The 144,179-nt window shown below is 37.2% G+C and overlaps 2 protein-coding genes across 3 annotated transcripts; one reads left to right on the forward strand and one right to left on the reverse strand.

Moving 5' to 3' along the window:
* Positions 1 to 13,257: 13,257 nt before the first annotated feature.
* Positions 13,258 to 47,188, forward strand: HSF2 (heat shock transcription factor 2). Of its 2 annotated transcripts, XM_036993618.2 has the most exons (13): positions 13,259 to 13,470; positions 28,434 to 28,542; positions 28,703 to 28,830; positions 29,654 to 29,778; positions 31,719 to 31,794; positions 34,794 to 34,855; positions 35,760 to 35,847; positions 37,450 to 37,598; positions 37,938 to 38,177; positions 38,781 to 38,886; positions 42,963 to 43,016; positions 45,659 to 45,743; positions 46,198 to 47,188. In XM_036993618.2, the coding sequence occupies exons 1-13, from the start codon at positions 13,378 to 13,380 to the stop codon at positions 46,488 to 46,490; spliced, it is 1,608 nt and encodes a 535-aa protein (XP_036849513.1). In that variant the 5' UTR covers positions 13,259 to 13,377; the 3' UTR covers positions 46,491 to 47,188. The 2 variants fall into 2 exon arrangements, with proteins under 2 accessions (XP_036849519.1, XP_036849513.1); XM_036993624.2 differs by lacking the exon at positions 42,963 to 43,016 and having other exon boundaries at positions 13,258 to 13,470.
* A 4,546-nt stretch (positions 47,189 to 51,734) lies between these two features.
* Positions 51,735 to 84,888, reverse strand: SERINC1 (serine incorporator 1). Its single transcript, XM_017655575.3, has 10 exons — positions 84,728 to 84,888; positions 77,632 to 77,793; positions 68,513 to 68,682; positions 59,398 to 59,477; positions 59,048 to 59,185; positions 57,201 to 57,370; positions 57,007 to 57,097; positions 55,511 to 55,655; positions 55,172 to 55,402; positions 51,735 to 53,302 (listed from the first exon to the last, which is right to left on the reverse strand). The coding sequence occupies exons 1-10, from the start codon at positions 84,764 to 84,766 to the stop codon at positions 53,167 to 53,169; spliced, it is 1,362 nt and encodes a 453-aa protein (XP_017511064.1). The 5' UTR covers positions 84,767 to 84,888; the 3' UTR covers positions 51,735 to 53,166.
* Positions 84,889 to 144,179: the final 59,291 nt, after the last annotated feature.

The following is a 144,179-nucleotide window of genomic DNA, read 5'->3' on the forward strand; positions in this document are numbered from 1 at the left end:
TCTCTGAAGATATTCAGCAATACAGTTTTGCTAAAAATGAGCAATTTTGATGCTGGGAGAGGGGAACTTAGGAAACTAATGATATTAAACACAATTCTGAGGCTTTTTAAGGTGAGACTCGGGTTTCTTTAATACACATTTTTTTCTTATAAGTGGTATTTTTCTGCTGTATTATTTTTAATTCAACAGCCAAAAATAATACATGCCTTTACAGGTCGCAGCAGTAACACATCATGAACACCAGAGGGAGCTAGAGGCACAGGCCAGACGTTGAATATCAATGAGGCTAGGATTTCACTTCAGCTTCACCGAGATTGAACTGACAGGCATGCATATGCAAAACTACACACCATAAGGGCGTGCAAAGCATATTGATGGAAAAAAATTAGATTTCTTTACTCCCAAAAGTAATATGAAATTGCAAAAATATTCTCAATGGAGTCCATTCTTGTCAAATACTTCTTGAACAAATATAATTAGGATAATATTTTATTAGCAATTCATTTTAAAAATACTTTGGACATACCGTTTCAACTTTCAGTACTTCTGTGATTCCTGTCATGAGTAACATCAGTCAGTGCAGAGTCTGGGTTTCTTATATGAGACTCTCCCCCTTGGAGTGAAAGGTTAAAACAAAACAACTCTGGTTCATGTCTTCTGCTAAGAAGGACTTGCTAGGGCAGTGCAGGAAGAGATTTATTCCCACAAATGAAGCATTTTTTAATTCTTATTCACTACTCCCTTCTTTGTTGTCTCATATTTTCACCACTTTCTTTTTATATATTTCCTTTCCTTTTTTTTACCATTTTTCCTTTTTTTTTGATTTCCACAACTTCTCCAAATTTCTTATTCTTTCCTATTTTTATTTCCTATCTTTTATTTTATTTCCTATCTTTTATGTCCTATCTTTTTTCCAATCACATTTTACTTCAACTCCTGCTTTTCTGTTGCTTTTAATGTCTTTTAAATAATTTCTTCCTTTTTTCTCATGCATATTTTTTCTTTCTTCTACCCATGTTTCCCTTTTTCTAGAATCTTAACTCTGATCTCAAAAATTTTCCTTTGCTCTTTCTTTTTTCACATTTACTGAAAAAGCTACTACTTTCCCACTTCTGTGAAGTGAGAATAACATTATCTGCAGCTGTATTTGCTCATTAACTTATTTTATAAATGCTTAACGCATGCCTACTATATGTAAGGCATACACTAAGGCGCCACGTTGGGGGTAGCCATAATGAATGAGCAAGATAAAAATGAAAGACATGACTTCTTCCCTCTGTTGCTCATAATATAATAAGAAATAGTCACAAATATATATCAAGGTGTATAATATCAGTACCATCAGAAAAATATAACATTTTTCTCTGGTGATATGAGATTAACATGAAAATTCTTCATAAGGAGACCGCCTCTGAGGGATGGAAGAAAATCAGTGAGTGTAAACAGACAGACCAAATGAGTAATAACATGAAGTGATCAGGGAACAGTTTAACCATGTTAAAGCATAGAGTACATGAGAAAAGATAACTTGGAATCTTGTATATTAGTTAATTACTTGTCAGACAATAAGGATGATCTTTCTGTAATAGTCATAATAAGGTGCCCTTTGTTACACCTCTCCCACCTTCTTGCAGACTTGGTGGGAGAGACCAAATATCACAACTACTAATCCTCATCCTTTATTGCCTCTTTTCTTCTTTGTAAAATGGGATAAAAAAAGTACTTAATTCACAGGGATTTTGTGGGAATTAAATGAGTTAATAAATGTAAAGTACTTGTAACTGTTCCTGGAACATATGAAGTGCTGTAAAAGTGTTTCCTATGTTGGTGTTTTTATTATACTAAGGGTTAACTGAGGCCAACTCAAATACTCTATATGCCTTCCAGGAAGTTTTTCCTAGTCTCTCCAACCCACTCTGATCTTTCATTTCACTGTACTCCTAATTAGTGTTACCCAGTTAATAGTCAATTGTTCTCTAATTATTTTGTGTATTTTCATTTTGTATCTTCATTAGACCATAAGACCTTTGGCAGATACCACAAAATATTGTATACTTGCTTGATTTGCAGGCCTAATAAGATTGAGGACACCAGCTAGGCACTCAAAGAAATGCTAGCTAAACTAATCAATGCATTCCATATCTTAGAAGTGAGTAAGTGACTAGTATGGAATGTAAGCCTACACATTCATTAGTAGAAAGTAAAAATTATGAATAAGCTCAGATTACATCTGAGAAGAACTACTCAAATAAATGAACAGTATTTTACTGTTTCAGAGTTATTTGACCTATCAGGGAACATTTATTGGACATTTATTACTATGTATCTATATATCCACAATAAATTCATTATTTAATTAAATTTTCACAGCAATGTTGTGAGATTCTGAAAATGAGTGAGGCTCAGAGAGGTTCACACTCACACTGTCATTCATAATGACAGAGCTAGGGTTCAAATCCATCTACCGAACTCCAAGTATGTGCTCTTTCTTTTATAACATCTTTGATTAATAGAGGTAAGACAAATTGGAGAAATGATTTTCATTCTTGAACTAAGCAGGCATATTACATAGGCAAACAATTATGGAAATATAAATAAAGTAAAAATAAAAGTCAAAATTTGTATTTCTAGAGTTATACAAGGAAATCTAGAAAGAACTATCAAACATCAAAAATTAACTGATTTAAAAGGTTAGAATTTCCGAATGTAAAGTCTCAAAACATCAACATTGAAAAATTTCAATGGTGAAACAAATGGGTTTTTTTTACATGTGGTATGGAAAATCTTGGACACATGTTTATTGATGGAACAAGGTTCGTAATAACAACAAAAAACTTTGATTTTTATTTCATATTTTTGAATATCAGTCCAAATTCTTTCTTGACCCCCATAAGCAGGGGGGTCATTTCTTTGGCAATTTGGAGTAGAATTAATGCATCATTAAATAAATACTGCCCTTATGTCAAGTCCTTTAGCCAGCTCTGGTTATTAACTTAGTTGATAGACTGTTACCTAAAAATCTGCTCTTCTCATACATTCACGTAGCCAGGCAATACTCTAGAATCTTGGGATACATCAGTGGAAAACAAAGGTCCCTCCCTTGCAGAAAATATAAAAAAGGATGAAGGGTATATGGAGGGGTTGTGGTGAGAATAGTTGCAATTTTAAATAGGCTGGTCAGGATAAGCCTCAGAAAAGGTGGCATTTGAGCAAAGACTTAGAAGAGAAGAGAGAATTAGCTCGAAGGATATCTAGGGCAAACGCATCCCAGGCAGAGGAAGCTGTTAGTGCAGAGGCTCAAAGGCAAAGTGTTCCTGACATATTTAAAGAACAATAAGGAGTCTAGTACATCTGGAAAGAAATGAGATTACGAGAGATGAGTTCAGAGATGAGTGCTTGTGGGCTTTCACTCAGAAGGAGACAGGGAGCCTTTGCAGAAGTTTGAGCACAGGAATGACATGTTTGGACATATATTTACAGTTAAAATAAATAGCAGAGCCTATGTAATGACTTACTAAAATATATTAAGTAGTGTGCTAGCAAAGGGGAAAAAATGACTTGACTATCCAAAATATTGATGGTCAACTTTTTTTCTTGGCAAGTATCCAAGTATTACATAATCATTAAAACTTTTTCTAGTTAATGACAAATATCACAGAGTAAACCTTAATTTTAATATACAGAAGTAATTCTCTATTCACCTAGGCTTAGAATCATGCCCTAATATGTCATCATAAACGTCTGATTACTAAAATAAAATCAAAAATATAAATATAAATAACCATTAAAATATGCTTATCAGTTTATCCAGTCATTATAAATCAACTAAGTGAGTAAATATTTTTATTAAACTTACTTTAATATGCACAGTGGTTGGAGTTTTTGGTTGACCTGTGTGGTTCTGGTGTAATGGAAGGTCACAGACTTCCGGCAGAGTACCTTTACAGTCTCTGCTGCATGGCTTCCAGAAATGCCAGGGAGCCAGGCAGGAAGGGTGAATAAGTAGAACCAGGGCAGGAGAGGGTGCCTGGCTGCAGGCCAGATGGCAGTGAATGGCTTGCATATCTGATCACAGTTTTCAATGCATACAGTGCACTTCCTCCCTACCTGGGCCAGTGCTAATGCCCACGTAGTGGAAGCCAAGGAATAGCTGGACTGCTGCAATGCTCGCCGAGGGTATTCATTTGCTAAGGCTGCCATACCATAACAAAATACCACAGATGAGGTGTCTTAAACAAGAGAAATTTATTTTCTCACAGTCCTGGAGGCTGTTGCACACACACCACAGAATAGCATGGAGTCCAAGATCAATGTGTGGGAGGTGTGTTCCTTCTGAGGCCTCTCTCCTTTGGGTTGTAGACGACCACCTTCCTACTATGTCCCCAAATGCTCACCCTCCTTCTGTGTGTTGTCTGTGTCTTAATCTTCTCTTCTTATAAGGACACCAGTCATACTGGATTAGGGCCCATCCATAGGATCTCATTCAGTACCTGTTTAAGGACCCTTTCTCCAGTCACATTCTGAATTACTAGGAGTCAGGATTTCAACATGAGAATTTGGTGGGGACCTCGGGAGTGGCACACAATCCAACCCACAACACCCAGCATCAAAATCTGAACAATCTATTTGGCTGAAGCAAGAGCAGGGTCAGAGCACCCATTACCTAATTAAGCACTGGGTGAAGCAGGAGAACCAAGCATGTATAGCAATTATTTTTTCCATTTGTTTGGAGTTTTTGTTTATTGCAGATTTTTGTATTTTCCAGGAGCATCAAAGCAGTCATCATGGAAAATGCAGAACTTTGTAACAATTTCTTACACTTAAGATAGAGTCTTGTTAATCTGCTTCTAAAGGTCTTAGCCAGCCTGTGGTCACCCTGGCTGAGGGCTAAATGAGAAACCCAGCCATGTAGCTGGCCATTCAAGGCGGGCATCTGGACTTAGCATGGGAATTGGAGTGCAAATCAGAAAACTGCCTGAATCCCAGTTCTAGGGTTCAGAGAAGTAAAGACAGTCAGTTATGAATTGGGAAGGTCAAGCACTCATTCCAGGCACAAGGCTTGGGATGTCTTGGGTTTGATTTTGATTCTTCTAGGGTCCTCAGAAGGTAGATCCTAAATAAAGCGATGGAAAAACATAGGCTTTAAAATGGAAAAGTTCCAAATCAAAACACTAAACATGTATATCATACTGTGATCAAACCTCTCTGGGTCTCAACTTCAATAAATACTCCTGTAACACTAGTTCCTTTATTTTTATTATCTTTTCACACAACTGAGTAAGACTGGAGGAGATAATTATTGACAACTTTAAGTTGAATCCAGTGAAAAGTAAGCCAGAGTTAAGCAGGGCCAGAAGCAGCTTGGGCTGTATCTTCAGCCGTGAGTGTTAGCGTTATTCACAACAGCCAAAGGTGGTAGCATTTAAAATTTGAAATCTATTAATAATAATTTATATTTAATTATAAGTGTTATTCCATAAATTCATAATTTCATTCACATGTATTAATACCTAGTTTCCTGGCTTTGCATTAATGTGTTATGAAAATACCACAAAATAAAGGTATCACCTTAAATTTTTAGTAGTTAAAACTCCCCTGAGCACCTGCTATTGCCTTAGAAGTGTGATGTTGACATTTCTGGTTGCTAGGAACATCATAGTGTTGGATACCTACACAATAGCACTCTGTCGGGTCAAATGTGGGGCTCTTTAATCAACAGGACTTTCTTTTCATATACTGGTACAACAATGGAAAGTGTGGATTTACCATGCAAATTTCATGTGAAAATCTGAATTCACTAATCTGTAGAAATAAAAGCAGTAGTATTTAAGGACTTTAATGTTTAAGGATATTTTTTGCAGCATCTTTCAGAGAGAAAGAAAAAAAGAGAGAGAAAGAAAGAAAGAGAGAGAGAGAGAGAGAAGAGAGAGAGAGGAAGGGAGGGAGGGAAGGAAGAAGAAAGAGAAGGAAGGAAGGAAGGAAGGAAGGAAGGAAGGAAGGAAGGAAGGAAGGAAGGAAGGAAGGAAGGAAGAAAGAAAGAAAGAAAGAAAGAAAGAAAGAAAGAAAGAAAGAAAGAAAGAAAGAAAGAAAGAAAGAAAGAAAGAAAGAAAGAAAGAAAGAAAGAAAGAAAGAGAAAGAAAGAAAGAAAAAGAAAGAGAGAAAGAAATATGCCTTGAAATAAAGCAGATGCCCACCAGTAAGTAGCAGAATGGCTGAATATATTGTGTTGCACCCACACCACAGAATAGCACGGAGCCTTAAAAGAAGTAAATTATAGCTATGCCAGTTGACTTGAAACAATTTCCACCATGTGTTCTCAAGCAAGAAGAGCCAAGTCCATAAAATTACCTCTATACAACAATGTGCATAACAGCATTATTCACAACAGCCAAAAGGTGGAAGCATTTAAATTTGTAATGTATTAATTATGATTAATATTTAATTTTAAAATTTATTCCACAATTCTTAATGTTTTGTAACTTAAAAAGATAATGTAACTTTAGTTTTTCAATGTTTACTTTTATTTTAAACAAGATTTCACAAAATATATTCAAATTTGGGCTTTAAATACAATTGTGCTTTGACTGCAATTACATATTTAATACTTTGATCATTACCATCAATAGAACACAAGCTCTGGAAAATCTTGATGATGATTTAACTAATTACTGAAATACAGACAAAAAACAATTGTATAGAATACACATAAAATGACTTATGAATTACATGTGTTTATTTTTTAAGTCATCTAAAACACCACTTCCCAATCAACAGAGAACCAGACAATAATAATTAAACTTGGTCTTCTGGATATTTTGCTGACTTAATGTCTTATAAAATTATAGCTTTACACATACCTTTCATATTTGGTACGATGAAGATATGCTTGCGAAGGCAGAAGTAGAACATATTTTATTTGGCAGTTTGTTAATTTGATTTATGGTCTTTCAATATTCTTAAATATGTATGTGGGCCTCCATTTTTAATTTGATCAAGACTAGATGTCTCCTGGACTGGCATGGAAAGAGCTCTCTGAATACAGGACTGTTGAGAACCCTAAGGTTAGGGCACTGCAGAAAGGCATAGGCTTCTGGCTCCAGGTATCTCTAAACCCGGTTTAGTCATGAGTGAAGAGAGCCAATACACTGCTTCTAGTCAATACACATATCCTGAACTTCATTCATTTCACCCAAGAAAAATCTTTTCCACATTCATTATCCTAGTTAATAGAACTTTTGGTGTTGATTTAAAAAATAATAAAGTTAAAATAAAGTTTTCGGAAAGCAGGCTTTTGATTAGCCTTTCAAGTGCTAACTAACCACCCCTGGAGTATGCATTCTTAATTAGGGTATTTCAGATGTTAACTAACCGCCACCACTAGGGTGTAAATTAGAATGAACTATCACACTATAGAGCACTGTTTAAATAACAGTACTTTAAAGTAAATTATAGCAAATGTAATCATCACCATATATAAGGGCTTTATAAATCAAGAGTTCTGCCATTAATTAGCATTTCTTTAAATGTGTTCTCGCAAGTCCTTGATTACAAACTTTTCTCTGAAAATCTGTAAGTCAGTCATTCAATTCTATTCTAACAGCACTGTGAGTGCACCGGCTTCAGGCCATCTTTTCCAGCTTGCTCCTTTGTTGCTGACAGTACCAGGCTAAACTTCAAAGACATTAGAAGTGTTTCATTCATTGCCACCTCTCTCCCTACTCACCTCTCAACAATAGCACACGTCTACAACAGTGGCTACTTCCTCACAAAGCTGGTTTCTCGCATTTAGTCTTGTGTTCAAGGCATGGGTAGATTTTTGTACTAAAGCCATATAACCCAGGTGATTTAATCTCTGAGGGAGTTCAGATCTTCGTCATCAAATAATTTGAATGAAATGATCATTTAAACCCCACTACCTAGAAAGACAAAGTCCAAACACCTTCTGTCTTGGCCACCACCTCCACTTGGAGCAAGACCACTCAGGGGGGAATGGAAACTGGAGCCCTAGCATGACGCTAGTCTAGTGAAAATGATGGGAGGCTCATATCACAGTCTATGTTGCTAATCTACTACATTTTTCTAATGCTTCCAGTCCTTTTAAATTTTGTGGCCCTGAGGTTTTGTTTTTTGGGGTTTTTTTTTCTTGTCTACATCTCTGCGTGGGTTTGGGCCTCCAACAGGATATTGATTTGTGGGGCACACAGATTTCTTCTGTTTATCAGCTAGTGGTTGGGATGCCTGTGAAAAAGTACCTCTAACCTGCTTCCAGAAAAACTAAGAACTACATCAAAATTTTAGATTCCTCAGCTGCATTTGTTGCTGTAAGAGTTACTTGGCTTAGCTTGATGAGTCCCTGCTTCCTGTTCAACATCAATAAGTGGAAGAGGCTTGAGTCAGGATAACATATCATTCTGATTTGCCTGGGTCTGGGACATAAGACTTTCAGTACTAAAAAGGGAAAGTACTGTGCAAATCTGGGCTTGTTTGTCACCCTTGTTGGGTAACTAGTTAGATTGTAGCAAATGCTACATTAAATGAAAATTCCATGTAGAGCAGGCCCAGCTCTGGGATAAGTGGTAGTAACACATTTCCTACTTAAAAAGCTCCTTTAGCATGTGCTTTTGGCACCCAGGTCACAGCCTTAGTGAAAAGAAAATTCTTTGACCATTTAAGAAATCATTTTTAAGAAATCAACTTTTTTCAGTTATAAGAAATTTTTAAGAAATTTTTAAGAAATCAACTTCCACAATCTTCTAGCTCTCTACTTATTCAAAAGACAGCTAGAGGATCTTTAAGCATTTTGCCACTATCACCAGAGTTGTTTCAAAGACAAATGACCTCAAACCTGGGACTCTATGGCATTCCATTAACATCTGGTATTTCCAGGACTTTGATATTTCCCCTACTAATAGCTCCTCAATCATATGCATCTCAGTTGAGTTATGACTAAACTCTCATTTTCTTCTTTTATAAACTAAAAAGTTTATACAGATTGAGGCTTAATAAGTTACAAGGAGTTTCCTTCTTAATAGGCAGAGTATATTTTATCCAAAGGGTTTCAAAAACTAAAATTATTCATTCAACAAGTATTTATTGAGCAGTTCCTAAATTATTAGCAGTGTGTTTACTGTTTAGGATACAAGAGTAAGCAAAGCAAGCTCAGTCTGCCAGGCCAGTGAGGGTTGATGTGAAGTACATGAGCAATAATAATGTGGTAAATACCAAGAAAGTCAAGTTCCACACACTATGGGGGCTATCTGGGAAGAACAACTAATCTAAGTTTGGTGATCATAGAAGAGTAAATGGTTAGCATTCATCTGTTTCTGTATTCATCAATTAATTCAACAAAGATTTATTGAGTAATTTGTACCAAGCACTGTGATAGATACTGGAGATGAGAATGAATATAAATAGGACAGAGTCCTTACTGAAAGAGTTTCATAGTCTAGTATGAAAAAAGTAAATAATTACTATAAAATGATGCAATAAGTGCTATAATAAAGGTCTCCAGGGAGAGTTTCATAAAAGTGGTGCCTTTTCAATGGACTTGTGCTTGACCTTGAAGGTTAAGGAGGAACTTGAGGGATGATGGGGAAGAGGAAGGGCTCTCTACTCAGAGGCAGCATCTTGTGGAAATACATCGAGGTGTGAGAGAACATGGCCAGGGAAGGCAACCTCAAGCAATTGGATGTGGCTAAGGGTAAGGTGCTGTGAAGAGTGGCAGACAATAATTGGAATAATTGGAATTGGGGCATCAGGTCACAGAAGGTCTCATGCCATCTTAAAGGGTTTGGATTTATTCTGAAAATTATGGGAAGCCATTGAGTGGCTGTTAAATCAGGAAGTGACCTTTCCAGATTTGTGTCTTAGAAAGGTATCTGTCAAGATTGTGAGGGTGGACTGAAGGAAGAATCAATTTATCTGATCCTCAAAACCACTTGGTGAAGTAAGTATAACAGGTGTTTTCACTCACATTTTGTATATAAGGGTCTGGGACTTGGAGGTGTCAAGTAATTCACCTAAGGCCTCCAGGTCGTTCTAAAACTGAAGAAAATCAACACTTTTTCCAGATAGGAATGTAGATGGAAACCTCTGTGTAGTTGACCTTAGGCTTTGGTCATGCTATCCTTGAAAATAATCTTTAAAAGTTAGTTCTGGTTGAACTGCTGATTCCATCTGGTTTTGTGTAGTTGATTAGATATAATTTGTATAATCTGAATCAGATTCTTTGAAACATCAAAGTGCTCCACAATATGCTTTTCTATGTCTTAGGCAAAGGCCTGGGTCACTCAGTTTCTAAGTGTTATTTTAAATCTTGTAATTTGACACTCTAGGCTGCAAATGAACTATGAAAAAATGCCAACTTTTTAAATTTGTAGTCAACAAGAGACAGTTAACTTTAAGCAAGTGACATTTTTTTCTCATATTGTAAACATTTCTAAGTTGTTGACATTGACTCAGATCTTTGTGGGATATTGTAGGTGGCAAATAATTGTGAATTAGCTTGATTTGTTTTTTTCCCTTCCTCAGTTCTATAAATAAGTACAAAAAAGTCAATAATGCTTTTCTCTTCCCCAAAGTGTCTCCAGTCAGTACTTAAAGTTTTCAAAAGTTTATTAATTACAATAAATATTAAAGCTTAAGTTAATAGAAAAAGAAAGCACCGTGGTTTAAACTATTCCTGCCATGTCTGGATTTTAAGAGGTGAAGGGTGAGTAACAAGTCTGTACATGTTAACAAGGGAAGGTCAGTTTATTAAATTTTCTGTTTAACAGAGGTTCTCAAAATGTAGCCCCAGGGCTAGCAAGCATCTGTATCACCTGGGAACTTGTTAGAAATACAAATTCTTGGCCTGAACCCCAGACCTACTGAGGGGAGGATGGTGGGAGAAGCAGCAAGCAGTGTTTTTTCAGGAGCTCTTCAGGCGATTCTGAAGTAGGCTAAAGTTTGAGGCACAATGGTATAAAGGAAAAAAAGCATGTCAGGCTACAAAAAACACCGTTGCAATTCCACCCACAGCTATGTGACTTCAGACATTTCATTTATTTCCTTACCAGGTTACCTAGTTCATAACTTAGTCCCTTAGCTGGTTTCATGAGTATTATAAATATTGTCTGGTAAGGGTTACTTGTTCACTTGTTGTATATGACTGTCTGGTAAGGGTTACTTGTTCACTTGTTAGATGTGATAGCAGTTGCCCTCCTCCAAGTGATTTGGATGCATGGTTAAATTTAAGAAACACTGGTCTATAAAATGTGATATATTGGAAGTGGATCAGCTACATAATTTGGGGAGCCCAATGAAAAATGAAAATGCAGGGTCCCTTGCACTTTGAAAATGCAAAAGTAAAGAATTACAAGATGGCGACAGCACAGTATAAACCAACTACAGCTCTCTACTAGGCACAGGCCTACGACTACACAGGTGAATTCCTGAAGAGGTGTTTCTGCTGGTCTCTAACCACACCTTTTCTTTTTCTCAGAAGGAAATAATACAACTAATCTTACCTTTTGAGTTGTCAGTCTCCAAAGACCATACTCCTTAACCTCCTGACTTTGCTTACTGTTCTCTTCCTCTTAGTACCTATCCAAATGCATTTTTACTTCAAGACCCAATTTAAGATCCCCATCCTCCATCAAGTGTTCCCTTACTACTTTCACTCAGCTCTGGCCTTCTAACCTTTTCTAGAACTTGTTCTATGCTGTAAACTTAGCTCTTATTAATGTGAAAGATTGCATATCATTATGTTCATCTTGTTTCTTAAATTAGAGTATAAGCATCTTACCAATGGAGATTATGCCATCATCATAACATGGACACAGGCTTTTGAGCTCAATAAAGCCTATGTCCAAATATCTTTTCTCATTTACTAGCTGTGATATGTTAAGTTACTTCACTTTTTAAGCCTCAGAATCTTCATTGGAAAAATGGGATAGTAAGACCTAGTTTATTGGGTTGTTGTGAGGATTAAATGAGGTAGTATTTTTAGAGCCCTGGACAAACGTAAGTAATCATCACATTAGTTCCTTTATCAGGTGTATTCTACCATACATCTTATTTTGCTTCAGCAAAAAGGTGAGTGCTTAACACAGTCAGTATTCAATACATATTTGCTTGTTGGAGAGTTTTTTATTTTAATGTATCATTTTGGATGTATATAGGAAGTAAACCAATCATATGTTGAAGTTTGTATGAAGTGTTATTACCTGACTTGCTTGTAAATTCTTATATCCACATTCTGACTTGCAAAAGAAGTTTGATTTTGTACACTTTCTTTCAAACCATGTTTACATTTATGATGTTATTAATGTTTTCTACTGGGTGAAGAGAAACATCCTTAATGGGAGATAGGGAAGACTGGCATTGACAGGGTAATTGATTACTCTAATTTATACAGAACCCATGTAATTTAATATCCACTAAACTGTCATTGAAACTAGGGAGGGCTAAACTCAGAAAAGGTGACTCCTTATCCAGTATTTTTTCCTACTGTAGCAAACTATCTCTGGCAAACAGAAATATATGCGTAAAGTAATGCAGGAGCAATTTTATTTTAACTGACTAAAATGGTGTTAAATGAGACTATTTTTATGCTGGCCTTATAGTAGGCATTCAATGTTTGAATTGAAAACAGCATGTAAGGTGCCTATTACAGTTACCGGTTCACAGTAGTACATGCTTACTAAAGAGTGAGTTATTACTTAAATTCCTCTTTTTGATGAACCTATTTTAAAGGCACCGTTTTCTCCTAATGAAAATTTAAGGACAAGGTTCATTATTTTTAAGACAGTTTCAATTTGGGGCCTAGCATGTCACGTTTGAAAGCTTTTTTTCCATGTGAATTATTATTCACCTTCCTTCTTACTGGCGCAAACCACACACATTTTGCCTACCAAATCTATGACTCAAAAGCTCCTGAGGACTCCTTGCAAGTCTCCCAGCCACAGCCCACGAACCCAAATCCGTCTCCACGTGAAACAATCAAACACGGCTCCCTAAGTCGGGGATCCACTACAGCAAAGGCTCCCGTATAAAAGCCGAAGAAGAAGGCGGTGCCCCCTTCTGCTCCCACCCACTCCAGGTCTGCAGCACCCAATCACTTTTCTGTGTCGTGCGGTCGGTGCCTGGGATTGGCCGGAAACAGGACCGGTGCGGCCCCCACCCTGCGTACGGGCCGAGTGCGGAGACTTGTCCGTCACGTGCGGCCGCCGGCCTCCCAGTTCGCTGCTCGCTTGGCGGGGCCGGGGGGCGGGGCCGGGGGGCTGCTGCGCCTGCGTTGTGGGCGTTCTCGGGGAGCAGCTACCACCGCCGCTGCCGCAGCCGCCGTTAACGCCGCGTTCGGGTGTAGAATTTGGGAGTCCCTGCGCTTCGTTAACAATGAAGCAGAGTTCGAATGTGCCGGCTTTCCTTAGCAAGCTGTGGACGCTGGTGGAGGAAACCCACACCAACGAATTCATCACCTGGAGCCAGGTACGGGTGAGGGCAGGGCGGCCTCCAAACCCCTTGCCCAACCGCTGCCTCTCTCTCCCTCCCGCGGGGTTGCCTCTCGCGGCCTGCGGCTCGACGCCCTCTGCGAGGCAGGCGACGCGGGGTGGCTTGAGCCACGGGCGCGGGCCTCGGCGTTTAGCCTCGCGACGGACCTCTTGTATTGTTCGCGCGGGTAGCCGCGGGGGTCCCGGCCGGCGCCGCGGACTCTGGCCGCGGTGGGGGAGGGGCGGCCCGCACTGACCGCCGCGGCCCCGGAGGCCCCGTAACGGTCCGGCCGGGTCGGCGCTCGGACCCGGCCCGGCAGCGCCAGGGCGGCGCGCGAGCCGCGAGCGCGGGAGCACGTTAGTGCACACTCATTCCGCGTCCGCCGCGCGTCGCGGGCTCCGGATGGCTGAGGGCGCGCGCAGCCCGCGCCGGGATCGTCAACGCGGGGGTTTATACGAAGAAATCTTCACCTCAGCGACCTGATTCTCCTCCCTAAAAAAAAAAAAAAAAACGCCGCAACGCCGCTTAGCATCTGGGATCTTTATGAGGAGAGCAGTCAGGGAAGTAGGCAAATGTTCAAACGCAGGTTACTAAATAGCGGTAGGTTTTAAAATATAGAAAATGGTACGTTATTTTTTGGAGATTCTGAGCCATGCTTATAAACGCATTTTTGTGATTATTTAAATAAAAATGCTTAGAGGTGTTCGGTAACTTAGGAGCCAATGTGAATTACTAAATTTCTTAGAACAGTTGCTGGCAGAATGGTATGTGGATGTCTTGAAGATCGGTTTGATCTCTATTCTGCCACTGAACAGGGGTGACCTTAGCTAATCTCCTTGTCTGGCCTGAGTTTCATGTCTCTAAGATGAATGGGTTGCCTTGGTGATCCAAAGATTCCCCTTCTAGGTCCAAATACTAAGATTCTAAGCAGAGTGATTATTACATAAACACTGCTCTTGCGTTAGAATCCATTCTTAGTCTTTTGGAATCATTTAGGGACAGGAGTGGATTTCTCTTGTAGATTATCATTTGTTGGGGATATTTTCTTGTTAGAGGTTTGAAGAAGTCCAAGTGAAACTACCTGCACAGTGCCTGACACCTGCTAAGTGCTAGGTAAATGTTATCCCCTTTCTTTCTCCATTTCTTTGCTGTTCCTTTCCTATTATAGGAACTCTTGAGTTTTACTTTTATCTTAAGAGGGAGCACTATGTGGAGTACATGAAATTTTGACGACTGTTACACCATATTCTGTCTTATATTACTATGATTGTTCATTTTTATATCTCCCTTCTAGAACTTAATTTTCTTGAATGTCAATTTCAACTGGGTTGTATGTATTAAGCATTTGATGAGTTGTGTTCAATTGTATAGGGAAAGGGGAAAATAAGGAAGCCAGCCGCCAGCGTACACTTAAAAATAAATATGTCTCATGCTTTTCATCAGTCAGAAGGATTAAAAGTTGACAGGGATGGATCAGCACAGACTGCTGTTAACTCAGCCTTAGGTTCATGTTAGAGATTGGCCTGAGTTTTCCCCTACACCCAAACTGACTTTTATCTACCTTTTGGCTTGGATGGCCACTTAAAAATAATTTTTATTTATCCTTTTATTAAGTCTAAGCTTATGTCTTATTACTCATTTTCTAATACATAATGGGACAACTGAAGTATAAATTAAGTGAGGCCAGGCACAACTTCTGTGCTAGGGACACACAAGGTAATTAGTGTCTGATGAATCAGTGAAGTCCTTGGAATAAGTAATGAAAGTGGTAGGAACGGTGAAGATAGAATTATGCCTGAAAAGAATCTCGGAAAATCCTTATCATTATATAGATAAGGATTTGAGGCTTAGGTTAGATTATCCATAATTACAAAGCTAGCCTTTATTGGAGGTGGGATACTAACATAGGTTTCTGACCTCCCAGATCCATCTTCAATCAGCAACACTATTTAATACAGGTTGCACAGTATTTATTTTCACACCAAAATGCTGCCCTCCACAAGCTGGTGTGGACAATTCTGCATTAATACTGTCTGGAGCTAAGTTCAGTTGCAAAAGTGTCTCTCTTACTCCCACAGATTTTTCCAAGTGCAGTGTTACAATAAAAAGTACAACTTAAATATGTTAGATGGAAAAGCCAAAGTAAGTTGCGCTCAGATTTTTAAAGTTGCTGTTTATAGTTGTCTCTGGTTTCTTTCAAACTTGTTTTGTTAAACTTCTGTTCAGGTAATTTAGCATTTATACTATCTGAGTGAAAATCATATTAAGACCTTTTAGAAGCAGCAGGTGTTTTGAAAACCAGGGAATCTTTTGTGCTTTTTTTTTCACTTGTGGGAAATAATTTACTATTCTAGCTTGAGTGTAAAAAGCAAAGGAAAAAAACCTCTTACCAGTGGCAGTTTGAAAAGCTTGGCTTAATATTCCTAAAGATACATACTTTTATTTTTCTTTGAAACTTATGACAAAAATGAAAAATGAATAATACCTCCATTCTCATCACTAATTATAAAAATACAATATTCTGAGCAATCAAAATTATACTAAATGTGCTATTGAGTCACATAATAGAAGTCTTTAAATCCAGAGTGCCTTTAAAATATATTGTATATTTTCCCATATTCCTTCCTTAGAAATTTCTTCTTCCTTTCTTTTTTTTTTCACAGTTCTTTTAACTTCAGAATTTTATATAGCTGTTTTAGCTTTGATAGTCAGTCTATTGCCAGAATCAAGGTCAGAGATAGTACTATTGGACAATCTAAAGCTGTTCTAAGTGCAAGAGTCCTAAACAGAGATTGCAGGTTTAACTTGGAAGCAACTGGGGAAACTTGATATGCAGGGACAAGTGGCAGTTGGATGTAAGTTCTTCCCATTGGTAGCAGGGAACAGCCTTTACTGTTACTGTTCCCTGTACAGTAACAGTTTGATGTATTTTAAAGTGAAGCAGTATAAAAGAATGAAAGAACTGGAAAGTCATTGTTTTGCCAGTATTACTCCCTTTGTCTCTGATCTTCAGACTACTTGAGGAGACCAAGAAGTGATTTCCACTAAAGATATCATACGCATCTGTTCCACCTTTGGCATTTTCTACTTCCCTATCCCTCTCAAATCAGACGAATCAGGAAATAGAAGGGAAAAGTAGTATAACAGAGTTTGTCCAGTGTTTTCTGTTGTGGATGAATTTGAGCAGCAAGTCCTTTGACTACCCAATGTTCTGGTATCTTTTTAACTTCCCAGTAACCATTGCATTGTTACAGTGTTTCCAAGTGAAAACAGGAAAGATCACAGTGCGGCAGAATAAGAGTAAAATCCACCTTAGATGGGCCTACAGAAAAGTTGAAAGATTCATTGGCAAGTGTTTTTTATTTGTGTAAGTTAAGAGAGAATGAACTAGAGACTCAGAAGGAATTGGGGAACATTAAGAAGTTACAGATTGTTAAAAAGGAAAAAGTGTTACAAATTTCTGTTCTGAAAAGTACTTTAAAGTAATAGGGCTGAAGTAAATTGGTAAGAATATTTTAGATGTTTTTAACCATAAGTACCAATTGAGCAGTAACAACTGTTAACTACTCTTTGGATGCTTGCCAACATTTATGGGTAAGGCCTAAAAAAAACTACCCAACTCTCCCAGTCCACTCAGTAGCAGCTTTTTTGCCCCTTGTAAAATGTGTAGGGAGAGTTCTGTGTTATATTGCTTGAATCTAACAAGTTTAAATGGCAGTAAGTTAGAATTTTGCACTCAGGTTATTAATGAATTTTAGAGTGGAGACTAAAGAAATATTATAAGCAGAGACGCAGCCTGTGAGTTAATGAGGGTTATATGACAGAGAAGAACAGATCTAAGCAGGAGGCATTCATCTCTTCATTTGGTATAATTTGAGAGTTGAAATTTTAAAAATATAATTTATAATTTGGTCCACTGTGGCCAATGATTCATTTATTCAGTCACTCACAAATATTTGTTGTGAATCTGTTAGGACCCAGCTGTATGCTAGGTACTGAGAATTTATTCAGTAATGAACAAAATAGCTATTTTCATAGAGCTTACTTGCAGTGCAGAATACTAATAATTACTCATAATTGAAAAGCAAAGACAAATAATGTATCAGCTAATAAGTACCATAAAGAAAATAAAGCAGGGTAAAGAGAGAATCAGTTACTGTCAATTAGGAGACAGAAGTCAGTATTCTGAACAGAGAAAGTTTAATTGAATTACTATTTCAGGGAAATTGGAGTAAAGAAAATTCTAAAGAATATAGCAATAGCTGTTGAAAAGAAGCACCTCATTGCTAAAGATAAGATAGAGTGCTGAGGTAAGAACCCTTTCTCGCAAGTCTAAGATACTGACCTTGTTGAAGAGCTCAGGACCATGTCTCACTCAATGGCAAAGAAATCACTGGTGCCACACGGGTGGAACTTAGTGGAAATCCATCCTTCACTACTTGCTGGAAAGTATGCCCTCTGGGACAGGGGTCGGCAGACTGACCCATGGGCCAGCCACCTGTTTTGTAAAAAAGGTTTTATCAGAACATAGCCATGCTCAATCTGTTTACATATTGTCTATAGCTGCATCCTTGCTACAAAGGCAGTGTTAATGAACATACTATCTGCAAGTCTAAAATATTTAATGTCTAGCCTTTAAAAAAAATCTTTATCAGTTCTTGCTCTAGAATATCTTAGAAAGCTGTTCATGGGGAAGATGTCTTGCCGGATTTACTCTAGTTTACTCCAAAGAGAAAGGGAAGTTGCTCACCTTGGTGTGCTGCTGACCTCCATGCACTGTAAGTGCTAGTTGCTGGAGAACCTTCCTGGACTGCAGGAACCTGCCATTGCTGAACTGGGAACCAGGAAAGAGAACCTCTTCCTTTTGTAAAACCTTTCTAGTATCTATTGACAAAAGTTAACAGCATACCAGGTAGAAAGGAAAGAAAAATATTTAAGGGACCCAGGTTCATGTTTTCAGAGCAGATAATGAAGAATGAAGTTGGAGCAATGAATTGGTAACTAGCATGGAAAATGACTGGGATTTGTGGGTATTTTGGGTAGAGTGATGAGGAAAGACTCTCTGAATAGGTGACCTGAGCTATTAGAAAGGATGGGCCAGACAAAGGGAATGTCAAATGTAAAGGCTTTGAAATGGCATGTTCATGGATTGGAGAAGGCCCGTGTAGTATATTTTTAAGAGAGGGAATATGAGTGTGAGGTCAGGAAAGTAGGCAGCAACAAATAGCATAGGGCCCTACAACTGTAAGGAGATTGGAAATGAAGTAACTAGTTATAAGACTATCACAGTTTTCCACTATGGTATTGAAAATAGTGTGACTGAAAGTAGGGTGGTAGCAATGGAGGTGATGAGAAGATGTTGAATTTGATACCTACTTTGAAGACAAAGCCACAGGCAGAACTTACTGATAAATTGGCTGCAGTGGGAGGAGGGACAGAGAAGAATTAAGAATGACTCATAGATTTGGCCTGAGTAACAGGATGAATAATAATGGTACCATTTACTGAGATGGGTGAAAACCCAGAGATATGCAAATGGGGATGCTGGTTGGCCATATTAACTTTGAGACTACAAATGGATCATCACTAGTATTGAAAATTGTTTCATTTGGCTTGCATTTCATAGAACACACTTAGTCATGTGGTCATACTTAATTTTAAAGGAGGTGTGGGAGAAGTTTAGTGCAAGGAAGGAGAACCAGAATATTTTTGAACAGCCTGGATAACTTCTACACTCCAAGACTTGCAAGTGGAAATATTGAATGGGATGTTTGGACATAAGACTGGCGTTCAGGGTGCAGTTTGCAGCTTGTGAGTGGTAAAGCGTGGGACTTATTGAGATCCTCCAGGGAGACAACTGACGATAGAAGAACTGAAAGATAGGGTATCCCCACTTTCAGAGAGTATGAAGAGTATGAAGACATGAAAAAGCCAGCAAAGGAGATTGAGAAGAAAGAGTATGGAAAGAGGAAAAACAAGGGAATGAGGTCATAGAAATTAATGGAAGAAAATGTTTCTAGAAAGAAAAGATCAACTGTGTCAAATGCTGTTGTGAATATTCTTATATATCTTTCCTGGTGTATATAAGAAAAAATGTAAGGCATATATATATATGTATACACACACACACACACACACACACACACACACACACACACATACTTACATTGAAGAGTAGAATTGCTGGAAAGTAAGAAAAGAAATATTCAACCTTAAAATAGTTCAGACTGTTTTTCAGAGAGATCAGTCCAGCCTGTGCTCCTGTTAGGCATTCATGAGCTTTTCCATTAATCTGTATCATCTATACAACTTGGTATTATCATTCTTAATTTTTACCAATCTAGTGAATGTGAAGTGTTACCTTAATGAGATCTTATATTTTATGTTATATATATTATATATATGTTATAAATATGTATATTTTCCTGATTCCTAATGAGTTAAAACACCTTTTCATATTTATTGGCCACTTGTGTTTACTCTTCTACAAACCTAGTAAAATTTGTGTTTACTATTCTATACTCTTCTATAAACCAACTATTGGGTAATTTATCTTTTATTATTTATAGGAATTCCTTGTTTTGTGTATTTTTTTGGATATATGTGTTGCCTCTACCTTCTCCCAGTTTGTGGCTTATTTTTTTATTTTCTTTTGATGAGTAGAAATTCTTAATTTTAGTATAATTTATCAGTCTTTTTTACAGTTTATGCTTTTTGTTTCTTCAGAATGTTTCCCCTTGCCCAGAGAGAGAAAACACTTTTCCATCTCTTCTTTTCTTCTGAAAGTTTTAAAGGTTCTCCTTTTATATCTGAGTCTTCAATTCACCTGGAATTAATTTTTGTGTGTGGGTCTGAGGGATCCAGTTTCATTGTTTTCCATGTAAATATTTAGTTGTCTTAGGTCCTTTATTGAATAGTTCCTTCTTTCCCCAGTGATAGGAATTACTACCTCTGTCTTACAGCGTAATTATGTTGTTTTGTTTCTATGTTCTCTATTCTTGCTCCACTGGACAGTTTATCCTTGTGCCCATATCACATGCCTTAATTAATGCAGCTTTATAAAAAGTCCTGCTTTTGGGAGGGCAACTTATTTTTCTGGAGTGCCTTGGCTATTTTTGGTTTTTGCTCTTCCACATATATTTTAAAACCAAGTGTCATTTTAAAAAAAACAACCTATTGGAATTTTTGTTAGAATTGCATTGAAACTGTAAATCAGATTTGAGAAAATGGACATTGTAAATTGAGTATTCCCATAAACTAGGCATGTTTGTAAATCATTTTGTTGTTTCAATAAAGTTTTGTTTTGGAATTAGGTCTTGCAGATTTGTTAGATTTCTTCCTAGGTATCTTACAGATGTTGTAAGGGGTATCATTTAGTTAAAAATACACTTCTAGCTGTTGCTGCTAATTAGAAATAAAAGGAACATTTGTATATTGATAAAAAACCAAGGTGCTAATCATTTTACTAATTAGGGTTCTCAAGTGTACATTCATACATCTGTGAATGACAGTTTTGTTCTTCCTTTCAGAACCTTATACCTTCAGTTGTTTTCTTTTTTGCAATGGCTAAGACCTCGGGGTATCAAGTAGAAGCAGTTGGAATCCATTTTTCTTATTTTTAAGGGGAATGTTTTTAATATTTCTTTAATTACTAGCTGTTAAATGGGGAGTTCTTATTTTTGTTTTTGTTGTCAAACTGAATTGGAGAACTTAGATAGGAGTGGGGTGTCCAGGATGGAGGACAGGAAAAAGTTAACTTTGGGGGAGTAGGAAGATCTATTTGAAATAGATAATAGCTTGAGATTATAGTAAAATCGAAAATTCAAGTGTGATATCTGGGATGATTAGGAGCAGAGGTATAGATATGATAATTATTGTATATAATAAAGTCAGTAATTAGATAAACAGGTATGGATGAGATTGCCTAAGGAAAGAGTGTAAAAGGTGTCAGTGATCAAGGCTGGAATCCTTAAAAGCACACTACCTCTTCATAGGTAGAAGACAGCTGAAAGGAAATATGAGAGATAAGAGACCCAATAGTGTATGATTTCAAAGCCAAAAGAGTAGAGCATTTAAGGAGGGGATTGGCAGTAGTGCCAAATGAAGTGCCACAGAGAGGTATGTATAGGAAGGTAGGGAATGAAAAGAGGGCACTGAATTTGGCATTTGACATTTTAGGAAGGCAGTTTCAGTAGAGGGAAACTGAGACCAATTTTTAGCAAGAATAAGTAGATGGTCCTGAATTAGAGAAAGTGGCTCTGAAATACTTGTTAAATTTGCAGTGAAGGAAAAGACAAATGGGGTAGGTAGATTAAGAGGGAAGTAGGTTAGAGGGAAGACCCTTTTATGATAGAAAAAGATCTATGCATTTTTAACTTTAATAGTTATCGAATAACCAATACTGATTAATGCCCAACTCATTATGCCCAACTCATTAATGCCAAATCATTATTTGTTTTGCTCTACATTTAATTATGATTGAGATCAGGCCTCTTCTAAATTTCACATTGGTTTTTCATCTTAATTGATATGTTATAAATTTATGCAGTTAACACTTTGCCATAAATGGTTAACATATTTTCAGTATAAATCTTTCAACTTTATTAAATTTTTTTATAATTCTGTTACCTGGTTTACGTTCAGACAGAAGTAATAGAAATCCAGACAACAATGGCTTAAACAAAACGGAAAACTTTCTTTTATGTCTGAAGATAGCCAGTCACCTTTTGATCTTTTTAGCCATACTTAGTTCTTCTACCTCAGTGGTTGCTGGAGCTCTAGCCATTAGCTCCAAGTTCCAAGCAGGAATAGGGGATGTAGTGGATATGACACTTTGAATCTGTCTCTTTTTAGAAACTTATGGAAGCCCCCTCAATACATTCTGCTTATTTCTTATTTGACATGTGTGTTATTTGGCCACCTCTGTTTGTAAGGGTGACTGAGAAATGTAGTTGCAGCATCAAACAAAACTGTGATTCTGTTAATAAAATAGAGGGTCGTCCATATTGTTGGAAATGGAGTATCTATGTTTTAAGGCTGAATAATATTGCACTGTATATACATACACATACATGTGTGTGTGTATATATGTATATTACAGTTTCTTTATTCTGTCATAGAAAATTAGATTGTTTCCATAGCTTGGCTGTTGTGAATCATGCTGCAATGAACACAGGAGTGCAGACATCTTTTTGACATACAGATTTCATTTCCCTTGGTTATATACCCAGATGAGGGTAGCTGGATCATATTGTAGTTCTATTTATAAGTTTTCGAGGAACCTTCATTCAGTTTCCAATAATGGCTTCACCCGTTTACATTTCCACAAACACTATACAAGGGTTCCCTTTTTCCACATCCTTACCAATACTTACCTTTTGTGTTTTTGATAATGGTCATCCAAACATATATGAGGTGATTTGTATTTCTTTAATGATTAGTGATATGGATCACTTCTCATGTACTTGTTGGCCATTTAGCTTCTTTGGAAAAGTATCTATTCAGGTCCTTTGCTCACTTTTTAAATTGGTTTGTGTTCTTTTTGCTGTTGAATGTAGGAGTTGCTTACATACTTCAGATATTAACCCCTTATCAGTTGTATTGTTTACAAATATTTTCTCTCGTTTCATTAGGTTGTCTTTTCATTTTGCTGTGCATAAGCTTTTTAGTTTGATGTAGATGATATGTTAATTAGTTTGACTGTGGTAGCCATTTCACTGTATGTGTGTATAACAAATCATCATGTTGTATGCCTTAAATATATACAATTATAGTTTTAAAAATTAAGAAAGGAATTTGGGAGATAGTGTAGGCAGATAGCATTCTCCATGAATAAATTTATTATTTTTACCTGTATGGCTTTTGGGTTTATATCATGCTTCTAAAAGTTGGGTTATAAAGAGTGAGATAACACTGAATTAGTATCGAATTTTTGTTTCTTCCTTCAAAATTAGAAGTTTATTAAATAATCCTTTTCCGTCCTTTTCCCCACCATTTAAATATACCCTTACTTATTAACTGTTAAATGCTCAAATAGATTGCTGCTTTTTTTGTAGATTCCTTTATTGTCTGTCCATTCATACATTTGACTACCCCATTTTTGGTCCCAAACTCTTATAAACACTATAATTGTATCACCTGTTAGAATTAGGATAGGTTTATACCACCCTCCCCACTGTTTTCAATATTTTCTTATCTATTGTTACATATAGGCATACCCCAGGGGTGGTATTTGTTCAGCTCCAGACCACTGCAGTAACATGAGTATGACAATAAAGTGAGTCAGAAGAATTTTTTGGTTTCTCAGGTGCATATAGAAGTTGTGTTTAATCTGTAGTCAAGTCTACAATAGCATTATGTATACAGACACAGTATACATGCCTTAATTAAATACTTTATTGCCAAAAAATGCTAATCATCATCTGCGCTTTCAGTATTCTTTTTGGTGGTGAAGGGCCTTACCTCAGAGTTGGTAGATGCTGACTGATCAGGGTGGTTGTTACTGAAGGTTGGGGTGGCTGTGACAACTTTTTAAAATAAGACAACAGTGAAGTTTGCCACATTAATTGACTCTTCCTTTCATGAACTATTTCTCTATAGCGTACCATGCTGTTTGATATCATTTTACCCACAATACAACTTCTATCAATATTGAAGTCAGCCCTCTCAAACCTTGCTGCTGCTTTCTCAACTGAGTTGATGTAATATTCTAAAACCGTTGTTTTCATTTCAACAATCTTTGTACTGTCTTCACCATGAGTAGATTCCTTCTCAAGAAACTATTTTCTTTGCTCATCTGTAAGAAGCAACTCCTCTTTGGTTCAAGTTTTTATCATGAGATTGCAGCAGTTGAGTCACATCTTCTGGCTTTGCTTCTAATTCTAGTTCTTGAGCTGTTTTCTCAACATCTTCAGTTAACTTCCTCCACTTAAGTCATCCGTGAGGGTTGGAGTCAACTTCCAAACTCCTGGTAATAATTATATTTTGACCTCTTCCCATGAACCACAAATGTTCTAGAATGGTGAATCCTTTCCAGAAGATTTCATTTTACTTATCCCAAATCCATCAGAGGAATCACTGCCTGTGGCACACACATATATATATATAGCCTTACCAAATATATTTCTTAAATTAAAAGACTTGAAAGGTGAAATGACTCCTTGATCCAGGAGCTGAAGGATGGATATTGTGTCAACAAGAAAACAGCATGACTCATTGTACATTTCCGTTGGGACTCTTGGGTAACCAGGTGCATTGTCAATGAGCAGTAGTATTTTGAAAGGAGTCTCTTTTTCTCTGAGCATTAGATCTCAACAGTGGGTTTAAAACATTTGGTATACCTGTTGTCAACAAATGTGCCGCCATCCAGGCTGTTTATAGAGCACAGACATAATGCTTAAGGGTCCTAGAATTTTTGGAATAGTAAATGAGCATTAGCTTCAACTTAACGTTATCAGCTGCATTAACCCTTACTGAGAGTCAGCCTGTCTTTTTGAAGCTTTGAAGGCAAGGCATTGACTTCTCCTCTCTAACTATGAAAGTCCAAGATGTCATCTTCTTCCAATATAAAGCTTCTTGATCTACATTGGAAATCTGTGTTCAGTATGGCTACCTTCATGATTTATCTTAGCTAGATTTCCTGGATAATTTGATATAGCTTCTACATCAGTACTTGCTACTTCACCTTGCACTTTTATGTTATAGAGATGGGTTCTTTCCTTAAACCTCATGATTCAACTTCTGGTACCTTCAGACTTCTCCCTGGCAGCTCCCTTAATCTCTCTAGCCTTTGTAGAATTGAAGAGTTAGAGCCTTGGTCTGGATTAGGCTTTGTCTTAAGGGAATGTTGTGGCTTGTTTGATCTATCCAGACCACCAAAATTTTCTCTATATCAGCAGTAAGGCTCTTCTGCTTTCTTATCATTCATGTGTTCACTGTAGTAACACTTCTAACTTCCTTCAGGACCTTCCCTTTTGCATTTACAACTTCACTGGTTTTTGGTGCAAGATGCCTACCCTTCAGTCTCTCTTAGCTTTTGACATGACTTTCTTACTAAGCTTAATCATATCTAGCTTTTGATTTAAACAGACATGAGACACACTCTTTCACTTGAATACGAAGAAGCCATTTTAAGGTTATTATTGGCCTAATTTCAATATTGTTGTGTCTCAGACAATAGTGAGGTCTGAGGAGAAGAAGAGAGATGGGGAACAGCCAGTCAGTGGAGCATTCAGAACACAGTATTGATTAGGTTCATCGTATTATATGGGCATAGATTGTGCTGCCCCAAAACAATTACAGTAGTAACATCAAATATTGCTGATCACAGTTCACTATAACAAATAGAATCATAATGAAAAGTTTGAAATATTGTGAGAATTAGCAAAATGTCAGAGACACAAAGTGAACAAATGCTGTTGGAAAAATGGCACCAATAGTCTTGCTCGACACAGGGTTACCACAAACTCATTTGTAGAAAATGCAGTATCTGCAAAGTACAATAAGACAAAGTGCAGTAAAATGAAATTTGCCTGTAATTATTTTTACAGATGCGTTTTAGTAGCTAATACTTGGTTGTGTTAGCATCTGTTCACTTCATCTCCAAAAACATTTTTTTCCCTAAGTAAAAGAATTTAATGTATTGGTTAATTTAGGGAGAACTGATAGCTTTATAACACTGTTCCTCTGGGAGTTTAATATTTTCTTAAAGATCTTGTATATTTTAAAAATATTTCTAGATAGTTGACATTTTGTAATCATTGGAATCTTATATCCCATTAGTTTTAAATTTTTGTTTTGGTGAAATACACATAACACCAAATTAACCACTTTAACTATTTTTAAGTGTACAGTTAGTGGCATTAGGTACATTCACATTCTTGTTTAACCATCATCTCCAGAATGTTTTTCATCTTCCTAAGCTGTAGCTCATTAAACAATAACTTCCAGTTCCTTCCTCCTATCTCCTGGTAACCATTATACTTCCTATCTCCATGGAGATAGGAAGTATAATGATACTCATATAAGATACCCATATAAGTAGAATCATATAGTATTTGTTGTTTTACAACTGGTTTACTTTACTTAGCATAAGCATAATATTTCCAAGGTTCATCCATGTAGTGGTGTCAGAATTTCCTTTTTTAAATATTTCACTGTATGTATATACCACATATTGTTTATTCATCTGTTAGTGCATATTTTGGTTGCTTTCACTTCTTCCTGTTGTAAATAATGTTACTAAAACATGGGTGTACAAATATCTCTTCAAATCCCTGCTTTCAGTTCTTCTGGGTATATACAGTTGACCCTTGAACAACAGAGGTTTGACCTGTGTGTGTCCACTTATATTTTTTTCAATAAATATATACTGGATTTTTTTCAGTAAATATATTGGAAAATATTTGGAGATTTGCAACAATTCAAAGAAACATTTTTTCCTCTGGCTTCTTTATTGTAAGAATACAGTATATAATACATACAACATACAAAATTGTGTTAACTGACTGTTTATGTTATCAGTAAGGCTTCCAAGCAGCAGTAGTCTATTAATAGTTGAGTATTTGGGGAGTCAAAAATTATTTATGAATTTTCTACTGCACAGGGAGTCAACACCTCTACCCCTGCATGGTTCAGTGGTAAAAAGTAGAACTGTGGGATCATGTAATTGTTTCATTCTTTTTGGAAGCCACCATACTGTTTTCCATAGCAACTGCACTATTTTACATTTCCACTGGTAGTGAACAAAGGTTCTAGTTTCTCTGCATCTTTGCCAACACTTTTCTGTTTGTTTATTGCCGTCCAGATGGGTGTGAAGTGGTATCTCATTGTGGTTTTGGTTTTTGTTTCCCTAATAATTAGGGAATGTTGCTAGGCATCTTTTCATGTATTTAATAGCCATTTATGTATCTTGTTTGGAAAAATGTCTATTCAAGTCCTTTGCCCATTTCTAATTAGGTTGTTTGTTGTCAAGTTGTAGGAATTCTTTATATATTATGGATATTAACACTTTATCAGATGTATAATTTGCAAGTATTTTCTGTAATACCATGGATTGCCTTTCACTCTATTGATAGTGTTCTTTGCACATACATGTTTAAGTTTGAGGTAGTTCCATTTGCCTATTTTTGGTTTCATTGTTTTTAGTGTTACCAAGAAGTCATCCCCAAATCCAATGTTACAAAGATTTTACCCCTTGTGTGTTCTTCTAAGATTTTTATACCTTTAGCTTTTTAATTTTGGGTCTTTGATCCATCTTGAGTTAACTTTTGCATCTAACATAAGGGTTTGAAACTCATTCTTATGCATATGAGTATCTAGTTTTTCCATGATTTCTTGAAATGTCCTTTTCCCAATGAGTACTTGGCATCCTTATCAAAAATCCTTGGACCTTATATGTCAGGTTTATTTCTGGACCCTCTGTTGCATTCCATTAGCCTATCTTTATGTTAGTAACTTGCTGTTTTGATTACTGTATTTTTGTAGTGAATTTCAAATTGTTTATTTTTATATATACTAGTGATATCATTAATTAGTAGCCAGATATCTTACTGAATTCTCTTCAGTTTTTCAGTTATACAAGGATAAATCATGTCTATTGGAAATGATAAAATACTGCTGCTCAAATTTTATTGTCTAATTACATTGGCTTTAAAACATTGTTAAATAATTATGTTGGTTACATACTGTATTTCTTTTATCTTGTTTAATGGAAATTCTAATACTTCACCATAAAGTATAGTACAGCTTTTGGTTTAAGACATACTCCTAAACTTTTTTGAGGTTGACATCAAAAACTTAATTGTAGTTTGACACTAATTGCAGTTTGTTCCCGTCCTGCTTTAACAGAGGAAGTAGAATATTGGTCTGAAGGTATCATGGAAGGGCTGCCTAGTTTTGGAGTTCATATGTATCACCTACTGTCAAAGGACTGTAAATAACTGACTTTTTCTCTTTTTCAGAATGGCCAAAGTTTTTTGGTTTTGGATGAGCAAAGATTTGCAAAAGAAATTCTTCCCAAATACTTCAAGCACAATAACATGGCAAGTTTTGTGAGGCAACTGAATATGTGTAAGTAATGAACAGCAGTTTACGTGGAGTACTGTCATCAGCCACTGATCAAACCATTTTTTTTCCCATTAGGTTGATAAAGGAAAGTGCATTCCATAGAACTACCATTAATTGTTTACTTTTATCTGTTTCAGTCATGTGAATTTTTAATCTTTTTCAGATGGTTTCCGTAAAGTAGTCCATATTGACTCTGGAATTGTAAAGCAGGAACGAGATGGTCCTGTTGAATTTCAGCATCCTTATTTCAAACAAGGCCAGGATGACTTATTGGAGAACATTAAAAGGAAGGTGAGTTAATGTTAAAATAATTTAATTTGGGTGTTCTTACATTTTAGCTGTGGAAATTAAGGATGTACAGAAATACACAGGTGTTCCTTGTTGGGATGACTTGGACTAGTAAAGCTTTAATATTTGCCCTCTATTTCATATTTTTTCCCCCATACTCAACTCTCTTGAAGACTCAGTCTTCAAACACCTTTTAGAGGGGAGAAAAATATTTACATTCTGACTGAAAGTAAGTAGTAATCCGTATTGGAATGGCTCACTTCTAATTCACTCTAAAAATGTAAACTCCTGCTAGAATGTCAGCTCCATGGAGGGTTTTTCTGTAGTTCGCTGCTGAATAATCAATGCCCAGAAAAAGTCCCTTGTATATAGCAAGTATTTAATAATACATTTTTGAAGGAATGGTATCTTTTGCTGAAATAGATATTTTTCCTAAATCTACCAAAGGGGATATAAAAGGGTAGTGGACTATGAAAGTAAATGGCCTACCATGCAGCTGTTACTGCATAAATTTAATTAAATGTGAAATGTGATAAGAGGCTTGAGGAAATTACAGTGAGTTTGGCAGAAGGAAATGAAAAAAAGAAAAGCCTATAATATTTTCCTGCTTGTGGAAATTTCTCTACATTAAAAAAAAATTGATTATTCCTTATTCTCCCTCTTTGGCAGTGAATTTTTTTCTTTTTCTAGAATCCTATCCTGGGCTTTTTAGAACTAGATTCCATTTCCTGAACAGACTATAAAAATAGAAATACTAATAATATGAAAACTTTGAATTAGAGTCATGGTGTTTAATATTTGATTTCCTAAATTTTCTTTTTGAAAGGTTTCATCTTCAAAACCAGAAGAAAATAAAATACGTCAGGAAGATTTAACAAAAATTATAAGTAGTGCTCAGAAAGTTCAAATAAAACAAGAGACTATTGAGTCCAGGCTTTCTGAATTAAAAAGGTTAAGTATTATTTTCAAATACAATCCTATGAGGAGTGTGTGTGTGTGTGTGTGTTTTAGGGGTTGAGGTTGTTGCTTTAAGTACTTAAATCAAGTTGGTGAAGCCAAGATTAAAGGTTATTTTTCTGTAAGTATTTGTTCCCTCTATTTTTGATTTATGGCCATAGGCTTTAACCTATTATATTTTCTTGAAGGTGATTGAAAGAATATATAAACCAGGGTAATAAAAACAATTTGATTTACAAGTCTTACTGATGAAACAGTAGATCTTTAAGTTGGTGTAGGAAGTATTATTCTACTTAGGTTTGCTTTCATATGATGTTCACACATATAAGGGCAGACAAAGCATTAAAAAATGCTACATGTGTTACTCATTCTTTTATGGTGGTTTCTTAACACTTCTCTTTGTGGACTATCTCTGAGGGAAAAAAAGGACACCAAAAACAGGGAGAAAAGGGCACCTGAGATTTGCTCTACTTGAAACTTTACATAGATGTGAGAAAGTGTTATGCAAATCTTTTATCTAAAGAAAGATGCTTTATTTTGTTTTACTACAATTCTTGGGACCATTATCCTACCTTGCCTAAGTAAGAGTTTGTATAGAGAGTAGATAGGTACTTTTCTTAGCTAGTAGTTCAGATTTTCTCTTATCCTAATAGGTGCCAAGGTATTGAGAGTAGTTATTTTATGTGTTCTCTCTTCCATTTCAAATGTGGGACATAAGTTTGGCTATCTTAACTCAAGAATCTTCATTAAAAGAGTAGCCTTGGACTTTTATTTTCTTTTTGAATAAAACTTAATTTTAAGTTTTCCAGGTTTACATATTTCATTTAACCTTTATACTGGCTTACTCTGTGTACCTTGTATCTTACTAAGGTACCCTTTGATCCAAATCCTTGAGTCTCTGGTTTAGCCCTAAAGGAATAGGATCCCAAATTGATTCTGTAAGTCTCAGAGGTAACTGTTTTCCTACTTATCTTTAGTAGACAGATGACAGTATTATAAAATACCTGTGTCAGAAAACTACCATAGTTATTCAGTAAGTATTAGAGTCTCATTTTCAATATCCTTTATAAATCCGTTCCCTTTTGTAATAGGTTAGATTGAGGAACTTCAACTTTTGTGGAAGTTAACTAAAGAACAAAAAATTAAGCACTTAATAGGTGGATTATCTTTCATGTTGTCAGCATTATCATTACTGCTAACATTTAATAACAGTGCAATTTCAGTAAAGAATCGTGAATGTGGGAAAAGAAACATTACTGGGAAAGTTTGCAGTTTATCATATGTTTAGATATGCTTCAAACAATTTTTTGTATTTTCATATGCTTGTGTTTGAGATAGATCTTAAGATTGACAGTTCTCAAGTTGGATGGACTTCAGTGCAACTTCAGTACTTGCCAAATGATCCTGGGCAAGTCCTCTCAATTCTTTATTTTAGTGTCATCATCTGTAAAGATGATAATTTTTCTTGACGGTTTTTAGAGAAGTTTAAATAAGTAATTTATAAAATACTTACTATAGTGCCTGGAGCATAGCAAGTGCTGGATAAACATCACTTCCCTTCAAGAATTGCTTCCTAAGCACAAGTCCTGAATTCACTTGGTAGCCACAGTTGAAGGGTTAGGTTATTTTTTGAACAAGAAAATATGAGCCAGATTGTCAGAGTAAATTTCACCGTATGGATGTAGACGTGAGTCTTAAATTTTTGTGTTTGTATTGCCATAAATAGAAAATACTGTAATTAAGAAGGAATGATTCTGGAGTTGTGTCTAAATAGTTACCATTCTTGTCATTGTACCAAAGTTTTCCTAATCTCATAAAAATCTGTAGTAAAACTGGTTAAGTTCTTTGTTCTTTTGTATTCTTAATTAAAAACACTGAGGTCTGGCTTCCTGACTGAGTTTTTTTGGTTTTATTTTTCATAAATATTAACATAGTGAGAATGAGTCCCTTTGGAAGGAAGTGTCAGAATTACGAGCAAAACATGCACAACAACAACAAGTTATTCGAAAGGTAAGCTTTTTTCCCCATGCCCATAATCTGCATTTGTTTAATGAGGACCATTTGTGAACCAAAAAAGTCTCTCTTTGAATAATCACTGATTGAACTTAACATCTTACATATTAGGTGCACAGACAGAGCAAAACTATGAATTCAAATTAAGCCAAATGTTATATATCCTTGAATAAAAAACATTTCTCTTTAGCTAAATACAGTCATTCCATACTCCCAGCTTTTCATAAATGTTCTTTTGTCTGATAAACCAACTTTAAAGATACTTTATTAAGAATATAATGAATACATTACCAATTTCTTAACTATTTTTACTGTGAATGATATAACCTTACTCTGGGGGGATTTTTGTTGTTGTTTTTACAGTTTACTCTAGAAGGCATAGATACCAGTTTAAGAAGAAGAATGACTAATATTTTCAAATCAGACCACATTATTAGTTCAAAAAGATGAGTTGTTAGTGTATGGCATTACTCGTCTGTGCAGAAAAGCAGTTAATGTAGTGTTGTAAAATAAATCCTAGATTTTAGTATCTGAACTGATAATCTGAGATTCTCAGTGAGGGCATTGAAAATCTCTGTTGCATTGTGTTCTTGTGATTTAATCTTTTCATATCAGCTTTCGTATATTAATAAGAGGTGAGACATAAAAGTAATTCAGGCAGCTATTTTTTACCCATGAGTAAACTGGACTCTAAGCAACAGGTTTTTTTAGGGAGGGAGGATGAGAGAGCTTCTGCTTGTTAATAAGTTCAGAGGACTTTAGCTAAAAATAGGGTTATGCCTGACAGGATCTGGATAGTGAAGTAGGCTTAGAACAACAGATGAATGGTAGTTGTAACCTTTGGCCTACGGTCAAATAGATGTCTTTTCAAAATCAGTATGCAAGTGAAGGTTGAATGTATAATTCAGTTCTAAGGGTTTCATCCAAGCACATATGTTTTCACAAGTTCCATAGCTGAGTCCAACATGGAGAACTATTAAGAATATCTGATTTAAAATGATAGTTGTACCTTAACCTGTACTTTATTTTAAAAATCTCTCAGTCTTTTTCAGGGAACAATATTTTTCTAGGAAATAATGGTTTTATATATGTATATTAACTTATAATACTACATAATTTGTTGGGTATGTTTTTCCTAAAAGAGAGTTGGTAAAATACTTAATGTAATGTAACATTTCAGTCTTTTCTTGAAAGCTAACATTAAGTCTGCTCAAATTTTAGTTTGAATCTATGTGTTTTGGTGAGTTTAAGGACTTTACATAATACATGAGGATAGCTGATAATTTTTTCTCTATTCCTAGAATTGGTTCCTAACTGCCATTTACTCTTTGGCCTTGGACTAATTGGAATAGTATATGTGAGGTACCTGTTGTGGGACTTGTCAGGTATAGAAGTTAGATGGTGTAAACATTAGATTCCTTATCTTCTCCTTCAGGAAACAAGTTTTCTACAACATGATGCAAAAGTGTCAAAAGAGAACTGAGATGTAGAACAATTTCAGGAGAAATTTAGCCAGTGACTCATGATCTTATAAACTCAATCAGTAATATTTTCAGAACTTTGCCCTAACACTTTTTAATAAATAAACAAAAATAATTGAAGTTGAATTACATATATTTAAGCTTAAATGTTGTCTTTTTATCAGCTGTCAGCAGTTTCATTTGAATAAGCAATTTAGTGGCTACCCTATCATATACTTTCTTCCTGATTCTTCAATTAAAATGTCTATATTTTTCTCCATGGAAAAGTTCATACAGATCTGTCAGGCAAACTATTTAGTAGGCTCTTTTGGGGAAGAACATTGAGTAGAAAGCTATATGGTATGTATTTTTACTTGACAGTTCTATGTTTTAATTACATAGATTTCACAAGCCTTAAAGAAAATTCTTCTGCAGAGTCTAAATAGTTCTCCAATCACTTCTGACCTTTATTCATAGCCTTTCAGTGATACACTGCTTTTCATAGTTCATCATGTGATCCTCACTGTTTTAACTCCTTTAGGAAGTTGACAGTAAATTTCAAAGCATACCCTAAGCCACTGGTTCTCACTCACTTCAGTATCCCCTGGAGGTCCTGCTATAAATACACACATTACTGGATCCTCACCCCCAGAATTTCAACTTCAGCAGTTCTAGAATGGGGCTGAGATTCTGGACATCTAACAAGTTCCCGGTCCAGTGCTGCTGGTTCATGGACCACTTTAAGAAACAGTGTTATAAAATATGAAGGATTGTTTTCATATATTGATCTATTTAATAGGTTTTCCCCTAAATTTAATCAGACTTTGAAGATTAAACCAGCTTCTCTTGATGGTCACAGAATGTGTATCACAGATGTTTAAGAGGAAACAATCTGAAACAAGAAATTCTTTATTTGAAAACATGTATATTCCATCTTCAAAATTGTGATTTATTTTTAGATAACGTCTAACTATTTTTGGGCAATTTCTCTTGATGCATAATTAGCTACTTCATGGCAATATCTTTCATTAAACAATTCTAGAATTACCCAGTAAACTTTCTCTAACTTGAACATTGTATGATCTGTTCTGAGAGAACTCACAGTTTGTTATCCTTCCAATTTATTAACTGGTATGAGAAAAATGTTGCCTGTCAAACATGCTTTTTTGTATCATGATTTTGAAAGAATCTTAAGTAAAAAGTTCATATCTATATCCAGGCATGCTTGGTACTTATCACCAAAGGACATAACCGATTATTGGATAGATAAATGGATGGGTGGATGGATGGATGGATGTCTTAGACATTTCTATGTCCTAGGTAGCCAGCAACTTTATCATAGGTTATTATTCTGCCTAGAAGCTGATATGTTTGTTTAGATAGGAGTTTTAAGATGCATCCAAATTTTGGATATGTTAATATGTGAGACATTATGTAACTTAGAATAGAGGACACATAGTACCTAAATTAATTTTATAGGTTTGTAATGTGAAATAAATAATTTTAAGTGTATGATGGAAACTTTTTTCTTTTTAGATTGTCCAGTTTATTGTTACATTGGTTCAGAATAACCAGCTTGTGAGTTTAAAGCGTAAAAGGTAAGTTTTTTATGATAAAATATTTTGACCTATACATAGACAACCAGACATTTTAGTGTTTAACCACGAATGGCTTATATTTCCTGGATGTGTGTCTGTTGTTCCAAATGAACGGTTCCTACCCTGTTAAATTAAACTTTCAACATTTAAAGATTGTTTTTATTTTTTAGCTGTCATCCTGCTGATGTTTTTGAGAAATAAGGATAGCCTAAATGGTCACTTTACAGATATACATGGAGTTAATAAAGAATTCCTTTTCATTCAGATTGCAGTTTAGTGTGGTATTAGAATATCTGAGTGAAGGAAAATCTAAAAGAGAGGATTTATGTTGGAAAAAAACATGAAATTTTTTTTTACTTGATCTTGTCTAATCCACTCATAAGGGTCTTAAAAACCTGTATATCACAGGTTGTGATAGCTATGTATGTCGGTAACTACAGTTGTCATAACTAAACCATAAGAAGAAAAGTAGTGGACAAAGGAATAGTTGGAAGAGAAAAAAATTACCTTGTGATGCTCACAGCTTATACTGTGACTTGACTCTATCCACTAACTAGTTCTTATGATACTACCTATTTAGGTTTCCTATGTAAGTAGAGTTCATAAAGAGTTACATAGTCAGCAACGAAAATTTCTGGAGAGAGTAATTTGTTATATGTAATATAACAAAAATAGTACAGAAGAATGGAGAAATAAAAGTTCCAGAAATACTCATCCCCCAGTTTTTATTCCCACGATATAATTATTTTTAAGAATTCTTTGTGTATTGTTAGTGAAATTTTTTATTCATTATTACAATGAGTGTGTTTGTGTATGGGTAAATTATTAGCAGTTTAAGTTCCTTGTATGTTTGCTTCATGAATATATTCTTCATGAACTTCATGAATTATCTAATGATTTTTAGGCCTCTACTTCTGAACACGAATGGAGCCCAAAAGAAGAACCTGTTTCAGCACATAGTCAAAGAACCAGCTGATAATCACCATCATAAAGTAATTTTTTAAATTCTATTTTGTATTTATTATCTCAAACTAAATGTTATAGCAGTATTTAATGCATTCATAGTTTAGCAAATAATAATCTTAAGTGCTCATCCTCTAGATTTCTTAAATCATGACTTTTTTCATTTTTCACTTCAGATTATTTTAAGAAATATAAACTATTGCAAGTATAGTTGTCTCAATTGCCTATCCCCAAGTTCATTTCTCTCCCTCTCACCAGTCTCCTCTGATATTGAGATAATCACTATCTTGAATTAGTATTTATCATTCTCATGCCATTTTATATGTGTGAGTCCATGAACAATATTTGTTTAATATTTGAACAGTATCTGTTTCAGCATCATCAAAAAACCAACTGAAAATCATCATAAAGTAATTTATGAATAATATCTTGTATTCATATATCTGAACTTCACAGAAATAACATTTTGTACATATTTCACATTGTGGTTTTTTTCACTTGTTCTCTCTTTTGAAATTCATTAAACAGACTTAGCTCATCTCATATATTATGTGCTGTTAGTTGAGTATTATGATAATATAAATGTGCATTCATCTATTGGTTATTTTGTTTCCAACTTACAAATATGCATAGACTAGATTGTTCTTCACTGTAATGATTTCAAAACATATTTTGTTTGCCTTCACTTTTATCATAGGCTTTCTGGATAATTTGTCAAACTTACACCCACTGGCAAATTAGTCCATCCCAGAGTCTAGACTTTTTTTAATACCTGATTATTATTGTTACTTTCAAATCTTAGAATTCTAAATACTGTTTCAGATTTATTAAAGTTTTGAGATTTTTGTTTTTAGGCAAATCAGAGTTAACCTAACATCTGGTTCCACTTTCCACCACTCTTTTCTAAATAATCAAGCATACCTAAACTATTTTGTTTTTAAAATTAAAGACTCAGTTTAGATGAATGAAAATTTTTTAATTTAACTGAATTTATGTTTAAAGTACTTTGTAACTTTTGTCTCTGTATTACCCAGTGTTGAGATTTAGATTTTTTTGCATTACAGTATTGACTATGTTTTAGAGAATTGAATTTTTTTAATTAATGTACCTATGGTCTGAATATATCTGTAGTTGAATACAAAAAATTCATTGCTAAAAGACGTTTAACTATGAAATATTTGAAATGTTTTTTTCCTCTAGTAATGAAAGCATTTAATGAGTAAGAATAAAATGGATGAAATAATCTCCATCAGCACAGGACCCATCTAGTTATGCTTGAAATTTCTGGTGAAGTCTTAATGTTTTTACCCTTTGGGTATAAAAAATACTTCAAAATTTACAGAATTTTCTGTAGAAACAGTCTGAGGCATGTCATGTTTATACAAGGCCCCTTATAATAGAAGAAATAGAATGCAGATAAAACACTTCATACCTCTATAAAGTGGCAGTACTAATGCCAGAAAGCATGTAATTACCATAAGGGCAGAGAACATACCTGGTTTGCTTGCCGTTGTGTCCCTAACATTTAGTAAATAAATAGTAGGTGCCCATTTAGCATTTTTTTGATGGCATATTATTTGGTAGTCTGTATAATTTCAGTTTTTTGAATATTTTCTCCCCTTATTTTTTAGGTTCCACACAGTAGGACTGAAGGTTTAAAGCCAAGGGAGAGGATTTCAGATGATATCATTATTTATGATGTTACTGATGATAATACAGATGAAGAAAGTATCCCAGTTATTCCAGAAACTAATGAAGATGTTATATCTGATCCCTCCAAGTAAGGAGATTGTGAAACAAAATTTATGAAATATTGGTTACTTTTCTTATCAAAGAGCTGAATTCAAAGCCACTTTATTTTGTGATAAATTAATAACTAACTCATATTTAGATTATTAAACTGGAAAACTAAGACAATTCTAATTTTTTAATTTTGAAGTTAAACACGTTTCGTGGTCTTATATTACATGAAATACCAATATTTGTAATTAGGCTACTCACCCAAGAAATTTAAGCCTTTTGATACATGGTTTCAAGAGAGTTTTCATGGAAAAAATGGACAGAATGAATTCATTGAATTGGTCTGAAAGTGTAATTGGTTCTTATATTGCTGATGTAGCTGTAGCCAGTACCCTGATATTGTCATTGTTGAAGATGACAATGAAGATGAGTATGCACCTGTCATTCAGAGTGGAGATCAGAACGAACCAGCCGTAGAATCCCCGAGTTCAGCTAGCGATGGCAGCAGCCCTCTCATGTCCAGTGCCGTCCAGCTAAATGGCTCGTCTAGTCTGACCACAGAAGATCCCGTGACCATGATGGATTCCATTCTAAATGATAACATCAATCTTTTGGGAAAGTGAGTGCTCATCTAGATGTCTAAATGTATTTGCTTTCTTTGTTTATTTCACAGACTGTTTATCTTAGGAGAGTGATCTTCCTTTCAGATTATGAACTCTTGTAGTATACCTTTCTCTGTTTTGGTCAGGACTGAGCTCTGTAAATGGTGTTCTGAGAAGGCTTTAATCATTCTAAGAACAGCCTTGTGGTTTTCTTGGTAATTCCTTAGATTTCTTCAATGAGATACGTGTTTTGAATGTCCATGCAGTGTGTGTGATTGTATGTATTTTTTTATCAGGACTGTGGAATAACATAATCTCTATTAAGGCACTTACTAAACAGCATAAGAAAACCAGAAATTAGTAGCAATAGCCAAGAATAAATGGTTAAATATTTTATAATTTATAGAATAGGAAAAAGATATATCTGTTGTTGCAGAACATTTTTTCTATAAATACTAAAGTTTTGTGTAAATGCTGTGAGTTCTCAGTTAAACAAATATCTAGAAATCCCAAATACTGCATAGGATTTATTAAAATTAAGAATTTTGCACTGTGATTTTTTAAACATTAAAAGCAATAAAACCTAATACTTAATTTTTTAAAAAATCTTCTTTCCTTAGGGTTGAGCTGTTGGATTATCTTGACAGTATCGACTGCAGTTTAGAGGACTTCCAAGCCATGCTGTCAGGAAGACAGTTTAGCATAGACCCAGATCTCCTGGTTGATGTAAGTACTTTGAATAATCTTTGCTGTACTGGCAGTTTGTGTATTTGTTTATATTATTTACAAATCAATACACCATTTTGTTGTATTCTACACTGTTTTTGCCTTTTTTTTTTTTAATGAATGGTTTTATTTATCAGAAAGAATGAACACATGGGTTCAAGACAGTGAACGAGGGCAATCACTACCCATCTCTCAGTAGAAGTTCAGTTAATCCCTCTGTTAACAATATAACCAGCTCTGTTCAACAGTGCTCTGCTGTGTTATGTTTTGCTTTAGAACAAATTGTCACTAAATAGAAATTGGTGGAAATAAACAATAGAGATACTTAGCCAGGAAACAATATGGTGGCGCTTCCTAATACTTTGGGACTTATTCATGTTTCCCACTCAAATATGTATTTTATTATACTTGGTATATATATATTTTTAAATTATGTCCTGAGTCCTGTGGTTCCTCTGCTCCAGTCCCTACCACCACCTGTGCAAACTTGGCTCCAATGTTGTCTGGACTGTGAATTCTTATTTACCATTTCTGGCACTAACCACCTTTCTCACTCTCTCTTCTCTCTTCTCTCTTGTTCCTGCTACTTCTTCCTCCCTTACCTAAAGGTTCCTACTGCCCTCAGTCCATCCACCTGAATCTTCTCTCCCTATTTCTGTTTCTGTTGTGAACATGTTTCTTTATCCTGAAAAGTTTTGTTGCTTCTTTTTTGCATTTATTTACTTAAAAAGCAGCTTCTCTCACACCAAAGTAGTCTATAGTCTTGCCTTCTCAGTGAAGCTTAAAGGAATTAATGCTTTCTTCCTCTTCAATCCTAATAATTTACTACCTTACTTCCCTGCTTCTCATCAGTCTTTGTCAGTGTCGCATGACTTTATCATCCTTCCCAAAGCATCAGTGCTTTATAGGATGGATTTCACTGTCTTTGAATATTTCCTTTCTATGCTGACCTATGTTGCCATCTTAAGTGAATTATGTTCATGTTAATGATGTCCTTCAACTTACAGTAACTTGACAGCCCTTCTTGATTCTATCAGTCTTTGTCTATACTATGAATCATGGATCATGGGCCTTTTAGAATACCTGTCCCTTATATCACTAAGACAGAAATATTCTGATTGTCTACAAATGCTTGCAGTCTTGAACTAGAGCATTTTAATTCAACTTTGGAACATTTTTGACACAAGACTTAAGCCAGCCAGCTCTTCCTATTCACAGAGGGTAAGTCACCATGCCCTGGTCGTCTCATAAGCTGTGGAATCTCATGTTTTTCCTTCATAGCGGAAGTACTTACTTCCTCTGTAAAGCCACTTTGTACACCTGCCCCTTTGCCTGTTTTTCTCTATCTTGATCTTTCTCACCTGCCTTCATAGGTACAGATTTTCCCCATATTAGAAAACATTTTGATGTGTTCTGATCATTTATCATTCTACTTCTCTAATTCTTTAACTACAAACCTTTGGAAATCAGTGGCTATATTTGTACTTTGTTTTTACTCTGTATTTCTTTTGAAGCCCCATACTGTCTTATTTACTCAAGGCCTGTGCTGTCTTGGCTTATCCATAGTAAGTTGGCTGCATTTTTTTTTTTTCCCATATTAGGCCATTGGGCTAGTGGAAGGAGGTTTGTTTTGAATCAGATTTGGGTTCCATTTTGAATGGCTTATCTTATTAGGTATGTCATTAACCTTGACAAAGTTAACTTCTCTTGCCGAGTTTTGTGGCTAATGTCTAACATGAAGGGTTGTACTAAGAATTACAGATAATTAACACTCTTATTATTGACACTTCATTTTCTATAGCAGAACTTTCTCTCTTGATTTTAGAGGCACTGGACTTTTTTTTCTCTTCCTGTCTCCTTAACCATTCTCTATTTCTGCTACTTGTGTGTGTTTCCCAGAATACCCATTCTTGTATCCTCTTTTGTTTTTCCTACCTCTCTTCTTTTTTTTTAATCCTCCTTCTGTGAAGGGCTTATGGCTTGCTTGTAGGATTGCCCTCAGATGTGTATTTCCAGCTCTTAATATTTCTTAAAGGAAACTTTGCTTGTGTTCTAATTCAATGACTTGGGATCATCAGTTTCATCTTGCATTGATTATTTGTGTTTAACACCAAACTTTTCTTTATTTGCTAAAGAGCTACCCTTTTCACTGTCTTATTTTCTATTGTGGTATCAGACTTGTTCTCTTTACTCAGGATAGTACTCACAGCAAGTCATCTTGCCTTATCTTTCTCTCTTCATTTACCAAAGCTGTGTATTTTCCAAAATCACTTTCACAAGATGTCCTCACTTTTTGTTTCCACTGTTGCCTTCTCACCCAGGACCTTCATTATTTCACCCTTGACATAAGTTGCCTTGTTCTCTTAATTGGCAAAGATGGTAAGGACATAATAGGAATGCTGAAGAGTTCATAGTTTTTCTCTTCAGAGCTCAGTACTCAGTGACCCAGTGTGGAGTCAGCAGGAGGGGCCTGGCCTTAGAATTCAACCAACTTGTTAGCTCCTTTTATGAACCTACATTTGTCTACTTTAACACCATGTGTCTGCTGGGAATACAGGAGGTATCCTGAGTCAGGAGAGGGGAAGTGGGGCAAAGGGGGAGTGAGGAGCTTATACTGCTGGCCCTCCTGAGAAACCACTCTCAGTAGGACAAAATCTGGTTGGCCTCTGAGGCAGTGACAAGTCTCACTGGCAGAGATTGGCAGTCATGTTCATGAATAACTACTCTTAAGGAACTGAGATTTTTTCTCTTCATGGATCAGTTATGTGAAAGGGTGAAACATTAATAAAAGGAAAGGAAGAGTTGGGGATATACTTAGTGCTTCTGTGAATGTCTTACTTTAAGGAGAGGTACCACTGTCTAGAGAGGGTGGAGAAGATTTAACTGCCTCTCTGCATTTAGTCTTATCTGTGAATGATTTTGTGTGTTTATTCTCCTAAAATGCTTTAATCACTAAATTTCATTCTCAAGGCTCTTACTGCTGACAGAATGTGGGCTTGTCCACTGACTGGCCTTCCTCTGCTTTTGAACATAACATGTACAACTTACTGTTCAACTCAAAACTTCTACATCATTTAAAAAATGGTCATCTTACAGTTTCTAGAACTTACCCTACAAACATTCCTTTTCTGTTGTTGCTAATGCTATAAAAATACACTTTTTCTCCATCCTCTCCTGTGCAAGTCCTGCCGTTCTCTAGGGACTGATACATGTTGTATAGCTTCATGAAGACTTTTTTTCATCCTTCATGTGTGTAAGTGTATGTGTGTGTCTGTGTTCCTCTCTCAATTCTCTTAACTCCTTAGTACTTTTGATCCCCACCATCCATCATTATAATACAGGGTTATATTTGATCATATGTTGCTGTTTGATGATGTTCTTCTGTTTAGATTGTAAGCTCCTGGAGAGCAGGAATTCTGTCTTCTTCTTGTATTATTCATGTCAGTTATTTCTTAGATGTTTAATAAATCCCTGTGGAACGAATGACTATGAAGCCTATGGCTTAAACAAAAATTACGTCTGTAAACTAGCTGGCCTGAGGAATGCAGTGGGCAGTGGTCTTAGCATTTATGGTTTTTCTTATGAGGTGAGGTGAAAGAATCCCCCAGGAGGCATGCCGTTTGGTCCAAGGGCTCCATCCGAGGTGTGACTGAGGGGCTGTCACAGAAGAGATCCTATCCTGTCAATGTATTACGTAGTGAGCAGCGTCAGTGAACGCTTAATGTCAGGGCAGAAAACAGCCCTGCATGCCATTTAGAGCTAAAGCCATTTAGGGAGAAAAAAAAGAAATGAAGGAGAGGGGAAGTGGGGAAAACTGCTAATTGTCTCAAGTGATTTACCCCACCGTTTTATAGAAAAGTTATTATAATATATAATGCATGGGCTAGCTTGCTCTGCCTTTTTTTTTTTCCTTTCTGCTTTCTAGCCTTTCTCTTCCAAACTTGTTTTACTGTATGAAAACGTCTAGTGCAGCTGCTACATCTCTTCACCCAACATGGCTGTATAAAAATTTTGAACACACAGTTAATTTTTAAAATACTTTTTAAACTTATCATCTTTCTTGTTTGGTCTTTCAGCTTTTCACTAGTTCTGTGCAGATGAATCCCACAGATTACATCAATAATACAAAAGTAAGTTTTAATTCATCTTGCTCAGGACCCATAGCTGTAAGAATCTGAAAAAAGCCCTAAGTAGAGAGCAATATCACACCCAGTTGCAAAAAGCATTTTATATTCTTACCTAATGTGTGTGATCAAGGTAGTAAAATTCTGGATGAAAAAATAGCTTTTGGTTATGGGGTGAATCATTGTCCAATTCTGTTGGCACTTCTACGATTAATTACTGGGAGAGCGTCTGAGTAAACTTGGCATATTTGGTTATTATCACTGAAATAAATTATTAAAATATGATTTCTTCATGTTTTATGTGCATCATTTTATTCTTATCCCTTCTATAAATAACTTCTCAGCATTTTTATTGAAAATTTACTAATACCCATATTCTTAAGTAAGTTTCTTCATTTTATTAGCATACAGTAAAAGGGACTTGTACTAATTTACAAGTCCTTGTACTAATTTAAGGTGAGGTGAGTTGAAACAGTGTATGGATTTTGGAATTCTTTTTTTAAGTATGGTTTTTGTTATTTTCTTAAATGTATAGGAATTCCAGTTGGGAATATTGACAAGAGATTCTTGAGAAGTGGTTTTTAATGAGTAATAAGGACGATTTGAAGTTGTTAGAGCAGACATTTAGAGATTGTTCTGTTACTTTGTACAGTGTTTTGTCTTGAATAGGTATATACTGTTTATCTTGTATTTATACCAAATTGTTTAGTAATCCTTGTTTTTCATCAAATACAAAAATAAATTAAGTCCTGACATTCTGTACAAACTCTGGATGAGTGGAATCAAAATTTTATTTTGATTCTTGTGTCTCAAATAACAAACACATATCAAATAAATATGAGTGACTAGAGTTGGGGGTGGGGGGTGGTATAGTTTTCTGACTAATGTCATGTGTGAGGATAGCCTGACCAGGTTTTCTGCATTTTCAGTTATGGCTTGGGTAACTTATAGTCAAAAGAATTTGTGAATTTTTGAACTAGAAAGTTGATTATATATTCAGTATTTGGATGATTTATATCAGGGTAGCATACTGTAATGGCCAGTTAATATTTTCAGTTTTGTAGGCCATATGTTCTCTGTCACAACTACTCAGCTCTGCAGTTGTAGTGCAACAGCAGCCACAAACAGTACATAGAAGAATGAGTGTGGCTGTGCTCTAGTAAAACCTTATTTACAAAAGCAGGTAGGCAGCATGCTGAATTTGGCATGTGACCCATAGTTTGCCTGCATTTTTATTATAAGATTACATGGACCATCTCAACACTGTGTTTCAGTAAATACAGTATTATTCAATGTTAGACCTCAAGTTGAATGAATCAGTACCACAATGTTCATTTACTGAATGTGCTGTATGTACTGTTTATTGCTTAACATTGAGTCTTATTCCAAAAATCAATAGTTTAAATATTTTCCAGAAATAAGTTAACCAGCAATCGCATATTGCTCTATAGTACTATAGGAAATTTATAGAGTGATTTTTCATTATAATTCTGTAATCTAATGTTTTCAGATCATTGGCTCATCAACTGTCATTCCCTTGCTCATAACAGGTATTTCATGATACAGATTACAGTTCTTTGCTAATAAATCAGGATGTCTTTAAACTCTTCAGTACAGTGATCTGGGTGGCCACTACTAATGAACAAGAATTTGCATGGGAGATGAAACCCATTTGTCATCCTGGTTCTCATAGGCTGTTTTAGAAAAACAGCAGCGGCATCCTTGGAAAATATTTATTTTAGGAAGTATAAAAATAAAGTTGGTGTTACTGCTATAGCAGTAATGTTTATTGTGAATTCTAAGTGAGAAATGTAAATTGTGGGGAAGGTTTATACTTTATCATATCTTGGAGCCATTATTCTCTCTGAATCGTGGAAGCCGGTACTTCTTCATTTTATGATGAGTATCAGGGAAATTAGTATGTTTGTTACACCATATATCTTAACTAGTATGTAGATATCTGGGACCAGGAAAAATTGTGACCTCTGCACCACAGTTTGAACATCATTGAAAAAAACACTGAAGAACTTAACTCCCTTACAGTCAGATGAAAGGAGAGAAGACAGTGGTTGAAAGAAGCAATTTAAATGACAGAAAAGAACTGAAAGAGTCACAGGAAATGAAGAACTATCAGCTCAACTTTAAGGCTTACAGATATAGGGATAAATAGCTTTAAGGATATCAGCATGTCATCCTGAGCTACTCTAAGTATGTTCACTTATACTAAATACTGAGTGAAGAGAAATGTGTAGTACATTTTAATCAAAACTGTTTAAAATGAGTTTAAAGAATTATCTCCTTTAACTAGCAGTTTAAAATGAGCCATTTTTGCTTCATTACTATCTTTTACCCTTGACAAATTCCATCTATTCTATTGAAAAAATACCCCTTCTTTTCATACTTCTTATCATCCTAGTTTTCAGGTTCTTTGTTTCATCTACTTGATGACAGCAGTAGTTTTTTTACCCAGTCTTATTACCTCTACTCAAATCTTTTTCTCTCTCTAGTCCATCTTGCCTGATATTCCCCCTTCCCAGGTATTTTAAATATACCATTATTCACATACTGTATCAGTTATTTGTTTTTTCTGTTTTTAGAAACATACAAAATATGAAACTAATATTTTTATATCGTTTGTTCTCTTTTAGCCTGAGAATAAAGGATTAGAAACTACCAAGAACAATGTAGTTCAGCCAGTTTCAGAAGAGGGAAGAAAATCTAAACCCAAAACAGGTAGGTACAAATGTGATGTTAGTGTCCATCATAAAAAAGTTTTTTAATTGATTCCTACCTACATGGAAACTGATGCAAGCCAAGAAGAGTATTGCCATCCATTAAGAATTGGACCACAATGTACTGTTACCGGTTCTGTGCATAATGTATCAAGGTTCCGGCACATACAAAAAATTGAGCTGGTGAGGTAATACTTCTTAAAGCTTAAGTCATGTTTATTTGTTTTCCCTTTTTAATTTTGGGAGAACTGAAAGGATCCTCATCTTAATTGTTTAGTAAAAGAGTAACTTTCTTGACTTGCACATTTTAAAGTTACTGACATAAAGTGTCATATTGCTTGCTTGACTGTGCAAGGGTAGTGATTACATATATGCATATCTGTTTCATTTTTTTCTACCTTTGGCTTACACAAAGAGCTAGTGATAAAAGAGCATTTTTCTGATCTTCATAACAGATAAGCAGCTTGTCCAGTACACGGCCTTTCCTCTTCTTGCATTCCTCGATGGAAACCCTGCTTCAGCTGTTGAGCAGGGAGACACAGCATCATCAGAAGTTATGTCTTCTGTAGATAAACCCATAGAGGTTGATGAGCTTCTGGACAGCAGCCTGGACCCAGAACCAACCCAAAGCAAGCTTGTTCGCCTGGAGCCACTGACTGAAGCTGAAGCTAGTGAAGCCACACTGTTTTATTTATGTGAACTTGCTCCTGCACCTCTGGATAGTGATATGCCACTTTTAGATAGCTAAATCCCCAAGAAGTGGACTCTAAATGTATATATTCATCAAAATGATGAACTATTTATTTTAAAGTATCATTTGGTACTTTTTTTTGTAAATTTGTTTTGTTTAATCTGATATTATGGAATCAAAAGCACCTTTTTGCTTTTCTCACTAACCACACACTTAACAAAGCTTTCAGATGTTACTCAGCTACATAGGTACACAAGATTTAATGCACATTGGCATATCTTTAAGTTGGACTCATATGGCCATTTTTCTCCAGTTGTAGTAAATTGGATTTCTTTTTTACATATTATGCCCATTAACCCCAGTTAAACTTCTGTTTTACTTGTTTGATGCTGTCTGTTTGCACTCAGTGTGTAAGTCACTAGAACTAATCGTAGAACTCCTAAAGCTTTCTCTGTTTCAGTTACTTTTATTATTTTTCACTTGGCTCATTTTTAGAACTGGAAACATAAAGTGCCTGTACCTTGTAAAACTTCACTTGTCTCTTTCGGTTCAGAGAAGTTCGTTCATGTTCAACAGGAAAGGCAAAGTATACGCGAGCGCTTGCTGATTCGGTTCCAGCTCCATGTAAGTAGAAGGGGATGGGGGTGGTGCCAGCCCTATCTACTTGTTGGACTAGTTTTAAGTAAAAGTTTTCTGGCTTGTTTGTGTTCATTTGAACCATACTATTTAGTAAAATAAATAGTGAATGTTGTGTACTAGTGTCTGTTAAGTGTCTTCTTTGGAGGTGACACCCATGTGTAACAGTTTCTCCTTTTCAAAGGAAGTGGATGAGACAAACTAAACTGCCTCTCTCCACGAAGCTTAACTTGAGTTTACACCAAGATTTTGGTGTCTTCTCACAGAAGGTAGACTGTGTAATGGAACAAGGAAGAAATACAATGCCTTTAAATTCAATGTGTTTTAAAGTTTTTTATTTAAAAAATTATACTGCCTAGTTTTCTGTTTGTAATAACAAAGAACTGAGAGATGTATGCCTCTCATGGTCCCAAATGATGTAAGATTATCACTTGATGCCACCAAAAGGGCTTGCAGTGTTTGCCCTTGAGAGAAGAATGAGAGAAACAGTTCTATCACTTCCTCCCTTTGGAACAGTTGCTCAGGAGTATTACACAGACTTAAAGCAAGGCTAGGGGACTTTTTATCAACTTGAAGAACTCCACCTTCAGGTCCAGAGGGCGGAAGCAGTGCAGTTAATATCTGAATGTTTTATTAGGGCTACTTGATGAGGCATCACAACGATTGCTTTTCCTATTGGCCATATTCTCTTTGGATATCTTGGAATTTGTTACAATGATGTAAAAATTCAAAGTACAAGGGGATAGGAAACCCTAAACAGATGCTTAGCAGATCCAGAAATACTTGGCTCTGACAATTGGATCTTGGTGTGAAGACTCCAGAACAGTTCTGTGCATATGCTGTAGAACTCACTTTCCTAGAGGTTAGGAGTTGAGAAACCGAGAAAAGAACTTGAGACTTTTTCACTTGCCTTTCTCCCTGGGGTATATGATTAGATTTCTCCCTGGGGACATTTTGTCCCTCTAGAAGTATTCTAAAAATAATTTTGAAAAATTTGGGACCCCTTAGTATTTTCTGTTTGACATTTAAAACTTCTCATTTTAAGTCTAAATAGTTGGAAGGAAATTAGGACATTAATACTACTGTTTTAAAATAGTTGTTACATGCGTCTCTTAAATATCTAAAAACTAAATGCCATAGTGATTTGATACTTGATACCCATCATCTATTCGACTTGCCTCAAATAATTTTATCCCACTTTCATTATGCTTGAAAGTCATACATTGAAGGTAGTAGCATCATACTTCTCTGGTATTAATTTGAAATTGTTCCCTGTAACTTTAAAATTCTAAGCATTGTTTGTCTAATTATAAATATGCAATTGATCAAAACCATGAATGTGGCATAAATTAGCTGATTGCCAAACATTTCTTGTCATGCAGTTAGATTTTCACCTTTGTAAACAGGGTAGCCATATAACTGAGTTCTAATAAATCCCAAATTATGTACAGAACTTTCAAGTCTGGGTTTATGAAAACTCCCCTGTGCAATCCTCACCCGTTAGCCCTCTGCTAGACTGACACAGAGCAGTATGGCTTTTGAGTACACACTCAAGGAAGAAATGTGGCTTCCTAAGTCACTGCTTAGAGGAAAGCCACCCATCAATTCGGGACAGCCTTCAAGGCTTTAGATGAGGGATGAGCAGAGCATCTTTTTTTTTTTTTTGGTTGAACTGTTAAGTTTTCAGCATAGTAAAATGTAATACAAATTCAGTAATACAATGTAGTCCAAATATTGAACTGATTGAACATAAAAAGTAAAATCTTGTCATAAATATACCTACTGGGATGATCAGGTCTTGGGGATTTTTCTCTTTTTGTATCTGGGGGTAAATACTGTCAATATAATGAGTTAGCCTCAGTTTTATTCCTATCTGTTTTTATAGATGTAAAGTCCTAAGAAACTGTTTATAATACAAAAAAATAAATGAGAATGGACAGAATTTTGTTGCAGTGTCATTCAATTCTTTGAATTCCTTCAGAATTATATACCAGAGCTCACTAATAGTTTTAATTTTTTTATGATTAAAACAAAAATTAGCTGGTGACTTAATTAGATCATCCTTCAATTTCACTGAAAGCAGAAAAACCACAGGAATTGCAAAAGGATTTTTTACCCAGTGTTGTTTTCTCTCACCAATATTAAAATAGTCTCTACCGGATGTTTAGAGACCCTTGGTAAGATTCAGAATGGGTAAGAGGTGTAACTGCTTTGTCAAATGTGAAAAGAGTAAATTAAGAGTCATCTTTTCAGGCAAATCAACTTTAGGAAATAGCACACTTGGAAATTGAAGATCCTTTAAAAATAATCTAGATCATATTTACTGGAGGAAGTGTCTGTACTATCTGAAAATTAAGTATCACGGTATGAAAACGGTTAATTTAAAGCACCCCCCATCTTCATCCACCACCAACTTTCTTTGCCTCAGGGAGATAAGAAGGGCCATAGGTAGGAATTGCCTGTAACTTGGAGAGAGCTAAATGTTCTTTTAGGTTGTATCACTATGTGTTTCACAGGAATGGTACACTCAGGAATTTAGAGGCTTAAGTGTGAGAACAAAGGGTCTGCAGACTGGGAAAATGACCAAATGACACTCATGCTGAACATAGAAGAATGCTACATTTAAGAATCGGAGCCTGGGCTTTGAAGTATACATGATAAAGATAATTGGTTTCATATTAGGACATAAAGCAAATCAACAAATTTCAAGGAATTGGTACTGAACAGTCTAACTACCATACAAATAAGCTACATCTTGACAATTTCAGTTAACTTCGACCTAGTAGATCGCATTGTTAAAAGGAACACTCCTGTGAGCCCAAAGGTCCTGTATTTCCCAACTACCCAAGCAGTCCAGGCATCACTGCCTACACGCATGTCTACGTTTGTTAATTGGTGCAAAACATATTTTCAACTTGTCAACCTCATAATCAGCCAATCACTTAAAATAATTTTCTATAAATACACATCCTACTGAATCCTTATACACTCATTAAAAAGGGAACAGAAGTTCTCTGCATTCTCTGTCTTAAAACCACAGAAAATCAAGGGTGTAGGAACAGAAGGTCTTTTGTCCAATAAATGGGGATGCTTTCAGAGCTGTCATGGGATGGTAAAGCTCGCCAAAATGAAAAGTTAAACCAAAGGACAAGAAGTCAAACATGTGAGGCCTTTTAAAAACTGATAAACTGATACTAATCAAAATTAAACAACTTTTGTTCTGTAAAAGACCTTGTTAAGAGGATGTGAAAGGATACAGGATATGAGAAAATATTTGCCGATTACATACCTGATAAAGGACATGTATCAGGAATGTATGAAGAACTCTCAAAAGCCAACAGTAAAAAGATGAAATAAATCCAAGAAAATGACCAGAAGGCAGACATTTCACCAAAGACAACACAAATGGCAAATAAACACGTGAAAAAAATCACTATTTGGAAAAAGCAAATACAACCACAAGTATCATTCTTATCGGAATGGCTAAAATTAAAAATAGTGACATCAAATGCTGGTGAGGACACAAAGGAACAGTTGTCCTGCATGGATGGTGTGAATATGAAATGGCACCATTGCTCTGGAAGTTTCTTAGAAAACGAATATTCAACCCACCCACAAAGATCCCTCTCCTTCCAATTCCAGGCAGCTGCTATCTGTTCTCCATTTCTATAGTTTTATTCTGCAAGCATGTTATAATTAGAATGATACTCTGACCTTTGGGATTGGCTTTTTAACCTAGCAAATTCATTCAAGTTGCTGTGTGCACCACCAGTTTAGTACTCCGTGATATGGATGTGCTACTGTGTTTAAACATTCACCCATTAAAGGACATTTGCGTTGTTTCCAGTTTGGTCTACTATAAATAAAGCTGCTATAAACATTCATTTCGTATGGATGTACTATTTATTTCTCTGGATAAATGTCCAAGAGTTTTATGGATATTGTTTTGCCTATAATAATGAATTCATTTGACATATTACTGAAATAATATGTACCAAAATTACTCATGGGATAGGGGATTTTATTACAACTATATTCCTTTTTTTTTTGGTAAAGGACTTTAAGTGTCAGAGAAGGAAACAACTGGCAACTTTGAAAAAATGTCTACAGAACACAGCACTGTAGAATATCTATCAGATGAATAAAACTATTCCCCAAATAGCCTAGGTCCACCCATAGGAGAACCAGAACCCACAGCCACACGGAGAGGCCCACATAGAGGAGAAGCATGGCCACAGGCAACAGCCCCACTTAACTCCTGGCCAGCAGCCAGGCCCAACTTGTAGACGTGTGAATGAGGCCTGTTTGGACCTTCCAACCATTGCCATACCCTGTAGTACCACAGCAGAAGAAACCCCACATCAACCCAGAACTGTGAAGGACAATAAATCGTTGGGTTAAAAAAACAAAACAAAACTGTCTACCTACTCAGAGTTCTTTAGGAGAGCATCCCTTTTAATTACCTTTGAGATTACTAACAGAGAACAAACAAAAATACTAACAGAGGACCAAAGGGTGAACATCACCTTTAAAACAATTCAGTTTTTCAGACACAAAATTAACAGTTACCCTTTAGTGCCAGGTTTTTTTATTCACAGAAGGACAGTAGGTCCGAGTATTATAGCCACCTAGATTTGAGCTGCCAAATGGAATTAATACACCATACACTTTCTCTGAATTCATTTATTTATAGATAGAATATAGCCATTCAAAATCATGGAATACAATAACAAGACACAACAAAGTTGGGGGATTAAGTTGAATTGTTCTATTTCACTTACATTAATAAATATCTGAAAAGCAAATGTAGACTAAGATTCTTTAAAACAAAGACATACAACTAAGAGTATCTAAGTGAGTTATCATACTGCTTGATTTTTAGATTGAAAGATTATAACATATTACAATTAGATGGCAACAAACACAAAAGCATTTTAAACATCTTTTCAACTGTATAGTGTACTATAAGCAGGAGTCTACAGCATTTTATCATTCTCCTGGTCTCAGTTTATGGGTAGAAAGCATGCTGGACACCAGCAATCCACATCACACAAATCATCCACCACTAATGAAGTGTAAAATGTATTTTGAATAGAAATTATTTTTGAATGCCAGAAAAAATGCTTGCTATTCTTGGCAGACTTGGGATTTCCCAACTCTGCCAGTGAGTAGCTGTCTGAGCTGTTTTAAGTCCATGCTTCAGTTTCTTCATTTTTAAAATGAGGACTGGATTAGATTTACCTAAGTATCTACTGAAGCTTATAGTATTTTGCAGTTTTTTCCCGTCCTGTCAAAAGTTTACTACCTGGGTTTTCAAAACAAACTTCTAAATGTTTTCAGCAACTTCCTTCCAACCCATGATTATGCTTTCCAAAATCTTTGTTTAAATCCTTCAGAATTCTTAACATCTGTACTGAACCCATACATTTGTACATGTTTACAATAACCAAAACAAATTCACTATGTTGGCATGGAGGGTGATCTAGCCTATACAGGGAAGATTACAACCTAACTGGGTATTCAGTTTAGTACCCACCACCACTCATCTGACTTTTGTTTACCAAACACTCCCTTACCTATATATAATATGGTCCTTATTTTCGTATCAAGGGAAAAACCTGAAAAGACTTTTTCAAACAACTGGCATTTAAGTGGCTTGTTCATACAATTTCAGAATAGCCACATTCTTTGTAGTCTCCTTTAGGACAAGACATCAAATAGTTTAAAAGGAAGCCATACATTTCCTTTTACACTTTCTAAAACAGCTTAAGTTTTAACATAATTAAAAAATAAAACTGTCAAGCAATTTTGTTTGTACTCTTATTTTCACAGGTATAGAGCAAAGATAAACCTAACAATGTCCACTTTTCCTAACTCACCATCATACCATAAAAATCTCCCTTTCTGATTCATTCTACATACATACCAATGCACTTGGCAAGAATATAATAAAATGGCAAGCAGTAAAATCTAATTCATGCCAGAACACTGGATAAATCACATGGGAAGCACACACATACACTTTACAGAAGTTGGAAATACTGTTGATTTCAAATAAGCAATGATAAAAGTGGGACTTTCATGCCAGAAGTTCCATTCAGTCAAAATCACGATTTGTGAGAACAAGTGGGGCCACCAGTGTCCAAACGTACAGTACGATGCCAATCCAACTAGAAGAGATTTTCACCCAGACAGCTGTCCACTGACTTCTCATCTCACGAGAAGGCTCATACCTAAATTTTAGGGCAAACAAAAGGCAAGGGGTTGGATTACCAGGCATTAAGCTAGCCAGCTTCCTTACTTCACAAGTGTTCTTTTTATCCAATTTGTGTAAAATATATTGTTGCTGGACTGTTAGTTGCCTCACTTGCATACTGCTTCAATAGCTAATGTGAAGGTAAAAATCAATAATTTTCTTTAAAGGAGTAAAGGACAAAGGCCCCTGAAGTAGGTCGTTTACATAATACTCAGAGGTTCTTTATGTACAGTTATTCATTCATTCCCTGGTTTCCAAAATTTCCCATTTGGCCATTTCACTTTTATGAAAGACCTACATTTGTGCTTGTTTATAGAAACTGAAACCTAAAGAGGATTTTTGCTTTTACTAAAAAAACTATTACCTTAGTAATGTAGGTCTTTTTTAAAAGCAAAGTACATAACTCAAACTTTCAGAAAGCAGGGTATATACTCTTCAGCTGAATCAACATTTTGGCTTAGGAAAGGTTTCACAGGAATGATCTACTTTTGCACAGTACAGGAAACCTGTATTTTTAGTACTTATGAGATAACAGGCCCATTTTTCTGGTAAGTTAGATGTTATCGTAACATAAAAGATTTATCATCCTATCCAGTAGAAAGAATATAAACTCCTCACCCTTCTGCCTTCTCAGATTTAAGAGACACAGAAGGAAATACATCCCAAATTTAGCTGATTTTTTGTGTTAATCAAACACATCAAGAATATTGTTGATCTAAAGTCAAAAACAGTCTTGTGTTTGTCTTGTCCGTCTTGACCTGACAGCCAAAACTGAATTACTGAGAACAATTTGGATTCTTATAGCTATTATAGCAGTGCAGGCATTTATAAAAAGTTTTTATTTTTCGGGAACAAATGCCAACAAAGTCTGCTCTCAAAGAAACAACATTTAAAGAATAATCTTTTTTCTACATATTTTGCTGGTATTTAAAGTCTTACAAGTTGTTGAGGGTATAATGCATTAAAAGTCATTAAAAATTGCCCAAACCATATAGTTCAACTTGAATCTTAAATTGAATCTTTTAGTAATCATTTGGGCAAAGTTAGAATTTTAATAAGCAAAATAGTAATGGCTACCTTTTTCTTTACCACAAAGAGATGCATGGTTTTTTTCAGAAGTGATTAAAAAAAAAAGTATAAATTAGTTTCAAAAGCTCTAAGGATTCATCCACACTAACATATTTGCACCTCAATTCTGAAATCTTTAGAGTCTTTTTAACGACAAAGTTTGAATAGAACAGAAGAGCTGTCTTTTATTGCACTATGTTGGCACTTGGTTACAGTATTAGAAAAATAAAAAATTACTATTGGATCAATTATCAACATATTTCTGTAAAAAATGGGTGGTATCACAAAACTTTATATTTTAATCTCCTCAAGATTTAGAAATCTTGCAATGTTTTTTACTGCTAAAGCAAGGAACATCAATTTCTGCTTTCCATACACTCATCTCACTATACACTTAGCTATCAATTTAGAAATACATTAAAGGATAAGAAGTACTCAATATGATTTCACTTACATATGGAATCTAGACAACACAGCAAACACACAAAACAGAAAAAAGACTCACAGACAGAACATTCTGGCAGTTATCACAGGGGAGGCAGCGGATGGGTGAAACAGATAAAGGGGGTAAAGAAAATTTGAATGTTCGCTATCTTGACCTGGATGACAGTTATATGAACATATACCCATGTCAAAATTCACTGAACTGTATGCTAAGATTTGTGCATTTTATTGTATGTACCTCAATTTTAAAAAGTACTCAAATCACATTTTGCAAAGTAATCATGAAGAAGCCAACGGAATTTACATATGCAGAGTTCTCATGAAATGTAAGTACCTGTACCAGTTGGTGAGGGTCATCATGATATAAAGTGAAGCCAGGAAAAGCATGAAGTGAAAGAAGGAATAACTATAAGTCACACCATCCTTTTCATTATCCACAGCCCGGTGGATGTCATCTCCATCCTCTAATGAACCATCACTTCTGGCTCCACCATCTTCTATTAATGTTGACTCATCACTTGTTAGAGTCAGTTTATTGACCTGACTATTGTTTGAAGTACGGATGCTGCATAAAAGACAATTTAGGAAGAGAAGGAAAAAAAGGAGTACTTAAAAACTATGATTCATAAATAGCTAGACTTCTTGTAAAAAAAAAATATGTAATTTCTCTTACCTTGAATAAAACACACACAATAAAAAGAAAATTAGTCCTATAATTCCTTGAGCATGCCACCACTGGACAGACTGCCCCTCCTTTGGGATAGTGCTTGTTGTATTGAACCCAATTATGCTTAGTAGACTTGGGTTGCAATTTGTTTCTGTAATGTAAATTAAGGTCAAATTAAAATGTCACAATAGTATAAAAAATAATTTATTTTCTAGGATGTAATTATAGTTCTTTGTAATTTTTATACCTTTGCAAATTCAAAAACTTTTGCTAGGAAAGTGAAGTATAAAAAAAAATACTTTAAGACAACTTATATTTACTAATAATGAGACCTTTTAAATTTTAGTGTGCTAATTTTATAGAAGTGCATGGAAAATTTAATTTCATTTTGAACCTAATGCAGGAGCTAATAGTATTAAGCTTTTACCTAACAATCAAGTGAAATTTAGATGAACTCTAAAGTACAATAAAACTCTAACAGAAGTAAAATTCAGATCTCTAAACCACAACACACTAGCTTTCCTACTATATAATGCAAGGTAACAACAGTGACTTTGTTTATCAATTGTCAAAGTACACTGTTACATGGCAAGAGAGTTTATCTGTAAAACCAGTTACTAGAATTTTAGCAAATGCTTTGTAGAAATGACCATGTAAGTTATTAATAGCCTAATGCTTATTCAGTATCTTAACTTCTGTTAAGAATTAAAATACGTTCACTAAAGTGTCTCAAATAGCTTTTTCCTCCCACAGATATGTCAATACCATGTTATTAATGAAAATGATTCATATCTTAAAGCTATTCAGATATGGATAACTTCTAAAGGACATTACTATTAATTATTAATAATCACTTTCCTGGACAAAACTAATAAAGAATCTTTCTATAATATCCTAAGAAAAAAACCCTTTCTCTAACTAGTGAGAAAGTACCTACAGAGTTTGTAAACTCAATGAAATGAAATTCAGGTAACATATTTTATAACTTCTTTTTTAAGGAAAAGAGGCCATTTTCTTCCTTTCCAAAAAATAGTAATTTCTCACTTATTTGTTTCACCCCAAGTGACACTACTTGTTTCTATTCCCATGGAATCAGCGAATACCATATAAAGAGACTTATTAGAAAGCCTAGTTATATTCACTTACAAGGTAGTCACAGACAAAAATTTCAGTAAGTGGGAAAAAGTATATGGTTTACACTGAATCAAGAAGCATTTGATAGCTTTTCTTTCTTTCTATATATACTGTATTATATGCACTGTGCAAATTAGGTATTTCTTACAATTTTCAGGTTAAGTTTTTATAACTTTCTATATAATTTTGTTAGTGAAAAAAGAAATTAAATGGAAGTAATGTAGCAATGTATCATAAAGATGAAAATAGATTTCAATGTTCTCTATTCTGCTAGGAGCTTAATTTCACAAAATACCATCTTTGAAAAAAAAGAAAAGTTATAGGCAGAACTCATTAAGAAGAAACAAACCCTAGCAAACACCACATACCTGGTTCATTGGTCATAGCAGACCATGTCAGATACATTGTGTAGACTGTAATCACTGATGACTGTAACAAACCAGATCTTGGCTGTGACTCCTATAATATAAAGTTAAGCAACACAGAAACAGTCTGACATCATTCAATATTTAAGAAAACTTAGAAAAATAGAAGTTTCATAAAAACTAATGAAAGAGCATACTTGGATTTTTGGCAGTATAGACATTACAGAGGCACCAAGGCAGAGAAGCATGTTGACACTGATGAACACTTTATTTTCTGTACAACTGGCTGGATGAGTGTAGTAAACAAAGAATATAACAATAGCAACTAAAGACAGTAGATAATTCAGAGCTGTAGCTGATAACAGAGCTGTGGAAGAAATATAATTAGATAGTTAGATTTTATTAAATACTAGGAATTAGATGCAGGGCTCATTTTAAAAACAATCTTATTTTATTCAAAAATAGTTTTTAAGCAAGTAACATTGACAGAATTATGTACTATGCTTTTAGCAGGGAAGAATATTCTGAACTTTATCACATATTTTATAGTCTTTATACATAGCTCACTATCATGGTCTATTTCCAAGGAAAACAAGTTATTAATATATTAATATGATTTATTAATAGTGATATCTATATTACAGTTTACAAAACACATATACTTGCCACTGCTTTCAAAATACAGAAAAATAATAAGGGTAGTATTACTTAAGGTTTTTAAAGAACCATAATCATTAAGTTGTAACCAAGGGCATTAATAAACAAAATTATTTTCATTATTAATGCTAAACCCACAAAACAATGGTACTAAAATCTTTAAAAAAATTTTTATTATGTAAGAGTAGTTATTATTATTTAACAAGACAACCAAAATTTCTTCTATGGAAATTTCAACATGAACAGTGGGTTAGTTTTTCAGTTTTTAGTATTTTTTGTCATATGAGTTTGATATGCATTTATTTATTATGTAGGCATGCCTCACTGACAGAGGATTCATCCAACAAATATTGATTTAATGCCTATAAAACTCCAGGCCCTGGAGATAGAGCAGAGAAAAAAACAGAAACTCTTATACTAGACTTTGCATTAAAGTATGAGGTAGTCTTTTAAGTGAATTTTCCAAATGACTAAAGCTTTACTTGAAATCAAATACCACAAACTTAGTTGTGTAAGAGAACTTAACAGTTCTCTTAGGTTTAGGTGAGCAGATATACTGGATTTAACTTTCACTCAGGTGACAGTATTTTTTGAGCTGAAACTCAGATATTTCACATAAAAAATCTAGATTTATGGCTTTGGGAAAAAAAATCAAAAACTGAGAAACACTGGGTTTACATTTCCCCAAGGCAACCAGCGGATGGAACTGAGGAGTAGCTACACTCTTTAGATTGGCCTTCATGCTCTCTACTTCATCACAGTCCCTACTATTTGCACAAGTACATATTTGAATATATACTTAAACCTGGTTCTCTCCCCTAATCTCTGTCACCTTTTGTAAACATCTGTTTTATACTATAACCATAGGACTCAAGCTCATCATTATAAACAAACATTAATTACACTGCTAATAGAATTCCCTTAGGTATTACTTATACATATAAAGGTATCTTTGCACTTTATAAATGTTTCAGAGCTGCTTTTTATTTTTTTCCACTTGCTAATGTTTATTAATTATGCTACTGTTTATCTATTTCCAGCAGTCCTAGCCTCTTTAGTATTTTACTTTTAACATGCTGCACAGTAGGAAATTAAGCTGTAAAAAGCATACCCCTCCAGTAACAGGCTTTGGACCATGCATTTTAGCCATTTAGAGTATTCTTGATTGTTTCCCGGTTGTTTGGTATGTTCCTAATTCATTTACCAAATCTTCTCTCAACAAGTGAAGTGGCTGATACAATGTAATATGATGCCACTCACAAACTTCAAGGAAAAACCTCCTCAAAAAAAATTGTGCATAAAAATCATGATTTCCCAAGTTTACATATCTGTTCTTTCCTCTTCAAAGTTCAACTACCTGAAAATAGTGTGTAAGAAAACAGCTTACCTGCATACCAACATCTTGAGTTTCCTTCTTCCATTTTTTCAACCCATGACTCATTCCATGAATGGGCAAAATCAATAAGTAAGACTAGCTGTATGAGGATGAAGCAAAACGCACCTGCCATGCCTACGTAAAACCACACTGGAAAAAAACATACATACACACACACACCACAAATGAGTATTATTACATTTTTACAATCACAAAGGGAAAACAGAATTTAACATAAACACCTTGATATTGTCAACTGGAAAAAATTTTTAAAAAACAAGTAGTTACAGTTTCCAGCAACAATTATTTCAGTTTCTTTATAAAATAACACCATCACACACCTAAAAAAAAAAATTTCTCACCAGTTGTAAAAGTTCCTTCTGGAATGAAGAAAGCCCCAATAATAATTGCAATAGCTGCAGCAAATTTAAAGAACCAGAACCTAAAACAAAGGAAATATAATTTTTATTAGTAAACATTCATTCAGCAGTTTCATATATGAAATCTTTTAAGAGCACCTTAAAAGAACAACTACACTTAATGTGACTGTTCTGAGGATATCCTGAAAATGAGATGTAAAGACTATTATGAAAACTGTTTTAGGACAGTTTTAATAAAGATATATTTGTCATTAATTCATTATGATACAATGAGAATATTAGCTCCTTTTCACAGGTTTATTTTACATGTGTGGGATAATATGTGAAAGGGTAATAAGCAATAAGGTACACTGTACAAATGAGTAGGTTTTAAAAACGTGATAAATGCCTTGTCCAAAACTCTGATAACTTAAAACAACCAGCTTTTAAGACTCAGCATTATGGTGGCATAAGACATCCTTAATTCTTGCCCCCTATTTTTAAAAACTAATTAGGCATTCATCCATAACAAAAATGCTCCTGTGGTAGTTGCAGGACCCAGAAATATATGCCAAGAGATCCCAGAGGAATCTTCTGCACCTGTGCATTTGGTAGTAGGCAAACAGACTTTGGTATGGACTATGGAAACAACAAACCTGACCCAACCCTCCTGGCCATCATTGGGGAAAATCTGGAAAGTGCTAATATGGGCAAATAACCACAGACAATAAAGAATTTGCATAAGTCTAACCCTCCTGAGAGGACATTCTAGCACTCCATATGAAAAAAAAACAAAAAACAAGTTTTCAGTGCAACAGAGATGGGAAGAGAAATTTTATCAGCACTGCCCCTTCAACCAAGGTGACAAAGCATGAACACTATCTATTGGGAACCTTTCCAACTGGGGAAAAGGAGAGCTGTAAGCGATCACTGGCCCTCTAGTTCTCACAGAACAATTCTGGAGAAACCTTTCTCTCCAGCAGCACCCAGAATACCGAGGCAGGACCTCCACAGCTAAGGAGGGTGAGGAGATTGAGAAAAAAGGCAGAACTCTGAGTGCTAAAAATCTGCAGCCAGCCTCTTGGGTATACTCCCGAGTGTGGTCCGGAAAGCAGATCCAGTAATAGGCATGCTCTGAGAAAAATAGACCACGGTCTGTGGCAAGAGAGAAATCACAAAATTTGAACTGTAGTGCCACCTTCTGGAACACAGAAAAGATTTCCAGTAGCTAGCCTGGTGAGTTTTAAGAACCAGCAAGGCACAAATGCTTAAAAAATTCTTCCACAAAAGGAGCAGGAAGTGTGGGACAGGCATGCAAATATGAGGTTGGAGAGAGCCCCAGGAATAACAGGACCAATGAACAGTATACCCCATGTGAAGGCAAAAACTGAGGATCTGCAGTGTCTGCTACTTCAAATGTAAAAGCAGCAACACAAAGCTACAAGGAACATGAAGAATCAAGAACACATTTCACCACCACAAGGTTAACAACAATCCTCCAATAACTGAGCTCAAACACATGGAATCTTGCAATCTAGCAGATGAAGAACTCAAAATAACTGTTTTGAGGAAACTTAATGAGCTTTAAGAAAATACAGAAAGATAGTACAATGAAATCGGAAAAAAAACCCTGAACAAACAAGAAATTCAGCAGAGTAAGAAATCATTAAAAAGAACTAAATTCTGGAGCTGAAGAATTAACAGAGGAAATGAAAAATGCAATAGAGAATATCTGCAGCAGGGAAGTTTAAATGAAAGACACAATAAGTGACCAAGAAGACATGAATTTTGAAATAAGCCAATCAGGTGAACAGAGGAAGAAGAATAGAAAAGAGCAAAGAAAGCCCATGTTCTCTGCAGGATTCAAATATTAGAATAATTAGGGTTCCAGAGGAAGGAGAGGGGGATGGGGCAACAGAAAGTTTATTTAAAGAAATACCTGATACTTTCCCAAAAAGTATTAGCCATCCATGTTTACAAAACTAATGGATCATACTATTACCTCAATGCAAAAAGACCTTCTCTAAGACACATTATGTAATAAAACTGTCAAAAAAGAAAAATAAAGAATCCTAAAAGCAATCAAAGAAAAAAAAGATTGTAATCTACAAAGGGATCTTCCACGAGGCTATCAGTGAATTTCTTAGCAGAAATGCTAAGGGCCAGGAAAGAGTGGAAGGACATACTTGAAATGTTGAAGAATAAAATCTGCCAGCCAAGAATACTCTGTGGCAAAGTTATCCTTCACGAGAAATAGCCTTTCCCAGACAAACAAAAGCAAGCTGAGGTTTACCACTACTAGATACCTGCCTTACACAAACTGGTGAAAGCAGTTCCTCAAACTGAAATGAAAAGATGTTCACCAGTGATATGAGAACACATGGAAGCATACAGCAGCACCCTAGTAAAGATAAATACACAGAAAACTCTAATTCTGTAACAGTATAATATATTAACTATAAAAGTTAAAACAAAAAGACATTAAAGAAACTCTTAAGTGTTAATGAGTACACAATACAAAGAGTTGTGACATCAAAAATATAAAAGGGGAAGAGTAAATTAATTGAGCTTTGGTATACAATTGAAATTAAGTTGCTATCACCTTAAAATGAACTGTTTTATCTCTAAGATGTTTTATGCAAGCCTCATAGCAATCACAAAGCAAAAAACTAGAGTAGATTCACAAAAAAATAAATAAATGAAAACCATGAATTTACAAAGGTGGGCAGAAATGAAGGGAGGGAAAAAAAGGAAATATAAACCAACCAAAGAGCAATGAATAAAATGACATTAGTAACACCTTAAATATGAATGATTACCCTAAATGTCTATGTATTGAACTCACCATCAAAAGGAACAGAGTTTCTGGACAGATAAAAACAAGACCCCAAAAGAGTCTTGCATATTCTGCACACAAGACTCATTTCAAATTTAAGGATACATACACAAAAATGGTAAAAGATATTCCATGCAAATGGCTAGCATACATCTATCAGACAAAATAGACTTTAAACTAAAAGCATTGACAAAAGACAAAGGAGGTCATCATATAATGATAAAGGGGTCAATTCACAGAGAAGATAGAACTATTGTAAATATATACCTATCCATCTCAGAGAACCCAAATGTATTAAGCAAATATTAACAGATCTGATAGGTGAAATGGACAATACAGTAACAACAGAGAACTTCAATATCGGGTTATCAGCAAATGGGTAAGTCATCCAGATAATCAACAAGGAAACACTGGACTTGAACCATACATTAGACCAAATAGGCCTAGCAGACATTTACAGAAAATTCCATCCAACAGCATACACATTCTTCTCAAATGCCCATGGAATTCTCCAGGACAAATCATACACAGGACACAAAACAAGTTTAAACAAATTTAAGAAGACTGAAATAATACAAAGTATCTTTTCTGACCACAAAAGAATGAAACTAGAAACCAGTAAGAGAAAAGCTGAAAATTTATAAGCAATGTAGAAAGAACCCACTCTTGAAAAACTGAGGAAATCAGAAACCAAAAGGGAAATTTAAGAAAATCTCAAAACAAACAAAAATGGAAACACAACATATATAACAAAACTTAGGATAGATACTGTAAAAGCAGATTATAACAATTAATGTATCTATAAATAGATCTCAAATGAGCAACTTAATTTTCACCTCAAAGACTAGAAAAAAGAACCAAGTAAGTCTGAAGTTAGCAGAGTGAGGAAATAAATGCCAGAGTATAAACAAATAAAACAGAGATGAGAAAAATAGAAAAGATCAAAGAAATTAGAGTTGATATTTTGAAAAGGTAAAATTTAAAACTTTTAGCTAGACTAAAAAAAAAAGCCTGAAGACTAAAAATCGTAAATGAAAGTAGAGACTTTACAACTCATACTACAGAAAAACACAGGATCATAGAGAGTGCTATGAACAATTATATGTCAACAAATTAGATAACCTAAAAAAAAAGGATAAATTCTTAGAAACAATCTTATCAAAACTCAATCAAGAATAGAAAATCTGAACAGACCAACAAGGAAGAAGACCGAATCAATAATCAAAAACCTCCCAACATAGAAAAATCCAAAACCAGAGGACTTCACTGGTGAATTTTATCAAACATTTAAAGTAATGCCGATCCTTTTCAAACTTCCAAAAAAATGAAGAGGAGGGTCACTTCCATATTAATTTTACCAGGGCAGTATTAACTTGATGTCAGAAAAAGGATACTACAATAAAACTATAGAACAATTTTCCTGGTGAAAACTGATTCAAAAGTTTTCAAAATATTAGTAAACCAAATTCAACAACACATTAGGATTATAGAACCACAACCAAGTGGGATTTGTCCTTGGGATGCAAGGATGGTTCAAAATATGCAAAGTAGTAAGTGTGATAATTGAATGAAAGATAAAAATCACATGACCATCACAATAGATGCAGAAAAAGCATTTCACAAAATACAACATTTTTTCATGATAAAAACCCTCAATAAACTGGGTATAAAAGGAACATACCGCAATCTAATAAAGGCCCCGCAATCTAATAAAGGCCATATACAACAAACCCACAGCTAATATCATACTTCAATTGAAAGGTTTTCCTCTACAGTTAGAACAATACAAAGGTGCTGATTCTCACCACTTTTATTAGTACTTACCTGAAGTCCTAGCTATAGCAATTAGGTAAGACAAAAAAAATAAAAGGCTGAATTGTAAAGGAAAATGTAAAATTGTCAATATTTGCAGATGATATGATCTTAGAAAGTCCTAAAGACTCAACTATTCAAACTAATGAACATATTGAACAAAGTTACAGGATATGAAAACAACATAAAGAAGCTGCATTTCTATACACTAAAAAGGAAATACCTGAAAGAAAAAAGAAAACTATCCCACTCACAATAGCACCAGAAACAATAAAATACTAGAACATTTAGCCAATGAAGTGAAAGATCTGCACAATGAAAACTACAAGACTTTGAAGAAAGTAAAAAAGACACAAATGGTAAGATACCCATGTTCATGAATATGAAGAATGCTGTTAAAATGTCCATAGTACTTACCCAAATCCATCTACAGATTCAATGCAATCCCTATAATAGTTTCAATAGCATTTTCACAGAAATATAAAAAACTATCCTAAAATTTGTATGAAACCACAAAAGACCCTAAATAGCCAAATGATGATAAAGAACCATAAAACTGGAGGTACCACATTTAAACACTGGTTTCAAGCTATACTACAAAGCTACAGTAATCAAAATAGTCTGGTACTGGCCTAAAACTAGACACATAAGCCAATGGAACTGGACAGAGAGCTTAGAAATAAACCCCTGCATTTCTGATCCACTAATCTTTGACAGAGGAGTCAGGAACACTCAATGGGGAAAGAACAATCTCTTTAACAGATAGTACTGGGTGAACTGGATAACCAAAAGCAGAAAAACGAAATTGGGCCCCTATCTGACACCACTCACAAAAATTAACTCAAAATGGATTGAAGATTTTAACATTAAGACCAAATATAATAAAAGATAGTAGGAGGATACTGATACTAAGAAGAGAACAAAGAAACAGACTCTTAACATTAGTTAGTTTTGATAATGAGTTTTTGTATGACACACTAAAAGCACAAACACAAAGATAAGAGGGACACTGCATCAAACTAAAAAGTTTCTGCATAGCAAAAGGAATACTCAACGAAATGAAAAGCAGCCTAAAGAACAGGAGAAAATATTTGCAAAGCATGTACTTGTTAAGGGGTTAATATCTGATACATATAAAGAACTCATATAACTCAATAACCAGAAAAGCAATCAGATTAAAAAAATAGTTGGAGTAACTAAAGGTACTTTTCCAAAGGAGACACACAAATGACCAAAAATGGGTATATGAAAAGGTGTTCAATATCACTAATGATTAGGGAAATGTAAATTTAAAAAACCATTATGAGGTATCATCTCACACCTGTTACAATGGCTATCATCAAGAAGACAAAAAACAACAAATGTTAGCAAGGATGTGGTGAGAAGGGATCCCTTGTGCACTGCTGGTAGGAATGTAAACTACTTCAGCCACTATGGGAAACAGTTTGAAGTTTCCTCAAGTAATTAAAAATAGAACTGATCCAGCATATGATCTAGCACATGATCCAGCCATTTTACTTCTAGGTATATATCCAAAGGAAATAAAAATTGGATACCAGAAAGATTTCTGCTCTTCCATGTTAACTGCAGCATTATCCAGAGTGGGCAAGATATGAAAACAATCTAAGTGTCTATCAATGGATAAATGGACAAAAAAACTGTGGTGTAAACACACTGTAATATTATACAGCCACAAAAAAAAAAAAAGAAAATCCTGGTACTTTCAACAACATGGTTGGACCTGGAGGACATTATGCTAAGTAAGATAGGCCAGAAAAAGACAAATACTGTATACTATCACTAATATGGAATCTGAAAAATTATACTTGTAAAACCAAAGAACATGATGGTGATTTCTAGTCTGTCAAGTGGGGTAACTGGGAGATGTTGTTAAGGGGACAAACTTGCAACTAGTAAATAAATACTGGAGAATAAATAAAAAGCAATACTGTACTATAGACTTCAAAGGCACTAAGAGACTATAGTAACTGTTCTCACAACAAAAAAAGAAATAATAATTATGTGATGAGACAGAGGTATAAATCTAATGCTATGATGATATTGCAATATAAAAGGCTATGAAATATATGATAAAGGAGCCATGGACATAAAATGGGGAAATGACAGCCTCTTCAAAAGCTGGTGCTGGCAAAACTGGACAGCTACATGGAAGAGAATGAAACTGGATCACTGTCTAACCCCATACACAAAAGTAAATTTACAATAGATCAAAGACCTGAATGTAAGTCATGAAACCATAAAACTCTTAGAAAAAAATATAGGCAAAAATCTCTTGGACATAAGCATGAGTGACTTTATGAACATATCTCCCCAGGCAAGGGAAACAAAAGCAAAAATGAACAAGTGGGACTATATCAAGCTGAAAAGCTTCTAGATAGCAAAGGACACCATCAATAGAACAAAAAGGCATCCTACAGTGTGGGAGAATATATTCATAAATGACAGATCCGATAAAGGGTTGACATCCAAAATATATAAAGAGCTCATGCACCTCAACAAACAAAAAGCAAATAATCCAATTAAAAAATGGGCAGAGGAGCTGAACAGACAGTTCTCCAAAGAAGAAATTTAGATGGCCAACAGACACAAGAAAAGATGTTCCACATTGCTAGTCATCAGAGAAATGCAAATTAAAACCACAATGAGGCATCACCTCGCACCAGTAAGGATCGTCACCATCCAAAAGACAAACAACAACAAATGTTGGCAAGGTTGTGGAGAAAGGGGAACCCTCCTACACTGCTGGTGGGAATGTAAATTAGCTCAACCGTTGTGGAAAGCACTATGGAGGTTCCTCAGAAAGCTCAAAATAGAAATACTATTTGACCCAGGAATTCCACTTCTAGGAATTTACCCTAATACAGCAGCCCAGTTTCACAAAGACATATGCACCCGAATGTTTATCACAGCACTATATTACAGTGGCCAAGAAATGGAAGCAACCTAAGCGTCCATCAGGAGATGAACAGATAAAGAAGATGTGGTACATATACACAGTGGAATATTATTCAGCCATAAGAAGAAAATAAATCCTACCATTTTCAGCAACATGGATGGAGCTAGAGGATTTTACGCTCAGTGAAATAAACCAGGCAGAGAAAGACAAGTATCAAATGATTTCACTTATATGTGGAGTATAAGAACAAAGAAAAAACTGAAGGAACAAAACAACAGCAGAATCACAGAACCCAAGAATGGACTAACAGTTACCAAAGGGAAAGAGACTGGGGAGGATGGGTGGGAAGGGAGGGATAAGGGTGGGGAAGAAAGGGGGCATTACGATTAGCATGTATAATGTGGGGCGGGGGCACAGGGAGGGCTGTGCAACACAGAGAAGACAAGTAGTGATTCTACAGGTACTTTATAATAAGATAGTAGGAGGATACTGATACTAAGAAGAGAACAATGAAACAGACTCTTAACATTAGTTTTGTTGTTGGATCTTACTACGCTGATGAACAGTGACTATAATGGGGTTTTTTGGGGAGACTTGGTGATGGGGGGAGTCTAGTAAACATAATGTTCCTCATGTAATTGTAGATTAATGATACCAAAAAAATAAAAAAATAAAAAAACAGTTATGAAATCAACAATTAGTACACATTAAACCTACACAATGTTATATGTGAATTGTATCTCAATTTAAAAAAATATGTAACAAAGATAGCTGTTAAGAGTGCTACACACCATGCTACTTTGAAAAGAGTGCCATCTTGGAAAACGGTTGTGAAAGACATTCTGTAATGTATTTGAAAAATGTTTAAAAACACATTAAATAAAGTGGTTACAAGAATTCTAAAGAAAATTGTAAAAAACCCAATGACTAAGGAAGGGGACAAAATAAAATAAAATCATGAATATTAATATTTCACTGGTTCGTTTTTCCTGTCTTTGATAGTATAAGTTAATAAATAAGCAATAGCAGATGCTCAAAATATTTTTTTAACTTATGGGAAAGAAAAGATAGAGATAAAATTTAAAACATTCAAACTGAATAAGAGAAATAGTGATCTAAAAGGGACCATGAGGTTTCTTTCTAGATTACCTAGTATAACCAAACCATTTAGAAAATCCATCACACTGTTCAGGAATAAAGTTTTTCAATTTGCCTGTACCGTAGGTCTAAGGACCCGAGTTCAGTTTCAAGACTGGTCTTGACCAAAAGCTGTAAGGGAGAAGGAGGAGTAAGCTCTTCATTGTTAGTTACAGATACAGAACAGCTTTTGGTGATGAAAATATAAAACATTGTGTGTCAGGAATTATACCAAAAATGGCCCAAAACTTCTTATTTTAATTTTTTAAAAATCTGATATTCTCTAGCAGAGAGGATTTTATATCATTCATGAATAGGAAAATAATTCTAAAAACAATGTAAGTTTACTTTAGTTTTTTAACACATACTAAGAGGCTACCAGACTTTTTTATATTGAACTTTATTCAAAACCTTACCCATTGTGCACTGCAGCTCTAGGATCACTGCTGCTCTTCACTTTGATCATTAGTAGAGAGAGAAGAAGATAGAACATAGCCAAGCCAAAGCACAAACGGTATACAGCTTTATAGCCAACCAGAATATTACAAGGGACAACACCTTTCTCGTTCTCACAAAATCCAGGAATCTACAAAAACAAAAGTTAGTGACCCAGAATATTTTCAAGTAAAAATTAAAATTATGTATAGTAAGACAATCTAAGTAAAAGGTTTAGAAAGCTGAAGTTCATTTTATAGTTTGTGCTATGTAATGAAGTCTGGAACATACTCATCCAATAAAAGTTTAACTCATTTTTCATGTTATGTGAGCACACAATAACTACAAATGCCAATGCAACTCTGTTTTTGACTTGCAGATTTATTCTCAATGTTTAAAAACTTGCATCCTCTATGATATGTTGAATTACCTGTATTAAGAATGGAAAAAAGAATACAATCAATAAAAGCTGAAAAAATTAGAGAGTACCTAATCCATTCCTAAATGCTAAAGAGAACAATGATGGCTTTTCAAAGCCAATGCTACTTAAATTCATTTTAAGTTTGATCCTTTATTCTACAAGTGTTATTTCTGATAAAGAATGGATTTGGATTAACATTACAACTGAAAGTGATTTGTTTTTAAATTTAGAATATTGAAAAAGATTTATGACCATTTTAGAAAGTCACATTAGAATCAGAATACAAAAAATACATATTTTTAAGTGAAAGAAATGGGAGTAGTCATCAGAAGTACATACATTATTTGTATGTATGAGAAGGAATTATTTCCTCTAGAAAATGTTAAAGCAAACCAATATGCCAAAATATAACTGCTAATTTCTACCTTTAAAACCAAGAACTTGAAATTGTATTTAAGCATATGGAGGTGCTAACTTCCTTTTTGGTAGTTTCTACAATAGTCTATAAGTCCTTTCTTGGTCTCACTTAATTCTTACCTTCCCAACCAGTTTAAACCTTATGTAAATACGTACTTACCCATACTCACTTGCAACATAACACTAACCTTCAATTATTCCACTTTTTTGTATATGAGAACAGTATACCACCTGGCTAGTTCCTATTATTAAGTTAATAAAAGCATCCTCAGAAGAAGCTCCTACTAAACACCAGTGGTTAAAACAGAAAAGGTAGATTTCCTGCTCATATAACATATTAATGTGTACATAATTGGTCCTGAACAGTTAATCTGATCAGGAGGCCAGGATGTTGGAGAAGCTACCATTTCAAATGATGTACAGGTTATGATAAAAAGAAAGGATATCTTGCATCACCAAGAGGATGATGTGTATCATTTCCACTCACAATTCTCTTATCAGTACTAAGGACACAACCATACGTATCACAAGCATCACAAGCACTCCTCTAGGTAATGCAAATCCTTGATGAACTTCAGAAAGCAGAGGAGGTGATAAACTATTCATAAACATGGTCAACTGGATCCATGGAACTATATAAATGTCTCTTGCCATGTCTTTTGCTTATACTAAGGACTTCAATAACATTAATTCAGCACTCACATACGCCATGCACAATGCTAGCTACTTTCACAATCTTAATAACCTCACTTCCTAAACTTACTTTTCCTTGCCCCAAGACCACCCCAAGCAGACAACTGTGCTTTAAAATGGAGGTCAACTGACACAAAAACTCTCTTAACTTCATATTTTCTACGGTCATTCATCTTGCCTTGGAAGGAAGCTAACTTCTATACCTCTTGTTGATCACCTACCCCTGCTTTCAGAGATTAGATGTTTTTTTTATTAAGGTGTCACTGATATACACTCTTATGAAGGTTTCACAAGAAAAACAATGTGGTTGATACATTCACCAATATTATAGAGTACCACACATACCCATTGCAGTCACTGTCCATCAGTGTAGTAAGATGCCACAAAGTCACTACTTGTCTTGTCTGTCTTCCCCATGGCCTCCCTACACACCATGTGAGGTAATCATAATACCCTCAATCCCATTCTCCTGCCCTTTCCCAGCCCACCCCTTTGGTAACTACTAGTCCTTTCTTGGAGTCTGTGAGTATGCTGCTGTTTTGATCCTTCAGTTCTGCTTCATTGTTATACCCTACAAAAGACAGAAATCATTTGGTATTTGTCTTTCTCTGCCTGACTTATTTCACTGAGCATAATACCCTCAAGCTCCACCCATGTTGTTGCAAATGGTAGGATTTGTTTCTTTCTTATGGCTGAATAGTATTCCACTCTGCGTATGTACCACCTCTTCTTTATACATTCATCTATGATGGACACTTAGGTTGCTTCCATATCTTGGCTATTGTAAATAGTGCTGCAATAAATATAGGGGTGAATATGTCTTTTTGAATCTGAGTAATTATATTCTTTGGGTAAATTCCAAGAGTGGAATTCCAGGGTCCAATGGAATTTCTACTTTCAGTTTTTTGAGGAACCTCCATATTGCTTTCCACAATGGTTTAACTAGCTTACATTCCTACTCCCACCAGCAGTATAGGAGGGTTCCCCTTTCTCCGCATCCTTGCCAGCATTTGTTGTTCTTAGTCTTTTCGATACTGGCCATCCTAACTAGTGTGAAGTGATATCTCATTGTGGTTTTCATCTGTATTTTCCTGATAATTAGCGATGTGGAGCATCTTTTCATGCCTGTTGGCCATCTGAAGTCCTTCCTTGGAGAAGTGTCTATTCATATACTCCACCCATTTTTAATAGGGTTATTTGCTTTCTGGGTCTTGAGGTATGTGAGTTCTTTATGTATTTTGGATGTTAACCCTCTGTAAGGTATGTCATTTACAAATATATTCTCCCATATCGTACGATGCCTTTTTGTTCTGCTGATAGTGTCCTTTGCTGTACAGAAAGCTTTTTAGCATGATGTAGTCCCATTTGTTCATTTTACCTTTGTTTCCCTTGCCTGAGGAGATGCATTCAGGAAAAAGTTGCTCGTTTATATTCAAGACATTTTTGCCTATGTTGTCTTCTAGAAGTTTTTTGGGGTTTCATGACTTACATTCAGGTCTTTGATCCATTTTGAGTTTACATTTGTGTATGGGGTTAGACAATAATCCAGTTTCATTGTCTTGCATGTAGCTATCCAGTTTTGCTAACACCAGTTGTTGAAGAGGCTGTCATTTCCCCATTGTATGTCCATGGCTCCTTTATCATATATTAATTGATGATACATGCTTAAGTGTATATCTGGGCTCTCTAGTCTGTTCCACTGGTCTATGGTTCTGTCCTGTGCCAGTACCAAATTGTCTTGATTACTGTGGCTTTGCAGTAGAGCTTGAAATTGGGGAGCATAATCCCTCCAGCTTTATTCTTCCTTCTCAGGATTCCTTTGGCTATTTGGGGGGGCTTTTGTGATTCCACATAAATTTTAGAACTATTTGTGCTAGTTTGTTGAAGAATGCTGTTGGTATTTTGATAGCGATTGCACTCAATTGCTTTAGGCAGGTTGGCCATTGTGAGAATAATAATTCTTCCTATCCATGAGCACAAGATGTGTTTCCATTGATTGGTATCTTTAATTCCTCTCATGAGTGCCTTGCAGTTTTCAGAGTATAGGTCTTTCACTTACTTGGTTAGGTTTATTCCTAGGGATTTTATTCTTTTTGATGCAAGTGTGAATGGAATTGTGTTTCTGATTTCTCTTTCTGCTAGTTCATAGTTCGTGTATAGGAATGCAATTTCTGTGTATTAATTTTGTATCCTGCAACTTTGCTGAATTCAGACATTAGATCTAGTAGTTTTGGAGTGGATTCTTTCAGGTTTTTTATGTACAATACCATGTCATCTGTAAACAGATCTTCTTCTTTACCAATCTGGATGCCTTATATTTCTTTGTGTTGTCTGCCGTGGCTAGGACTACAGAACTATGTTGAATAGAAGTGGGGAGACTGGGCATCCTTTTCTTATTCCTCATCTTAGAGGAAAAGCTTTCAGCTTTTTACTGTTGAGTATGATGTTGTCTGTGGTTTCTCATATATGGCCTTTATTATGTTTAGGTACTTGCCCTCTATACACATTTTGTTGAAAGTTTTTATTAAGAATAGATGTTGAATTTTTTCTAATGCTTTTTTAGCATCTATGGAGATGATCATGTGGTTTTTGTCCTTCTTTTTGTTCATACGGTGGATGTTGTTGATAGATTTTCCAATATTGTACCATCCCTGCATCCCTGGAATAAATCCTACTTGATCATGATGGATGACCTTTTTGATGAATTTTTTTGATTCAATTTACTTGTATTCTGTGGAGGATTTTTGCATCTATGTTCATCAGGGATATGGATAATTTTTTGTGGTGTTATTGCCTAGTTTGGGTATCAGAGTGATGTTGGCCTCATAGAATGAGTTTGCGAGTATTCCCACCTCTTCTACTTTTTAAAACTAAGGAATATGGGTATTAGGTCCTCACTAAATGTTTAAAATTCAGCGGTGAAGCCATCTGGTCCAGGGTTTTGTTCTTAGGTGGTCTTCTGATTACCAATTCATTTTCCTTGCTGATAAATGGTCTGTTCAGACTTTGTTTCTTACTGGGTCAGCCTTGGAACGTTGTAGTTTTCTGGAAACTTGTTTGGTTCTTCTAGGTTATCCAGTTTGTTAGTGTATAATTTTTCATAGTATTCTCTAATAATTCTTTATATTTCTATAGTGTCCGTAGTGATTTTTACCTTCTCATTTCTCATTCTGTTTATGTGTGTAGACTCTCTTTTTTTCTTGATAAAGTCTGGCTAGGGGTTTCTCTATTTTGCTTATATTCTCAAAGAACCAGCTTCTGCTTTCACTGATTCTTCCTATTGTTTTATTCTTCTCAATTTTATTTATTTCTGCTTTAATCTTTATTATGTCCCTCCTTCTACTAACTTTGGATCTCATTTGTGCTTCTTTTTCTAGTTTCATTAATTTTGAGTTTAGACTGTTCGTTTGGGATTGTTCTTCTTTCCTATGGTAGGCCTGTATTGCAGTATACGTCTGTCTTAGCACAGCCTTCGCAGCGTCCCACAGATTTTGCAGTGTTGAATTATTGTTGTCTTTTGTCTGCACATATTGCTTGATCTCAGTTTTTATTTGGTCATTGACCCATTGATTATTTAGGAGCATGTTGTTAAGCCTCCATGTGTTTGTGGGCTTTTTGTTTTCTTTGTGTAATTTATTTCTAGTTTCTTACCTTTGTGCTTTGAGAAGCTGGTTGGTACAATTTCAACTTTTTTAATTTAGTGAGGCTCTTTTTGTGGCCTAATATATGATCAATTCTAAAAAATGTTCCATGTGCACTTGAGAGGAATGTGTATCCTGTTGCTTTTGGGTGGAGTGTTCAGTAGATGTCTGTTAGGTCCAACTGTTCTCATGTGTTGTTCAGTGCCTTTGTGTTCTTATTTTCTGCCTGGTTGAACTTTCCTTTGGAGTGAGTGGTGTGTTAAAATGAATGCATTGCATTCTATTTTCTCCTTATTTCTGTTAGTGTTTGTTTCACATATATAGGTGCTCCTGTGTTGGGTGCATAGATATTTATAATGGTTATATCCTCTTTTGGGATTGAGCTCCTTTATCATTATGTAATGCCCTGCTTTTGTCTCTTGTGACTTTCTTTTGAAGTCTATTTTGTCTGAAACAAGTACTGCAATGCCTGCTTTTTTCTCCCTATTAAGTTGCATGAAATACCTTTTTCCATCCCTTTACTTTCAGTCTGTGCATATCTGGGTTTGAAGTGAGTCTCTTGTAGGTAGCATATATAGATGGGTTTTTTAATCCATTCAGTGACTCTATGTCTTTTGATTGGTGCATTCAGGCCATTGACATTTAGGGTGATTTTCAATAGGTCTGTACTTATTGCTATTGCAGGCTCTGGATTCGTGGTTACCAAAGGTTCATGGGAAACTTCCTTACTAATAGTGTAATTTAACTCACTAGCTATCACAAACACAATCTAAAGGTTCTTTACGTTTTTCCCTTCTTTTTCTTCCTCTTCCATTCTTTATATATTAGGTATCACATTCTGTACTATTTGTCTATCCCTTGACTGACTTTGGGGTAGCTGATTCGATTTTGCATCTGCTTAGTAATTAATTGTTCTACTTTACTGTGTTTTTATTTCCCCTGGTGTCAGCTATTTAGTCTAAGAAACACTTCCATATATAGCGGTCCCTCCAAAATACACTGTAGAGATGATTTGTGGGAGATAAATTCTCTCAGTTTTTGATTATCTGGAAGTTGTTTAATTGCTCCTTCAAATTTATATAATAATCTTGCCAGACAGAGTATTCTTGGTTCAAGGCCCTTCTGCTTCATTGCATTAAATAATATCATGTCACTCCTTTATGGCCTGTAAGGTTTCTTTTGAGAAGTCTGATGATAGCCTGATGCGTGTTCCTTTGTATGTGATCTTTTTTCTCTCTCTGGCTGCTTTTAATATTCTGTCCTTATCCTTGGTCTTTGCCATTTTAATTATTATATGTCTTGGTGTTATCTTCCTTGGTTCCCTTTTGTTGGGAGATCTATGTACTTCCATGGCCTGAAAGACTATCTCCTTCCTCAGATTGGGGATTTTTTCAGCAATTACCTCCTTAAAGACACTTTCTATCCCTTTGTCTCTTTTCTTCTTCTGGTACCTCTATAATGTGAATATTATTCTGTTTGGATTGGTCACACAGTTCTCTCAATATTCTTTCATTCCTAGAGATACTTTTTTCTCTCTGTGCCTCAGCTTCTTTGTATTCCTGTTCTCTAATTTCTATTCCATCTACATCTCTTCTACAACATCTAATGTGCTTTTAAATCACTCCATTCTATGTTTCATTTCAGAAATAGCATTCCTTACTGACAGAACCTCAGTCTGGAATTCTACCCTGAGTTCTTGAATATTTTTTCTGTACCTCCATGAGTGTGTTTATTATTTTTAATTTGAAATCTCTTTCAGGAAGTGATGAGTTCAGTTCCACTTGGCTCTTTTTCTGGTGTTTGTGGGATTTTGGTTTTAACCAGGTTCCTTTGACATTTCATATTTGTATGTGGCGCCCTCTAGTGCCCAGAAGCTCTACTCTCTGGAGCTGCTCAGCCCCTGGAGCGATGTGTGGGGTCACAGGGAGCAGCGCTGGTGCCTTGGCTCGGTAAAGAGTTGTTTCCTGCGTCCCAGCTGCTGTGCCTGTATCCACTGCCAGAACAAGTGGGCTGAGCACACAGGTGTAAGCCTCTGTGCTTTGATTTTGTAGCTGCCATAGGTGGGGGCCTCCCTCTGGTTGGCCTGATGCCAGGGCAGGGGTTGCCAGTTTTCAAGCCAGTGCCAGCTGGGAGGAAGGCAAAGCAGGATGCATATCACGGTGGGGTCCTTGGAGCTGCATAGCCAGCCAGAGGGATGGAGTGCCTGAAGCTCCTAAAAGTTCCCAACCTGCTGGGCAGAGCGCATCCGGACAATTTTGTCCACCTGTTGTTTCTCCTGGGCAGGAAGCTCTGTGCAATCCTTTCCCCTTTAGCAGCCCTCTCGCTGTTAAGAAGTCTCTCGGACTGCCTGCCTTTCTTTTTGTCCCAGAGCAACCGGATGTGGATCCCTGTTTTCCATAAGCGGCTGGAATCTCAGTCTCTCCAAGTAGTCTGCCTGTCTTAGCTTTCCAACCCCACTAATCTCCAGAGCACCATGCAATGTATGTTCATGCTCCCAGAGCAGATCTCCAGGGCTTGGTGCTCAGCACTTCTAGGCTTCCAACCCCTCCCACTCCATTTCTCTTCCTCCCACCAGTGAGCTGCAGTGGAGGAAGGGCTTGGGTCCCGCTGGATCATTACTTTGGTATGTTACCCTGTTCCGTGAGGCCTCTTCTTTTCTCTAGGTATATGCAGTCTGGCGCAGCATTTTTTCCTGTTGCTTTTTTAGGATTAGCTGTATTAATTATATTTTCATACTATATGTGGTTCTGGGAAGAGGCCTCTGTCTCACCTCTCATGCTGTCATCTTTTTGGGGATCACAGATTAGATCTCTTATCTTTGACTACTCTCACAAATGATTAAATCTTCCCATCCTAAAAATCCTTTTCTTAACTCAGCTTCCCTCTGAACACCATCTTCATTACAAAACTCCTTAAATCAGCAGTTTATATCCACTGGATACATTTCCTCACAGCCATCTGATTTCTTCTCTCACTACCTGGTCCCAGCACTCTTAAGGAAACTACGCGTTTTAAGACACTGATAATGTACTACCTGCCAAACATACTGTTCTTGAGGCCTGCACAAGAGTACATCCTCATGGTTCTTCCTTTTTCATTGTTCTTTCAACAATTCCCCTTTTTCACCAATCCCCTTAAGTTTTTCTACATGTCCTAGCTTTGCTCACTTTGAACTCTTTTTCAGTACATGATCTCATGTTTTCAACTTTCATCTCTACCCCAAACACCTCCTGCTCTTATTTTTTTGAGCTACACACCCATGTTTTCTTTCTGCTGCACACACACACGAGTGCAGTATCCCCAAATCAATGTTGTAAACTGTTTTCCACATCTCCTTTTACAACCTGCCTCCCTGAAAAAATTTTAAAAATAAAACACCTCACATTTTTTTCTGAGTTAACAGCAAGTTTCCTCCCTGTTGTCTAAGAGCAGAACCTATTATTATTCTATTATTGCTGATATTTAAATGCAGATTCAGTCCATTTGTTTTGGGGCCTATACACACTTTTTGCTTATACCTTAGGAACAGCCTCCACATTAACTGCTTTATTTATTTCCTAATAATCAGATCAATCTTCCTAAAGCATATACATTCTGCTTAAAAAGCTCTTTATGCTCATTCTGCTTCCTATTTTTCAATCTTTGCATACCAAAGTTTTACTTATTCTTTACATGTCACTTTTTCCATGAGATCCACTTACACATACCTTGGCTAGAATTATTTATTTCCTTTTAATACCACTGCACATTTTCTGTACTACCACCATAGAAGTTTAATAAACTGCCTTACATTGTCTGCCTTTTCTAAAAAGATTATGAGCCACTAAAACTAGGATACGTTAGTATCCTACTTCATGTTTCCAATGCACAAACGTCAGTTTTATGCACACACATACTACAGGTTCAGTTATTTTAAAAAAAGACTAACCTTATTCAGTTGTTCTTCCATTCCTGGTATCAACATTACACAAGCTACACACACTCCAATAAGTAAGAAAAACGCATAGATAAGCCTAGTTACAGTGGAGTTGTTTCCACTAGGACAGCATCGGCACAGCAAACATGGGGCACTGCCACATAAACACGGTATCTGGAAAAAAGAATATTAAAAATCAGTATAGTTTAAAATGATACAGTGTAAATTTACATTTTGTTCATTCAAAAAGGAAAAGGATGAAGTTAAAGTTACCAAGAGACCCAAAGTATTTATTTGGTTTACAAACATTATATATAAACTATAAAGCAGTAAGTGCTGGGTAAAAATGGGTTAAAGTAAACATTTAAGTGCCTGCCCTCCATTATCAAGCAATATGAATAAAATCAGTTAAAACAACAAAGGGGGAAAATCAGCAACAACTAAGGATTAGCTAAAAAAAAACAAACACAAAAAAAGGAAGAGTCATGATTACAATCTCCTCCCTAGCTCCTGTCCTTTATTCCTCCAGAATTCATACTGGTAAGTTCATAAAATTCTGAGAATTCTCAAACACCCCAGAGGAGAAAAAGAAGTGAATTGGTGGTATTCTTATCTTTTCCCTCTTGTGACTTAGTGACAGTGCTAACAATGAAAACTACTATCAGAATTAGGCAAAGTAGAGAAAGTGAGCAACTGGGGCTACTAGCTAACTTTCTCCAGTGGAACTCTGTGCTATGCCAGTGGTATACCCCAGGGGAACAGGATATTCCTCTGACGAGGAAAGTCGACTGCTGCAAAGCTGAATTTAACAATACTTCCAGTCCTTTAACTATAGCTCTTGGGTAAAAGAGTCTCAGGTACCACAGGAAGGAGGTATTATAGAAACCAGAAACAGTACAGCAACCAATATAAGGTAGCAGCAGACCTGTTTATAGTCAGTTTCAATATGATAGAAATAAATATGATATGCAAGTATGCACATATATTCCAGTAAATAAATAAAAATAAGCACACCCCTCACACTAAAAAAATAGGAAAGAAGAATCCAGTCTGAAACAAAACACAGTAAGAATAGGAAAATCCCTACAACTCCTTCACCTGAGCTATACAAAAATAACAAAAAGCAAATAAAAAGGAGAGTTCAAAAATGAAATGGAAAAACAACAGAACAAGATGGAAAGGTGATTGTAGGGCTAAGGAAAGAAATGAGAAGGGTAAAAACAAATAACTAATAATTAATTATCAAGAAACAGACAGAGCTGAAAATAAACACACTAATGGGAAAAAGCTTGGGATAATTACCATAAATTCAGGCTGAGATGGAGTTAACAGTGACCAGACATACCCTCCTGCCTTAGTCAATGGAAAACAAACAAACAATGGTTTTTCAGACAACCAGCAAAAGATAATGCAGCATAGCAATTTGTGTGTGGGAGAAAACAGTGTGAGCTCTATGACTGGCCCAACTTTATTCTGAGAAGTTTCCAGTGCAGGGAGGGGAATCCAGGCAAAGGCAGCAGCCTATATGAGTTGAAGAGACAGACAGCTGAGAGAGGGTTGGGAGTTCAGGGAAGTGACAGCAGCTAGAGTTGACAGGGCAGAATTCTAGAATGGAGAAAGCTTCACAGAGTGAGCTCTTAATATCTGAGGCTTCAACCTGAGTCTGAAGTAGATTGTTCAGTGCATTTGAATAAATTACCCCAGGAGGGGGAGGAGGTAGTGTTCCCAGCAGCCGGAGGGGAAAAACTGTGTAATTACTAGGCACTGACTGGGGTAAAAAAATCAGCCGTAAGACTTAAAAGCTGCCCCAGTTTCACTTAACAGAGCCTAAAAGCAAACATTTAAAAGATCAAATTCTCTTTAAGTAACCGCCTATATCCAAGAACAAGAACAAGAATATTAAACCAAGCAAACAAGTATATCCAGTATTTACCTATCAAAGTCAAATTTACAAAGTCTGTCATCTAATAAAAAATTGGCATTCATGCAAAGCAGCAGAAAAATATAATGTATAATGAGAAGAAAAGCCAATCAATCAAAAGCAACCTGGAATAACAGATGATTGAATTTAATTATAAATAATGACAATGTACTATTATTTATATCTCAAATACTCAAAGACATAAAGGAAACATGAGCATAATTTAAAAGATCCATCTCAAACTTGGATGGAAAAAGCATGGATGGCAAACAAGTACAGGCTCAGTATCATTAGTTATTAGGGAAATGTAAACTGAAACCATAATGAGATAGCACTACACATATACTAGAATGGCTAAAATCAAATGAACTGATACTACCAAGTACTGACAAGAATTCAGAGCAACTAGAACTCTTTTTCTGGTGGGAATGAAAATCTTAAAACAACCAGTTTGTCAGTCTAAGTCAAATGCTCATTTACCATATGACTAGCAATTCCACAGCTAGATATTTACCTAAGAAAAGTAAGCACTTAGTCACACAAAAAGCTTTTATGGGGATGCTTATAACTACTTTATCACTAAAGTCTGGAAATGCCATTCAGTTGGTGAATGGATGGATCAACTGGTGAATGGATGGATAAACTGTGCTTTGTCCAAGCAACGGAATACTATGCAACAAAAAAAGAAACAAACTACTAATACACTTAACAATAGGAATGCATCTCAAATGAATTTACTCTAAGTAAAAGAAGCCAGATTCAAAAGGCTCTATGCTGCATGACTCTATTTGTCTGACATTCTGGAAATGCAGAACTCTGAGACAGAAAAAATAGGGTTGCTAAGTGGAGAAGGCAGAATTTTTTAAGGTGGTAACTGTTCTGTAGTGGTTACACACCTACACAGTTTGTCAAAACTCAGAGAACTGTACACTACAAAGCATGAATTTTAAATATATAGTATGAACTAAAAAAATGACAAAAATATAGGAAATATAGAGGAAAAGCAAAGACAATGTAACATGAAGGTAACTGGTATCCTTAACAAAGACTCCTCTAAATTAAAACAAAAAAGGACATTGAAAGATGCAATACAAAACTTCCTTAGATGAAGAAATGAATCTTTTACAAAAGAACACTATTATTCATAAGAAAAAAATGACAAAAGATTTAAATTCAGACGTATTTGGTTAATTAATTTAAAAGGCAAGTAAAAACTCTTCAGATACCACGTAGAGCAAATAAGTAAATTGCACCTGTGAGGAGACATGTTGGAAGAGGGTGGATAGATACCATGGCACTGTAAGACAGAATTCAATTCATAAAACCAACTACAAAGTTCTGAAGGTAACAGGTACACAATTATACCAGTCCACGTCTCTCAAGAATTTAACAGACATTTTAAAATATTAAAGAATTTTGGGATTTCAGCACCCAAGAATCCTTTTGAAAAATCTACTAGATATCAGAATTTAGTTAATTAGAAGATGACATTAAGATTTTTAAAAATTGAGGAAAAGCCATGGTAAAAAGGAATGCTTTGTGCTTTGAATTCACTTAAGAGTAGAGCAGAGGTTCTCAAATTAGCATGTATTAGAATCACCTAGACTGCTTAGTAAAACAGAATGCTAGCCCCTAGTCAGTGTTTCTGATAAGTCTGGTGTATTACTGCTACTGGATCCAGGAAACACAGTTTAAAAATGACTACTTTAGTTCTAGACTAAAAAACTGTGGGAATTATGGTTGTAAAACATAGTAACCACACAAAATACAAAGGACTTTTTTTTCAGTTAAAGGGGTTGAATATATGAATTTACTCATGCTCCCTTTAGAAACAACAATAAAATTAAAATAATGGGATTTTTAAAAGAAGGAATAAACTTAAAATGTCAGAAAGCACAGAATAAATCAGGAAGATACAAAATTATACCTGACTTAACAGGCAAAGTTGAATTTTAAGTCATCAAGGGAAAATTTTAAGCAATACAATTGTAAAGCAGAATCCTCAAACAGATCAGGAATTGGTGGCACCAGGTACCTCTACGAAACAAAAGGTAGAAGTGAAAGTAGGACTGGACAAGTGTCTTAAAAAAAAAAGTTAAATCTGATTTCATTCCATTTTTTGCTCAAACCAACTGAACAGTTTGAAGCAGGATTTTTCAACCCTGGCTCTACTGACATTTGGGCTGAATAATTCTTTGTTGATGGGGCTGTCTTGTGTATTGTAGAATGCTCAGCAGTTTCCCTAGCCTCTACCCACTAGTTTAGCACTCTTTACTCCAAATTGTGACAATGAAAAAAAATGTCTGCAGACATTGCCAAATGGCACTTGCGGGGCAAAACAATGCCCAGTTGAGAGGCACTGCTATAGAAACACTCCTTAGAGGAATCTTTTTAACTCTCCTAATGAAATGTTTATTTTACTAACATTCAGCAATTCCTTTACTTTTATTTTTCTTTTGTTAAATTCAAGAAAAATTAGATTCAACGCTTGGATTAAAAATACATACTTAGCAATCCTACCATTCCAAAAAAGTACTTTTGTCCACTTATTCATCCATTTGTATATATGCATTGAGTGAGAAGGAATGTTGGTGGTGGGATTTTTTTGTGACATTTTACTTTGTGTTCTCCATTGTTTGACTATTCATAGCAACTATGAACCATTTCTTCAAAAAACAAGTCATTGTTGTAAATAATAATCTAGCAAAGGCTGGCACAAAACAGGCAGTAATCACTAAGCTCTTTCTTCTTAACTACTGAACTGCACTAAGTATCTTGGCCAAAAAATAATAGTTATTGTATACAAGGTCCTCTCATTCAAAAAATCAATTCTAGTCACAATATCATCATGAGATTGGGGTGGGGAAAAGCACTTAGGAAGGCATACATTGCTGGTAATGCACCTGCAGAATTAGCTGGGAGGTCCACAGATGCTTATGACAGTGTTTAATCAGAGAGACAGCCATGCATGAACCAAGGAAATGATCAATCTAATAATTCTAGGCCACTTAGCCAAAAAAGCCAAAATACAATAAAAAGTTTAATACTCCAATCTCTACACAATAATTTTACATGCACTTTTTCTTTTATACCTTTTTCATAGTTCAGGAATTTTCTAGTTGGTTTATAAATTAGAAAAACTTTTACAAAAATTGATTAAGCCTGAAGAAACCTGAGCAAAGGAAGGATGAAATTTAATTCTCGCTTAACTGATAAAATTTAATAACTTAAATACTTTTAAAAATTCGAATAAATCTAAAATTTGTCAAAACCTCTATGTAAATGAGCATATTGACTGTAAGACTGTGTTAGAATTAGATGTGTATATTACAAGGCAAATTCCCCTCCAATTGCTATCAAACTGCACTAACATTCAACAATTCAGGAACAGAGACAGAGGCATGGAGACAGGAAGGAATGGGAAAAAGATGACCAGAATTGCATACTACAGAATCAATTCCTAAACTGGCCACAATTCCTAGGCTAGAACCCTGAGAGCAACCCTAGCCACCTAGCTGTTCTCTCTGCCAGGTGTCTAACTACTGAAGGTAAGAATACTGACTTCTTGTTTTTCCAGCATACCTTGAAATTAACATAGACTAAATGGCAGTGTCACTTTTATCACAATTTTCTAATCAAAAAAGGTAAAGAATGAAATCGTACAAACATTAACAGGAATACAATTCTTCTCATATTCCTCTCTAAAGCTATTTGCTTTCTGATTTAAAATACATATATTTTAAAAAATCCTGAAAACTTTTTTGTACTGTAGTTGTCCTTGAGGCAAAAAATGTTGCTCATCATTGATCTGAAGATGAGAACAAAATGGAAAACATGTAGCCTTCCTTTTAAATCTTTACAACATATAAAGAACATGCCAACTAAATAACTGGGACAAAATCAGACTTCACAATAAAACTAGGCATCTCCCTGCCTCCCCCCAGAAAACAATGAAAACAATCTTATAATCATTTATTATACTGTAATACACTTTACTTACTACACTAAATATGCCTCTTCTGCATAAAAGTCATTCACTTAAGTAGGTTTTCTAAATTTCTTACTGAGATAAAAATGAACAAGATTTCCAGGTCCAACTACAGGAAGAAATATAATCAAGAAAATAATCTGAGTTAGAGTTAACAACCTCCACCTATTATTTTATTAAAATTTACACTTATAGTTCAAACCACATCAAGAACTTTTTGAAAAAAAGGCAAGGTATATAAAGTAATCAAAATGCTGGCTAATGTACATAATGGAGTAATCTGGAAAGTCAGACAAGCAATTCTTAAGGTGGAAGTCATAAATCATGGAATAAAGAAATGATTTGAACCCAAGTATCTCACCCAAAATTACAAATACCTTACACTGTAATGTTAGTGTTTTGTCTGGGCTGAGGGGAAGATTATCTGAAACTGAAGTTTGTGCCCCGAATCAAGAAATCTCGCCACTTATAATGAAACATGGCTTCACTCTAACAATGCATCTAATCAAAATGCCACGCCTGATTAAACATAAAACTTCAGATGCTTAACGTTAAAATACACAAGATTTTTTAGTATCAGAATTGACCAGCTTTTCCAGATGAATTATTATTTGAGAAGTACAATTTCCTCATCCCATTTAGGTCGAAGACCCAGTCGCAGAGAAAGGGCTATTCATTCCAGAACGTTATTTCTAGGTCTCTCTAACTGCCAGGCTGCCCCAAATAACGGGCACTTAATTGTAGTCTGCGCGACATAACAAAGAGGTCGACAAGCCTCCAGGGATGACAGTGCTGCAGTCTGAGGTCGCTGGGAAGAAATGACAGGAAGAGATGCGGTATTCCACTGAAGGAAGAAGCCTAAGACCTTTGCAGAGATGGCCGGGCAAGACAAGAAAAAAACAAGGGCCTGGAAGAATGGGAAGCAACTTTGACGAAAAACGAGTCGGGGAGGAAGACTACCAGTTCTTTTCACTTCATCCCCACTACTCCGCACGGCCACCTCGGTCAGCTCTTCGTAAAACTCACGGCCCAAGGGCGAATCAGAGTGACCAGGGGAGACAGGGAGAAAATGCGGGCGGAAGGCACTCCCCGTTGGGTGGGGTACCACGTTCCCGCTGGGGCCTCAACAAGCTCGCTCGCGTCGCTTTTTCTTTCACCTATTGTGCTAGCACCCCGAAAGCCGCCAAGGAACATCTTACCCAGCTTGCCATGGAGCACAGCCCCAAGACGCTCCCCATCTCCACAACGTCGTAAAGACAACGGACGCCGACAAAATGGAGACAACCACTCTCCTGCTTCCCAGGGCTTATTTACTTCTGGAGCCACTTCCGGCGCAGAGCCTTTCCCCGCCTTGCCAAGTGAGCTTTGCGTCACTTCCTTCGAGGCCCGGGCCGGGTGGGACGAGGAGTACGTCACGCTGAGATTGCGCAGGCGTAGCCCGGCAACGCGAGGGAGTGTCCTTGACCGCGGAGTCCTCGAATATCCTCGGTTCGGAAGCGTCCGGCTCCCGCTCGCTGAGCATAGTTTGGCACATTAAGAAAACGTTGTAAGGAAAAAAAACCTTGTAATTACTGTTTATTTGATTGGGACATTAGTAAAGGATAGACTTGTGGTTGATCTTTTGCCATCGTCCTTCAGAGGAACCTCTCAACTGCTTTCGGACGATTGCTTTCTCTTTCTAGATGGACATCCGACCCATCTCCACTCACCTTTCGTTTTCTCCACTTTTGCATCTTTTTCCCCACTTACATTACAGTTTATTCCTGTGCCAGTCTGGATGCTTCCATTTCTTTGTATCAATTATGCTTGCGGTTGAAAAGCATTTAAATCTCTTGTTCTGTTAAAATGTTACAAGAAGCACATTCAAAGATTTTAAATTACGTAAGAAGATAGACTCATTATAAAAACGCAACATAGTATTTTTGTTGAACTTCACGATCTGTTGAGACATTTGGAACCCTTGCTTATTAGGGGGTAATGGACATCTGCAGGAATGTATTTGTATAGAAGTTCTAGTTCTTGTTTTTGTAGGGATTGGTCCTTGAAGATATTGTGGAAGAAGAGTGGTACACAGAAATAACTGGAACTTGAAATAGTTGTTGTCATAACTAATAATAAGGTGTCACAGAATCTACAAAAATTAGATTGGTAAAGGCAAGGGAACACCTAAAAATCTGAGAGAACTGTAACTCTAGGTAGCAAAAAGCAAGGAATGGGACTGGATAGAAGACAATGGGTTTACTTTGGACATGTTGGCGGTGAAGTCTCTGAAATGCTACTCCCTCAGCACCTGAAAATGCCAGCTTGAAAGCCAAGCATTAATGAAGCACAAAATTTAAAATAATTTATATTGTAGTTGAAGATTTTACCTAAAAACAAGAAACCAGTTCATTCCTTTGAAAGTGAAAGCTCATGATAATCCGTGCTTGCTGACTTCTTGAAATGCTGGCAGTTTGGCCCAGTTCAGAGATTCAGAAAACATGACATGAAAGTCAGTTCTTCTGAAATGGCTACTCTGGCTCCATTTTAAAAATGGCTCTACTTATGTCATTTTTCACAAAGATACAGGATTGAGGAATATAACCAAAGATAAATGTTGTAGAGTTACAAGTAGCCTTAATATGGAACCAAAAAATTTAACACTGGAAGACTTAACCAGGCAGAAAGAAGCTATTGTTAGTTGTTAACCTGACTTGGGTTGTTCATGTTATCTCCATACACCTTTCCTTCTAAGTTCTGCATTTTATATTCTTTAATAACTTGTGCAAATACCTTTAGTAAAATACTTCACAAAATTTCATTATTTCATTGTAGTATATCAACCCTAAAGAGCTGTATCAGATTAGATTATGCAGTCTTATAAATGATAGCACCATGTATAGCAAGCATATTATAGACAATCAATACAAACTGATTTCCTCCATTTTTTTCATACCAAGACTAACTAGCATCTGTGGCTTGCCAACCTGGGACAGACAGACATAGTGTATATCGGAAGAGCTACTTCAGTTTCTCAGATAATGTACCTAGGTTACCTAACATTTTCCAATCTATATCCTTGGGATGGGTATCATATTGTGATCATATTGTGATATATCATGTATCATCTTAGATTTTGGTAACGTGGAAGCTTACTTCCTAGATTTCCTTAGTAATTTTATGGCTGTAGCCCAGATAGCTTTTAATCTTCATTGATCATCAAGAGATCCACTCAGTTGCAGTTCTAATCTTGGAGCTGTGTCTTTTCTTCAGATAGGCCTATAGTAATTTATAGGAGTAATACTTCTTATATATAGATCCAACAATAGAGTAGTATCTTCACTATACAAGTGAAGCTTCTATACAAGTTTCTTTCATCAAGATGTGGGAGGATACTTTGGGGAATCTGCAATGGGAGATCAGAAGAGTATCCACTAAATCCATTTAAGGAGTGCATCTGGCAGAGAGTTTCAAGAAAGAGTCCCAGATCCACAGTTTCATCTCTGTAAGGGCATTTATCTAGATTGGTTGTCAATGGACTTAAATGCAAGATGTCAAAGTGTGAAGTGTGTATTAACCAATGAGCTATAAACATCCTCAATATTTGAAATATTTTGACATACAAAAAAAACCAGAATAATGTCATAACCATGAACTTTCCACTGTCTTCAAGAGAAATAAAATATTACAAATAGAATTGCTCTTGATTACATTGTTCCTTCCCCTCTCTCAAGAGATGATCATAGTGAATTAATGTTAATGACCAATTAACAATCTGTGCTACAATGTCTTCAAATTACTAATGCAAATTGCTCTTCAAAGTAGTTTTACCAATACAGAAGGTCCCAGATGTAGCAATGGTTCAACTTATGATTTTTTTTTTACTTTAGGATGAAATACAGTTCGGTAGGAACTGTACTTTGAATTTTGGATTTTGATCTTTTTCCAGGCTAGGAATATGCTGCATGATATTCTCTCATGATACTTGACAGTGGTAGCAAGCAGCGGCTCCTAGTCAGCCATGAAATCAAGAGTGCAGATAACCAATACATTTAAAACCATGCTGAACCCATACAACCCTTTGTTTTTCACTTTGGCATTGTATTAAGTAAGTTACATGAGATATTATACACTTCATTATAAAATAGACTTTGTGTTAGATGATTTTTCTCAACTGTAGGCTAATTTAAATATTCTGAGCTAGGTAGGATAGGCTGTTATGATGTTCAGTAAATCAAGTGTATTAAGTGCATTTCAATTTACAATATTTTCAACTTACCATGGGTTTCTTGCAACATAAACCCATCATAAGTGAAGGAAGATCTGTTTACACTTACTCCATTGGTATATGAAAATTGCTCCACATCTTTGGTAGGACTTGGGCTTGTCACATAATTTAGCTAACATGAGAAGTAATATGATTCATTATGCTATTGATTTCATTTCCCTGATAACCAGTAACTTTAAGAACTTTTGTTTATTGACCATTAAGATATCTTCTATATAAAGTGTCCTTTCAAGCCTTTTGCTTATTTATCAATTAGGTTATTTATCCATTCTTTATTGATTTAATATATTTTTGGATACAAATTCTTTGTTATATGTGAGCAATTACCATACTGGAGGGTTCAGACTTACTCTTTCACTTTTTTTATGGTGTCTTTTGCTATCAGTATAGCATTAGAATTTATTATATTATAGATCATGTTTAGCAAATTCGACCCTTAATTTACATGATTTTGTTTTTGAGAACTCCTTACTAGTATCAAGATTTTAAAGATATTTTCCTCTGTGTATTTTATTCTAAATTTTAAAGTTTTGCTCTTCACACTTGTGCTTTTAGTCCACTTAAAACTGACTTTAGTGTATCGTGTGAGATAGAAATTCAATCACTGCTGTGCTGGTAAATGGGCTCTCCAAGGGCAGGGAGGGGAGGGATATAACTCTCATTTGTAGCATTTGCTTATTTCCATGGCATAATACCTCCACTATAGCTGATTCCCATCTAACAATGGTTTAAGAATGTACCTATGAAATTCTTGGCTGTTAATCAACTGGTCAGTGTGATCTAGCTTCAGCATACCATTAGGTCCAATTGTATTTTAGTTTTTCTTATGGATAAACAATTGCCCTTGTGCAAATTAGAGAATACTGCATCCTTTTCCCCGCACTTGTAATACCATTGCTGTCATGTGTCACATTTCCATGCACATATGTCTGTTTCTGAACTCTGTTCTATTTTATGGATTGGATTGTTTGTCCCTGTGTCTCTAATACATAGTTTTAATTATAGTTACTTTAAAGTGAGTCGATATCTGGAAGAGTGAGTTTCTATACCCTGTTCTTTTCTTCAAACTTGCTTTGGTTATTCTTGGTCCTTTGCGCTTCTCTATGTATTTTAGAATGAATTTGTCAAGTTTGAGTGATTAATTATATGGTCCCAGAAACCATAAGACTGGGCATATTTTAGAAGGATGTGGTAAATTTTACTATAAGCTTCTTGATGGGTACAGAGTTTCTTAACAAGTCATTTGCATTTTTAGTCAGACAATAATATATGAGATTATGCTTTAGGGGGCAGATTTGTTAGCATTCTTAATCTCTACTCATTAAATGTCAGAATTATTCACTACTCCTAATTAATATGATACCCAATAAAGAGCAGTATAACTGTTGTTTGAAAACCAGTGGTAAAATAAAATAGGAATTAATTATTGATTGTAGTTAATTGAGGTCTCCTTGTCAGTTATGAAAGATGAAAATAATGAATCAAAAAAAGAATGAAAAAATTTTTCATATTTCAACCCAGACACAATTCAAAACATAGTTTCTTTCCCCCATACATACCAACAATTTAGTAGGAACCCAAATTTCTCCAAGATACTTATAGCACAAGCCAAAGTCATAATGCCAAAGCACAAATGAGCAAAAGTAAATAAATTAGAAGTTTAAAAAAATGCTACTCAATTGCTCAGCTCTCTTAATGGTGTGACCTGATTCAGGGATCGACTAGAACATCTCAAGTGAACAGTTTCCAAAAGCTTTAGATTATCAAATTTTTGAAGCTTAATAAGGAGTCAACCCCAAAAAGATTTTAAATTCATTTGGGTGGTACCATGTATTACATTTTTGTGATTGAGTGGCATGTTAATATTTTGAAGTATTTAAGAATTCCTGCCATCCTAATGTTTTCTAAACTTATTTGACTGGAAAGAGCTTTTTTCTTTCCATGAAACATGTATTAATATCCATCAGAATTAATATTCTGTGGAATATACTTTAAGAAATGTTAATGGAGGAAAGGATGGACTGTATAGCCTTCGGGCAATCTCTTAAAATATCATTTTTCGTAACTTAGCTTTTGATTGAAGATTAGCATTAGAGAGTCTAAGATTATATTCCTTGGAGAGAATCTTAATAGGAATGCTCTATGTTACCAATTAAGGAAAACATATAAACTTTAACATTCAGATAAATGTAATGTAAAATTAATTATCTCAGGGAAATTTAGGACTAAGATCAAGACACAAGTCAGAATAGACAAACACAGAAGTGGGCTGAGAGAATCCTGGAATACTTTAGGCCACCTTAAGGTTTTCCTCATAAAATAGTCTGTGTTCATTCTCACATGTGGATAAACAAAGAATTGAAGCTCCTAAGTATCATGGTTGTGATGAGAAAATGTAAGAAAAATGTAAGGCAGGATTACCAAGCTTATCCTGGTAATAGTACAAATTTCAATAATGCATTCATAACAATCAATTTAAACCAATGTAATCCCCAAGATGAATTAGGTGCAAAATTTACCCTTACATAACTAAATATATTACTCTGAAATAGAATTATTGACTATCAGTCATTAAGTATTATGAGACTGTCTACTCAGAATAATGTTAGTTTCACAGTTTACCTAATGGTAATAAAACCGTCTGCTTTGTAATGAAGACATTCCAATTATCACTGATTCTCATATATTAAAACTACACGTTTAAGAAAAACGACTACTTGTTCATATTGAATTCATATAACATAGTCCATGGCTGACTTTTTTCTCCACAATAGTGTGAATAATAAAAGATCTTTATAAAAATTGGTTGCAAACATCTTGTAGTAATGCTCTACTCTTTATTGAGGGTTTATTATTATACAGTACTATGGAACCAATATTCTAAACTTCCTAGCATGGTACTCTTGGGAGCTGCCCCATACTTACTTCTGAATTGTTTCTAGTTCCTACTTCCTGAAAATTAGCACTTTTAAAAGGTTGTTATTTTTCCTTTCTTACTATTTCTGCAAAGCACAGACTGGGAAGAAATTAGTTCAGTATCTCATGCAGGGGCTGGCAATTTTAGGAAGCAAATAAAATGTACAGTTCCTGCTGCAGATTGTCAGGGATGACCTATGAGACAGTTTTCTTTCTTTCTTTTTTTTTTGGTATCATTAATCTACAATTACATGAGCAACATTATGGTTACTAGACTCTCCCCATCATCAAACCCCCCCCATACCCCATTACAGTCACTATCCATCAGCGTTGTAAGATGCTATAGAATCACTAGTCTTCTCTGTGTTGTACAGCCTTCCCCTTGCCCCTCTCCCTACATTATGTCTGCTAATCATTATGCCCCCCTTTCCCCCTTTTCCCTCCCTTCCAACCCACCCTCTCCAGTCCCTTTCCCTTTGGTAACTATTAGTCCATTCTTGGGTTCTGTGAGTCTGCTACTTTGTCCCTTCAGTTTTTTTCTTTGTTCTTATACTCCACATAAGGGTGAAATCATTTGATACTTGTCTTTTCCCACCTAGCTTATTTCACTGAGCATAATACCCTCTAGCTCCATCCATGTTGTTGCAAATGGTAGGATTTGTTTTCTCCTTATGGCTGAATAATATTCCATTATGTATATGTACCACGTCTTCTTTATCCATTCATCTGCTGATGGACACTTAGGTTGCTTCCATTTCTTGGCTATTGTAAATAGTGCTGCAATAAACATAGGGATGCATCTGTCTTTTTGAAACTGGACTGCTGCATTCTTAGGGTAAATTCCTAGGAGTGGAATTCCTGGGTCAAATGGTATTTCTATTTTTAGTTTTTTGAGGAACCTCCATACTTCTTTCCGCAATGGTTGAACTAATTTACATTCCCACCAGCAGTGTAGTAGGGTTCTCCTTTCTCCACATCCTCGCCAACATTATGAGACAGTTTTCACTGGTGTCTTGGCTGGTGCTTCTGCCATGCTACTGTCCATGTTGTCCACAGTTCCTCTCCCATTACTTTTTGCTGGAGATGATGCCTGCACCCAGAAGTAGGTAGTCTGTAGCCTTTTATTCTCTCCTGTATTTCCTCATCCATTTTCTTAAGAAAATGGTTTAGTATCTTGCACATCACATTTAAAGTTGCAGCTTAACCTGGAATCACTGTCCAGTAACCCACAAAGGTTAACTGAAATTAGACTTATCTTTGGTCCTGAGTCCTTCCTGCCTCTATACAAATCTCTGTATAAACTTTAAAGTTAATTTCATATGAGACAATAACTATGAAACATTGTGAAAATAAAAGAGATTTTGAGAAATATAATCAGGTCATATTTTGCTGTAAATTAGAAATTATGCCACTTAGTTCCCCTGTCCACAGTAGACCAACACTGACACTAATGAGAGCTAAAACATCTTAAGCCCCCAAAATGAATTGTCTTAAAGAATAAATAAAATATGCAGCCTGATCATATTCCACAGTTTAAAGAGGGAAAGGGCCTATGAAAAGTATTTCATGGCTGTAATCATAAAATAATTAAATCCTAATATAAAAATGTTTAAATGTTTCATTGTATGTTCTCTGTAAGAATAAGCCAGAAATTGATTAGGAAATAATAACCTATAGAGGTCAGTATAGACTTGGAATTGGAAGAGACAGTTCTCTAAGTGAAGATGCTTTTGTCTGTGAAGACAAATTGTGATTTCTTTTTAAAAAATCAAAATGTGGTGTTAAAGGTACAAACATTCATCTAAATTGTTACCTGAATATTTTTAAAAACAAGTGGATAATTAACTTTCCACACAGATTTTCTTTTCTTTGCCCAAATCTAAGCCATTAATTCCTGATAACCAGATATATTTATTTCAGTGAAGTAGTTGATTACAAAAATGAAAATACTTCAGGCTAAATATATATAAATTTATGGATAAAACACTCATCATGTAAATAATAAAGTGGGTAGAGAATGAAAATGTTTCTAATGTTTAGTGTACTGTTTTATAATCATTGAGAATGACTACTTGAAGATATACTACCAGCATTTCTTAAACATTTTATATCTCAAGGTGAATTGACTAAAACATGTTTGGGATTTATCGACATCCCATAGGAATTCAAAAAATATAATGTTATCATGTGTTGAAGAATTTCAATTAGTTATTGAAGAAATATTTCTCTTGCATAAATGGAAATAGTACAATATAGCAAGCATTCACCCCAAAATGTTATTTATTACGTTAGAGAAAGGAACCAACTATTTCTATTTTGGTTTTCATCACATTTTTTAATTCTATTTAAGTATGTTATTAAGGCAATTGTAAATCAACACTTTCTAATAGAAATACCATGTGAACTTTATGTGTAATTTAAAATTCAAAAGTAGCCACATTAAAAAGAAAACTAAACAGATGAAATCAGTTTTAACACATTTAATTTAACCCAACATATCCAAATTATTACCATTTCAATATGAAATTAATATAAAAATAATTAGATGTTTTACATTATTTTTGTTTACTCTTCTAATTCTGGTTTGTATTTCATACAGCATATGTCAATTCAGACCAACCACATTCCAAGATCTCACTAGCCCCCATATTGGACAAGGCTTGGCTAAAAGCTGAAGGAGAAAACTGCTATTGTGTGTTTCTCAATAGTAAAAATTACAATAAAAACTTAATTTAATATAATTGATGCAAATTGAAGAATACAAAAAAAATAGAAAATAAGGATTTTTATTCACAAAGGTAGGAAATTAAATCAGCAGGATTTACTAAATTGCTATAAAATGGGCAACCATCTTCTTTTCTAGGAAATGAAATTCTTTTGAGAGTGTCAAAGCTTACCTGCTCCAATTTCTCAATTTCTATAGAAATGATTGCTAGATCTAAGTCTTCTTTATGACATATCTTTATTTATTTTTTATTAATTTTTTCATTATTTTTAATTAAGTTATTATTAATATACACTCTTATGAAGATTTCACATGTAAAAACAATGTGGTTACTACATTTACCCATACTATCAAGTCTCCACCCATACCCCATTGCAGTCACTGTCCATCAGTGTCGTAAGATGCCACAGAGTCACTATTTGACTTCTCTGTGCTACACTCTTTTCCCTGTGACCCCTCACAGCATGTGTAGTAAACATAATATCCCTCAATCCCCTTCTCCCTCCCTCCCCACCATCCTCCTACACCCCTCCCCTTTGGTAACCACTGGTCCCTTAGGGTCTGTGAGTCTGCTGCTGTTTTGTTCCTTCAGTTTTGCTTCGTTGTTATACTCCACAAATAAGGGAAATCATTTAGCACTTGTCTCCACCTGGCTTATTTCACTGAGCATAATATCCACCAGCTCCAGGGATTGTCAAGATGGCAGCATGAGTAGGGTGGTGGAAATCGTCTCCCAAATTCATATATACTTTGAAAATACAGCAAATACAACTATTCCTAACAGAGTGACGAGAAGATATAGTACACCAGCCAGGCTACATCTACATCTGCGAGAACTCAACATCTCACTTAAAAGGGTAAGATACAAAGCCGTGACCCAGCGGGACCCAAGCACTCCCCCGGCTCCATCTCACCAGCGGGAGGAAAACAATCAGAGTAGTGAGGGAGGGGAAGCACAGGACTGCTAAATAACCAGCACTAGTAATATGCACTGGGAGCGGAGACATACATTGCATGGTATACTGGATATTAGAGGAATGGAAAAGTAAAATCCAAGACTAAAACTGTGAACAGGTTCCCACAGCCAGCTTCCCTGCGACAAAAGAAAAGTGGGCACTTTAAAAGTCTTAAAGGGACAAGGGCTTAACAGGTGGACAAAATCATCTTGGCACACTCAGCGCAGCAGACTGGGAACTTTAATGAACTTTAGATGCCCTAACCCCCTGGGTGGCGAAGCAGCTCCGAAGCCCCTCACAGTGATAAGCAGCCTACCATTCATTACCCACCACCAGCACTGCAAGCAAACTGGCTGACCCACCATTGCTGTGGAGCAGCCAGGGAGAAGCTCTGCCCACAGCAAACACACAGAGGCTTCTCCCAGTGTGCAGCTAACTGGGCCAGACCCAGGGGCTGTCCCCTGCCCACAGTTAACCGGCACAGATAGAGAAGACTAGTGCAGAGTCTGGAAGGCACAAAGGGGCTTTATTCTCATGATGAAAACATGCTGCTTGCCTGCAACCCCTGCCAGTGCCCTAGGCCATCCAGAGGGCCGACCTGCCCACAGCAGCTAAGGGGGTTAACCCAGAGGCTGTGCCATGTGTGCTGCTGAATGGCATAAGCAGAAGGAACTGGCATGGAGTCCAGGAAACACATAGGGGCTCTGTTCTCAGGGCAGATACGCGCTGATTGCCTCCAACCACCGCCAGTTCCCTAGGCCATCCTGAGGGCCATCCTGCCCACAGTAGCTCAGGGTATTACCCAGAGGCTTCCCCCTGCACCTCCTTTACCAGCACAGGCAGAGGAAACCAGCGCAGAGTCTGGGAAGCATGTAGGGGCTCTGTTCTCACAGTAAACACATGCTAACTGCCTGCAACCACTGCCAGAGCCCTAGGCCATCCTGAGGGCTGCCCCGCCCATGGCAGCTCAGAGGATTAACCCAGAAGCTGCTCCCTGTGTACAGTTGACTGGCACAGGTAGTGGAGACAGGCAAGGCAGCCAGCATAAAGGCAAGGACTTAGTTCTCCCAGCTGACACTCACTACTCATGGACAATCACTTTCATTACCATGAAAAGCCAAAAGAACCTTGTATAGTCCAAAATCCCTCAAACACCAGAGAGAGGGCCTGGTGAGACCAAAATCACCAATCTTCCTGAAAAAGAATTCAAAATATAAGGCATAAGCATGCTGATGGAGCTACAGAGAAATATGCAATAGCTAAGGGATGAATTCTGGAGAGAGATAACAGATGAAACAAACAATGGAAGGATTTAAGAGCAGACTGGATGATGTAAAAGAGACTGTTAATGAAATAGAAATCAGAGAACAGGAATACAGAGAAGCTGAGGCAAAGAGAGATAAAAGGATCTCTAGGAATGAAAGAATATTAAGAGAACTGTGTGACCAACCAGACGGAAGAATATTCACATTACAGGGGTAACAGAAAAAGAAGAGAGAAAAAGGGATAGAAAGTGTCTTTGAAGAAATAATTGCTGAAAAATTCCCCAATTTGGGGAAGGAAATAGTCTCTCAGACCGTGGAAGTCCACAGATCTCCAAACACAAGGAACCCAAGCAGGACAACACCAAGACATAATAATCAGAATGGTAAAGATAAAAGACAAGGACAGAGTATTAAAAGTAGACAGAGAGAGAAAAAAAGGTCACCTACAAAGGAAAACCCATCAGGCTAACATCAGACTTCTCAGCAGAAACCTTAAGACAAGAAGAGAATGGCATGATATATTCAATGTAATGAAACAGAAGAGCCTCAAACCAAGAATACTGTATCCAGCAAAACTATCATTTAAATTTCAAGGAGGGATTAAACAACTCTCAGATAAGCAAAAGTTGAGGGAATTTACCTCCCACAAACAATCTATAGAGTATTTTAAAGGGACTGCCCTAGATGGAAGTGCTCCTAAGGCTAAATAGATGTCACCAGAGAAAATAAAACCACAGCAAAGAAAGTAAACCAACCAAATACTAACTAAATGCAAAATAAAATCAGCTAAACACAAAATGAGTCAAGGGAAATGCAAAGGAGTGCAGAATAAAACACCTAACATATAAAGAATGGAGGAGGAAGAAAAAGAAGGGAGAGAAATAAAGAATCATCAGACTGTGCTTATAATAGCATAATAAGTGAGTTAAGTTATACAGTTAAATAGTAAAGAAACTACCCTTGAACCTTTGGTAACCACGAATCCAAAGCCTGTAATGGCAATAAGTACATATCTATCGATAATCACCCTAAATGTAAATGGAGTAAATGCACCAATCAAAAGACACAGAGTAATAGAATGGATAAAAAAGTGAGACCCATCTATATGCTGCCTACAAGAGACTCACCTCAAACCCAAAGACATAAACAGACTAGAAGTGAAGGGATTAAAAAAGATATTTCATGCAAACAATAGGGAGAATAAAGCAGATGCTGCAGTACTTCTATCAGACAAAAGAAACTTCAAAACAAAGAAAGTACCAAGAGACAAAGAAGGACATGCCATAATGATAAAAGTGCCAGTCCAACAAGAGGATATAAACAATATCTCTGCATACAACACAGGAGCACCTACATCTGTGAAAATATACTAAAAGAATTAAAGGAGGAAATAGAATGCAATGCATTCATTTAAGGAGACTTCAACACTCCACTCAATCCAAAGGACGGATCAACCAGATAGAAAATAAGTAAGGACACAGAGGCACTGAACAACACACTAGAAAAGATGGACCTAACAGACATCTACAGAACTCTACACCTAAAAGAAGCAGGATACACATTCTTCTCAAGTGCATGTGGAACATTTTTGAGACCACATACACTAGGCCACAAAAAGAGCCTCAGTAATTAAAAAAAGATTGAAATTCTACCAACCAACTCCTCAGATCACAAAGGTATAAAATTAGAAATAAATTGTACAAAGAAAACAAAAAGGCTCAGAAACACATAGAGGCTTAACAACATACTCCTAAATAATCAATGGATCAAAGACCAAATTAAAACAGAGATCAATCAATATGTGGGACAAATGAAAACAACACAATGCCACAACTTCTGTGGGATGCAGCAAAAGCAGTTCTAAAAGGGATGTATATAGCAATCCAGTCCTATTTAAAGAAGGAAGAACAATTGCAGATGAAGAGTCTAAATTCAAAATTATTGAAACTGGAAAAAGAAGAACAATTGAGGCCCAAAGTCAGCAGGAGGAACATAATAAAGATCACAGAAGAAATAAATAAAATTGAGAAGAATAAAACAATAGAAAATAATCAATGAAACCAAGAACTGGTTCTTTGAGAAAATAAACAAAATAGATAAATCCCTAGCCAGACTTACTAAGAGAAAAAGAGAATCTACACACATAAACAGGATCAGAAATGATAAAGGAAAAATCATGATGGACCCCACAGAAATACAAAGAATTATTAGAGAATACTATGAAAATCTATATGCTAACAAACTAGATAAGCTAGAAGAAAGGGACAACTTTCTAGAAAATACAGCCTTCCAAGACTGACCAAGGAAGAAACAGAAAATATAAACTGAACAATTATGAAATTGAATTGGTAATCAAAAAACTACCCAAGAACAAAATCCCTGGACCAGATAGACTCACCACTGAATTTTATCAGACATTTAGACAAGACTTAATACCCATTGCCCTTAAAGTTTTCCAAAAAATAGAAGAGGAGGGAATGCTTCCAAACTCATTCTATGAAGCCAGCATCACTCCAATATGAAAACCAGGCAAAGACACCACACACACACAAAAAAAATTACAGACAAATATCCCTGATGAAAATAGATGCAAAAACACTCAACAAAATATTAGCAAACAGATTTCAAAACTACATCAAGAGGATCATACACCATGATCAAGTGGAATTTATCTCAGGGATGCAAGGATGGTACAACATTCGAAAATCCATCAACATCAACCACCACATCAAAAAATAAGCATACAAAAACCACATGATCATGTCCATAGATGCTGAAAAAACATTTGACAAAATTCAACATCCATTCATGATAAAAACTCTCAACAAAATGGGCATAGAGGGAAAGTACCGCAACATAATATAGACCATATATGACAAACCCACAGCCAACATCTTACTTAATAGCAAGAAGCTGAAAGCTTTTCCCCTAAGATTGGAAAAAAGACAAGGATGCCCACTCTTCCAGCTTTTATTCAATATAGTACTGGAGGTCCTCGCTATGGCAATCAGACAAAACAAAGAAATCAAAGGCATCCTGATTGGTAGGGAAGAAGCCAAATTGTCACTGTATGCAGATGACATGATATTGTACAAGAAAGTCCTAACAAGATTCTAATTTAAAAAGTATCAAGAGAGATTCAAGATGGCGGCATGAGAGGTGAGACAGAGAACTCCTGCCAAAACCACAAATAGTATGAAAATACCATTAATTAATACAACTAACTCTAAAACACCTACTGGAAAGAAGGCTGAACCAGACTGCATACAGACATCATGAACAGAGCAGACCTCATGAAACAGGGTAATGTACCAAAGTCTTGATCTGATGGGACCCAAGCCCTTCCCCCACCCCGCTCACTGGCGGGAGGAAGAGAAATGGAGTGGGGAGGGTGTGGAAGCTCAGGACTGCTGAAACCTAGCCCTGGAGATCTGCTTTGTGTGCAGAAACCTACACTATGTGGAGCTCTGGAGGTTGGGGCTCTGGGACAGGCAGAATGCCTGAAAGACTGATATTCTGGCCATTTGTGGAGGACAGGATCCACATCTTGGTGCTCTGTGACAGAGGCAACCCAGGCAGTCTGAGAGACTTACTAGCAGCAAGAGGGTTGCTGAAGGGGCAGGGTTTGCATGGAGCTTGCTGCAAGAGAGAAGGGAGAGCTTGACAAGGTTGTCTGAGAAAGCTCTGCCCAGCATTTTGGGAACTTTGAGGAGCTTTAGGCACTCCATCCCCCTGGCTGGCTGCTCAGCTCTGTGGCCCCCCACTGTGATATACAGCCTGCCGAGCCTTCCTCCAGGCCTGACAGCACCAGCTCACAAATGAGCAGTCACTGCGCTGGCATCAGGCCAGCCAGAGGGAGGCCCTACCTACAACAGCTAGAGACGCCGAGTTCAGAGGCTTACACCTATGTGCTCAGCCCACCTGCTGTGATACTGGAGACAGGCATCACAGACAGGAATCAGTAAATAGATATTTCCTCCCCCCAGGCACCAGCTCCACTCCCCAATAACCCCCAACCTCACTCTAGGGACTGAGCAGCTCCACAGACTGGAGCTTCTGGGCACCAGAGGGCACCTCATAGAAATATGAAATGTCAGAAGAACCTGGTTCAGACCAAAACCTCACAAACCCCAGAAAAAGGGCCAAATGAAACTGAATTCACCAATCTCCCTGAAAGAGAGTTCAAGATAAAAATCATAAACATACTTATGGAGGTACAGAAAAATATTCAAGATCTCAGGAACTAATTTAAGACAGAGATTCAATCATTAAGAAATTCCATTTCTGAAATGAAACATACAATGGAGGGATTTAAAAGCAGATTAGATGTAGTAGAAGAGACAGTAAATGGAATAGAAATTAGAGAAAAGGAATACAAAGAAGCTGAGGCACAGAGAGAAAAAAGAATCTCTAAGAGTGAAACAATATTGAGAGAACTGTGTGACCAATCCTAATGGAACAATATTCACATTATAGGGGTACCAGAAGAAAAAGAGAGAGAAAAAGGGATAGAAAGTGCCATTGAGGAGGTGATTACTGAAAACTTCCACAATCAGGGGAAGGAGATAGTCTCTCAAGCCATGGAGGTGCACAGATCTCCCCACACAAGGGACCCAAGGAATACAACATAAAGATATATAACAATTAAGATGTGAAAGATCAAGGATAAAGACAGACATTTAAAAGCAGCCAGAGAGAGAAGAAAGGTCACATAAAAAGGAAAAATCCATCAGGCAATCATCAGATTTCTCAACAGAAACATTACAAGCCAGAAGGTAGAGGCATGATATATTTAATGCAATGAAGCAGAAGGGCCTTGAACCAAGAATACTCTACCTGGCAAGGTTATCATTTAAATTTTCAGATAAGCACAAGCTGAGAGAATTTAGCTCCCACAAACCACCTCTACAGTGCATTTTGTAGGGACTGCTATAGATGGAAGTATTCCTAAGGCAAAATAGATGTCACCCAAGGAATAGACAAAGAGTACAGGATATGATTCATAACATACAAAGAATGGAGGAGGAAGAAAAAGAAAAAGGAGGGAAAAAAAGAACCTTTAGCTTCTGTTTGTAATAGCATATGAAGTGAGTTATATTAGACTGTTATACGGTAAAGGAATTACCCTTGAAACTTTGGTAACCACAAATCTAAAGCCTGCAATGGCAATAAGTACAAACCTATCAATAATCACCCTAAATGTAAATGGTCTGAATGCACCAACCAAAATACATAGACTCACTGAATGGATAAAAAAAACAACAGCACCCATCTATATGCTGCCTATGAGAGACTCACTTCAAACTCAAAACCATACACAGACTGAAAGTAAAGGGATGAAAAAATATATTTCATGCAACTAATAGAAAAAGAAGCAGGAGTTGCAGTACTTGTGTCAGACAAAATAGATTTGGAAACAAAGAAAGTAACAAGAGACAAAGAAGGACATTACATAATGATAAAAGGGTCAGTCCAACAAGAGGATATAACTATTATAAATATCTATGCACCCAATACAGGATCACCTAAGGGGAAATAAAAGCAATGCATTCACTTTAGGAGATTTCAACACACCACTCACTCCAAAGAACCACTCACTCCAAAGAACAGATCAACAAAACAGAAACTAAGTAAGGAGACAGAGGCACTGAACAATGTATTAGAACAGGTGGACCTAACAGACATCTAGAGAACACTCCATCCAAAAGCAGCAGGATACACATTATTTTCAAGCGCACATGGAATGTTTTCAAGAATAGATCATATACTAGGCCACCAAAAGAGCATCAGTAAATTTAAAAAGATTGAAATTGTACCAACCACCTTTTCAGATCAAAAAGGTATGAAACTAGAAATAAATCACACAAAGAAAATGAAAAGCCCACAAACACATGGAGGCTTAATAACAAGCTTCTAATAATCAATGGATCAATGACCAAATAAAAACAGAGATCAAACAATATATGGAGACAAATGAAAACAATAATTCAACACCACAAAACCTGTGAGACACAGAGCAGTCTGTGCAAAGAGGAATGTATATTTCAATACAGGCCTACCTCAGGAAAGAACAACAATCCCATATGAATAGTCTAAACTCACAATTAATGAAACCAGAAAAAGAAGAACAAATGGAGCTGAAAGTCAGTAGAAGGAGGGACATAATAAAGATTAGAGCAGAAATAAATAAAATCAAGAAGAATAAAATAATAGAAAGAATCAATGAAAGTAGAGCTGGTTCTTTGAGAGAATAAACAATATACATAAACCCCTAGCCAGACTTATCAAGAATAAAAGAGAGTCAACACACATAAACAGAATCAGAAATGAGAAAGGAAAAATCACTACAGACACTACAGAATCAGAAATTAGAAAGGAAAAATCACTACAGACACTACAAAAATACAAAGAAGTATGAGAACAAAGAGAAGAAATGGACAACATTCTAGAAAACTACAACCTTCCAAGGCTGACCCAAAAAGAAACAGAAAATCTGAAGAGACCAATTACCAGCAAAGAAATTGAATTGGTAATCAAAAAACCACCTAAGAACAAAACCATTGGACCAGATGGTTTCACCATTGAATTTTATCAAATATTTAGTGAAGACCTAATACCATCCTCCTTAAAGTTTTCCGAAAAGTAGAAGAGGAGGGAATACTCCCAAACTCATTCTATGAGGCCCCCATCACTGTAATACCAAAACCCAAAAAGATACCACAAATAGAAAATTACAGACCAATATCCCTGATGAACATAGATGCAAAAATACTCAACAAAATATCGGCAAACCAAATTCAAAAATACTTCAAAAAGATCATCCAATATGATCAAGTGGATTCATCCCAGGGATGCAAGGATGGTACAACATTGGAAAATCTGTCAACATCATCCACCACATCAACAAAAAGAAAGACAAAAACCACATGATCATCTCCATAGTTGCTGAAAAAGCATTTGACAAAATTCAGCACCAATTCATGACAAAAACCCTCTACAAAATGGGTATAGAGGGCAAGTACCTCAACATAATAAAGACCATATATGACAAACCCTCAGTCAGCATTATTTTAACAGTGAGAAGCTAAAAACCTTTCCTTCAAAATCAGGAACAAGAAAAGGATGCCCACTCTCCCCACTTTTATTCAACAATGTATTAGAGGCACTGAACAATGTATTAGAACAGGTGGACCTAACGGACATCTAGAGAACACTCTAGATGTTCTGGAGGTCCACGCCAAAGCAATAAGACAACAGAAAGAAATAAAAGGCATCAAGATTGGCAAGGAAGAAATCAAACTGTCCCTGTTCACACATGACTTGATATTGTACATAAAAAAACCTAAAGAATCCACATCAAAACTACTGGATCTATTATCTGAATTCACCAAAGTTGCAGGATACAAAATGCATACACAGAAATCTGTTGCATTCCTATACATTAATGATGAACTAGGAGAAAGAGAAATCAGGAAAACAATTCCATTCAGAATTGCATCAAAAAGAATAAAATTCCTAGGAATAAACTGAACCAAGGAAGTGAAAGATTTATAGTCTGAAAACTACAAGACACTCATGAGAGAAATTAAAGAAGGTACCAATAAATGGAAACACATCCCGTGCTCATGGATAGGAAGAATTAACATTGTCAAAATGGCCATCCTGCCTAAGCAATCAACAGATTCAATGCAATCCCTATCAAAATACCAACAGCATTCTTAAATGAACTACAGCAAATAGTTATAAAATTTATGTGGAACCATAAAAGACCCTGAATAGCCAAAGCAATCCTGAGAAGGAAGAATAAGGCAGGGGGGATCTCGGTTCACAACAACAAGCTCTACTACAAAGCCAAAGTAATCAAGACAATTTGGTACTGGCAGAAGAACAGACCCATAGACCAGTGGAACAGAATAGAGAGTCCAGATATTAACCCAAGCATATATGGTTTATTAATACACGATAAAGGAGCGATGGATATACAATGGGGAAATGACAGCCTCTTACAGTTGGTGTTGGCGAAACTGAACAGCTGCATATAATAGAATGAAACTGGATTATTGTCTAACCCCATACACAAAAGCAAAGTTAAAATGGAACAAATACCTGAAGGTAAGTCATGAAACCATAACACTCTTAGAAAAAAACAGGCAAAAATCTCTTGGACATAAACATGAGCAACTTCTTCATCAAAATATCTCCCTGTGCAAGGAAACTAAAGCAAAAATGAGCAAGTGGGACTTTATCAAACTAAAATCTTCTGTACAGCAAAGGATACCATCAGTAGAACAAAAACACATCCTACAGTATGGGAGAATATATTCATAAAAGACATATCTGATAATGGGTTGATATGCAAATTATATAAACTGCCCCCACACATCAAGAAACAAAAAGCAAATAATCCAATTTAAAAATGGGCAGAGGAGCTGAACAGATAGTTCCCAAGAAGAAATTCAGATGGCCAATAGGCACAAGAAAAAGATGCTCCACATTCCTAATCATCAGAGAAATGCAAATTAAAACGACAATGAGACATCACCTCAAAACAGTAAGGATGGCCAACATCGCCATTCCCTTCTGGCCTGTATGGTTTCTGCTGAGAAGTGTGATGATAGCCTGATGGGCTTTCCTTTCCATGTGATCTTATTTCTCTCTCTGGCTGCTTTTAATAGTCTGTCCTTATCCTTCATCTTTGCCGTTTTAATTATATGTCTTGGTGTTGTCTTCCTTAGGTCCTTTGTGTTGTGAGATCTGTGCACCTCCTCCATGGCCTGAGAGACTATCTCCTTCCTCAGATTGGGGAAATTTTGAGCAATTACATCCTCAAAGACACTTTCTATCCTTTTTTCTCTCTCTTGTTCTTCTGGTACCACTATAATACCAATATTGTTCTGTTTGGATTGTTTATACAGTCCTCTCAATATTCATTCATTCTTAGACATCCTTTTTTCTCTCTGACCCTCAACTTCTTTGTATACCTCTTCTCTAATTTCTGTTTCATTTATCACCTCCTCCACCATATCTAATCTGCTTTTGAAACATTCCATTGTACATTTCATTTCTGATTCTGTGTTCCATAATGATTGTATCTCCATCCAGTATTCATTCCTGAGTACTTGAATATTTTTCTGTACCTCCATGAGCAAGTTTATGATATTTATTTTGAAATCTCTTTCAGGAAGATTGATGAAATCTGTTTCATTTGACTCTTTTTCTGGTGTATGTAGGATTTTGCTTTGAACCAGTTTCCTTTGAGGTTTCATATTTGTATGTGGTGCCCTCTAGTGCCTGAAGCTCTACTCTCTGGAGCTGCTCAGCCCCTGGAGTAATGTCATGGGTCACAGGGTGGTGGTGTTGGTACTGGGGGAAGGAAAGAGGTGTTTCCTGCTTCTTGGCTACTCTGCCTCTCTCCAGTGCCTGTACCAGTGGGCCGAGCATTCATGTACAAGCCTCTATGCTTTGCATTTGTAGCTGTTGTTGGCCGGCTGGGCTTCCCTCTGGCTGGCCTAATGCCAGGGCAGGGTTTGCCGGTTTGTGATCTATGTGTGGGATGGCTGGGAGAAAGGCACAGCAGGCTGTGTATCATCATGAGGGGCCTTAGATCTTCATAGCCAGCCAGGGGTCTGGAGCACCTGAAGATCCTGAAAGTTCCCAACCCACTGGGCAGAGTTCTCTGGGACAATTTTGTCTACCTGTCCTTTTTCCTTAGCATTAAGCTCTGTGCAATCTTTGCCCCTTTAGCAGCTCTCTCACTGTTAGGAATTCTCTTAGACTGCCCACCTTTCTTTTTGTCTCAGAGCAGCTGGATGAAAATCTCTGTTTTCCACAAGCAGCTGTAATCTCTGTCTCCCCAGGTATACTGCCTGTCTTAGCTTTCCAACCCACCTAATCAACAGAGCACCATGCAATGTAAGTTTGTGCTCCGAGAGGAGATTTTCAGAGCTAGATGTTCAGTAGTCCCAGGCCTCCACTCCCTCTCTGCTTCATTTCTTTTCCTCCTGCTGTTGACCTGGGGTGGGGGAAGGGTTTGGGCCCATCTAGGTCATGGCTTTAGTACATTACCCTGTTCCATGAGGTCTGTTCTTTTCTCTAGGTGTATGCAGTCTGGTGCAGCCTTCTTTCCTGTTGTTCATTCAGGATTAGTTGTATTAATTATATTTTTGTATTATATGCAGTTTTAGGAGGAAGCCTCTGTCTCAAATCTCTCACACTGCCATCTTTAATCCCTCTTGTGTAACATATACTTTAACCAGTTGTTAATAATTTTTAATTTTGAGAAGTTACTTTTTCCATTGGTGAATAACATTGCATAAATATTATTTTATATAAATAAATATGTGTGTATATAAAGTTAAACATATTATGAAAGCTTTAAAAGTATTTGGAACAGGTCCTAAATAGAATGTAGTATTTCAAGAAGTCATACTTCTTGAAATGTTCATTGAGTTATTGGAAACAATTATCTTGTATAAATTGAAATAGTGCAATATATTAACCCTGTTAAAAAGCACATTCCTTCCATTAATTTTAAATTTGTTTCAACAAAGTTTGTACAATAAGATACTTCACTACAATGAGGTGGAAAATAATCATACAAATTACCCATCATTTTAGTCAATAATCTTTATAACACAATTAAAAATGTTCCCAGTAACAAAAATATAATGCTGTAAATCATTCCTCTTTCTATATGAAACTCCTATATATTACCCATCGGGAATAGGTAGACCTGGCAGCTCTGCTCTGTCATCAGGAACAATGGAGACAATGGTTTTTGAATGAATAATCCAAAATGCCTCACACTTAAGCAGTTGCAAGCTGGCAGCCCAGAAAGTGGGAAGGAAAAAAAAAGAATTAAATATCAAATATCTTTAGGTAATACACTGCATTTCCAATGTTCGGTGGGCTTCACAATGTCCACTGTTGTGTTGTAGTTACTTCAAACATTTATATTACTCTGAAGATATTTGGAATTTTACTCCTTGTTTAAAGAACAAAGTTGAAGGTGCCATGTACCTCATTGGCCTATGTGTCCAGTCTCCTCTCTTTTCTTCATGTTTTCCATCATTATTTCCATAATATTTCAAATTCTTTAATATGAATGCATGTCTGTTGTCATTCATAATTCTGTTTTAATAGTGAATATAACTAAAGCAATAGATTTTTCCTTGAATAACTTTTCCATTTCCTGTCAATGTTCACATGAAAAGTTCTGTCTCATTGTTTTTTATTAAGGTTTGATTCCTTTTTAATTTTTTTTGACATAAGTGTTATCAGCACTACTGATATTTATTAATTTCCAAGTAGAGAAGACATTCTAATGTTATTGGGATATGACTAGAAAAATGCTATGAAATCTTGTATTTTATCAGTTTGTGACCATTTGATAGTTGTTTCTAAATCTTACACTAATATAAAAAGGAAAAAACATATTATCTATTAGATGAATATAAAAATCTATAAATGTATTAACAGTTTTATTCTTCAATTTTTCTGTTCTTATGTTGTTTACCAGATAAATCCAGTTATAATTGTGGTTTATTGAATCTCTCACCAAAACTAAGTTTTTAAATCACATTCTTCTTGTATTTCTTACAGTATTGCTTTGTATTTAGTGGCTTTTTCCTTGATGTATTCAGGTTTATGAGTATATTAACTTTTTAATTATGACCTTTTATTATACTAATCATTCTTTATTCTATTGTGTTTTACCTTAGTATTCGCCTTTCCAATATTTATATTACTGTTACTGCTTTCTCTGCCTTAAATGATAATATTTGTTTTGCTTTAAGTGATATCATTTGACCTCCTGCTATTTTAACTGAAGCAACTAGCATTCTTATACTTATTTTCTCATTCTCCTGCCCTAGGCTTTGTTATTTTGTCATTTTTAAAGCATGAAGGCAAATATCACACACATTCTCTTTTGATCCCCATAGCTCTACATATTTTAATATTAGTTCTATAGTAAAATGTCGTCAATGTTCACCTACAGTATTTTGCTGTAGTTTCTTGAGTCATCTTGAGATTAGTGAAGTTCTTCTCTGGAATTTCAAGGACTCATGAAAATAATATTCCTTGAATTCTTGCTTATTTAAAAGTGTTGTTTAACTTTACATTGAAAGCAGTTTGGCTGGAAATAAAATTACTGAATCACCTTCTTTTCTTAAGGATTTTGTTTTTAGTTTATCAATTGTCTCCTTTTTTTAACTAAATGTTTTGTGGATAAGTAGTTTTGTCTGATTTTTTCCCCCTTAAGTAAAAACTTAAACTCCTTATTTACAATGGTGAAAACCAGTAGTACAGAATGCTTATAGGGTTTCTTTGGGCATAGTTTGGGTATGAAAAGCAGGGGTAGGGTTATCTTAAGAATCATGGTAGCCTAATTTTTTAAAACTTACATTCTCAAAGGGTTATTTTATTAATTCCAAGCCCAGTAACTTTACTAAGGTGTATATTGGTATCAAACATTCTGAGTTAAGTTTCCCTGGAGCATGGAGAATACTTGCATAGGTAAATTCAAGGTCAGATTTTTTCAAGAAAGTTGTCTTGGGTTCTATCTCTAATTATTTGCTTATTACCATTATTTCTTTAATCTATTGAAATACCACTTACTTACATATTGGATCTCTTGCCTTCCTTTCATATATATGATACATATAATGAACAAAATATGTGTTAACTGTTTATCTTACTGGTAAGGTTTCTGGTCAACAGCAGGTTCTTAGTGGTTAAGTTAAGCTATTACTGGGAGTCAAAAGTTATACATGGATTTTCTATTGTGCGGGGATTGCTATAGTAATGTTTTAATGTTTTTGTTGCTCAGTTTCTCCTACTTAGTGCCTGACCACTGCTAATTAAGATTTCCTGTCTTCCTATTATTTCCTTCTCTTTTCACAAACAGATTTTTTCAAATTTATTTTTGTTTTGTGCTGTTGCTTCATAGGAAGTGGATGTGCTTGTTTAAGGTCATGCCTAACTATTTTTATTTGCTCCAGGGCATTGTTTTTGCAGTCTATGATTATATCATCTGTCATTTCTTTTTTTATTCCTTTTCTCACTATTCCTCATAATATCTCTATATAAATGCTTTGCTCATAAAATATTAATTTCTCATCTTTAAATGGTGAGTTTGGTCTTGGACTTGATAATTAAAGGAGATTGATGTGAAGAAATGGCCAGCACCATGTTCTACCCTATCTTAAACTTTCCTTTTGACCTAGGATTATTTGGGGGTGGCGTGTGTCATATGTTTTATTTCTCCTCAGCCAGTATAAACTGTTCTTATTCCCTACCACCGCACCAATGTTTCTCTTTTCTTCTGCTACCACAGCTTCTTTCCTTCATATATGAAGTTATTTCCATGATTCTTAAGATAACCCTACCCCTGCTTTTCATACCCAAACTATGCCCAAAGAAACCCTATAACCATTCTGTACTACTGGTTTTCACCATTGTAAATAAGGAGTTTAAGTTTTTACTTCAGAGTGTGCCCTCTCCCACTAATAAATAGATTTTTCTGTTATTTTGGGTGGTCTACAGTCAAGGCATACTCTCTTTGCTTCTTCATGAATATACCCTATTTCATCTCCAGCAACTTTGTCAGCCTTTCTCAGATTGCATCTAGGTTTATAGCCCTTCCCCAATTTTGCTGCAAATGAGATTGTTTTATTTTTCTTTCTCTTTATTATTTTGTATCAAGTAATAGAATGGGGAAAATGCCAACCTCTAACTCGATCTTTAACCGGAAACCTAATATTGTGCCTTGCATTTCTTTTTATGCTTTAGTCACTCCACACTGCTTGACATTTACTCAGTATACCATGAACTTTCTTATCTTTCTATCCTTGCTCATGTACATATTTCTGCTTAAAATATTTCCAGCACTGTTCCACATAAATGCTTGTATCTTGTTGATACCAATTCATCTACTAAAACTCAGCTTAAGTGCATCTCCTGTAAGTTTCCCTGACAGCCTCCCCTTGTTTTCTTGGCTATTCCTACCATTAAGTGTGATGACTCATCTACTCTCTATGGGACCTGTGCAGTTTTAAACTACATTTATCTCATTGTATTGTTATTCTGTTGTTTCTATCTCCCAAACTATACTAGGCTTCTGGAGGACAGTGACTTTGTCTTAGGTATTTTTGTATCCTCAGGCTAGGACAACATTAGGCCTGTGATAGCTAGTTGAATGAATAAATAAGTGCATTATTTAGAGAGAAAATCTTTAAAAATGTGATAAGTAACATCACATTCCTGGACACAATGAATATATTCATTCAGAATTTAAAGTTCTTAGAACATTTGATAAATAATTATATATGTGTAATTATAAAAATGAGCAGTTAAGCTTAGGAAATATATATTTGTGTGAATAAGATTACAGTGAGTGGATCTATTTACTTCTCAGAGATTACTATAGCAAGTTTGTTTGCTATTCAACTGGAAATGTGATTTTTATTGCTTCCAGTAACCCACACTCCACCTGTGATCTGTCAATAAGTAGTGCTATTTCTGTCTTTTCACTCCTCATCAGTAATAATTATTGCAGTTGGAGCTTAGCTGACAATTCTTATTCTGCAGCATAAGAGAAACCTTCTATTATTCTTTCTGCAATAAACAACTGGACAAGTTGGCTTTTTAGTAAAATTTTCATGTAATCTGGAATTAGATATCTTAATATCAGGTTTAAGGGTGCAGTGTTTTGCTTTTAACCCCTTGGGAAATATATCTCTGTCATGTGGCAATATAAACCTAATGTATATCTTCTTCAGTTGTGCATGAGCAAAAGTACACTGAACTTGTTTAATTATTCTATAAACCTTTAAGGAATAAAGACAGACACATGAAAAAAGCATTTTTTGCATGTTTTGAGAAGATAGTACTAAGCAAACTGTATATTATAAAATAAATATAAAACAGCACATTTTATTGTTCAACCAAATAAAACATGTAATAAAACTAAATACATACTTGTTGATAGGAATAATAAAAATTATGTCAATTGATAATTAGTTATAAATGATAAGAGGTAATAAGATATACTTTCAGATACCTTGTCTATCTTCATTTGTGTGTAGACAAATAGATGGAAAACATGTGGGTGTTTTATATAATGTTTGGCTAGGTATATTGGTACCTAAATAGCAGCTTTCTAATACATATGCTAGAAAATATTTTTGAAATTTCATTGCTAGAAAAAGATGAATTTTCAATAAAGAAAATAATTAAGGCCTCTATTGTGACATAAAATTGATACCTTTATTAAACTGCTGTAGTTTGTCTATGTTATTTTTGAACAATACCAGCTCACCTATCCTTCAAATAGCCTTGGTTAAATAAATCACCTAACCTTAAGTTATCCAAATATAATTTGTGTATATTGGTGGTTAGTGGTCTTGGTACAGTTCTGAGAGAAGGGAGAGAATGGTAGATATCTCACTAAATTTCCACAAGAAAAATGAATGGAAAGCCACAGATTTCTGTGTGTTAATTTTGTATCCTGCAACTTTGCCGTATTCCGATATCAGTTCCAGTAGTTTTTGGAGTGGAGTCTTTAGGGTTTTTTTATTTACAATATCATGTCATCTGCAAATAGTGACAGTTTAACTTCTTCTTTACCAATCTGGATTCCTTATATTTCTTTGTTTTGTCTAATTGCTGTGGCTAGGACCTCCAGCACTCTGTTAAGTAACAGTGGAGAGAGTGGGCATCCCTGTCTTGTTCCTGATCTCAGAGGAAAAGCTTTCAGTTTCCCACTGTTCAGTATGATGTTGGCTGTGGGTTTATCATATATGGCCTTTATTATGTTGACGTGCTTGCCCTCTATACCCATTTTGCTGAGAGTTTTTATCATGTGGTGGGTGGGGGAAAGGAGAGGACTGTGCAACACAGAGAAGACAAGTAGTGATTCTACAACATCTTACTATGCTGATGGACAGTGACTGTAATGGGGTTTGTAGGGGGGACTTGGGGTAGGGGAGAGCCTAGTAAACACAATGTTCTTCATGTAATTGTAGATTAATGATAACAACAACAACAACAACAAAAATGAATGGAAAATGTTAGAAATGGTATATAACCATCAAGAATAAATATAAGCAATTACATTTATCATGAAATTCAAGCAATCATTCAAATCCATACAAAATTTTCTTCAAGGTACAAAATAAAATCCAAGGAAAAACTATGAGCACTTGGTAGAACTCTTCAATAATGAAACTGCTATTAGGTTGTTATCCTGATTCATATGTATACATTACCTTGCTTGGTCATAAGGAAAGCTAGTGATGATTAAGAATTTAGTGTCTTGAACTAATTGCTTAAACAGTAAATAGTTTTGCCTTAGTTTCCTCACTTGTGAGACAGGGATAGTTATAGTATCTACTTAGTTTTTTATCCTCCTGTCTTTTTTCATGTTTTGATGTCTCTTGGTATCAGTATGCTTTGACTTTTTTATCATGTTCTTTTGAGTAAATGCTACATGTTTTTCCCTAGTGGTTACCATTAAGCTTACATAAAAGGTCTTCAAATTATAATACCTTATTTTAAGTTAATAACTTCAACTTTAGAATTCCTAAATTATATAACTTTGCTTCTTCTGCCCCTCACATTTTAGGTTACTGTCTTTCTAATTTACATATTTTATATGTACATGTAAATTAATATATTAATTATTAACAGAGTATCGTGGTTATGGTTATTTTAATATGTTGATTTTTTAACTTTTAACTAGAGTTGTAAGTGTATTATGCACCCATTACTACATTACAGGATCTAATTTTGACTATATATTTACTAATATCAGTGAGTTTAACACTATTTGTTTTCTGTTTTTATGGTGTTAACTAGCATCTTTTCACTTCCATTCAAAAAATTTCCTTTAGCATTTCTTGCAATGTAAGTTTAGTGGTTATGAACTTCCTCAGATTTTGTTTATTGAGGAAAGTATCCCTCCATCTCTGTAGGACAGCTTTAATGGGTATGCTATTTTTGGCTTACAGTTTGTTTTTCTTTCAGTATTTTGAATATATCATCCCATTCTCTTCAAGTCCAAGATGTTTCTATTGAGAAATCCAACAGTCTTACAGCCATTCCCTTGTATATAGCTTCTCTCTTTTCTCTTGCTGCTCCTAAAATTCTTTTTGTCTTTTGATAATTTCAGTATAATGTAATCTCATTGTAGCCCTATTTGGGTTCTACCTATTTGGTGTCCTTTGGACCTCATAGATCTGGATATCCATGTATCTCCCTAGGTATGGGGAGTTTTCAGCCAATATTGCTTTAAATATATTTTGCATCCTTTTATTTTTCTCTTCTCTTCCTGTAATTCCCATAATGTGAATATTTTCTTTTCATTGTATTCTGTGTGTCTCATAGGCTGTCTCCACTCTTTTCTATTTGCTTTTCTTTTTGCTCCTCTGGCTGTGTAATTTCTAACATCCCATCCTACAAGTCAATGATTCTCCAGCTGACTGCAGGATTCCTGTTTGTTTGTGGCTTCCTTTTGTTGTTGTTGAACTTCTCATTTTGTTTATGCATTGTTCTCTTAATTTTGTTTAGTTGTCTGTGTGTCCCTGTAGTTCACTAAACTTCTTTAAGAGGACTATTCTGAATTCCTTCTCTGACAGTTCATAGTTCTCCATTTTTTTATTAAGGTATCATTGATATACAATCTTATGAAGGTTTCACTTGAGCAACATTGTGGTCACTACATTCATCCATATTATTGAGTCCCATCCCCCTCACACCCCACCACAGTCACTGCCCATCAGCTTAGCAAAGATGCCACAGAGACACTACTCGCCTTCTCTGTGCTACATTGTCTTCCCCATGATCTGCCCCACACCATGTGTACTAATCATAATACCCCTCAATACCCTTTGTGCTCCCTCCCCACCCACCCTTCCCCATCCCTCCCCTTTGGTAACCACTAGTCCCTTCTTGGAATCTGTGAGTCTGCTGTTGTTTTGTTCCTTCAGTTTTGCTGTGTAGTTATACTCCACAAATGAGTGAAATCATTTGGTCCTTCCTTGTCTTTCTCCATCTGGCTTATTCCACTGAGCCTAATTAAGATTTCCTGTCCTCCTATTACTTCCTTCAGAATTTAAAGTTATATGCTATAACAAGCATATAGATGCTCTGGAATTTGTACTATTTGGAATATATTCTGCTCCGGAAAATATTCATTTATGTCCATGAATGCAATGTTGCTTATCACATTGTTTAAGATTTTCTCTCTAAATAATAAATTTATTTATTCATTCAACTAGCTTTATCGATTATATATCACTAACTAAAGAATTTGTTGTTGTTTGGTTAATGAATTTCTTAGTTTTCCTAATTTTTAAAATAATTTTTATCTGTGGAAAATAACTTAATTCTTAAGAATATGTTTCAATATTATTAAAAAATACATAACACATTTATACAATATTTACATGAAAATGTCACTGAAACTTCTGGTTTGTTTCCTTAAGGTTTCCTCTGGAGAAGCATTGCTGCTATCACATATTTAAGTAATGTGTGGTTTTAACATGCTCCAAACACTGTACTCAACATTTAACCACATTATATCTATGTAATTTACTGTATCTGAAAAATGAAAAACATGCCCTTTAGGTAGTAGGTGTTTTTAAATAAATATTTGTCACATTAATTAATTGTGGAGCAGTGTGCAATGAACTAGACGATTCCTTTTAGTTCTCTTTCCATGAATCATGCCTACTTAAATGCCCCACAATAGTATAAATTCCACCATAAGATGATAGATTATTTTATATGTGCTAATATTAATGGGCATGCCTTTGCACATAATACACATTCAACAAATAATTATAAATGAATAAGTTTAAGAGTAAAGTTGATGGCAAGAGAAGTAAAAGAAGGAGGATTTGGATGATGCTGAGTAGTTACTTGGAGTCCCTTCTTGCCTTTTCTTGATACTTCAATTAAAATATTTCATTAGGAGACTCAATTTTTGATGATTTTCAAAATTATTTTCTTGGAAATTATCTTAGACATTAAAATCTAATAAATCATATTTATTTTTCCCCAGATTATTTTCAATGAAAACCCCTCAGCAAATTTGACAGTCCTTAATGAATAGCTATTACTAAACCTTATAGTATTAACAAATCTAGAGAAAAGCAATCTATGACATTATTGAGAAAATTTCTTAGTGTTTTCTTACTACCTCCTATTCCCTTCTCCCAAATTTCAGTAACATAGGCTGTAATGCAAAACAATATACTAAGTTCAATTGTAGCTCATAAAGCAAAATTTCATTTTCCATTTTGTTCCTTAGTAATAGGAAGGGCAATAAGTATGGCATATTATGATGAAATATCTTAACAAAACTTCACTTGTCTAATGAATACTACCTAAAGGCATTTGACCTCTTTTATACATGAGTGGGTAAAACATGTGACTGTCCAGGAAACCAAACTTGAATCTATAGCTGGTCTTAGAATTTAATTTAGTAAGTTAGAAGTACAAGTTTCCATGAATTATAATACTTATAAACCCAGAAAGATGATATGCCATGAATTTTAATGAAGAAATACCTTGCAACCTTGAAGAATTGAAAAGAATTTCTTCTTAGCTTTTAGAACTATCAAGACAATTTAAAGGTTTGCAGAATTCTTATCATCCTCTATTTCACAAGATATCAATCTTGACTTAGAAAATTGGGATTAATACATTTGGAGAAGGAGGCAAGTCTTGCAGGAAATATGGGTGCTTTTAACAATAAAATCCATGAGATGCTTTTAGTCACTGAGGAGAGAAGCAGAAAAATAAATTGAACTGAAAGGATAAAGCTTGACTGTGAATATTAATAAGTGAATAAAAAATAAAACACCTCACCTGTAGTATGATTGCAAATAATTCCATCATCATAGGCATATCTTATTTTTTGTTCCCAAAACTCCCAGAAGATTTTTAATTTGGTATTTACTTATGAGTAAAAGGTTTTTCTACTGCATTAATTCCCTCTTCCAAAGATGCCTGCAGCCAATGTTAGTTGCAAATGGATTGTTTTCTGATTCTTCAAGAACTCTTCATTGCTTCTTCCATAATACCCTCTTCTGAAGATCTTGGTAGTGGAACAATGTCATAAATTTTTTTGACTTTCACAGCTTGAGCTCCTTTCTGTATTTAAAGGGAGAACGTAGGCTTCATAAAAAGCAGGCATTATAATATTTGAGAGATTTGTGTAAGAATTTTTTATGTCATCCAATAAATACAGTAGTTTTAAAATAAAACGAATGTTTTGTCTGAGAAAGTAGGACAGCTGACTATCTCCTCTAAAAATAGGTTGTTGATTCTATATATATTTATTTTTGAATCAGTATTTCAGTTCCCAATAAGTTTTATTCTATATGGATGTTCAAATTTTATTTTCTAACTACACATTAAAATGCTTGGAACTTGGGTCAGAATGTTTACAAATCCTGACTTATTTTATGAGGCTATTGATTATGTTGTGTAGTAGGGGAGAAATACATGAAGTACCAAATGGCCTGCAATTTAACAGAGATCATGTTTATCATTTCTCTGCAGTAGTAAGATTTAATCCTGCATAAGGCAAGGTAATGGAGCACTTTAGAATAGTTAACAGTTTCAAAATCTTACAATTTTGGCATGAATCATAGTTTTAAATTATAACTGGATTTGTTTTCTTCTTAACACTCTTGCCAGTACATTAACTATTAGAGGTAATTTCTTTGTCCATTAATGATTCTGATATTTTTGTAATATATGTTAACCTTTAAAACATGAATACAAAATAAAGTATCATCATTAAGAGAACTACTGAATGATACTCCATTTCAAAAGTAAAAGCCAACAAGGATATTTTAGTTGGCCATCCATTTTCCAAGTAATCCCCTTGATTTTACATTTAATTTGGAGACACAGACATGTATTCCAAGGTAGGAAAAGTAATCATGTAGTTGCTTTTCCTCCACACGATGCTTCGTATCATCATTATCATCATCATCATCAATAAATCAATTTAAATCCTGTATTTTGTGTAAGCCATTATTATAAATATTTACATGTCTTTACTTATTTAATCCTTATCACAATTCTCTTAAGAAAATATTACTATTCCTATTTTATAGATGAGTAATCTGAAGCTTGGAGAAATCAAATGACTTGCCTAAGTCTTTCTAGCAAGTAAGAGGCAGAATTTCAGGTACCTATTAATAACTACTGCCTCTTAATAAATATATGCTATTAATTTGAGAATTTGATCTTCTATTTTATTCTGCTGTCATTCAGTAATGCTCAGGGTTGGTATTTGTGTCAAACATTATATTATTATTGTTATTGAAATTCATAATTGTAAGGGACTGCTACTCACAGATATACACAGATGTACCAAGAAGAGTGGATACCTAGACTACTGGAAGATATGGTTGAGACAATGGGGTGAATGTTCATAGGCTATGGTTTAAATGTGCCAGACAATTAGAGGAGTTAAAGATGATCAAAAGATTGTGCCTTCAAGCGGTTCCAGTCTTATACTGGCATTTAGGACCTAAAGGTAAAGAGATCTAGTGGATGTTGCTAGGATGAGGTAAATTCTAGATATTTCAGTATTTAAGATTTAAATAGTGAGAGGATTAAAGATGGCGGCATGAGAGGTGAGACAGAGGCTTCCTCCTAAAACTGCATATAATACGAAAATATAATTAATACAACTAATCCTGAAAGAGGACTGCACCAAACTGCATATACCTGGAGAAAAGAATAAACCTCATGGGAAAAGGTAACGTACCAAAGCTGTAGCACAGTGGGACCCAAGCCCTTCCCCCCATGGAAAGAAGAGAAACAGAGCAGGGAGGGAGTGGAAGCCTGCAACTGCTGAATACCTAACTATAGAGATCTGCTCTGGGAGCACAAACCTACATTTCATGGTGCTTGCATGGTACTCTCGTGATTAGGGGCATGGAAAGCTAATGCAGGCAGAATACTTGGAGAGACTGAGATTCCAGCCACTTGTGGAGAGCAGGGATCCATATCTGGCTGCTCTGGGGCAAAAGAAAAGTGGGCAGTCTGAGAGACCTGCTACCAGCCAGAGGGCTGCTAAAGGGGCAAGGATTACACAGAGTTTATTGCTCAGGAGAAAGGACAGGTAGACAAAATTGTTCAGATACACTCTGCCCAGCAGGTTGGGAACTTTCACTACCTTCAGGTGCTCCAGTTCCCTGGCTGGTTACACAGCTCCAAGTATCCCTCTGTGATATACACCCTACTGCACCATTCTCCCGGTCAGCCCCACCTGGCTCACAAACTGGCAAACCTAACCCTGGTGTTAGGCCAGGCAGAGGGAAGCCCCATCTATAGCAATTAAAAATGCAAAGCATAGAGCTTATACCTGTGGGCTAGGCCCACTGGTTCTGGCAGTGGAGACAGGCATAGCAGCTGGGAAGCAGGAAAAAGCTCTTTCCTCCACCCAAGCACCAGTACTGCCTCCCTACGAACCCCGATATTGCTTCAGGGGCTGAGCAACTCCAGAGAGTACAGCTTCTGGGCACTAGAGGGTGTCATATACAGATATGAAACACCAAAGGAACCTGGTTCAAAGTAAAATTATAAATACAACAACTGAGAAAGATTCAAAAGAAATCAAATAAGATTCAAAATCATTAACATGCTCATGAAGGTACAGAAAAATATTCAAGAACTCAGGAATGAATTCCAGTTGAAGAACCAATCATTATGGAACACAGTATCAGAAATGAAACACACAATGGAAGGTTTTAAAAGCAGATTAGATATGATGGAGGAGACGATAAATGAAACAGATTACAGAAGAGGAATACAAAGAAGCTGAGGCACAGAGAGAAAAAAGGATCTCTAACAATGAAAGAATATTGAGCGAGCTGTGTGACCAATACAAAAGGAACAATATTTGCATTATAGGGGTACCAGAAAAAGAGGAGAGAGAAAAAGAGCTAGAAAGCATCTTTGAGGAGGTAATTGCTGAAAACTTCCCCAATCTGGAGAAAGAAGTAGTCTCTCAGACCATGGATGTGCACAGATTTCCCAACACAAGAGACACAAGGAAGACAACACCAAGACATATAGTAATTAAAATGGCAAAGATCAAGGATAAGGACAGACTATTAAAAGCAGCCAGAGAGAAATAAGATCACATACAAAGGAAAGCCCATCAGGCTATCATCATACTCCCCAGCAGAAACCTTACAGGCCATAAGAGAGTGGCATGATGTATTTAATGCGATGAAGCAGAAGGGCCTCAAACCAAGAATACTTTATCCAGCAAGATTATCCTTTAAATTTGGATGAGGGATTAAACAATTTCCAGATAAACAAAAGCTGAGAGAAGTTACCTCCCACAAACCATCTCTACAGTGTATTTTGGAGGGACTGCTATAGATGGAAATGTTCCTAAGGTTCAATAGCTGTCACTGAGGTAATAAAACTGCAGTAAAGAAAGTAGAACAATTAATTACAAAGCCAATGCAAAATTAAACCAACTACCCCCAAAGTCAATCAAGGGATAGACCAAGAGTACAGAATATGATACCTAATACATAAAGAATGGAGGAGGAAGAAAAACGAAAAGAAAAAAAGAACCTTTAGATTATGTTTGTAATAGCATATAAAGTGAGTTGAGTTAGACTCTTAGATACTAAGGAAGTTAACCTTGAACCTTTGGTAACCATGAATCTAAAGCCTGCAGTGGCAATAAGGACATACCTATGGATTATCACTGTAACGGTAAATGGTCTGAATGCACCAATCAAAAGACTTATAGCCACTGAGTGGATAAAAAACAAGACCCTTCTATATTCTGCCTACAAGAGAATGACTTTAAACCCAAAGACATACACAGACTAAAAGTGAAGGGATGGAAAAAGATATTTCATGCAACCAGTAGGGAGAAGAAAACAGGAGTTTCAGTACTTGTATCAGACAAAATAGACTTCAAAACAAAGAAAGTCAGAAGATACAAAGAAGGACATTATGTAATGATAAAGGCGTCAATCCAACAAGAAGATATAACCATTATAAATATCTATGTGCCCAACACAGGAGCACCTACATATGTGAAAAAATACTAACAGAAATAAAAGAGGAAATAGAATGCAATGCATACATTCAGGAGACTTCAACACTCCACTCACTCCAAAGGACAGAACAACCAGAAAGAAAATAAGTAAGAAGACAGAGGCACTGAACAAAACATTAGAACAGATGGACCTAACAGACATCTACAAAACTCTATACCAAAAAGTGGCAGAATACACATTTTTCTCAAGGGCACATGGAACATTTTTAAGAATAGATCACTTATGAGGCCACAAAAAGAGTCTTGGTAAATTCAAAAGGATTGTAATTGTACCAACCAGTTTCTCAGACCACAAAGGTATGAAACTAGAAATAAATTACGCAAAGAAAATGAAAAATCCCACAAACACATGGAAGCTTCACAACATGCTCCTAAGTAACCAATGGATCAATGACCACATGAAAAAAGAGATCAAGTAATACATGGAGACAAATGACAAAAATAATTCAACACTGCAAAATCTGTAGGATGCAGTCAAGGCCATGTTAAGAGGAAAGTATATTACAATAAAGGTCTACCTCAGGAAAGAAGAGCAATCCCATATGAAGAGTCTAAATTCAAAATTAACAAAACTAGAAAAAGAAGAACAAACATTGCTCAAAATCAGTAGAAGGAGGGACATAATAAAGATTAGAGCAGAAATAAGTTTGAGAAGAATAAAAAAATAGAAAGAATCCATGAAAGCAAGAGCTGGTTCTTCAAGAAAATAAACAAAATAGATACACCCCTAGCCAGACTTATTAAGAAAAAGAGAGAGTCTACACACATAAACAAAAACAGAAATGAGAAATGAAAAATCATGACAGACACCACAGAAATACAAAGAATTATTAGAGAATACTATGAAAAATAATATGCCAACAAACTGGAAAACTTAGAAGAAATGGACAACTTTCTAGATAAATATAACCTTCCAAGGCTGAACCAGAAAGAAACAGAAAATCTAAAGAGATCAATTACCAGCAAATAAATTGAATTGGTAATCAAAAAACCACCTAAGAACCAAACCCCTGTACCACACAGCTTCACCAGTGAATTTTATCAAACACTTAGTGAAGACCTAATACCCATCCCCTTAAAGTTTTCCCAAGAGTAGAAGAAGAGGGAATACTTCCAAACTCATTCTATGAGGCCAGCATCGCTCTAATACCAAAACCAGGCAATAGCACCACAAAAAAAGAAAATTACAGACCAATATCCCTGATGAACATAGATGCAAAAATACTCAGCAAAATATTAGTAAACCAAATTCAAGAATACATCACAAAGATCATCCTCTATCAAGTAGGATTTATTCCAGGGATACAAGGTGTAAGATAAATTCTAGCCAAAATGAGCAGGCGAAGAGAGGCAACAAAGGGTCAGGTAGTTCATTTGAATGCAAATACCTGGGTGAGATTTCCCCAGTCTATAGAAATGGAGGCTGGGGAATTCGCACGTAAGCAGACAGGCAGTGAGTTTTTAAAGAAGGTAGGGGGAGGCAGAGCTTAGATTTACAGCGGTGTGAGGATGGCTAGCCCAAGGCACATTTTTCAGGTTGGGAGGGGGCAACAGCCAGGGACTTTGACATGTCATCAGTGTCCCATGTGGGAGGGGGCAGCAGCCGGGGACTTTGGCACAACAGTGTCCGATGTGCTTGCTCTTTCCATCAGTGCCCTCAGCCTTACATTTCAGCCTTTTGGTTATAATGGGCACTGAATCAATCTGGTTACTTCCAGCTGAGGAGGGGCAATGTCAGGGGTGGGGGGGGGTTAAGGCTGGTTGACGGCTCGAAGCTCAGTCAGGAGGGGCGAGTACTTGTACAGCAACAGTTTATTGATTTTTATGTGTGTCATTTCTGCTATGCTCTGTTGAAGGAACTTAAAAACACATGAACCAATAAGGAGTATGAAACAGACTGCTGCAACAGGGCCTAGGAGAGGCACTAACCAGGCCATTATAGGGGATTGAAACCAGCTGTATGGACTATTACCTGATATGCTGGTTCCTTGGAGTTCCTTTTTAGTTCTTGTAGTTTGTGAACATTCTGCTCTATGAGTCCGGAGTCATTGATATAGTAACAACACTGTTCCCAGAGGAATAGACAGGTCCCTCCCTTCTCTTCAGTAAGGAGGTCTAAAGCACAGCGGTTTTGGAGGGTTACTTGGGCCAAGGAGGTGACTTGCCTCTGGAGGGACGCCAGAGAGGCTGCAGATGCTTGGACAGCTACCTCAAGCCATCGTTCTAGTTTTTCTAGGGCCGTAATACTGTAACCCAGGGCACCAGCGCTCACTCCCAAGGCTAGAATGGAGGAAGTGAGGGAGATCCCCGCCACTAAAGGCAGGAGGACTGCTCTCTTGTGATGGGATTCTAAGGCCCAGGAGTTGGTGAACTCAGCTCGCCCATACAGGGTTAGGCTAGGGACTAGGGTGACTAGCAGGCAAGAAGCATTTGCAAAGTTGGTTTCATATAGGGTCCCATTGCACCACAGGAAAGTGCCTGGTGGGGAGCAGAGAAAGGAAGGCTGCTTATAGTGATGTCTTGAGGTCACATTTGCTTCAGGTGTTTTGAATAACGGTACCTCACCAGTAAGTTTGGGCTTTGAGGGAGGGCTTGGGGGGCAGGGTATGCTCTCTTGGTGGTATCTGAACTGCCACCACAGGGGTTTCTATAAGGGAAGTGCAGAGGAAGCATTGTGTCAAGGACGTATTGGGGAGGGTGTGTTGGAATAAGTCTAGCCCCTCTTGCAGGAGACTTAACCAAGAAAAGGGAAGGGTCTTAGCCTTTTGTTGTATGTGAGTCTGTAGGTGGATTTCTTGGATTTTAATGGCCTGTTGTACTTCTTTGAGATGTTTGGGGTGCTTACTTCTAGGTATCGGTGAATTGTGATAGTCTGGCAGTGGTATGCTTGAAAATTATTTAAATAAACACCTCCTGTAACGCCCTCATTCCAGTTATTGTGTAAGGGGTCCTTGATGTTTAAATACCTCTTTGCCCAGGGTGCCTAGCGTTGAAAAGTAAGCATATGGTGGCTATCACCTGGGTGGCCTTCTACCATCCAATTCATGACACAGGAGGCCCAGGGGCACCCAAAATTTTTTTTACCCACTATGTTATGCACTCTCCTGTTTGCTGAAAGGTGAAGCAGAGGGCCATATGGGTAGGTGTCTCTCCATCAGGGTACCAAACTCGGTTAAGAGGGAGGGCAATTACGGACTGACAATTGTCAACTTCACAAAAGGCTGTCCCAATTGTCTCTTCTACCCGCCCATTTTTTATGGTGTATTGCTGGGTGGCTTCAAATCGATACCTGACAGGAGAGGGCGAGGCTACTCCACTATGTAGAAGGAGGAGTAGGACGAGGAGCCCTTCGGAGTTGGATTCGTAGAGGTCTAACTTGTTCTGCTTGCCAAACATCATTGGGAAGGAGGGCTCTTTTTAGTCAGGAAATATGGCACCATGCAGGGTGTCCTGATAGTTTGGCAGCAGTGGGTGTTGTAAGGATTACAGTGTATGGTCCTGTCCAGTGAGGCTGGAGTGATCAAGGCTGGAGTTCTTTTAGAAGTACCTCGTCTCCTGGCTGAAGGAGATCCATGTCCTCTGGGTTGTTGGATGACATGGGCTGGGCTAGGAGCTAGTCTGCGTGTTCTCTGAGATGTCTCAACAGTGAAAAATAAGGAAGGTAGGAGGCTAAAGGAGGAGAGGCAGCAGGCAGGCTTGTGTTCAGTAAGAAGGGCCTGCCATACATTAGCTCAAATGCACTTAGCCCAACAGTTCCCAAGGGGCAGCATGCAGTTGAGCGAGAGCAAAGGGGAGAAGATCAGGCCATGAGAGCTTTACCTCTGGAGACAGCTTAGTTAGTTGTTCTTTTAGGAGACTGTTAGCCCTTTCAACTTTACCTGATGATTGGGTGTGATAGGGTATATTGAGGTTCCAGGTGATGTTGGGAGCTTCGGCTGTTAGTTGAGTGACCTGAGAGATGAAAGCAGGCCTGTGGTCCGACTGTAGCAAGGCAGGCAGGCCAAAACGGGGGATGATATGTGTACCAATGTCTGTGCCACCAATGCACTACTGAGGCTGTTTCTTGGCTGGTGGGGAAGGCTTCAATCCACCCAGAAAAGGTATCAACCAGAACTAGTAAATACTGGAGCTTTTTATGCTTAGGCATGTGGGTGAAATTGACCTGCCAATCTTGTCCTGGGATTGTTCCTCTCATCTGGTGAAGGGCCGTCCGGGTTTTCAGAGTGCCTTGAGATGAGACGCGATGACAAGTAGTGCAGGTTTGGTGCACCTGATTTATGGCCTTGCGGAGACCATAAGGGGCAAATATGGGGGAGAGATACTGGTGCATGGCCTCCGGCCCGATGTGTAGGAACTGATGAATTTTGGATATGATATCTCTGCCTGGGGTTTGGGGTAGGGCAATTCGTCCCCCGAGATATATCCATCCCTGATCTCCCAACATCCCCCCTTGATGTAGGAGCAGTCACCATTTGTCATCAGGGTATTGGGGCAGTAGAGAGGAGGAAAGAAACAGCACAGAGGGTGGGCTAGATGCGGATGTTAACTGTTGGGCCATGGCATCTGCCAACGCATTACCTCTGGTTACTGGATCATTTCCAATTTGATGTCCTTTACAATGCATGATATCCACCTCCTTGGGGTCCTGTAGGGCCTGTAGCAGGTGGTTGATAGCCCTGCCATTGATGATTGGGGTTCCATTGATGTTAAGGAAGCCCCTTTCCTTCCAAATCGCAGCATGAGTGTGTGTAATTAGGAAGGCATATTTAGAGTCAGTATAAATTGTGGCCCTCTTCCCCACTGCCAGATGTAACACCCGGGTAAGCGCTACTAATTCGGCTTTCTGGGAGGTGGTCCCAGATGGGAGTAGGTTTGCTTCTATCACCTGTGACAAAGTCACCACTGCATAGGCTGCCCTTTGCACTCCATCACTCTTCTTCACCGAGCTTCCATCTATGAAAAAGGTCAAGTCAGGGTTTTTGAGAGGCACGCCTTGTAGGCCCTCTCTAGGTTTTCTAAGAGCCTCTACAATCTCTACACAGGAATGAGTGGGCTGATCTGCCTGATCACTGGGGAAGCAAGGAGGCTAGGTTAAGGGGTGGAGACACTTGTAGGGCTACCTGCGGATGTTCAGTAAACAGGAGGTGGAATTATTGTACTCTTGAAGGATGCAAGGAGGCCAGGGATTTATGACTCAAAAGATCTTGTAACCGGTATGGGGAATACACTGTAATGGGCTGTTGGATCGTTAATTTCAGGGCTTCTTGGGCCAGACTTCCCGCAGCTGCCAGGGCTCGGAGGCAAGGCTGACACCCTGTGGCGGTGGCATCCAACTGTTTGGAGAGAAAGGCAACGGGACTGCACCCCAGCTCCACTGGGTGTACCAGCACTCTGGTGGCCACTCCTGCCCTCTCTGCTTAGTTAAGTCGGGTAGCATCAATGGGGGGCATGAGAGCAACACATTTCACAACTGATTGAAAGCAGAAACTACTTCAGTGGGTGAAGTTAGTGCCCCAGTAGAAGTCTCTGTAGCAGCCACATAGAGCAGTCTGGCCAGAAGGGCAAAGTTAGGCACCCAGTTTCTAAAAAACCCCACTAATCCTAGAAAGGAAGTAGGTGGCAAGAGAGCTTTAATCGCAGCTGCTCGGTCTGCCATTAGGGCTTTAGTGGTGGGAGTTAGAGTTAGCCTGAGGTATCTAACTTGGGGTACAGATAGCTGTGCTTTGGCTGGGGATACTCTGTATTCCATGTCTGCCAGGAAATTAAGGAAGGATGTGGTGTCCAGAACTGAGGCCTCTTTTGAGGGGCTGCAAAGTAAGAGATCATCTACATATTGGAGAAGAGTATTCTCGCCCATTGAATGTTGCCAGAGATCTTCTGCCAGGGCCTGTCCAAAAAGGTGGGGGCTATCTCTAAAACCTTGAGGTAGAACTGTCCAGGTCAGTTGTCTAGATCGACAGGTGTCAGGGTCTTCCCATGTAAAGGCAAATAGCGGCTGCAAGTCTGAGTGGAGAGGTATAGTGAAAAAGGCATCTTTAAGGTCTAGTACAGTAAAATGAGAGGTACCGGATGGGACCTGAGACAGAAGAGTATATGGGTTAGGCACTACTGGGTGTAAGGGAATAACAGCCTTGTTAATTATTTGGAGTTCCTGAATGAGGTGATATGCTGCAAAAGGCTTTTTCACTGGCAAGATGGGAGTATTGCATGGAGAGTTACACGGTACTCTTGCGAGAGTCGACGATTAACAGTAGGCTGTAGTCTCCTTCAGTGAGCCTGCGAAATGGAAATTGAGGCTGAGAAGGGAAGCGGGATGGGTCTTTAAGGCATATTAAAACTGGGGTGTGGTGGGTTGCCACCACAGGGGTGAAGATGTCCCACATGACTGGGTTGACAGCATTCCAGGGCGTTGGGAGACTCAGGTCTCTGTCTTCTAACTCTCCTTCACCAACTAAAGTAATGAGGGAGTTTCTGGCATCCTGTAAGCATTTAAAAGGTGGGAGGGAAATAGAGGCTCCTACATTATAGAGCAAATCCCGTCCTAACAGAGGGGTATGACAGGAAGGTATGACTAGAAAGGAACAAGTAAACAGGATGCTTTGAAAGGTTCAGGCTACCGGGACCATCTCTAAAGGCTTGGAGGAAGTTCCCATGATGCAACTACAGAGACCTTGGCAGGGTATAAAGGCCCTTTAAAGGAATGGAGAACAGAGTAGGTAGCCCCCATGTCCACCAAGAAGGAGATGGGCTTACCCGCTACCCAAAGCTTAGCCCTGGGCTGGGTGAGGGTGATCGGGGTGTCCAAGTCCAGGCTTTTTCAATCTTTGAGGATGCCCAGCAGGTCTGAAGGGTAGTCCTTTGAGGACTTCTGCCCCCCGTGGGGCTCTGCCACCGGGGGAGAACCACCCCCTAGTGGAGTTTACTTTCCGATGACCTTGCTTACCACAGCTGGGGCACAGTTTGGTCGGTTTGTGTGGGTTGGGGCACTTCTGTGCCCAGTGCCTTTATTTGCCGCACTGAAAGCAAGGGCCTGGAGGTTCGAGTTGATCTTCAGGGACACCCCGACGATCTCCACAAGCCGGCCGCAGAGCAGCTGTTATAGCGCGGGTCTGTTCTGCCATTTGGGCAACTGACCTCCTCTTGCTCTCGTCCTCTCGGGCATGAAAAACTTTAAATGCCGTATCTACCAGGTCTCCTACAGGGGTCTGGGGACCTTCCTCAGCCTTTTAAAGCTTGTGCCTGATATTGGGAGCTGACTGAGTTATAAAATGCGTGGCCAGGAGAGAGGAACCTAATGTTGGGGCCAGGTTAATCTTAGTGAAAGCTCCCAGAGTTTCTTTCAGGCACTTGAAAAATTCTGATGTGTTTTCATCAGGTTTCTGGGTAATTTCTCTAAGCTTATAATTTATAGCTTTTTGGGCAGTTGAGTTCATACCTGCCAATAAGTAGCGAACAATGTGATCCTGGCATGCTTCACCCTCAGGAGAATTATAATCCCACAGGGGTTCTTGTAGAGGAATAGCTTCTCTGCCCATAGGTTCCCACTCATCTGTGGCATGGGCCTCATTGGCACAGTGCTGTGCTGCCGCTGATGTGACACGGTCATATTCCTCTGGGGGTGGAGTGGATTGGAGGACTAGATGTACATCATGCTAGGTGAGCTTGTAAGCTCGAGTAAGATATTTAAACTGTTTAGCGAACATTATGGAATTGGAGGAAAAGGACACCAATCGCTGTTCTACTTGGGACAAGTCTGCCAGGGAAGAGGAAACATGAACCTGCACTACCCCTTCAGCTCTGGCCACCTCCCTCAGAGGAGCCATCATGTGAGCTTGAGGCCGCTGTGACTTAGAGCAGGTTACAGGAGGGCTAGACCATTTGGGCACCAGCTGCAGCAAGTAAGACAGTGGCAGGTTTGAAGGAGGGGATGGAGGAGGCGACCTTGGTAGTGGGGGATACAACCTGGGAATCGGTGCAGAACTTGAAGGCAGGGGACTAGGGTATGGGGGAGTTTTATCTGAAGTGGAGTCAGCCCTTGTGGAGCAAAATGGTGGCACGACCAGAAGAGAAGGGGAACAAGGCGGAGGAGAGACTGGAAGAGGAGAACAAGATGGAGGAGAGACCGGAAGAGAAGGAGAACAAGATGGAGGAGAGACTGGGAGAGAAGGAGAACAAGGTGAAGGAGAGACTGGGAGAGAAGGAGAACAAGATGGAGGACATGAACATTGAGGAAGGGAGCTGGCCCCCATGGTGGGCCTGGAGAAGTGGGAAGGGGTGTAGCCAAGATCCTCCCCGGAGTCCATCAGAGAAGAGCCTCCCAGTAATAGGAGGGGTAGAGATGAGCGGTCCTTGGCAGAGGCCTTGGCCAACAAAACTTGGGAAGGAGAACACTTAACACATAAATCTGGGCAGGTGCACAGAGTCCAAAAGGCCTGCACATATGGGATTTCACCCCACTTTCCGCTCTGGTGGCAATAATTAGTTAAGTCGGTGAGGAGGCCAAAATCGAAAGTTCCCTCAGGTGGTCAGCGAGATTGATTGTCCAAGGGATACTGAGGCCTGGCCTAAGAGCAAAGGAAGACTAACTTCCATTTGAAAACTTCCCAGGACAAATATAGAGTAGCCAAATTAGAAATGAGACACTGCAATGGGGTCTGAGCCTCTGCTTTTGAGGGCTGGTTCCCCATGTCTGTGCCACCCCTCAACTAATACTGCTGAGAAGGAGCACCCAGCATCCCAAGTGCACTAAGTCAGGGAGACATCCTGGGAGCCTGGGTGAGGGACGTCTCCCCCACTGCAGGGCCAGGGGCGGGTATCCTGGATACTCACAATGGTTGGGCTGAATGCCCAGACCTAGATGTATGCACAATTTCTAATGGACTGGGTGAAACACAGTTAGGAAGGGAAGCAGACTGGGGGAAACTGAGGGACTCACCAGAAAATAGTCCACACAGCGGAGAGTAGGCTGAGGTCCTGGGTCGGGGAAGGAGGGGGCGGGGGCGCTGGTGGCCGGTCGGGAACCCGCGCTCATGCTCCTTCCCAGGATTTCGGCACCAAATGTAAGATAAATTCTAGCCAAAATAAGCAGGTGAAGAGAGGCAACAAAGGGCCAGGTAGTTTATTTGAATGCAAATACCCGGGTGAGCTTTCCCCAGTCTATAGAAATGGAGGCTGGGGAATTCACACGTAAGCAGACAGGCAGCGAATTTTTAAAGAAGTTTTTAAAGAAGGGGGATGCAGAGCTTAGATTTACAGCAGCGCGAGGATTGGCTAGCCCAAGGCACATTTTTCAGGTTGGGAGGGGGCAACAGCCAGGGACTTTGACACGTCACCAGTGTCCATTGTGCTTGCTCCTCCCATCAGTGCCCCCAGCCTTACACAAGTATGGTACAACATTCGAAAATCCAACAACACCATCCACCACATCAACAAAAAGGACAAAAATTACATGATCATGTCCACAGATGCTGAAAAGCCTTTTGACAAAATTCAACATCCATTCATGATAAAAACCCTCAACAAAATGGGTATAGAGGGCAAATACCTCAACATAATAAAGGCTATATGTGACAAACCCACAGCCAACATCTTACTTAACAAGCAAGAAGCTGACAACTTTTCCCCTAAGACCGGGAACAAGACAAGGATTCCCACTCTCCTCACTTCTATTCAACATAGTACTGGAGGTCTTAGCCATGGCATTCAGACACGACAAAGAAATTAAAGGCATCCAGATTGGCCAGGAAGAGGTTAAACTGTCCCTGTTTGCAGATGACATGATATTGTACATAGAAAAACCAAAATAATCCACTCTAAAACTACTTGATCTAATATCTGCATTCAGCTAAATTGCAAGATACAAAATTAATACACAGAAATCTGTGGCATTCCTGTATGCTAACAATGAACTGGCCAAAAGATAAATCAGAAAAACAATTCCATTCACAGTTGCATCAAAAAGAATAAAATACCTAGGAACAAACCTAACCAAGGAAGTGAAAGACCTATACTCTGAAAACTTCAAGACACTCATGAGAGAAATTAAAGAAGGTACCAATAAATGGAAACACACCCCATGCTCATGATAGGAAGAATTAATATTGTCAAAATGGCCATGCGGCCTAAAGCAATCTACAGATTCAATGCAATTCCTATCAAAATACGAACAACATTCTTCAAGGAACTGTAGTAAATCATTCTAAAATTCATATGGAACCACAAAAGGCCCAGAACAGCCAAAGCAATCCTGAGAAGGAAGAATTAAGTTGGGGGGATTATGCTCCCCAACTTCAAGCTCTACTACAAAGCCACAGTAATGAAGACAATTTGGTACTAGCACAAGAACAGACCCATAGACCAGAGGAACAGAATAGAGAGCCCTGATATAAACCCAACCATGTATTTTCAATTACTATATATGATAAAGGAGCCATGGACATACAATCGGGAAATGACAGCCTCTTCAACAGCTGGTGTTGGCAAAGCTGGGCAGGTACATGCAAGAGAATGAAACTGGATTATTGTTTAACCCCATACACAAAAGTAAACTTGAAATGGATTACTGAATTGAATGTAAGTCATGAAACCATAAGACTCTTAGAAGACAACATAGGCAAACATCTCCTGAATATAAGCATGAGCAACTTCCTGAACGCATCTCCTCAAATAAGGGAAACAAAAGCAAAAATGAACTCATGGGACTACATCAAACCAAAAAGTTTATGTGCAGCAAAAGACACCATCAACAGAACAAAAAGGTATCCTACAGTATGGGAGAATATATTTATAAATGACATATCTGACAAGGGGTTAACATCAAAAATATATAAAGAACTTACGTGCTTCAATATCCAAAAAGCAAATAACCTGATTAACAAATGGACACAGGATATGAAGATACATTTCTCCAAAGAAGAAATTCAGATGGTTAACAGACACATGAAAAGATGCTCCACATCACTAATCATCAGGAAAATGCAAATTAAAGCTACAATGAGATATCACCTCGCACCAGTAAGGATGGCCAACATCAAAAAGACTAAGATCAACAAATGCTGGTGAGGATGTGGAGAAAGGGGAACCCTCCTACACTGCTGGTGGGAATGTAAACTAGTTCAACCATTGTGGAAAGCAATATGGAGGTTCCTCAAAAAACCAAAAATAGAAATACCATTTGACCCAGAATCCCACTCCTTGGAATTTACCCAAAGAATACAAGTTCTCAGATTCAAAAAGACATATGCACCCCTATGTTTATCGCAGCACTATTTACAATAGGCAAGATACGGAAGCAACCTAAGTGTCCATCAGTAGATGAATGGATAAAGAAGAGGTGGTACATATATACAATGGAATACTATTCAGCCTTAAGAAAGAAACAAATGCTACTATTTGCAACAACATGGATGTAGCTGGAGGATGTTATGTTCAGTGAAATAAGCTAGGTGGAGAAAGACAAGTGCCAAATGATTTCCCCCATTTGTGGAGTATAACAGTGAAGTAAAACTGAAGGAACAAAATAGCAGCAGACTCACAGACTCCAAGAAGGGGCTAGTGGTTACCAAAGGGAAGGTGTGTGGTAGGGCGGGTGGGGAGGGAGGGAGGGAGAAGGGCATTGAGGAGTAGTATGTTTAGTACACATAGTCTGGTGGGTCACGGGGAAACAGGTGTAGCACAGAGAAGGCAAACAGTGAATTTGTGGCATCTTACTACACTGATGGACAGTGACTGTATTGGGATTTGGGTGGGTACTTGGTAATATGGGTAAATGTAGTAACCACATTGTTTTTTCATGTGAACCTTCATAAGAGTATATATCAATAATATCTTAATACAAAGTTTAACAAAAAATATTTAAATAAGTGATGAAGATGGACAATGCCATAATTCACAGCTTCTCTTTGTAGCCCCTGCCCCCTGCCACACAGAATCATGACATTTTCCCTTTCATTAACGTTTTTTATTTATTTTAAGAACTTTTTCCTATCTGGGGCCTTATCTCCTAGTTTTTCTCTCTGACACATACCTCATCCTCCTTGTACAGTTTTACTACTATCATGCAGCCTAGTGCTCTACACTGAGAAGGCTCAGTGAACAATTATTGGAGTTAATGCCTTTGCTTGTGCTGTGCATCTTTTTCATGTTATGTGATGTTCCTACAGCAAACATATTCACGCACTTTTAAATAATTTTCTGAGAGAAAAAAATGTGCTCGTCAAATATTCAAAAGCTAAGGTGAAGAAATCAAACACAAGCTAAAACATATAGTTTCACATGCACAATTTATGTATTTGTTAAAAGATGTGGGATTGTGCCTTAGAAATCAGAGCACATTTTATATCTTAACTGAGAATCATTCCCATCAATTCTTGGAATATGGAAAACTGCAAAAAATAAATATGACTTAATTTTTGGAAAATATATTCTATAAGAAATTGTTACAGGCAGAGGGCTTTTATTTAGTCCTGTTAACTATAGGGAGAATCCCTGAAATAAAAGAGGGTTAAAGTAAAGAAATCTCTTTCAAGCAAGTTTGGTACTTTCCCTATAGAGATTCATAGCACACACTGCTTTTTAAAGGCTTTGAAAAATCCTGCAATAAAGCTATCAAACCAGCTTTTCTCAAATTTAATTTTTCAAGACTTCAGGACTTGTGTCTCTTGAAACAAAATAAAACAATGAACATACATCCTATGACATGGAACATGCTTGGGGAAACACTGTTAAAATATAGCTTTCTTCAGAATGTGGCAGCTAGATGGTTTCTCTTTCCATTGAGACAAAATAGGAAAACTGGATTAATCTATTACATGGGAAATAAATAAGAGTTCTACCTAAGAATTTATACACTGAAATCATTTCCCAAATGAAAATTAGAAGCTCATTAAAAAAAATCCCTGAAGGGTTCCTTTCTCCAGAAGCAACCTCTGGTACCAGTTTGTTCTCTTCTAAGACATAACGTATTTGTAGACACAGATAAAAATGTAGCTGATAAATTGAGCAGGGAACTATTTTTGTCTACCACCAGCCATTTCAACTCATGAGGCTACTTTTTCCTGTGGAAATAGAAGTAGTTTAAAGTCTGGTGTCATTGTTCTGGATCATATTTCAGATAGTAGAAAGTCTTACAATCATTTTAGTCTCCCAAACCCAGTCTCAGTTACGTGATTATTATGTTCACTCCAGAATATCAAGTATAACATTTAAAAAATTACATCATGAATTATTTATTCTATTTCATTATTTGGGTTTTTCTTTTGAAGATTTTGATCATAGTTGCACCCTGTCCATCTTCTTTATCTATAATTTTCACTTTATCAGTTTAAACTATTTCTGTTTCACTGGATCATTTTTTAATTTTGTCTTCTGTTGGCAGTGTCTAACTTCTGTGTTCCTTCCAATTTTGCTTTTCATATTAATTTTTTGCATGACATTTTTCTTTTTCTTCTTCTTGTTTCTTTTTAATTTTTCCACTCATGTTTTATTTCCTTCTATTGTTTTACCCATTTCATCCCTGAGTTCTGGCATTTCTGCTGTGTGATTATCTTTAGACAGATTCATTTTTGGCAGAATGTTTGATCGTAGTTTTAATCTTAACCACGACATTTTTCTTGTATATTTTGCTTTTTAAAAGTAATACAATTTAAAACTTCATAGTTAAAATGATGTCAAATTTACAGAAAACTTATAAGAATAGTATAAAAAATTCCATATATCCTTTATCAGGTTTCACCAAATGTTAACATTTTACCATATTTTTCCTTTCATTCTTTCTCTTTTTTCATGTTATCTATATACCTACCTACTTTAATTACTATTTTTCCTGAATCAATTGAGAATATCCAGACATGATGCCACCTTTCACATAACTATATTATTTATATTTCTTAAAAAATAAAGAGAATTTACTACTGTTGGGGAGAAATAAATATCTTCAACCTCTGGGGTCTTCTAGCTGGTTTAAGAATCAGATTGACATGAGGCAGATAGCAGGAGGAAAAGCAAAGTTTAATTGCATACATACAAGGAATCCACAGACATAGATTCCAAAGACAGGGAGAATGAGGTATGTTATCCTAAACCAAGGAGAATCGGAGAGGAGTCGGAAACTTCAGAGGAAAAGGGAAACAATTCACAGGAATGTGAAAGCGCAAATATTTGGTAAACAAATGTTTGCTGGGCAACACAGAAACAAGGGGGAACAGAGAGGAATTTTGACAGACTTAGCCACATCCCTCCCTGTCTACCACATCCGGTTTACATCACAATATTGTTATCTATGGTGATAGCTCTCTTCCTGTAACATCTCCTCTATCTAAATTCTTCTTATGCAGTTGTGGTGGGGGAGGTCAAAGTATCTTCTTGAGTCTTCAGGACTTTGATGGTTTTCAGCTAAAAATAATCTCCACATCACATCTTGGGGCAGACTGCCTTTGACCCTTACACTACCTGTACTCCATAACCACGATACAACCACCAAATCAGAAAATTAGTTGGTACAATACTATTATCTATCTATAGAACACATTCATATTTTGCCAGCTGTCCCAGTGATATCTTTCACAGCAGACAGACAGAGAGAGAGAGAGAGATCAATTTTTTTTTATCTAGGCTGGGATCCAGGGAAGCATACACGCATTCAGTTGTCATATCTCTTTGTTATTTTGCCATCTGGAACCTGTTTTTCCTCTTTTTTTATGACCTTCTTATTTTCTGAAGACTGTTAATGTGTAGAATGCCTTTCATGTTTGAATTTGCCTTATGTTCCATTATGATTAGATTGAATTTATGCTTTTTGGGCAGGGACGTTACAGAATTGATGTTGTGTTCTTCTCATTGTACCATATCAGTAAGCATATAATGTTGATTTGTCCCATTACTGGTGATAATAACTTTTATCAATTGTATAAATTGGTATCTGCCAAATTTCTCCATTGTTAAATTTCTACTTTTCCTTGTGTAATTAGAAAGCATTTTGAAGGGGGGTATTTTGGGATTATATAAATATCCTGTTCCTCAGTAAATTTTAACCCACTCATTTCAGCATCCATTGAAAGTTCTTAACTCAATATATTCTTACTATGATGGTTGCCAAATTATGATTTTCTGATATTATCATTCCTTCTATATTTTATTAGCATTCTGCTGGAAGTAATAGCTTTCTCTCTCTTGTATTATTTTATGTATTACACAGAATCCACTTGATTTAATGGGGTTGATATCCTTCATTTTTATTACTTACTTTGCTCCTCAGTTGACCACATACAGTGCCCTCCGACATTATCTGAAGTTTTACTTCTCATGGTTTCAGTTACCTGTGGTCAACCATGATCCAGAAGCAGATGATCCTCCTCCTGATGTATCTAGAAGGTAAATAGTTGCCTAACAATATGTCACAGTGCCAATGAGATAGGGAAGCAGCAGAGAGTAACTCCTGCCTAGTTAGAGTACAGTGTGGGCTCTGGAAAAGGAAAAAGTCTTACTGAGGCTTCAGGAATATAGAGAGAAAACAAGGTGCTTGAGGTTGAAACAATGTAACAATGTAACCCCCCACCAGGACCCAGTGATATGGAACAGTTTGCTGACCACAGCCACATAAGCCCATTAATTTACAATAGTGATAGATTAAAACATAATTAGCATTGAATCCCAGCATCACCTATATCATTCACCTCTCTTCATCTCATTGTGTAGACATTTTATCATCTTATATCATCATGATCTGAAGAAGGTGAGTACAGTACAATGGGATATTTTGAGAGTGACCACATTTACATAACTTTTATAACAGTATATTGTAATTATTCTGTTATTGTTAATCTCTTACTGTGACTATAAATTAAACTTTATCATCGTTATGGTAACATACATAGGGTTTGGTACTATCTGTGGTTTCAGGCATCTACTGGGAGACTTGGAACATGTCCCCTATGGATAGGAGGGGACTGTTGTATTTGGCATATGGGAACTCCATCCCCCGAAACAGGGTCCTATGTCTTTTTTATATTTCCTCATTGTTTTATTTTCAGCTCTTCAGTACTTTCTGGCACAAGATCTTCCAGGTTCATATTGTTCTTTCATTTCCCCAGGGAACCTTCATTATAGTGGAGAATGCTATTTGTATTAGAAAACCAAGACTTGAACATTAAGTCTGCTCACTGCTCCTGAGAGGCAATTGCTTTTAGGTTTATCCACCAAGCAGAAGAAATAGGTGTACCTCTCTTTCCCTCTCATCCATCCATCCATTCATCTACATTTACATGTACTTTTGTATTTATCTCTATAAAATAACAATGCATTCACAGTGATAACTCCAATTACAATTCATTACTACAGGGTTCATTCTGGCTTTTGGCATCTCCATATTTGTACCTTCTTTTTCTGATGGTGAGAAATATGTTCCCATTATTCTCAATTTATTTACTTATTTGCTCATACTTCTGTATAAAATCGAACTATGATGCAGCTAATTGCCTTCTCTGTCCTCCTACCCACTTCAACAGCCCCCACAGACTCCTTGGCCCTACAGGTTTCTCTGGTCTTTGCATCCTCAAGGAAAAGGATGTGAAATGATCAATGAATTGTTTTTAAAGAATAGAAGGGTTACGAGAGACTTTTTTTAGAATGACATTAAAAAAAATCAATTCTGCCCTCTTAAAATATTACTTTCCATTGAATGAGTTAGATTTTCTTGGACTGGTCATTTTTAAGAGGTATATTTTGAGGATAGAAGACAAGGTAGGGATTCAGGGTAGCTAGTTTTCATAGAGAAAAGACTTTTCTTCTGTTACAGCATGGTTTTATGTGTAACTGCAGATATGACTTTTCAGTATAATTCTTTTTATAGTCCCACCCTGTTCTCTTAGGAAAAAAGATGTGCCAACTCAATCTATTTAGTCCTTGCACTAAGGATCATAAACTAGAAATATTATTTTTTTACTTCACAGTGTACCCTATTTTCAGGAAGTATATTTTTGCTGGAGCTTTTTCAGATCTATTTTCACTGTGCCCCTGCTCTTGAGATTTTCCTAGTGATTCTTGTTTCCACTGCTTCCTTTGTGTTCCCAATTCATGTCATCTGCTTTTGGCAGTGTTTTTGATATAAAATGGAGTCTAGGAGTTATACATGTCTCCACATTGCCCAAAAAGGGTTTACAAACTTATAAAAGATTCTTCTTGTAGCTTTTGAATAATTCCTATGAAACGGGGGAAATGCTGCTTTACGAAGTTATGTTCATAACTGTCACATATCAGGTTCCCTGAGAAGGAGATTCAGAGGTGAAGTTTAGCAAGAGAATATTTACTAAGTAGTGGCCATGAGATGAATACCTGCCACAGGAAGGGAAAGGTCACTGTTAGGGTCCGGGCTTCCGAGGCTTCTCCAGAGAACAAACTACACAGGCATAGAGATGTAAATACAGGCAAAGTCTTTATTCAGCCAGCAAGCTGGGGTGGACAGCACCTCTCCTGACACGCAGGCCGAGTCTGAGCCGCCGACCCCCAGGCAACTTTAGGTATTGCTTATATAGGATTTTTACAGCGTTACACCGAAGCCCGCGCATTTCTACAACCAATAATTTTAAAACACATTCTATATTGTAATCTTTCAGGAAACACTCCAGCTGCTTGACCGCTTCAATTGTTATCTCTTGCTTACCCAAGCATGTCTATGTGACTTATCACAGATCACGCCCCCAGGCTGTTGTCCACCTCTAGTTATCTAACTTAAAGCAGGCTCATTTCTAAGCTTAGCCTCGGGTTGTTTATTCAAAACTGGGTGGCCCATGCTGAGAACAAAGCACACAGGCAGTTAGGTTAAATGTTATTAGTCCTCTTTCCTGACTCTTGATGCCCCCTGCCCTCCTTTACATCTCCCCCCTTTTCTTGATCAGACTAAGGAATCTTCTGCAGCGGTGTCTAGGGCTTGATATTTTTGGCGAAGGACTAGGAGTTGGACGGTGTCAAACTTCTCTTGCACAAACTTAAGCAGCTTATTTATTATACACGGGCCGATGGTAAGCAAAAGCAGCAGGATGACTAGTGGCCTTGCAACGGCTGAGAGGAGGGTAGCAAACTATGGCTTGTGCTTAAACTAAGATTCAAACCAGCTTTCGCTGCTGCTGTTTTCATATTCTTTACGCCACCTGTCAAGTTCTTTTTTCAGTTTGGCTAAGGAATTTCTAACTGCACCTGTCTTATCTACATAGAAACAGCATTCTTCTTTTAGGGCTGCGCAAAGCCCACTTTCTTTTAAGAACAAGAGGTCTAGGCCTCTTCGGTTCTGTAGGACCACTTCTGCCAAGGAGGTGAGGGATTGCTCCAGGTTTGATACTGACTGTCGGAGCTGTTCTAGGTCCCCGTTGACTGCCAGTCTCAGGGTTGTGAGCCCTTTTCCCGTGTCATGAGGGCTGCGACTCTAGTGCCTGCCCTTGCTATCCCTAAGGAGATGAGGATCTCAATGGTCAGGGCAGTAACAGCTTCTCTCTTGCTCTGGTGGGAATTCGGCCTTTCTTCCAATAAGAAAGGAGAGAGTCATGAGAACGATATATTAGGCGAGGTAGAATGGCCACTAGTACACAAAACTCATTATTAGTATTGAACACAGAGGTGGATAGGGCCGGGGTGAGGCCTGTCTTTGAACAGAGCCACTAACTCGAGGAGGGTATAATCTACTTTCCTTGCTCTCATGGGGTGCTATTATAGGAGGAGCATAACTGGCTCTGGGCCGTCGGGACTGTGCTTACACATGTACTAGCAATAGAGACTTGAGCGATTGTAAGTCTCTATGGTCTCTCGTCCCAGTAGGTGGGATGGGAGTTGCTGATAGTGTAGGAGCTATTTATCTCGATTGCCTCGTAGAAGGGGGGTGAACCTGGGTAGCATAGCTAACAGGGATCAGTGAGGGAGGAAGTGGTGTGCTTAAGAGTCTCTACTACTGCTTGCACTATTTCTCACATGGGATTACTTAACCCGGAGGGAGTGTGCTGGGCCCATAACTCAGAGGTCGATGGACTCAGTCTTCTCGTGGATTCTGGAGCAAGCGTCCTGGTCGGCATTTTCTCATTTTTTTTGCTCAGGCCCTTATCTTGGATTGAAGGTTCCTGGGGATTTATAACTAGGTTGGGACTTATGGCGGCGGTGGGAGCTAACACGGTTAATTTAATGGTGAGGGTTGAGCTTTCTTTTTCATGTCTCTAAGATTTATAGTACTTTATCTCCTATGTTAGCTCTCTTATCTAACGTGATACTTCAGTCTTTTTGCCCATCTCAGTGAATAAAATTCGTACTCAATCTCGGTCCTCGTCACAAGCCCTGTCTTTTTGCACATGACGTGGGAGGCCCTGGTTGACATAAGAAAATTTGACAGCATCCCTTTTTGTAACAGGCCATTTCTGACCTCCATCATTCGAGGTTACACAGGTCAATTTGGCACACCAGAAGGGCCCCCACTTACATGATTCTCTTTTACCTGCTTTTGGGCAGGCATAAAATCTCTGAGTTTGGGTGCCAGCTGAAGGGGCGATTCCCTAAAGGGTCTGGTAACCTTGGTTGATCTGTCGAAGGCAGAAAAACAGGTCAGGCTACTAGGTTCTGAGTGGCGCACTATGTTCTGTGGTACTGATAACTTCTCCAGTTGCGCTGTTGACTAGCACCCAGGTCAGGCCCCATGGCGGGGGGGGGGGGCTGGTCACAGATGTGGTTTCTTTTAAGGTCCATACTAAGGCACTTATCAGTAGGATCTCTTTCATTTTCGGCTTAGGTGTAGTTTCAGGGGATTCGCAGGATGCTCCTGCACTTTCTACTCTTCTTTGCGGGCCCCTGGATCTTGATGAGGCAGGATCTTCTGAATGTGGGTGTGGTGCACCCAAGGAGCGATACTGTCAACTTTGAGAGCAGTGGGGGTGGTAAACAATACAACGTAAGGTCTTTTCTACCTGGGCTCGAGAGTCTTCCTTTGGTGTCTCTTGACTTACACTATATCTCCTGGGACTATGCTATGTTCCGGGCTCGGAATTTTCTCGCCCTCGTAATACGCTCTGATCAGGGGCCAGATTTCTTGCTGCACTTTAGCAAGAGTTTGCAACACCTTCAGGTAGTCAGGGGACGGGTTTTCTACACCGGGAAGCTGCACTCGCCGGATTATGGGTGGAGGAGCTTCGTACATTATCTCAAATGGAGTTAAACTATGTACATAGGGGGAGTTCTGAGCACGGAAGATGGCTAAGGGAAGGAGGGTCACCCAGTCCCTGCCAGTCTCTAATACTAATTTAGAAAGGGTCTCTTTCAGGGTCTGATTCATTCTTTCTACCTGCCCAGAGCTTTGTGGGTTATAAGCACAATGTAACTTCTAATCTACTCCTAAAGCTAGGGCTAGTCCTTGCAGGACTTTGCTAATGAAAGCCGGGCTGTTATTGGAACCTATTGCTTCCGGGACTCCATATCTGGGGATGATTTCTTCAATTAATTTTTTTGCTACTACCTGGCTAGTCTCATGCTTGGTTGGAAAGGCCTCTACTCACCTAGAGAAAGTATCTACTATAACCAGCAAATACCTGTATCTATACTTCCCTGGTTTTATTTCGGTGAAGTCTATTTTCCAACTCTTCCCTGGAGCCCTCCCTCTTTCCCGGGTACTTGCCGGGTGCAGCTCTCTTGGGGCTGGTCTTAGCCTTGCACAGCTACTGCATTCATTCATGATCTGACGAGTTGCCTCATTCTGGTGGGGAAACACTAACTGCACAGACTGGAAAAGGCTGAGCAGCTTTTTCTAGCCTAGATGGGTGGACTTGTGCAGATTAGCAAGCATGTATTGCTCTAATGCTTCAGGCAGGATCAACTTACCTTCTTGGTCCCTACTCTAGTTTCCCTCCCTAAGCACTTTCTCTGAGACTTGTTTCTTAATCTACTCAAGATCTTGGGGGGAATACTCAGGTTTGGGTGGCAAGGCGGGCAGTTTAGGTATGGGTATTTCGAGGGCTGCAAGTACAAGGGAGTCCGAGAGGGCTGCCCTTTTAGCTTCTGCATCAGCATGGCTGTTGCCGACGGCCTCAGGTGTCTTCTTTGATTGGTGGCCCGGTACATGTATAACTGCTACTGCTTTGGGTTTTTCGACAGCAGCTAGTAGTCTTTGGACTTCTTGCAGATTTTTCGGTCCTTTCCTTTCCGTGGAACGGAATCTTCTTTTTCGGTAGATGGCACCCTGGACATGGACAGTGCCAAAGGCATATCTGCTATCTGTGTAAATGTTGGCTTGCTTGCTTTCTGCTCTTTCCAGGGCCTCAGCGAGAGTAATAAGTTCTGCTTTCTGTGCTGAGGTGCCAGGGGGCAGAGCTGTGCTCTAGACAACTTCTTCGTCGTGGGTTACTACTGCTGCCCCTGCTCTCTTGACCTCCTGCACAAAGCTGCTCCTATCTGTATACTAATTTAGCTCACAGTTCAGTAATGGGGTGTCTTTCAGGTCTGCTCACACCTGGATAATTTCGGAAAGGGTATCTCTACAGTCATGGATGGGGGTCATCAGATCTGGGTCGGGCAGAAGGGTGGCAGGATTTAGGGTTACCGGGTCAGAGAAGGTGATTCGGGGAGAATTTAGTAGGAGCTCTTGATAGTGGGTGAGTCTTGCGTTCGTTATCTATTTTCCTGGAGGATGCTTGAGGATCTCTTCCATGGTATGTGGGGCTGTTATTCTCAGATTTTGGCTAAAAGTCAGCTTGTCTACCTCTTTTACTAGTAGAGCGATGGCTGCTAGGATACACAGACAAGGTGGCCACCCGGAGGCCACTGGGTCTAGTCGCTTGGACAAATAAGCCACAGGTCTCTTCCATGGGCCCAGCTGCTGAGCCAGAACTCTTTTAGCCACTCCTTTCTTTTCATCTACAAACAGGATAAAGGGTTTTTCTGGGTCTGGCAGAGATAGAGCGGGGGCCCGGAGGAGAGCTTCTTTTAATCTGTCAAACGCTTCTTGTTGTTCTTGCATCTATTGCCATCTCGGCCCTTCTTTGGTTGCTTCATATAGCGGTCGGGCTATTTCTGCATACTTTGGAATCTAGAGCCTGCAAAACTCGGCTGAGCTAAGAAATTCTCTCACTCTCTGGGGTGAGGAAGGGACGGGGATAGCTAAGACAGTTTGCTTCATGGCCTGTGTTAGCCACCTGGCTCCATTAGATATTTTGTACTCCAAGTAGACTACTGACTTCTGGCAGATGTGGGCTTTCTTGGCGCTGGCCCGATATCCCAGTTCGCCTAGTTCAGCTAGCAAGTTCCCCGTGGCTTCTTCGCACTCTTTACGGGTTTCTGTGGCCAGCAACAGGTCATCTACATACTGCAACAACGTCACGTGGGGGTGGCTCTTGCAAAAGGGCTCTAAGTCCTGGCTTAGGGCTTCATTGAATAAGGTGGGAGAGTTCTTGAAGCCCTGACGCAGTCTAGTCCAGGTAAGCTGCCCTTTTCTTCTTCTCCTTGGCTCTTGCCATTCAAAGGCAAACAAAGGCTGACTAACTTCAGAGAGCGGAATACTAAAGAAGGCATCTTTCAGGTCTAGAGTAGTATACCACACATGCGTGGGTGGCAGGTGGCTGAGTAAGGTGTAAGGGTTAGGCACTGTAGGATGGATGTCTTCCACCCTCTCATTGACTTTCTGCAAGTGTTGCACTGGCCTATAATCTTTACTGCCAGGCTTCCTCACTGGAAGCAGAGGCATATTCCATGCAGATTGGCAGGTCTTAAGGATTCTTGTCTCTAACAGTCTATGGATATGGGGTGCTATCCCTTTTCTAGCCTCTTCTGGCATTGGATATTGCCAGACTCGGATGGGTAGAGCTGCAGCTTTGAGTTGAACAACGACCGGGGATAGGTGTTTGGTGAGACCAATTCTTCTGGTCTCAGCCCATGAGGAAGTGAACTTCTGTACCTAAGAGTCCATCTCTCTCTGGCCCCCTTTTTCTTGATCCGCCTGAAACAGATGATGTTCGTCGGCCAGGGACAGAGTTAGCACATGCGCCGATTGTAGGGGCTGCCTTTCTTTGTCCATAATTTTTATCTCTTCAGGTTCAAAATGAATGCGAGCCCCGACTTTGGTTAATAAATCTCTGCCCAGCAACGGTGCGGGGCTCTCGGGTACGACCAGGAATGAGTGAGAGACCTGATGCCTTCCTAGGTCTACTTTTCTGTTAGTAGTCCAGGCACATATCCTGGACCCTGTCGCTCCCTGGACTATACTTGTGCATCTTAGGTTTAGGGGGCCGTGGGCCTGGTTGAGAACTGAATACTGTGCCCCAGTATCTACTATAAACTCAATGGGGGTTCTCTCTACGCACAGGGTTACCCAGGACTCGGGGAGGGGTGCCAAGCCCCGTCCCCGTCAATCTTCTTCTCTTAGGTTCAGGGTCTTAACAGGGTTCCCTCTCCCTTGTTCCCTCTTTTGGGGGCACTCCCTCTTCCAATGTCCATATCTCTTACACAGGGCGCACTGATCTTGTCTTAGTCAGGATTGACGGGGTCCTGTTCCTTGATGTGGCCTAGGGCCCTCTTTCACCCCAGCCAGGAATATCCTGGCCATCTCTTCTCTCTGCTTCTTGTTCTCTCTTTTCTGAAATTCTCTGTCTTCCTTCTTATTTTTCTCTTGCATTACTCATTTCTCTTTCCTCAGCCTTTCTTCTCTATCTTCCGGAGTTTCTCTAGCATTGAAGACTTTCTCTGCCTGCTGCAGCAGTTCCCTAATAGAGATCTCCCTTAGGTCTTCCCACTCGTGGAGTTTTCTCCGGATATCAGGGGCTGCCTGGTTGATAAATGAGAGGACTACAGCTGACTTATGTTCCTCTGCTTCTGGGTTTATGGGAGTATACTGCCGGTAAGCATCAAACAGCCTTTCTAGATACGCGGCTGGGCTTTCCATTTCCCCTTGAACAATAGTTTTTACCTTAGCCAAGTTAGTGGGCCATCTGGCGGCCGCCCGGAGACCGGCCATCAGAGTCTGGCGGTAGACCCGGAGACGCTCTCTACTTTCTGCAGTTCCGAAGTCCCAATCTGGGCGCGCAAGTGGGAACGCCTCATCGATGATGGGCTGGAGGGTAGTGGGTCTTCTATTTTCTCCAAGGACATTTTTCCTGGCTTCATTGAGGATACACTCTCGTTCTTCCATTGTGAAGAGAGTGCAGAGTAATTGCTGGCAGTCGTCCCATGTGGGACAATGGGTAAACATAATGGACTCTACTAAACTTATAAGACACTTGGGGTCCTCTGAGAAGGGAGGATTCTGAGTCTTCTAATTATAAAGGTCACTAGATGAAAAGGGCTAATATTGATATTGCTGAGCAATGCCGGTACCGATGGCACGCACAGGCAGAACTGGCACTGCTCCTTCTGAGGTGGAGGAGGGAGCTTCTGCTTCTTGTTCCTTGGCCCCTCGAGAC

The sequence above is a fragment of the Manis javanica genome, chromosome 13 (genome assembly GCF_040802235.1).
Source record: "Manis javanica isolate MJ-LG chromosome 13, MJ_LKY, whole genome shotgun sequence".
NCBI classification, from domain to species: domain Eukaryota; kingdom Metazoa; phylum Chordata; class Mammalia; order Pholidota; family Manidae; genus Manis; species Manis javanica.

Bases quoted from the DNA above. Each gene is read 5' to 3' on its own strand.
- HSF2 (XM_036993618.2), top strand. From the start codon at position 13,378: ATGAAGCAGAGTTCGAATGTGCCGGCTTTCCTTAGCAAGCTGTGGACG. The intron at 13,471-28,433 runs GTACGGGTGAGG...TCTCTTTTTCAG, and splicing joins AATTCATCACCTGGAGCCAG to AATGGCCAAAGTTTTTTGGT. The intron at 37,599-37,937 runs GTAAGGAGATTG...TTGCTGATGTAG, and splicing joins GTTATATCTGATCCCTCCAA to CTGTAGCCAGTACCCTGATA.
- SERINC1 (XM_017655575.3), bottom strand. From the start codon at position 84,766: ATGGGGAGCGTCTTGGGGCTGTGCTCCATGGCAAGCTGG. The intron at 57,371-59,047 runs GTAAGCTGTTTT...TTTCTTCCACAG, and splicing joins CTCAAGATGTTGGTATGCAG to CTCTGTTATCAGCTACAGCT. The intron at 57,098-57,200 runs GTATGCTCTTTC...TTTATATTATAG, and splicing joins CTATACTGCCAAAAATCCAA to GAGTCACAGCCAAGATCTGG.